This window comes from Hordeum vulgare, chromosome 3H (assembly GCF_904849725.1).
Source record: "Hordeum vulgare subsp. vulgare chromosome 3H, MorexV3_pseudomolecules_assembly, whole genome shotgun sequence".
Lineage (NCBI taxonomy): Eukaryota > Viridiplantae > Streptophyta > Magnoliopsida > Poales > Poaceae > Hordeum > Hordeum vulgare.
Window position 1 is genome coordinate 129,919,846 of NC_058520.1, and position 144,179 is coordinate 130,064,024.

Genomic DNA, 144,179 nt, shown 5'->3' on the forward strand with positions numbered 1-144,179 from the left:
CATAGTTGTAATGCACTTCTGGAGTGAGGTGAATCCAAGTGTGTCGGTGCAATACTTTTTGCACTTGAAGTAGCTAACGAATTCACTGATGGAATTCACAATCGTGAGGAAGAGCTTCTGGCTCATCCGATAATGGCGCCAAAATACTTTGTCGCCGTGCACAGGAGCATCGGCGAAGTAGTCGGTGTAAAGCAATCAATAGCCTTCGACTCGATGCTTGTGCTTTGCCTTCAACCAGGCCGGCACCGAGCCACCTCACCGCAGCTTTGTGTTGCTCGCGGATAGGAAGGCCAGAGCGGCGAGGACCATGAGGTGCTCTTCGTCTCGGGCGTCGGCATCAGCTTCCTCCTCGAGCAGCGCCACGAATGCATCCTCGTCGTCGGAGCCCATCGCCGAACACTTGGCGTGCGTGGCAGACGTGAATCCACATGCGTGGCCGGAGCATCGGAAAAACTCACCCAGAAGCAGGGTGATGAAGCCACGGTGAACCCACCCTTTCTCTCCGGGGGATGGCCTTTCTAGTAGCGGTAGGTAGGTGGGTGGTGCCGGGATCGGCACGGTGGCGAACAGTGTAGTGCGCGCGGGGGGGGGGGGTCTGGAGGTGGAAAACCATTTTTCGCATGACAGTGTCGGTCAACACACCGTTTCCCTTCTGCTCGAGCCCCCAAGCCCCCCCCCAGCGCACTGGGTTCGGCCTGGGATCGTCTCACGTAAACTGGGCCCAACACAAGAAAATCGGCGTCCTTGGGGCATGACTAGAGCGATTTTTTGGCGCTGGCGGAAAAAACACGCCGTGGGAGGCCTGTTGGGGGCGCGGATGGAGATGCTCTTAGTCATTCCTTTATGAGGTCATTAAGCTGAAACTACAGTCAATATGCGGGAACCAATCGATTTGGAACTCGGACACGTGAGTCAGTCTAATGTGTATCTTCACCTACCATGAGAAGGTGCGTGCACATTAAATATATCTTCAAATGATAGCAACATCATGTTTTTTCTGATTTTTGTGGAAAATTGGATTGTTTTGTGTGATATTCCTGTATTTAAAATGAGTCCCTAACCGAGCTGATGGAAGCAAATTTTGGGAATCAGCAGGCAAAAAGGTATCAGGCACCAGCTGAGTGTCCCACCTCCCATCAACAGGGCTAATAAGATCATTCACCCTCTCGAACAGGATCCCATTTCTTGGCGTAATGACTCTCCGTGACCAGGCCCTCGGGATCCAAGGGTCCCACGAGATGTTCAACTTTGATCCATTGCCTCCAAATGTAGCCCTACCCCACCAGCTCACCACCATGCAACAAGCTGCCGAGGTTGCCGAGGGCACTGTTGCCTCTAATATATTGTTGGTATTGCCTCTAATGCACAATGAGGAATTTCGGGGAGGCTGCCAAGGGCACTGTGCACACGCAGGTTAAAGTTAAAATGGAGAAGGAGGCCATGGCATAAAATTGTAGGGTAGGGTGAGTTACCATTACCAAAGAAGATAGTGGACCAGCATCAAGCTACCTTAGTCGTAATCTTTAACACTAAAGTTAACTCAGGAGTAATTTGAATGATAGGCCATATCCCGGTAATGTTCCTAGTGGTTATGGCAATCCCTATGGTAATTCTAATGAAAATTATTCTACAAATTCTAATAGGGTACCTCTGATCTTGATAATACAATGAAGGAAATCATTAATTCTCAAAAGGTTTTCAGTACTATGGTAGAAGAAAAACTACATGTTGTTGATATTTTGGCTAAAAACATGGATAGAATTTATCTTGATGTATAAACTCTTAAAACTAAACCTACACATGATTATAATGAGACTACTAAATCTATCCAAGTTTCTATTAATGAAAGTAAGGAGAGGACCGCTAGGTTAAAAGCTAAGCGGGAATTGTTGGAAAAAGTTCTTCCACCCGATTTTTATCAGAATCATGATAAAGATCTAAAAATGATTGGTACTTATTATATTGAATCTTTGTTTACTTCTATGAATATTAATGAAAAAGGGAGTGGAGATGAGTCAACTCTAGTTAAGGAGCGTCCCGTTTGCTTGGAGGGTGATGATTTTGATGCTAAAACTGAAAAAGTGGGTTCAGAGTGGTCAAAACTTTAATTAGTGATGTGCCCACTATCTTGGATTACAAGGACTTTAATTATGATAATTGATCTTTAGTAGAATGTATTTCCTTTCTGCAATCCATTATTAGCTCACCCAATGCTTATGAACAAAACAAAGCTTTTACTCAACATATAGTACAAGGTGTGGTAAAAGCTTATGATGAGAAACTTGAGCCTGAAGTTTCTATGCCTAGAAAGTTGCATGATGAGTGGGAACCTACTATCAAAATTAAGATAAATAAGTATGAATGCAATGCTTGTGTGACCTTGGTGGTAGTGTTTCAACTATACCTAAATCTTTATGTGATGTGCTTGGTCTCACTAATGTTGAAGAGTGTTCCCTATACTTGCATCTTGCAGATTCTACCATTAAGAAACCCTTAGGTAGAATAAATGAAGTGCTTATAATTACAAATAAAAATTATGTGCCTCTAGATTTCATTGTGCTTGGTATTGATTGCAATGCTACTTGTCCCATTGTACTTGGAAGACCCTTCCTATGAACTATAGGTGCAATCATTGACATGAAAGAGGGAAACATAAGGTTCCAATTACCATTAAAGAAAGGAATGTAACACTTCCGCTGAAAGAGATTTAGACCACCTGATTAATCAATCATGAGAGTTACTTATGGGTGGAGTGTCAAATATGACAACACTTGAAACTATGTAATATGCCTAGCTAGGGGCGTAAAATAATAACGCTTGTTGGGAGGCAACGCAATAGTTATCTTTATTTTTGTCTTTTACTTCCTGATTGTTTGGGATAACATGATTATTACCTGTGAGCCCTCGGTTTAATGGTACGCTAATCATACACACAAATGCGTACGATCAAACTCAAGGACTCACGGGAAGATATCAGAACACAACTCTAGACACAAATAAAACATACAGCTTCATATTACAAGCCAGGGGCCTCGAGGGCTAGAATACATAAGCTCGATAAACACACGATTCAGCGGAAGCAACAAATATCCAAGTACAAACACTAAACATGGGGTGCCTTAGAGAAGGCTATCACAAAAGATACAACGATTGAACGAGGCGAGGCCTCCTTCCTGGGAGCCTCCTAACTACTCCTGGTCTTCAGCGGCCTCCACGTAGCAGCGTTGTCGGGGTAGCAGTCCTCGTCAGTGGGATACTCCATGTCTGGGGCTCCATCATCTGGCCGCAACAATGGATCAAGGGGACAAGGGGGATCAAAGCAGCAGTGAGTACTCATCCAAAGTACTCACAAGACTGACATCAGAACTATGCTAAGTATGCAACAGTATCAAAGGAAGGGGTTTATATGTGGACTGACTGCAGCAATGCGATAAACAGAGGGAAGGCCTAGTCCTATCGAAGACTAGCATCTTCAGAAGTCTTGCAACAATAGACGAGAGTAGAACAGGTAAAATTAATAGTCATATTGTTGCAGCAATAATTAATATGAGGTCACGCCCAGATATTCTCCCTCGACTCCCTGCGTGGAAGCAATCCCAGAGCAACTATTCCAGTTAAGCAACACTTGTAGTTGTATAAGATCAGGGCACAACTCCAAGTCGTCATGTAACCATGGACACGGCTATCCGAATAGTTAATTTTGATCCCTGCAGGGGTGCACCAAGTTTCTCATCACGCTCTGGCCGGACACACTTTTATGGGTCATGCCCGGCCTCGGAATATCGAGACGTCGCAGCCCCACCTAAGCTCAACACAGAGGCCAGCCCGCCAATCTAAATCCTAAGCACAAAGGGGTCATGGGCCCACTTGCCCTCTTCACTCCCGCATGATGCAAGGGCGGCCGATGTCAGTCCTAGCACCCCTTAATACAAGCGCGATGCATCTAGGGACCACTCGGGCGCGCGCCGCTCCATTGCTGATGTCTGAAGAGATTCAGCTGATACCACGATGCTAAGTACCCATAACTTCTCCCGCGTAGACAGTTAGTGCGAAAAGGTCTCTAACCAGCCGAGATCAAATACCCAAATCCATTAACATTTTAATTAACTCAATGACACAACCACGCGGGAAACCACCCGCCTAACATCTATTCATCAATGATCGCAGTAACATGGTCAAGTAACGGTGTGGTTGTAACATCAAGGGGATCCGAGGCATCACCCTCGTTGGATCCCGAATGATGTAACCGTCAAGGTGGAATTAGAGGAATCACCCTCGAGGGTCTCACACTTGAGGGTTTGCACGACAGGGACATCATCTGGAGTGGTGAAGGAGGAATCACCCTCTATAACCATGAACGACTAGCTGCACTACAGAGATATCATCATGAGTACTTCGCCAGGTGTCACCCTCGACACCCGATAGTAGCTCTGCAACTCGTACAACTAAGGGGGTGTAAGTGGTGTGTCGGATCTTAGCTCGTCGATCAGGGATCAAGACTTGACAATAAAGCGGGCCAACTAGACTAAGGGGTCATAGGGGATGACTGCTCCACCTATACTAAGCAGTTTAAAGTGTGGTACTGAAAGTAGCAATTCATCAAAATTAGGCTATGCATCAGATATAGGAGCTAACTACAACAGTAGCAAAATTCTAATGCAAGCATGAGGGAGAAAGAATAGGCGATATAGGAATGATCAAGGGGGGTTTTGCTGGCCTTGTTGCTCTGCGGGAAAGGGCTGGTCGTCACGAGGGTAGATGTACCTGGTAGCAGCGTCAGTCTCGGGGTCTATCGGTAAGAAGAGGGGGGGGGAGAAACAATAAATAAGAGCAACAGGTGCAACCTTAACATGACATGTCAAGATGCAGGGCTAGGCATGAGCTAATGCAGTGCTATCCGTCATAGACGGATCAGGAAAAATATCAGATGATATTTTCCCGGGTCTCTCGCTACTAGCGGTTAGACGAAAAAACGATGGAAAAGTTCCACGTTTGCTATGCTAGGGACGCGTGACAGACGAATGGATAGTGTATCCTGGTTCATCTTGTTGTGCTGATCAACTTTCATGTTCCAAATATTTTCATTTGAGCTATGGATTATTTTATATTATTTTCAAAGATTTAATGAATATTCAGAAATTAAAACAAATTAAATTAACTCGGATATTTAGATGTGACATCATTGTGATGTCAGCATGACATCACTGGTCAACACGACTATTGACTAGTCAAAATGACCAGAGGGGCCCGTCTGTCATTGACATAGAATTAATTAAAGTTTAATTAATAATAATCAAGATTAATAAAGGGGGGGACCTGATACGTCTCCAACGTATCTATAATTTTTGATGGTTCCATGCTATTATCTTGTCAAACTTTGGATGTTTTGTATGCCTTTTATATCTTTTTTGGGACTAACTTATTAACTCAGTGCCAAGTGCCAGTTCCCGTTTTTTTTCGTGTTTTTGACCCTTTTCAAAGGAGAATATTAAGCGGAGTCCAAACGGAATAAAACCTCCGAAAATATTTTTTCCAAAACAGAAGATACACACGGAGCTTGAGAACCAAGGCAGAGGGCGCCAGGGGAGGCCACAAGCCCCCTAGCCGCGGCCGGGGGGGGGGGGCGCCTAGCAGGCTTGTGGGCACCCTGTGGCTCATCTTCCCTACTTCTTCCGCCTATAAATCCCCGAAAAAAATCCAAAACCACGGGAGAGATCCATGAAAATACTTTTCCGCCGCCGCAAGCTTCTGTCTCCGCAAGATCCCATCTCGGGCACGTTCTGGTGCCCTGTCGGAGGGGGATTCGGATATGGAGGGCTTCTATATCAACTCCATTGCCTCTCCGATGATGAGTGAGTAGTTCACCATAGACCTTCGGGTCCATAGCTAGTAGCTAGATGGCTTCTTCTCTCTCTTGGATCTTCAATACAAAGTTCTCCATGATCTTCATGGAGATCTATCCGATGTAATCTTCTTTTGCGATGTGTTTGTCAAGATCCGATGAATTGTGGATTTATGATCAGATTATCTATGTATCTTTGTTTGACTTTCTTGTGATCTCTTATATGCATGATTTCATATCCTTGTAATTCTCTTCAAGTTGTGGGTTTTGTTTGGCCAACTTGATCTATGATTTTTTCAATGGGAGAAGTGCTTGGTTTTGGGTTCATACCGTGCGGTGACCTCACCCAGTGACAGAAGGGGTAGTGAGGCACGCATCATGTTGTTGCCATCAAGGATAAAAAGATGGGGTTTATATCTATTGCATGAATTTATCCCTCTATATCATGTCATCTTGCTTAAGGCGTTACTCTGTTTGTCATGAATTCAATACACTAGATGCATGCTGGATAGCGGTCGATGTGTGGAGTAATAGTAGTAGATGCAGAAAGTATCGGCCTACTTGTCTCGGACGTGATGCCCATATGTATGATCATTGCCTTAGATATCGTCATGACTTTGCACGGTTCTATCAATAGCTTGACAGTAATTCGTTCACCCACCGTAATATTGGCTATCTTGAGAGAAGCCTCTAGTGAACACTATGCCCACCGGGTCTACTTCAGATCATATTTTAAGACCTACACTTTTACTTTGTTGCACTTTCCGCCTTCAGATCTCACCTTGCAATCAATCGTGAAGGGATTGACAACCCTTTGCAGCGTTGGGTGCAAGTTTACTGTTTTTGCGCAGGTACATTGGTGCCTCATCTTGATACTCCTACTGGATTGATACCTTGGTTCTCAAACTAAGGGAAATACTTACTGCTACTGTGCTGCATCACCCTTTCCTCTTTAAGGGAAAAAACCAACACAAGCTCATGAGGTAGCAAGAAGAATTTCTGGCGCCGTTGCCCGGGAGCATCAAGTGAAGCTTATCCAAGTAAGTGTCGCAAACTCATCTCTTGCATTTACTTTTTTTTGCCTCTCATTTCCTCTCCCCCACTTTTGAAAAACAAAAATTTACAAAAATGTTTGCCTTTTTCGTTTGCCCTTTTCTTTCGCTTGCTTTCTGTTCGCTTGTGTGCTTGTCTGCTTGCTGAAGTCACCATGACGGAAAACACCAAACTTTGTGACTTCTCGAATACTAATAATAATGATTTTATTAGTACTCCGATTGCTCCCGCCACTAGTGCGGAATCATATGAAATCAGTGCTGCTTTGGTGAATCTTGTTATGAAAGAGAAATTCTCCGGCCTTCCTAGTGAAGATGACGCATCCCATCTTAATACCTTCATTGAGTTATGCGATATGCAAAAGAAGAAAGATGTGGATAATGATGTGATTAAATTGAAGCTATTTCCGTTCTCATTGCGAGATCGAGCAAAAACTTGGTTTTCATCTTTGCCCAAAAATAGTATTGATTCTTGGAACAAGTGCAAAGATGCTTATATATCCAAGTATTTTGCACCGGCTAAGATTGTCTCTCTCCGTAATGATATCATGAATTTTAAACAACTAGATCATGAACATGTTGCACAATCTTGGGAGAGAATGAAATTGATGATTAGAAATTGTCCCGCTCATGGCTTGAGTCTTTGGATGATTATACAAATCTTCTACGCTGGTTTGAATTTTGCTTCTAGAAATATCTTAGACTCCGCCTCCGGTGGAACCTTCATGTAAATCACATTAGGAGAAGCCAAAAAACTCCTAGACAATATCATGACAAACTATTCTCAGTGACACACTGAAAGGTCACCTACTAGTAAAAAAGTACACGCTATAGAAGAAATTAACTCGTTGAGTGCTAAGATGGATGAGTTAATGAAATTGTTTGCTAGCAAAGGTGCTCCTTTAGATCCAAATGATATGCCCTTGTCTTCCTTGACTGAGAGTAGCAATGAGAGCTGATGTTAATTTTGTTGGTAGGAATAATTTTGGGAACAACAATGCTTTTAGAGGAAACTATATTCCTAGGCCTTTTCCTAGTAATCCCTCTAATAACTTTGGGAAGTCCTACAACAATGCTCATGGAAATTACAATAAATTACCCTATGATCTAGAGAGTAATATTAAAGAGTTTATCAACTCGCAAAAGATTTTCAATGCGTCCATAGAAGAAAAAATACTCAAAATTGATGATTTGGCTAGGAGCGTTGATAGAATGTCTCTTGATATTGATGCTTTGAAAGTTAGATGTGCTCCTCCCAAGATCAATATATATGAAACTTTGAAAGCTATGCGTGTTTCCATGAATGAGAGTAAAGAAAGAACCGCCCAAATTCGTGCTACACATGAATGGCTTAAAAAGGCGTGTTCTCGTGATGAGAATCACGAAGATCTTAAAGTGCTTGGTGTGACTCCCATTGAATCCTTGTTTTCTAGTGTCAAACCTAATGATGATGGGGTTGGATATGAATGCACTTTGGTTGAAAAATGCGCCAATGATTCGGAGTCTATCTATCTTGATGCTAAAAGCATTGAAAGTGGAGTAGAGGATATCAAAACTTTGAGTAGTAATGAAACTACTACTTTGGATTTCAAGGAATTCAATTATGATAGTTGCTCTTTGATTGAATGTATTTCCTTGATGCAATCCATGCTAAACTCTCCACACGCTTATAGCCAAAACAGGGCCTTTACCGATCATATCGTCGATGCTATGATGAAATCTCTTGAAGAGAAACTTGAATTAGAAGTTTCTACTCCTAGAAAACTTCATGATGAGTGGGAACCCACTATCAAAATCAAGATAAAAAACTATGAATGCAATGCTTTGTGCGATTTGGGTGCTAGTGTTTATGCGATTCCAAAGTCTTTATGTGATGTTCTAGGCTTTAATGAGATTGAAGAGTGCTCTCTTAATTTGCATCTTGCGGATTCTACTGTTAAGAAACCTATGGGAAGGATCAATGATGTTCTTATTATTGCAAATAGGAACTATGTACCAGTAGATTTCGTTGTGCTTGATATTGATTGCAATCCTACATGTGCTATCATTCTTGGTAGACCTTTCCTAAGGACTATTGGTGTTGTCATCGATATGAAGGAAGGGAATATTATATTTCAATTTCCATTAAAGAAGGGCATGGAACATTTTACTAGAAAGAAAATAAGATTGCCTTATGAATCCATGGTGAGGGCCACTTATGGTTTGAGTACCAAAGACGACGATACGTGATTCTATCGCCTTGTGCCTAGCTAAGGGCATTAAACAATAGCGCTTGTTGGGAGGCAACCCAATGAACTTATCTTTGCTTTTTTGCTTTCTATTTTGTTGCGTCCACACCATCATAATTCTGTTATGATTGTGTCTTTTGTGTTTCTTTTGTGTTTCTTTTTGTGTTTGAGCCAAGTAAAACCTTTATGACTAGTTTGGCGTTGGTTGTTTGATCATGCTGGAAAAAGACAGAAACTTTTCGCTCACGAAATTATTTTTCATTTTCATCCAGAAAGAGATTTTGAGTTGATTCTTTTTATTCTGGTTCATATGCCAATTTCCCAAACTGTCGTAATTGTTTAGAATTTTTGAGATACCAGAAGTATACAAAGTATACAGATTGCTATAGACTGGTCGGTTTTTGACAGATTCTGTTTTTGTTGTGTTGATTGCTTATTTTGATGAAACTATGGATAGTATCGGGGGTTACTAGCCATGGAAAAGTGAGAACACAGTAATCTAACACCAATATAAATAGAAATGAAATTTTGTACAGTACCTCAAGAGGTGGTAGTTTGTTTTCTTGTGCTAATGATATCACGAGTTTCCGTTTAAGTTTTGTGTTGTGAAGTTTTCAAGTTTTGGGTGATGTTCTCATGGACAAAAGGATAAAGCGTGGAAAGAGCTCAAGCTTGGGGATGCCCAAGGCATACCAATCCAAACTCAAGGACACCAAAAAGCCTAAGCTTGGGGATGCCCCGGGAAGGCATCCCCTGTTTCGTCTTCAATCCATCGGCAACATTACTTGGAGCTATATTTTTATTCACCACATGATATGTGTTTTGCTCGGAGCGTCGTGTCTTATATGAGTCTTTTATTTTTGTTGTGTCACAATCATCCTTGCTGCACACCTTTTGGTAGAGACATGCACTCATCGTGCATTTGCTAGAATACTCATTGAGCTTCGCTTATATCTTTTGAGTTAGGCAATTAAGCTCACATGTGCTTCACTTATATCTTTTGAGCTAGATAACTTTGCTCTAAGTGCTTCACTTAGATCTTTTAGAGCACGATGGTGTCATATTTTGGAGAAATAAGAACTCTCGATCTTCACTTATATCTTTTTGAGAGTGCTCTCTCTGAGTAACTTGGTAGTTGGCTTGTGCTATGAAAGTAGTCCCAAAGGTGATAGGCACCCAAAGAGGATACAATAAAACTTCCATATTCTTGTGCATTGATTAGAAAGAGAAGTTTGATTCCTCTCAATTAGTTTTGAGACATGGATTTGGTAATATTAAGAGTCATGTTAGTAGGGTGTTGTGAATCTAGAAATACTTGTCTTGAAGTTAGTGATTCCCGTAACATGCACGTATGGTGAACCGCTATGTTAGGAAGTCGGAGCATAATTGATTTATTGATTGTCATCCTTTGTGTTGCGGTTGGGATCGCGCGATGGTTAACACCTACCAACCCTTCCCCTAGGAGTATGCGTTTAGCACTTTGTTTCGATTACTAATAAAATCTTTCGCAATAAGTATGTGAGCTCTTCATGACTAATGTGAGTCCATGGTATAGATGCACTTTCACCTTCCAACATTGCTAGCCTCTCTAGTGCCGCAACGTTCGCCGGTACACAAACCCACCATAGACCTTCCTCAAAACAGCCACCATACCTACCTATCATGGCCTTTTCATAGCCATTCCGAGATATATTGGCATGCAACTCCCACCATTCCGTCTCATGACTTGTGCCATCACTTACATATTGCCATTGCATGATCGTAAGATAGCTAGCGACTCATACGCTAAGCTAGATCGTTGGAGGCATTTCCTATAAGAGTCATCATTGTTCTAAGCTTTGAGCTGTGAGTAAATAAAAGTGTGATGATCATCATTATTAGAGCATTGTCCCATGTGAGGAAATAAAAAAAGAGAGGCCAAAGTTGCGCACAAAATATATATTTGGAAAGAGGCCAAAGAGCCCCAAAAAAAGAGAGAGAAAAAGAGAGAAGGGACAATGCTACTATCTTTTCCACACTTGTGCTTCATAATAGCACCATGTTCTTCATGATTGAGAGTCTCTTGTTTTGTCACCACCATATGCTAGTGGGAATCTTCATTATATAACTTGTCTTGTATATTCCAATGATGGGCTTCCTCAAAATTGCCCTAGGTCTTCGTGAGCAAGCAAGTTGGATGCACACCCACTAGTTGTCCTTTTGAGCTTTCACACACTTATAGATCTAAGTGCATCCATTGCATGGTAATCCCTACTCTTTCACATTGATATCTATTGATGGGCGTCTTCATAGCCCTTTGATACGCCGAGTCGATGTGACCATTGATACGTCTCCATCGTATCTACTTTTCCAAACTCTTTTGCCCTTGTTTTGGACTCTAATTTGCATGATTTGAATGGAACTAACCTGGACTGACGCTGTCTTCAGCAGAATTGCCTTGGTGTTATTTTTGTGCAGAAATCAAAGTTCTCCAAACGTCCTAAAAATTTACGGGGAGCAGTTTTGGAAAATATAAAAAATATCTATGCTAAGTTCCATCTCAGGGGGTGGGCCAATGGGCCACAAGCCCTGGCTCCGCCACCACCACCCTAGTTGCGGTGGGCAGGCTTGTGGGGCCCACACGGCTCTACCGCCCCCAACTCCAGCTCTATAAGATCCCTTTCGTCCGAGAAAAAAAAGAGAAGTTTTCGTCGCATTTTCGATACGGAGGCGCCGCCACCACCTGTTCTTCATCTGGAGGGCAGATCTGGAGTCCGTCTTGGCCTCCGGAGAGGGGAAATTGTCGCCATCGTCATCATCAACCTTCTTCCCTCTCCAATTCCATGAAGCTCTTCGTCGTTCGTGATTAATCTATTCGTAGGCTCGCTGGGCGGTGATGAGTAGGATGAGATCTATCATGTAATCGAGTTCGTTTTGATGGGGATTGATCCCTAGTATCAACTATGTTCTGAGATTGATGTTGCTACTACTTTGCCATGCTTAATGCTTGTCACTAGGGCACGAGTGCCATGATTTTAGATATGAAATTATTATATTGTCACCAATATATGTGTGTTTTAGATCCGATCTTGCAAGTTGTAGTTACCTACTATGTGTTATGATCCGGCAACCCCGGAGTGACAATAACCGGAACCACTCCCGGTGATGACGATAGTTTGAGGAGTTCATATGTTCACCAAGTGCTAATGCGTTGGTCCGATTCTCTATTAAAAGGAGAACCTTAATATCCCGTAGTTTCCTTTTGGACCCCGCTGCCATGGGAGGGATGGACAATAGATGTCATGCAAGTTCTTTTCCCTAAGCACGTATGACGACACACGGAATGCATGCCTACCTCACATTGACGAACGGGAGCCAGCCACATATCTCTCTGTGTTATAGCTATTGCATGATGAATATCATCCAAACAAATCACCGACCAATTGCCTACGAGTTTGTCCTACTGCTGTTACTTGTCTTGCTTTGCTGTTGCTGCTACTACTGTTGCTACTGCTGTTACTTGTCTTGCTCTGCTGCTGCTACTACTGTTGCTATTATTGTTGCTTGCTACTGCTGTCACTACTGCTGTTCCTTGCCGCTGCTATTGCTTGTTACAGTGTCGTTACTCGTTACTTTGCTGTTACTACTGTGCTTGCATATACTAATTGTTCAGGTGTGGTTGAATCTGATAAATTCAACTACTAATACTTGAGAGTATTCTCTCACCTCCTCTCGTGCGAATCAACAAATTTGGGTTGAATACTCTACCCTCAAAAACTGTTGCGGACCCATGTGCTGGTGGGCCATCAGCAACATTCTTCTAGTTTCGTTGCCGGGGAGTGCTAGCAGCATTCTTCTGGTGCCGTTGCAGGGGAAGGTTTGTTGTCATCAGCATTCGTCTAGCCATCGCCAGAGATTGCAATCAGCATTTTTCTGGCGCCGTTGCCGGGGAGGTATTGCTATATTCTCTGAGTCACTTGGGATTTATATCTGCTGATCACTATGAAGAATCTGAAGGATCCGAAGACCAAAGTCTTGCCCTCAACTACGAGGGGTGGTAAGGAATTTCCATCTAGCTCTGCACTTGATTCACCTTGAGTTATGAGTAAGTTTGCGACATCACCTCCTGCTAGAAATCTTGATATGTCACCTGTGCTTGATGATGCTTATGATGCTACTGCTAGAGATGCTATGCTTGATACTATGCCTGATACTGCTAGAGATGCTATGCTTGATACTGCTAGAGATGCTATGCTTGATACCGCTTTGCCCGATAATGCTAGAGATGCTATTTTGCCTGATGATGCTATGCTTGATACCGCTAGAGATACTCCTTTGCCTGATGTTCCACTAGGAGTGTTCCTTGACGCTCATATTGCTAGAGTTACTGCCAATGCTCGTGATGCTTCTGAAACTGCCGATACTATTGAGATAGAACCTGCTTTTGCTCCTGCTAGATCTAGCTCTCCTAGATATGAATTGCCTGATATACCTGAGGATTACGTTATGGAGGGAGAGATAGCTGAGGATTTTCTTGCGTGTAAGGATGCCTATGACGCTGAGAAATTACTTCTCAAGTGGAAGGAAAATTCTCGGGAACCTAGGATGAAAAATGACCCGAAGTTCGCCACTTCGCATATCTTTGTCACCGATAAGGATTATGAATTCTCTGTCGACCCTGAGATAATCTGTCTAGTCAAATCTGATCCTTTTCACGGTTATGAGTCTGAGACGGTCATAGCCCATCTTTCCAAACTATCCGAAATAGCCAACCTCTTCACTAATGAGGAGAAGATCCGCCACTACTACATCCTTAAGCTGTTTCCTTTCTCTCTAAAGGATGATGATAAAGCCTGGTTCACCTCTCTTGCTCCTAGATGTGTGCGTAGTCCCCAGGAGATGGTCTATTACTTCTGTGAGAAATATTTCCCTGCCCATAAGAAGCAAGCTGCCTTGCAGGAAATATACAACTTTGCTCAACTCCAAGAAGAGAGTCTTCCACAAGCTTGGGGGAGGCTCGTCCAGCTACAGAATGCTTTGCCTGATCACCCTCTTAAGAAGAACGAGATACTTGATATCCTCGATAACGGACTTACCGATGCCTCTAGAGACCACCTAGATAGTTGTGCCAGTTGTGTTTTTAGGGAACGAACTGTAGAACAAGCTGAGACCCTACTGAATAACCTCTTGATCAATGATAATGCTTGGACTATTCCCGAACCACCTCCTAAGCCAACTCTGAAGAAAAGAGGTATTCTATTCTTCAGTCCTGAAGATATGCAAGTAGCCAAGAAATCTATGCAAGAGAAATGCATTAGATCTGAAGATGTCAAAAATCTACCACCTATCGAAGAGATCCATGGTCTCGATAACCCGATACAAGTAGTAGAAGTGAATTCTCTGCGTAGGTTTGATGAGAGTGATATTCCTTTTGACAAACCTGCTAGCCTATGCTTTGATGAATTTGACAACTTTGTTGCCAAACAATAGAGTTTCAATGATTACGTTAGCACACATTTGGAACAACGTACTCGTATGCTTAGCCATTTAAGTGCTTGTGTAGACAGAAATGTCAATGCTCTGAAGCTTCTGAGTAAACATGCCTCTATGATTACTACTAAGGTAGAACAAGTACTTAAAGCTCAGAATGACTTGCTCAATGAATTAAATGACAACTCTGTCAGAGTCATTACTAGAGGAGGCAAAATGACTCACGAACCTTTGTATCCTGAAGGTCATCCTAAGAGAATTGATCAAGATTCTCAAGGAATCAATGCTGATACACCCAGTCATCCTAAGGAGAAGAAGAAGGATGATAGAAACCTGCAGGCCAGTTCACCAAATACTATCACACCTGAAGAACCTAATGATATTTCTGCGTCTGATGCAGAAACACAATCAGGTGATGAACCTGAACCTAGTGACAATGTGGACAGTGATGTTCATAATAATGCTCAACCTAGCAATGCTGAGGATGTGGAGATTGAACCTACGGTTAATCCTGATAATCCACAACCTAAGAGATACGACAAGAATGACTTCACTGCTAGGAAGCATGGTAAAGAAAGAGAGCCATGGGTTCAGAGACCTATGCCCTTTCCTCCTAAGCCATCCAACAAAAAGGATGATGAGGATTTTGAGCGCTTCGTTGAGATGATAAGACCCGTATTTCTATAGATGCGGTTGACTGATATGCTCAAGATGTCTCCGTATGCCAAGTACATGAAAGATATCGTGACTAATAAACGGAAGATACCAGATCTTGAGATCTCCACCATGCTTGCCAACTACACTTTCAAAGGTGGAACTCCTAAGAAACTTGGTGATCCCGGAGTGCCCACTATACCTTGCTCGATTGAAGGAAACTACGTAAGAACTGCCTTATGTGACCTTGGAGCCGGTGTTAGTGTTATGCCACTCTCTCTTTATCATAGACTTGAGTTGGATAAGTTGACATCCACTGAAATTTCTCTGCAAATGGCCGACAAATCAACTGCTTTCCCTATCGGCGTTTGCGAGGATGTGCCTGTTGTGGTTGCTAATACCACTATCTTAACAGACTTTGTTATCTTGGATATCCCCGAGGACGATGCCATGGCTATCATCCTCGGAAGACCCTTTTTAAACACCGCAGGGGATGTTATAGATTGCAACAAAGGCAATGCCACTTTCCATGTCAACGGTAATGAGCACATAGTGCACTTTCCGAAGAAACAATATCCAGTACATTGCATCAATGCTATCGAAAAGACTTCATCGATTTTTATTGGGAGCTTTGAATGCCCTATTCCTCGTGTCAAGATGAAGTATGATTTGCTTGTTGGGGAGATACATATCCCCATTGAGGTGACTTAGTGGCTATTCGAAAATTCTCCGTTCTCTCTTGAGATTCGAGAAGGTTTTGTCATAAGGACTTGATCAACCCCATTGACAGATTTCTTTCGATGACCATGAAACGGGTGAATCAAAGAGTCACATACCTCTGTTTTGAGTTTTCCTTTTCTTTTGCTTAGAAGAAAAATGATAGAATTAGTTTAGTTTTTCCTGTTTTCTGTTTTAGCGTCCCGAAGAAAAATACCTCGAAAATAAAAGTTCTCCGATGGTCTTGAAAATTTAGTATGATTTTTTCTGGAATTTTTGAAAATTTCTGAGCCTGAGAGCTGGCCTGGGGGCCTGACCAGTGGGCCACAAGTCCTGCCACCGCCACCTACCCCCCTGGTGGCGGGGTGCAAGCTTGTGGGGCCCACAGGCACCCCCTCCACTCATTCCAGCTCTCAACCTCTTCTTCCACCTCCAGAATTTTTTTTTGCAGCTCAAACCCGTGTTCTTGCTCATTTGGCTGTGATTTTTGATCTCCTTGCTCAAAGCACCATTCTCCGAACTATTTTGGGGAAATTACTCCTTGGTAAGTGACTCCTCCATTGGTCCAATTAGTTTTTGCTCTAGTGCTTTATCCTTTGCGTATTCTTGCTGCCTTGGTGACCCTGTTCTTGAGCTTGAAAGGTTGATTTTAGCTGGTCCCAAGTAGTTTTAGCGCGTGATAAGGTCTCTAGGCACTAGTAGGAGTAGTTGCTACAAGTTGGGTTAATCCTTATTCACTTTTCTTTCGAAGTCTCTAAAAATTTCAGAATTTTTCAGAGCTAGAAAAAGGAAAAGATGAGGAGGTTCTTGAGAGGCTCTTCAAGCCGTAACACCAAGGAGGATGAGGAGAATCACCCCAAGTACGTAGTCCCTCGACTCACAGAAGTTCGAGCGTACGAGTGGCCAAGTGATGAATTTTTGCGCGCCGTCGGACTTTATGAAGACTTTTATTACTTGGTGGAGAATGCAGGTCTTACTGCGTTCGTTGAAGATAAGTGCCCACAATATCTCCTCCTCACCAATATTTTCGTTCAAAGATTCAACTTTTATCCGAGGAAGAATCCTCCCATGGTTGAGTTCATGATATACAATGTCCCCCAGTGCATGACGCTGCAGGACTTCTGCAATGTATGCAGATTACCTTATGTTGGGGATATCCGTGACCCTCGTCCACAGGACTGGAGGATTTCATTGGTTCTATTGCTGTTGGAGAGGAGAGAGGAGTGTCTCGCGCTAGAATTGCTATCATACATTTTCCTGTGCTTCGGTACTTCTCACTATTTGTGGGAAAATGTTTGATTAGCCGTGGGGAGGCTGGATCACTTAGTTCTCCAGACCTTGCGGTTTTGCGCGAAGGCCTTTATAACGATAAGACTTATAGCTTGGGTGCTATAGTAGCTCAACAGTTGAACCTGAACCGTTCTAAAGGTGTTGTCTATGGAGGTATCTATGCTTCCCATCTTGCCAGACACTTTGAGATACCGATTAGACTGGGAGAGGAAGGAGAGATGCTTCTCCCTGAGAGATATGTGGATTATGACAGCATGGTTCGCCATGATTTTCTGGATAGATATGCTAGTAGACGGATGATTTATAACCTGGTGTTTAGTCAGGGTACTCGAGAGACTATTACTTTGCCTGCTCCTTCTTTGTTTGATATTCATGCAGGCAGGTACACTATTATGCCCGCGGACATCTACGCATATTGGGGCTTGGCCCAACCACAGGCGCCCGTGCCCGAGCCGCCAGTCGAGTACCAGACGCCAGTTTATCAGTGGGAGCCAGAGGAGCTCACACAACAGTGGCATCCATAGTCTGCTCCAGAGTATCTCGGAGCTGGTTATTTCCCACCTTGGGAGTAGACCAAGCTAGGCCAAAAGCCTAAGCTTGGGGGAGTACGTGTTCTCACCGACTTTACATTCATGCTTATGCTTTCACTTTGTTAGCTGGTGTTTACACTTTGCCACTGTATTATCCATGCTAGTTTCTTTTCGTTTTCTTGTTTTCTTGTTTTCTGTCCTTTTGAGAAAACCCAAAAAGATTTTTATTTCTACTTTTGCTTGTTGGGAGTTTTCCCGTGTAAATAACTTTCTTTTTCTTTGCGTCAAGGTAGAAGATATTGGTTACAATGTTTATTGGTTCTTGCATGCTTACCTGTTTAGCTTTCAAAGAGCCATATTACTTTGTCTTCTCCTTTGTGTTTGCCTGCAGATTCAGCTTAGTCCAATGCGCTTATTATTGTTCACGTTGTTCGATTGTGCAAATGAAAGGCAACAATGATGATAAATGATGAAGTGACCGAGACTGAAAGGCTGGTATGAACTCTATCTATTTTGTTTTTGTAAATATGACTAGCTTGTCAACCCAGATTTAGCTTTCTTGTGAGAGAACCATGTTTGCAATGACAACTTAGAGATCATAGTTTCTGATGCCATGCTTATTTAGCTGAGAGCTTATAATAGTTTGTCTTGAATGCCAACATAGATTTTGAGATGACTATGATGTAGTATGATAGGATGGTATTCTCCTTTGAATGTTTCAAGTGGCTTGACTTGGCGCATGTTCCTGCATGTAGTTGAAACAAAATGAACATAGCCTCTGTGATGTTCTTGTTCATGGTGATTTATATCCTGTTCATGCTTGCATTCAATTTTAGTCAAACTCATTGCATCTTGATGACTCTTGTCGCTCTCTAGTTGGTCGCTTCCCAGTCTTTTGCTAGCCTTCACTTGTACTAAGCGGAATACTGCTTGTGCATCCACTTCCATAAACCCAAAAGTTTTTCCATGAGAGTCCACCATACCTACCTATTTGCGGTATCTACCTGCCATTCCAAGTAAATTTGCATGTGCCATTCTCTAAACCTTCAAGAAATAATCTGTTTTGCATGCCCGAACCGCTCATGAGGTGACAGAGGGCTATTGGTATCTTCCATGCTAGGAGTGTTATCCTCGACATGTGTTTATTCACAGTCATTCACGAGAAAGGGGCCGGTATTTGGAATGCCCAGTTCCACGCTTAAATCGAAAACATAACTGTAAAACAAGACTCCCCCCGGATTGATGTTAGTATGGACGGTACCCGAGGACTCGGCTAGCCGTGGAGTGTGATTGATTGGTGGTGGGGGAGTTAAAACTTTACTTTTCTGTTTGGGAACCGCCTATAGCATGAGTAGCATGGAAGATATTGAGAACTCTTGGTCATTGCGTTGACAATGAAAGCATGCCACCCAAAATTATTATCTCTGTTTTCAAAGCTTGAGCTCTGGCACCTCTGCAAATCAATGCTTCCCTCTGCGAAGGGCCTGTCTATTTATTTTTATGTTGAGTCATCCTCCTCTTATATAAGTACCAATTAGAGAGAACCTCTATCATTTTTATGCTTTGCTTTTGATTGATATTGAGTATGACTATGACTGGATCTTCGTTACTATGAATTACAATGTTTAGTCAGCCCTCGATCTTTGAAAGTGCTCTGCATTTATGTTTTCCGGTCTCAGAAAGAGCTAGCGAGATACCACCTATTCATATTGCTTCATGCTTGTTTTGATTGAAGTCTTGGCATTTGAAACTCATTATTATTTGCTCGTTAGCTTATTATGCCATTGATATTAGTTTACCGTGAGACCTTTGTGTCATTTGCTTATGTGGTTAACTTGTGATCTTGCTGAAATTCTGGTTATGAGTTAGACATAGTTGCAACAACAAGATCAAACAGAGTTTGTCAAAGTTTTTCTTTCTCTCTCAGTTTGTCAACTGAGTTGCTTGAGGACAAGCAAGGTTTTAAGCTTGGGGGAGTTGATACGTCTCCATCGTATCGACTTTTCCAAACTCTTTTGCCCTTGTTTTGGACTCTAATTTTCATGATTTGAATGGAACTAACCTGGACTGACGCTGTTTTCAGCAGAATTGCCTTGGTGTTATTTTTGTGCAGAAATCAAAGTTCTCCAAACTTCCTGAAAATTTACGGGGAGCAGTTTTGGAAATTATAAAAATATCCGCGCCAAGTTCCACCTTAGGGGGTGGGCCAGTGGGACACAAGCCCTGGCTCCGCCACCACCCCCTGGTGGCGGTGGGAAGGCTTATGGGGCCCACACGGCTCTGCCGCCCCCAATTCCAGCTCTATAAGATCCCTTTCGTCCCAGAAAAAAAGAGAAGTTTTCATCGCGTTTTTGATACGGAGGCGCCGCCACCACCCGTTCTTCATCTGGAGGGCAGATCTGGAGTCCGTCTTGGGCTCCGGAGAGGGGAAATCGTCACCATCTTCATCATCAACCTTCTTCCCTCTCCAATTCCATGAAGCTCTTCATCGTTCGTGAGTAATCTATTTGTAGGCTCGCTGGGCGGTGATGAGTAGGATGAGATCTATCATGTAATCAAGTTAGTTTTGATGGGGATTGATCCCTAGTATCGACTATGTTCTGAGATTGATGTTGCTAGTACTTTGCCATGCTTAATGCTTGTCACTAGGGCCCGAGTGCCATGATTTCAGATCTGAAATTATTATGTTGTCACCAATATATGTGTGTTTTAGATCCGATCTTGCAAGTTGTAGTTACCTACTATGTGTTATGATCCGGCAACCCCAGAGTGACAATAATCGAAACCACTGCCGGTGATGACCATAGTTTGAGGAGTTCATGTGTTCACCAAGTGCTAATGCGTTGGTCCGGTTCTTTATTAAAAGGAGAACCTTAATATCTCGTAGTTTCCTTTTGGACCCCGCTGCCACGGGAGGGATGGACAATAGATGTCATGCAAGTTCTTTTCCCTAAGCACGTATGACGACACACGGAATGAATGCCTACATCACATTGACGAACGGGAGCTAGCCACATATCTCTCCATGTTATAGCTGTTGCATGATGAATATCATCCAAACAAATCACCGACCCATTGCCTACGAGTTTGTCCTACTGCTGTTACTTGTCTTGCTCTGTTGTTGCTTCTACTACTGTTGCTACTACTGTTACTTGTCTTGCTCTGCTGCTGCTACTACTGTTGCTACTACTATTGCTTAGTACTGTTGCTACTTGCTACTGCTGTCACTACTGCTGTTCCTTGCCACTACTATTGCTCGTTACACTGCCGTTACTCGTTACTTTGCTGTTACTACTGTGCTTGCAGATACTAATCTTTCAGGTGTGGTTGAATCTGACAAACTCAACTGCTAATACTTGAGAGTATTCTCTCACCTACTGTCACGTGAATCAACAAATTTGGGTTGAATACTCCACCCTCAAAAACTATTGCGAACCCACGCGCTCGTGGGCCATCAACAACATTCTTCTAGTTTCGTTGCCGGGGAGTGCTAGCAGCATTCTTCTGGTGCCGTTGCAGGGGAAGGTTTGTTGTCATCAGCATTCGTCTAGCCATCGCCAGAGATTGCAATCAACCATCTCCTCCTTTTTGTCTCACAACCTCAACCACACTCTATCCCACCTATAGTGCTATATCCATGGCTCACGCTCATGTATTGCGTGAGAGTTGAAAAAGGTTTGAGAAAGTAAAAGTGCGAAAACAATTACTTGGCCAATACCGGGGTTGTGCATGATTTAAATTAGTTGTGTGGGGATGATGGAGCATAGCGAGACTATATGATTTTGTAGGGATAATTTTCTTTGGCCTTGCTACTTCGAAAGTTCATGATTACCTTGCTAGTTTGCTTGAAGTATTATTGTTTTCATGTCAATAGCAAACTATTGTTTTGAATCTTACGGATCTGAACATTCATGTCACATGAAAGAAGTTACAAAGGACAAATATGCTAGGTAGCATTCCACATCAAAAATTCAGTCTTTATCACTTCCCTACTCGAGGACAAGCAGGAGTTAAACTTGGGGATGATTGATACGTCTCCAACATATCTATAATTTTTGATGGTTCCATGCTATTATCTTGTCAAACTTTGGATGTTTTGTATGCCTTTCATATATTTTTTGGGACTAACTTATTAACTCAGTGCCAAATGCCAGTTCCTGTTTTTTCATGTTTTTTGACCCTTTTCAAAGGAGAATATTAAACAGAGTCCAAACGGAATAAAACCTCTGAAAAGATCTTTTCCGGAACAGAAGATACACACGGACCTTGAGAACCAAGGCAAAGGGCGGTAGGGGAGGCCACAAGGCCCCTAGCTGCGGCCAAGGGGCCGCGCCTAGCAGGCTTGTGGGCCCCCTGTGGCTCCTCTGCCCTACTTCTTCCGCCTATAAATCCCCGAAAAATCCAAAACCACGGGAGAGATCCACGAAAATACTTTTCCGCCGCTGCAAGTTTCTGTCTCCGCAAGATCCCATCTGGGGCACGTTTTGGTGCCCTGCCGGAGGGGGGATTCAGATACGGAGGGTTTCTTCATCAACACCATTGCCTCTCCGATGATGCGTGAGTAGTTAAACATAGACCTTCGGGTCCGTAGCTAGTAGCTAGATGGCTTCTTCTCTCTCTTGGATCTTCAATACAAAGTTATCCATGATCTTCATGGAGATCTATCCGATGTAATCTTCTTTTGCGGTGTGTTTGTCGAGATCTGATGAATTGTGGATTTATGATCAGATTATCTATGAATCTTATTTTAGTTTCTTGTGATCTCTTATATGCATGATTTCATATCCTTGTAGTTCTCTTCTTGTTGTGGGTTTTGTTTGGCCAACTTGATCGATGTTTCTCGCAATGGGAGAAGTGCTTGGTTTTTGGTTCATACCATGCGGTGACCTCACCTAGTGACAGAAGGGGTAGCGAGGCTCGCATCATGTTGTTGCCATCAAGGGTAAAAAGATGGGGTTTATATCTATTGCATGAATTTAAACCTCTACATCATGTCATCTTGCTTAAGGCGTTACTCTGTGATGGGGTTATAGCCCTAGGGTAGGGTCATAGGCCTGCCCTGTGGGGCCTACCCAAGGACTACCCTTCATAAAGGAGAAGGCCCTTAGTCAGTTCTGACTGAACTAAGGACTTCCCATCATCCAGTCAGTGACAATTCCTCCATCATCCAGTCGGAGATGAGCATTCGGAGCACACCAAGCTTACCGACAGTATTCCACTCTGTACATCGTAACCCCCCTGGAGGGCAACGGTCATACGTTTCCATATACCTTTATTAGCATTTAAGACATACATTACCTGTAACGTATACAATTATTCTCCACTACTCCACCCCTGCGCACCGAACCGTTGTGAAGGGTAGCGCACTCTATATGAGCCACCCTTCCCCACTGGTGCAGGGGTTAGCAATTCACTGTAATCCATATTCCACTCGACAACAAGCTCCCAAGAGCACTGAGACATAGGGCTTTTACCTCCACCATAGAGGGGCCTGAACTCATACAACTTCGCCGTAGCTAAGGCTCTACCCATCCTTTCGTACCCTACACATCTACTGTCAGGCTTATACCCACGACAGTTGGCGCCCACCGTGGGGCAGGCGTCTAAGCGACTTCCGGCGAGTTTGCGACTACATCTTTTCATCATGTCATCCGGTGGAGATTTGAGCATGGGTCACGAGATCCTCTTCGGCGCTCTCTCCTTCATCGTTGACGATTCGGTATGGCTCCGGGATGCCCCTCTCGACGTCGAGGCGCTCCCCAGCCGCGGGGCTACGCACTTCCGTGCCGGCGCCCGTGGTATTCTTCTTTTCCAGCAGTCGGCTCCGGTGTCGACCTACGCCGCCATCGCACGCCGCGTCAAGCGGTCCCGCCGTCCGCGGCTCCAGCGTTGGGTGCAACACGCCCACGCGCGCCAGAACGCGTCCTCACAAGTAGTTGTCCTAGAGTCGGTTGTGGTTGCGCCGCCGTTCCAGCGCTCGGACTCAGTTCCGACTGAGTTTCCTTCCGAGTACTTGGGTCGCGGGCCTGCAGCTGAAGTGCACATGGCCAACTCCCATGAAAGTCCCTGCCAAACTGGCCGGAACGAGCACGAGGTCGGCGAAACATCCGACGCTCGCCGTCAGCCCCGCCGTTCTGCCAGTCGGCACACTCGACGGAGCAACGTGGAGGTGTACCGCACACCCGTCCTCAACCTGGCTGCCGTCGCCAAGATAGCCGATTCTCGCCAGCTGACTGATTCAGAGGCTGGCAGAGGGATCGAGCAAATCTGTGCCCTGCTGCACACGACGCAACAGCAAAATTCAGCGGTCTCCCAGTCGCACAACAGGATTCACAATAGTTCTGTTCACGCGAACACGCATCAGTCCGTCCACAGCCCCGGTTCTCATCAGCGACACAGGGGAGGCAGTCGTTCCATGAACCCCGAAGATCGTCGCCGCTCACGCACGCCTCCGCAGGGTGGGCCCTATGGGCCCCGACATCATGATGATCGGCGTTCAGTCGGTGACACTTATGATCCAAGGCCCGATGCGAGAGGGCATATCACCTAGAGGAGGGTCGACAGGGGCCGAGCCCACCGCGATGGTCTCGATATGGACCGTCCGAGTGGAAGCAGGACCATCGTTTCTGGCCCCGAGTGTTTCAGTCGAGCCATCCGTTCGGCTGACATCCCTCCCAACTTTCGATTGGCGACGAGGATCAGCAAGTTTACAGGAGAATCCAAGCCAGAAACGTGGCTGGACGACTACTGAGTGGCAGTCCAGATCGGAGGAGGGGACGACCACGTCGCCATGAAACACCTCCCTCTGATGCTTGATGGCTCGACACGAGCGTGGCTGAATCAGTTGGCTCCCTCAAGCATCTACAGCTGGGCAGATCTGGCCCGAGTCTTCATCAGGACCTTCGAAGGGATGTGCAAACGCCCTGCTGGCCTCGTGGAGCTCCAGCACTGTGTCCAGAAGCAGAATGAGCCCCTGCGCGATTTCATTCAGCGTTGGACGACCCTCTACCATACAGTGGAGAACGTCACAGAGCACCAAGCAGTCTACGCCTTCAAGGCAGGCGTGCGGTACAGAGATTTGTACCTGAAGTTCGGTCGAACAGGCGACATCTCCATGAGTAAGATGATGGAGATAGCGGCACGCTATGAAAATGGCGAAGAAGAGGACCGCATTCGTAGCGGCAAGCACAAAGCAGTCGCCGACGGAGATAGGAACGACACTCAAAAGCAGAAGCAGAAAGCTCCATCCACTCCGCAGGAAGAGGCCGCACCCGTTACCAATGCCAAGTTCAAGGGCAAGGGGAAGGCTCAGTTCACCCCCAAGAAGAAGCAGTTCGGAAACCCCATCCTGGACCAGCCCTGTCCAATTCACACGAAGATGGATGAAGAGGGCAACGCCATATATCCGAAACATACCACTCGGCAATGTCGCCTCCTGATCCAGGGGTTCGGCGAAGGACAGTTCAGTGAAAAGGGCAATGAACAGGATGAGGAGGACAAGGAGGATCCGTTCCCCCAAGTCCATGCAACACTGATGATTTTTGCTGATGTTGAGAGCAAGAGTCGACTGAAGCTCGTGAACAGGGAAGTGAACATGGCCACGCCGATCAACCCCACGTTCCTCAAATGGTCTCAGACTGCGATCACCTTTGACCAGTCAGATCATCCAGCACACGTACCCACCCCAGGGAGGCAGGCTCTGGTCGTCGACCCGGTGGTGGAAGGAGTCCGACTGCGCAAAGTCCTCATGGACGGCGACAGTGGCTTGAACATCATGTACGCCGACACTCTCAAGGGGATGGGCATTCCGATGTCCAAACTTAGCGAGAGCAGCATGCAGTTCCATGGAGTCGTCCCTGGACGAAAGGCCAAGTCACTCGGCCAGATCGCATTGGACGTCGTCTTCGGCTCCGACAAGAACTTCCGCAAGGAAAAGCTGACGTTCGAGGTGGTGGACTTCCAGAGTGCGTACCATGCAATTCTGGGCCGCCCGGCGTATGCGCGTTTCATGGCCCGTCCATGTTACGTGTACCTGAAGCTGAAGATGCCAGGCCCAAAAGGTGTGATCACTATCACAGGCAATCGGCAGCGGGCTGAGGAGTGTCTGCAGCAGGGATCGAGTATCGCCGATCAGCATATGGCTGTCCTCGAGCTTGACGAGTACAAGAAAACAGTCGACCCCGCTGACTTGATGCGTTCGAAGAAGCCAGCTTCGGAGTCCGCGTTCCAGTCGGCGGGAGAGACGAAGAAGGTCAGCATCCACCCGACGGACGACACCGCTGCCCCGACGAACATCTCCACCACCCTCGATCCTAAATAGGAAGCCGAGCTCACCCAATTCCTCCGTGAGAACTCAGACATCTTCGCATGGAAGCCCGCTGACATGCCAGGTGTACCCAGGGAGTTGGCTGAGCACCGACTGCATGTGGATCCCGCCGCTCGGCCTGTCCGAGAACGCGTGCGTCGGTCCGCCGCGTTCAAGAGGAAGGCAATCGGAGAAGAGGTGGCTAAACTTTTGGCAGCCAACTTCATTCGCGAGGTACACCACTCCGAGTGGCTCGCCAATGTCGTCATGGTGCCCAAGAAAGACAAGTCGCTCCGAATGTGCATCGACTTCAAGCATCTCAATAAGGTCTGCCCGAAAGACCATTTTCCGCTCCCCCGCATCGATCAAATTGTCGATTCAACTGCGGGTTGCGAGCGGTTGTCATTCCTTGATGCCTACTCGGGCTATCATCAGATCCGTCTGTATGGCCCCGATGAATTAAAAACAGCCTTCATCACCCCATTCGGGTGCTTCTGCTACATCACTATGCCATTTGGTTTGAAGAATGCAGGAGCAACCTTTATGCGCATGATCCAAAAATGCCTCCTCGACCAGATCGGTCGGAATGTGGAGGCGTATATGGATGATATCGTAGTCAAGTCACGCAAAGGTTCCGACCTGCTGACCGACTTGGCAGAAACATTCGCCAACCTTCGTAGGTACGATATCAAGCTCAATCCAACCAAGTGTTCATTCGGCGTTCCCAGCGGAAAGTTACTCGGTTTCTTTGTTTCCGAACGAGGGATCGATGTCAACCCCGAAAAGATCGGGACCATCGTCCGAATGGAGCGGCCGGTCAAAATACACGATGTTCAAAGACTCACAGGTTGCCTAGCGGCTTTGAGCAGGTTTATCAGCCGACTCGGCGAGAAGGCACTTCCTCTGTACCGACTCATGAAGAAATCAGATACTTTCGAGTGGATAGACGAGGCCCAAATCGCGTTCGACGACCTCAAAGTCCTACTTTCCACCCAACCAGTTCTTACTGCTCCGCTCAGTAAAGAACCCCTTCTTCTGTACATCGCGGTTACAAATCAAGTCGTCAGCACTGTTCTCACAGTCGAACGAGAAGAAGAAGGCAAAGCATACAAGGTTCAGCGGCCAGTGTATTATGTATCCGAAGTCCTGACTCCTTCCAAGCAGAGGTATCCCCATTATCAAAAACTTATCTACGGGATATACATGACTGCGAAGAAGGTGGCTCATTATTTTCAAGACCACTCGGTGTCCGTTGTTTCTGATGCCCCGTTGTCGGAAATCCTACACAATCGGGACGCATCAGGCCGAGTGGCGAAGTGGGCAATGGAGATGTTATACTGCGACATCAAGTTCGAGGCCAAGAAAGCTATAAAGTCTCAAGCTCTGGCTGACTTCATAGCAGAATGGGTAGAACAACAGCAACCGACCCACATCTACTCGACTCATTGGACGATGTTCTTCGATGGGTCCAAGATGTTGAATGGCTCCGGCGCTGGCGTTGTGATCATATCACCTAAGGGCTACAAACTCAAGTATGTGCTGCAGATACACTTTGATTCCTCCAACAACGAGGCAGAGTATGAAACTCTCCTTTATGGACTGCGCATGGCCATCTCACTCGGCGTCCGTCGCCTGATGGTCTATGGCGATTCGGATTTGGTGGTCAATCAAGTGATGAAGGAGTGGGACGTCAGGAACCCCACCATGATCATGTAATGCAATGCAGTGAGGAAGCTCGAGAAAAAGTTTGAAGGTCTGGAACTCCACCATGTTTCGCGACTGAAAAACCAAGCAGCTGATGAGTTGGCAAAACTCGGATCCACTCGGAGACCAGTCCCGAGTGACGTCTGCCTCGAGCACCTCCACCTTCCCTCAGTTAAAGAAGATCCTTTCACAGAGGAACCATTACAACCAAAGAGCTCGACAGATCCGACTGAAGTCGAAGTCCCTGCTGTGGTTGATTTGATCATGGAGGTTCTTGCTATCATCCCCGAGTGGACTGTGCCATTCATTGCATACATCCTGAGGCAAGAATTACCAGAAGACGAAGTCCAAGCCAGACAGATCGTCCGCAGGTCAAAGTCGTTCACTGTCATTGATGGCCAGTTGTACAAGGAAAGCGTTTCAGGCGTCCTTCAACGATGCATCTCCCCTGAGGAGGGACAGTTGATCTTGGAAGAAATTCACTCGGGAACTTGCGGTCATCACGCCTCCTCAAGAGAAATCGTCGCCAAAGCATTAAGAGCTGGATTCTTTTGGCTGCAGGCGAATGAAATGGTGAAAGATATGGTCGCCCGATGTGAAGGCTGTCAGTTCTACTCTAACAAGTCCCACAAACCAACATCTGCGTTGAAGACAATCCCTCTTGTTTGACCGTTTGCAGTATGGGGATTAGATACAGTCGGTCCATTCAGGATAGGCCAAGGGGGATTCACGCATCTGTTGGTGGCAATCGACAAGTTCACAAAGTGGATTGAAGCCAAGCCCATCAAAAAGCTCGACGCCCTTACGGCCATCAAGTTTGTCAGGGACATCATCTCCAGATTCGGGGTACCTCACAGCATAATCACTGACAATGGAACAAACTTTGACTCGGACAGATTCAAAAGTTTCTGTACAGGCCAAGGTATCCGAGTGGATTTTGCATCTGTGGCGCATCCCCAAACAAACGGGCAAGCAGAGCGGGCGAATGGACTTATTCTGCAAGGTTTGAAGCCTCGACTCCTGCGAGAAGTGGGGCATGCCGCCGGCGCATGGGTCACCGAGCTGCCTTCGGTGCTTTGGGGTCTCCGCACAACCCCAAACAGATCTACAGGGCGATCCCCGTTCTTCCTCATTTATGGAGCAGAGGCAGTCCTTCCGAGTGACTTGCTTCACAACGCTCCACGAGTTGAACTCTTCTCCGAAGCTGAAGCAGAGCAAGCAAGGCAAGGCAGAGTGGATCTTCTAGAGGAGGAGCGCGAGATGGCACTGACTCGCTCAACCATTTATCAACAAGACCTGCGGCGTTTTCACGCGCGACACGTCAGGAGTCGAACATTCCAAGCAGGCGACCTGGTGCTCCGAGTGGATCAGCAGAGACCTCACAAGTTGGCTCCCGCCTGGGAAGGACCCTTCATCATCTCCAAGGTGCTGAACAACGGAGCATATCGACTCTACAACCTCGACAGGGAAACGGACGAGCCGCGAGCATGGAACGGAGATCTCGTGAAGCGCTTCTACACGTGACCGTCGACTGAAGCAATGTAAAGAACAAGTATCCTTGAAGTAATACAAAGCAGATTGAGTTTTTGCAGATTCAAAATTGTTCTGCGGTCGCAGACTCCGGTCTCAAAAAAAAACTTAGCTGCGATCCAGAATCGCCTAAGTACAAACTTTCTCCGAGTGTACACTAAACGTCGCACTTGGGGACTTAGCTACGATCCAGAATCGCCTAAGTACAAACTTTCTCCGAGTGTGCACTAAACGTCACACTCGGGGACTTAGCTGCAAGTAAGAATCGCCTAAGTACAAACTTTCTCCGAGTGTGCACTAAAACGTCACACTCGGGGACTTAGCTGCAATCCAGAATCGCCTAAGTACAAACTTTCTCCGAGTGTGCACTAAACGTCACACTCGGGGACTTAGCTGCGGTCAAGAATCGCCTAAGTACAAACTTTCTCCGAGTGTGCACTAAAACGTCGCACTCGGGGACTTAGCTGCGATCAAGAATCGCCTAAGTACAAACTTTCTTCGAGTGTGCACTAAAACGTCGCACTCGGGGACTTAGCTGCGGTCAAGAATCACCTAAGTACAAACTTTCTCCGAGTGTGCACTAAAATGTCGCACTCGGGGACTTAGCTGCGATCAAGAATCGCCTAAGTACAAACTTTCTCCGAGTGTGCACTAAAACGTTGCACTCGGGGACTTAGCTGCGGTCAAGAATCGCCTAAGTACAAACTTTCTCCGAATGTGCACTAAAACATCACACTCGGGGGCTTAGCTGCGATCAAGAATCGCCTAAGTACAAACTTTCTGCGAGTGTGCACTAAAACGTCACACTCAGAGACTTAGCTGCGATCAAGAATCGCCTAAGTACAAACTTTCTCCGAGTGTGCACTAAAACGTCACACTCAGGGACTTAGCTGCGCTCAAGAATCGCCTAAGTACAAACTTTCTCCGAGTGTGCACTAAACGTCGCACTCGGGGACTTAGCTGCGATCAAGAATCGCCTAAGTACAAACTTTCTCCGAGTGTACACTAAACGTCGCACTCGGAGACCTAGCTGCGATCAAGAATCGCCTAAATACAAACTTTCTCCGAGTGTGCACCAAACGTCGCACTCGGGGACTTAGCTGCGATCAAGAATCGCCTAAGTACAAACTTTCTCCGAGTGTGCACACTCGGAGACTTAGCAGAACCTCATTGAGGCTCATGTAGATGTCAAGACAACTGAAAATTACATGAGTAGCAGAACCTCATTGAGGCTCATGTAGATGTCAAGACAAATGACAATTACATGAGTACCAATTCGCTCCGAGTACGACCTTACAGTCGCACTCGAGGACTTAGCCGCGATCACGAATCGCCTAAGTACACAATTGCCATTGAGTGTATCCTACAGATCCACTCGGAGACCCAGCAGACCCTCAGTGAGGCTCATGCATGTGTCAAGACAACTGACAATTACATGCTCCGCATGTTTGCCATTGACTTCACCAAGAAACGCCAAACAAAAATCACGAGCCAAAATCGTGTCAACAACTCTTTGGCAAAGGAAGAGCAAACGATTCGATTCAAATTCAAAGTTCGTCTAAAGATAGTTGGTTCGGTGTAGATCAAGCTTATCCACACCGAACCACAAATGTGACGGCCAACAGCAGTGGCCAAAGTTTCATACAGCTAATACTCGGCATACCGAGGTAATTTTTTTTCTCAAGACTCATCAGGACTGGCACTGGGACTGGCAGGCTCCACGAAAGTGTCGAGGTCGATCCCGTCTGCGATGCGAGTGGCGCTCTCAAGGAAGGTCTCCATGAAATCTTCGAATCGAAGATTCTTCGTGTTCGCGACCTGCAACGCCTTTAGCTTTTCTTCGCGAGCCTCCTTGCAGTGCACTCGGACCAGCGACAGCGCCACATCCGCACCACAGCGAGCCGCAGACTTCTTCCACGCCTGCACTCGGTTCCTGATCTCCTCCAGTCGACTCATCAAACCTTCCATCTCTTGCCGAGACTCGTCTTTGGGCCATAGCTCCTTGTCGATTCGGCCGACGACCTCTCTCAGCCGCCCGATGAAAGGTCCCACTTTACCCAGGCGAATGTGCGCTCGGAGCATATCTCGATTGGCGTCGTCACCGAGTGGAACGTTTGGAATAACCGACCGCTCCACGTCACCTGCTTCAGCCTCAGCGTCCATACAAAAATCTGCAAACACAACACGAGCAGAAAGTCAGCGCAAAATGAACTACACAGTCAACAAACACTCGGAAAAGCAGAACTTAGCACCGAGAAGTGCAATCATCTGCCTTGCCCAGTCACTGACGTACTTCTCCTGTGCTATGCACCGCCTGTTCAGCACCTGCATCTGTCCCATCAGTTCAGTTTTTTGTTTCCCCATTTTCTCCACTTCGGCCACCAATGCCTTGTTTTCTTCACGGGACTCCTCCAAGGACTTCTCTCGTTCAGCGAGAACACCCTTCATGCCAGCCAAGGCAAGCATTCCTGCATCCAGTTCCGCAGCAAACTGAACCTTTTCAGCTCTCAGAGTTTCGTACGATGATCCCATCTCGCACGTCTTCTGCAAGTCAGCGCGAACAGACGATCAGACAAATTCAACACGGACAACAATATAAACTCAAAGTTCTTCAGACCCCTGCCGACACAAGCAGTCGACAACGGTCTCGGGGACTACACCCAGTGGGTTCACTAAGAGTGACCCCACTGGCATGACGCTCAAACAGGTCCGCCCTATTGACATACATAACAAAAAACAAGCCTATGAGGCTACTACTACCCGACCTGAGTAAAATTACTCTCGGGGACTAATCCAGTAGGCGCACTCAGAATGCCCCCACCGGTAACATTCGAACAGATTAGTTTTGATCTGATCAAGTTAAAATAAAATTTATATAAAGACAACTGCCGGTGCAAGCACTCGACAGAAGTCTCGGGGACTACACCCACTGGGTTCACTAAGAGTGAACCCACCGCAAACTAAACATTCGGTATCCGAGTATCTGGCTTAAACACCCAGTGGGTTACAAGGGGAAAGCAAATACTTACTAGCCCACTTACTCGGATATCATCCCGGAGTTCCAAGCTTCGCTTGTACACAGACGCGATGGAGTCGTACGCTCTCTTGGCATCACCCGCCATCAACTCCGCCTGCACCATGGCTTCATTGGCAGCTCCCACCTGATCCTCCGGGAGGCGCCTGGCGTCGTACTGGACAGTCGACGGACCTGCACCACAGGAGACTCCTTGGGCATCCCAAGTCCTGCTCCAGTCGGTTCAGCAACGATGAGCGCCGTGTCAGTCGACGACATTGTTTCAGTTGGCAGCGCTTCCATGGCAGGAGTGGTAACAGACGGAACGGCCTCAATGACGGGCGCCGCAGCTTGCTCGGACCTCCTCTGATCGTTATCCTCCAAATGGATCACCTCTGAAGGAAGCCCGACCAAATGACGTCTGACCACAAGAAAAAGGACAAGACCAAAGACAGAATTCGTGAAACTATAATGTAGGCTCTCGGAGTCGCCACGGCGTACCTTGCTGGGACGTGACAACATTGTCCGTATCCATGGGATCGTCTTCCTGGCGCGGCACAGAAGTGGCGGAGGTGGCAGCTCTGTCAAGATAAAATACATTCGGCCGATAAGCATGAGTTCAATCAAATGCTGGAAGAAGATGGAAGAACAATGCACTTATGCTGAGGCGACGGGAACGGTGATCCTCATCCGCGGCAAAGCCTTCCGAGGTTTGGATCCACTCAGTTTGGCCACCTTAGAGGGCTGGCCCGCGGGCTCAGCAGCAGAGTCCCTGGTCCTCTTTGTGCTCCATGCACTCGGAACCACGGGAGCAGCTGGCGAGGCACTCGGAACCACAGGAGCAGCTGGCGGAGCGCTCGACGCCGCTGGAGGAGCCGACGGAGCCACGGGTTCATGGCGGCGTTTGGTTCGAGGCTCTGGAGGTGGGTGTGGCAAGTTCTTCTCCTCATCTTCCCCCTCTTCTTCTTCGGACTCCTCCTCTGTCTCCCCACTGTCGGAGACGTACTCGACGCTCTCCACGCTGCCCTCCTAGCCGCCTTCCTCCTCCTCGGCCGGATTCCCGTTCGAGACAGGAGAAAACCAGTTGGTCCACGCCTGCACGAGATACAGTCGACAACATCAGACGTCAGACGGTAATACAAGAAAAAGCGATAAATCTAAGACAATTGGGTGCACTCGACAAGTTATACTCACCTCATTCGGAGGAGGGTTGTCCGCGCAGAAGGGCTTCACTCGCCGGGCTCCTCTGGGATTATCGCAGGCGCCTGTGATGTTGAGGACCCACGACGCAACCACCTCCCCGGTCACGCACTCGGGGTTAGTCCGAGTGGAGTCCTTAGGGCCTGTGTAGTGCCACATGGCGTGGTGTCGAGCTTGCAGAGGCTGGATACGCTGACCCAGAAAAACCTCCAGCAAATCTATGCCAGTGACTCCCTTTCGGACGACCTCTACAAGCGCATCGACTAGAGGCTAGATCTGGATTTTCTCCATCTTCGTGAGCGCGAGTTGCCTAGGCGGAGCCAGTCGGTCTAAGCTAAAATGTGGTAGTCCAGTGGTGGCATTCGGGCTAGCAACGTCCTGGCAGTAAAACCAAGTCGACTGCCAGTTCCTAACGGATTCAGACAGCTGGAGAGCAGGATAGCTACTTTTACTTTTCTTTTCGAAACCTAAGCCTCCGCAGAGCTGGAGGAGGTGAGTTTTGTCATCCAACTGGCTCAGCCTTTTTATGGTTTGAGATCTGGCAGAGAAGATGTGCTTAAAAAGCCCCCAATGGGGAGGACAACCGATAAAGCACTCGCACAGCACGACGAAGGCAGAGATGGGCTATAGTGTTGGGTGGAAAATGGTGGAGCTGCGCCCCGAAGTGGTTCAGTATACCTGTGAAGAAGGGATGAGGAGGCAGAGAGAAGCCTCGGTGCACGTGGCTGAGCAACAAGACGCGCTCCCCCTCCTGGGGCGCCGGCTCGGTCTCACCCTCCGCCGGCAACCTCCACGTCTTGTGCTCGATCATGCCGTGCTCCACCAGCTCCAGCATGTCCTCCTCCGTCACCGTGGAGGGGAGGAAATCCCCCTGGATCCAACCCGCCGGCAGTGCTCGCTGCCGCCGCTGAGCAGGAGCCATCGCCTTCCCCTTCTTCTTCCGCGCCTCGAGCTTGCTCGTCTGCCCCTTTGTCATGGTGGAGGCTGCAGACCCGCGGGGGAGAAGGAGAAGGAAAGAGCTTGAGATGCGCAGGAGGTGGCGAGAGAAGCGGGGCAAGTGCGAGCTATGAGGCGAGGGCAACGAAAAACCCTCGCCGTAGAGGTTTAAATAAGGTTCCGACTGGGTCACTAGCAGGTGGCCCCGAAATCTTATCCCCCGACCGGTCGCTACGATATTAGTGGAAGAGATGAAGGCACGGAAATCGAGGAGGCAGATACTACTCGATTACGATGTCGTCACCCCCGCCGAGCGCGCGGCAACCGAAATTTGAGGATCCCGGAAAATCCGCCGCTGTCACTTGACTGGTCACGTCAAAAGATACCACGGAAGCACTCGGCCCTTGACGGTTCGTTTCACAAATACATCCACTCGGATCACTTGTCAAGAAGATAAAATGGATCGAGGCAAACAACGCCAAAGTCGCATCCGTACTCCAAGCGTCGCTTCGTCGTTCCAAACCCAATCCATTCGAGGACTAATGATGGGGTTATAGCCCTAGGGTAGGTCATAGGCCTGCCCCGTGGGGCCTACCTAAGGACTACCCTTCATAAAGGACAAGGCCCTTAGTCAGTTCCGACTGAATTAAGGACTTCCCATCATCCAGTCGGTGACAATTCCTCCGTCATCCAGTCGGAGATGAGCATTCGGAGCGCATCAAGCTTACCGACTGTATTCCACTCTGTACATCGTAACCCCCTTGGAGGTCAATGGTCATACGTTTCCATATACCTTTATTAGCATTTAAGACATACGTTACCTGTAACGTATACAATTATTCTCCACTACTCCACCCCTGCGCACCGAACCGTTGTGAAGGGTAGCGCACTCTATATAAGCCGCCCTTCCCCACTGGTGCAGGAGTTAGCAATTCACTGTAATCCATATTCCACTCGACAACAAGCTCCCAAGAGCACTGAGACGTAGGGCTTTTACCTCCACCATAGAGGGGCCTAAACTCATACAACCTCGCCGTAGCTAAGGCTCTGCCCATCCTTTCGTACCCTACACATCTACTGTCAGGCTTATACCCACGACACTCTGTTTGTCATGATCTCAATACACTAGATGCACGCTGGATAGCGGTCGATGTGTGGAGTAATAGTAGTAGATGCAGAAAGTATCGGTCACTTGTCTCGGACGTGATGCCTATATGTATGATCATTGCCTTAGATATCGTCATGACTTTGCACAGTTCTATCACTCGACAGTAATTCGTCCACCTACCGTAATATTTGCTATCTTGAGAGAAGACTCTAGTGAACACTATGGCCCCCGGGTCTACTTCGCATCATATTTTCAGCCCTACACTTTTACTTTGTTGCACTTTTCGCCTTCAGATCTCACCTTGCAATCAATCGTGAAAGGATTGACAACCCCTTTGTAGCGTTGGGTGCAAGTTTGCTGTTTTTGCGCAGGTACATTGGTGCCTCAGCTTGATACTCCTACTGGATTGATACCTTGGTTCTCAAACTGAGGGAAATACTTACTGCTACTGTGCTGCATCACCCTTTCCTCTTCAAGGGAAAAAACCAACGCAAGCTCAAGAGGTAGCAGGACCCACTTGTCATACTCTCCTTAGGGTAATTAGTTAAATAATTTCTTTATTAACCTAATTAATTTCATTAAGCTAATTGATATTTTGTTTTTTAGTTATTTTTCTATTTTCTATTTTATTATTTTTAAGGGCCCCCCGTTGTCATACACATGGGGATTAGTGGGGGGTTGGTAATCCCCCTCTAATCAGATCGGCTGGGGGTCAAGAGTCAGGGGTGCAAGGGGCTCGGCATGCCGGGCACACAGCACAGGCGGCTAGGGCCAGTGCGGCCGGTGGGATGGGGCGAGGCCCCGGTGGCTAACGGCGGCGAGGAGGGGCCCGAGGGCACGGGGGTGGTGCGGGGCGAGCGGTAGGCGCGGCGAGGCCGGAGCAGGGGAGGAGAGGGAGAGGGAGGAGCCCCGCAAGGGTCACATTGAGCCGACGACGGGATGGCAGTGGGCTCGAGGGAGGGCGACGGCCGACGATGGTGGGGAGGTGACAACGATCATGGTGCGATTCCGGTGGCGGAGAAGCTCCAGCGCGGGATGGTCCTGTGGTGTCGTGGGGGCCGGAGGGAGGCACCGGGCGTATGGGTGAGCGAGGGGGAGGCGGGAAAGTGAGTAGGAGGCCGGTGGGGCGCCGACAGCGGCTGGAGGTGGCGTAGGGCCTGCCAGTGGGGAGATGGTCGGAGGGCCGGCCAGCGGCGGGGTGGCACTGGGGCGAGGTCTCGGTGGGGAAATGAGGGCAGGGGGGCGATGGGAACGATGCTGGTGCGCTCGGAGGTGGGTGGGAACGAGGCCCCTGGGTCCCTCGTGGGAGCGCTGGGCACGAGCGAGCGAGGGGATGGGGATCGAGCGGTTGGGAGAGGCGGGGTGGAGCGAGCCCCTCGTGGCCATGGGCGATGGGGAGTGGGGGCTCGGCGACGCAGGGAGGAAGTGGGGAGTGGGGTGAGGGGGATTTAGTGTTTGGGGCAGGGATTATATACCCCGGGTAGGTGGGCCGACTGGGGTAGAATTAGGTGGGCTGGGCCGGCCGAGGTAGGGGGATGGGGGTTTGGTTTGTTTTATTTTGGGTTTTCTTTTCATTTTATTTTATCTATGACTTTAGATTTATTTGATTTTAGTGAAATTTAACACCCACCAACTTAATAATTCCTAAAGGAAAATTTCCTAAGTAATATTTGACAAACATCAAACAATTTTTCTATATTTGAAAACTTTTATCATTTGACTTTATTCTTTATATTTCAAATTTGACTCGGTTTGAACTAACACGAGATTAACGATACTAATCTTGGTGACGTGGCATCATTAGCGCGGGATCACTCTAGCTTAATTACATACAACACTGTAGCAAAAGCTAAGGATGTCACAACTCTCCCCTACTAATAAGAATTCTCGTCCCGAGAATTAAGAGGTAGAAGGAAAGAGCTCGAGGTATTCATCACGAAGATGATCCTCGCGTTCCCAAGTGGCTTCATCTTCAATGATTTGACCACTGCACTTTAAGGAACTTGGTGACTTTGCGACGAGTCTAACGTTCAGCTTGATCGAGAATGCGGACCGGATGTTCTTTATAAGAGAGGTCTTGTTGCATCTCGAGCATATCATGATCCACTGCTCGAGTAGGATCCTTGAAGCAGCGACGGAGCTGAGACACATGGAAGACATCGTGAACCTGAGAAAGGTTCGCGGGCAGTTCCAATTGATAAGCTACCTTTCCACGCCTTTCGAGAAAATTGAAAGGACCAATATAGGAGGAGCTAACTTGCGCTTTATCACAAAATGGTGTGAGCCTCTCATTGGTGTGACACGAAGATAAGCCTTTTCGTCAGGTTGATAGACCATATCTTGATGATGATGGTCATACTGACTCTTCTGATGAGACCGAGCAGCCTTCAGATCCTCATGGATAATGCAGACTTTACCTCCAACATGTTGGATAATTATCCGTACCGAACAGTGATCGTTCCATTGGGCGGTGGCTCGGGAATTTCATACGAAGCCAAGTGCAAAGGATACTTTGGAGTCAAAAGATGTACAGGAGAGTCTTGTTTCGATCTTGTGGAACTTTGGGTTATAGGTCCACCACGTGGGCCAAGAGTAGGTAGAGCGGTGACATCTTACACGGTCTTGGTAGCAAGACATGCCAGAGGATAGCGTGTCAGTTATGTTGGCAACAATGTCGGTACCAAGGGCGGGGAACGAATAGAACATTTTTTGCTCGTTAAAATGAGGCGGACCAATAGACAAGGCTCGCATCCACCGGCGGCTATCAAAATGTTATTCACAATAGTAACATGGTCTTACTGACAGAGTTGTATACTATGGTTGTTACCCAAGCAGGGAATAAACACTGCTTAGATAAGTTCTCCGACAAGAAAAGTCAAATTGACCAATGGAAAGGAAAATGTGTTCACACAGACAAGTATAAAGTATACCATTCCCGAGGAAAATAGAGTATGGTATACATGATATGTCATTAAGTACCTAACCATCTTCATAAAAGGGAAAGGAGAATCATGATGTTTACCCATACCATACGATTCGGTTAATTGATCAGGAACAAATTTAGCATTGCGCTTCCAATGTTCATGTTTAAATTTGAAGTACCACATCCGTGCTTCGGGGTAGCATTGGCATGGTCATCAGGTAAAGGCCGAACCTATGGGTATACAAAGAGGACCCATGAGGAATAACTTATGAAATAAGTCATATAGTTTCTGCATGGAAGAATGGCGAATCTTACATATGGTAGAATTTATAACAATAGGTCCTTCAGGCCGGTGGGTTGGACAAGACAGCACCGTACCGGTTTATCTAAAGACCAAAGTTATAATTATTGGGAAAAGTTCCAGCCATCATATCTGCCCGAGATTCAGATCTGATTGGTGTCGGGGCACCTTAGGCTCAGGATGCGTGAGAAGTAAAGATGATTATGCAAGATTCTCAGGATATGAACTACGCAACCAATCCTTGGATCACGAGTTGGATTCTAAGACACATGAACACCATGTCAAGACATTCGTGCCCACGTGGAATTCTTACAACGAAATGCAACTGAGTTGTGATTTGCGAACCATCATCGAGGATATCAAGGCCCTTGTACAAGCCTTGATTAGCTCTTATGACGGAACTTAATTTCCTTGATCAAATCAGTCAGTGGCTTGGGGTGCCAAGAGAAAGTTATCTGAAGTGAAGATTGCAAATATTCAAAACATATAACACTTCGCACATGCATGAATGATTTGGGATGGACAGAGAGGAAGTGAAACAAAACTTTCTTGTATTCACGGCGGTAAGAATGCACATGAACCTTGGGAAAAACATCTCTTCTATCAAACATATTCTTCATGAGTTAGGCACAAAGATAATGCTTTCAAAATCTTCATCATGAAACATGGAGAAGTTGAGGGTGTGGCCTATGGGCTCAGCAACAATCCCTCAATATTTTGATAGGATGAATGTCCAAAATTATAAGAACAAGGAGATAGCAATTTTCAGATCAAATGATATAATGCCGCCGGATCGAGGGAACATTAACCATGAAACATTGATCGAAGGGTGCACTCAGAAATATGGACTGAGTGGCACGACCAATGTTAGAATGGTGAGTCGACAACCAACACACCAAGAATGAAACTAGCAGTGACGAATCTTCAAGGCAACAGGGTTGCCAGAAGTATTAGAATCACACGTTAGAGTCTACTTGTCGGTATTTCGGTTAGAAACAACACGGGGACCAAGAATGAACGGTGATGGTGAGAAGTATCACCATATCAAGAATTCTTAAGAGGTGCAACGATGCTCGCAATATTCTTGACAGAAAGTATGGTAATAATCCAAGGTAGAAGGTAACATAAGCCGGTTAGCATGGAACTTAAGGGACAACAAAAAACAGGAACAAGTTTGTCTTGGAGGGAAGGCAACAATGTTGCCGATGAAAACACAAATCATCGAGGGGCAAGGATGGTATTTCTCATCATGCATTCGATCGATACCCTGGAAGAGCTCAGAATGCTGATGATGATCACGACACGTTTGTCGAGAAGTTTCATGAAGATGTAATCGTTAAATGACGACATCAAGCACAGGAATGGTGAAGGTAAAGGTTGTCAGAAACACAGTTAAAACTGCTAGCTCAGAATCAAAATTGCCTTTTAAAACAACGAATATGATGTGGAAAGCTTGATGTGAGCTTAACGCACAGTTGGAAATGTGTTCCAGAGATGGAGGACATAGATAGCATGGTCAAGCTCCAACATGACGATGATGATGTAGCTTAACAGCTTGGAATGACATGATCGAGTACAAACTCGTAAGCAAAGAAGATTACTAAGAGTTGTTGGATTGCAATGCATACTTGATTCAGATATCGATATCCTTGAGTGTCCAATAACTCAAAACACGAGGACACCTGGAATCAATGAAAATAACAAAGTTGATGAGGATCTCACAAGAAGTTACATAGGTCCGTGATATTTTCGAGATACCAGGGACAATGCTCGGAGGTAGATCAACATTAAAGCTTGGCCCGATGTATTGATATGAAGAAGACAAGTGCTTTAACTTGCGTGAGAATGAAATCAAGGTAGTATAACATGGTCGAAACCACGATTGCAAAGTACCCAATCACGGATAAAAGACCACATCATACAATGAATGATTATTCATATGAGAAGTTTCTATGGTAGGATAAACATCGTTTCTATGGGCATTAACACAAGTTCAAGGTCGACTCCCATTTCATCAATGCATCACGTGTCATTTACTCCTCGCCTTGATCAGGTTGTAGTGCTGAAAGAATATTCAGCAAAACACCAAAAGAGTAAGTCTCGTGAAAACTCTTGGGATCACAGGATTTAGGAAGGCATAGGTTCAACTCATCGGGGCATCTCACGAACATATACCACAAACTTGAAGAGTAATCAACACATGCTTGCCAAGAGAGCATGGCCGACAAAAGCATGGGATACAATTTATCAAAGGGAGAAGACACAATTTACCAATGGCGTTATGTATTAGGGGAACAATATCAAAATAATTTTTGAATGTAAAGGATGCCGTCGGATAATAATCCAACAATGGGTCTGGCAGTCCACAAAGGACCTGATGTGAGTATTGGTATTCAATCAGAGGGAGATAGGATGCAATGCATCGGGTTATCGAACCTCTGAAAAATATCAATACTTAAATACCAAAGGAATTTATGATTTCCTGTTTGTGTATCGGAAACAGATGCTCCGATCAAATACAAGTAAGTTTGAATAGACTTAGATGGAAAACCAACCAAAGTGGATTTGTCGAGAACCAGCTTTGTCTGGAAGGACGTCTGAGCCGGAAAGATAATTTTTGAGTATCAACACATGATTGTGTGCATTCACACACCGGTAGAATCAATAAGCTCAAAGAACAATCACAAAGGATTTTAATGAATCCTGCTAGACATATGGATTTAACCATAACATAAGCAGGTGAGAAAGGTCATGCACAATAGGCTACTGAGGATTTCGGAAGATCGAATAGCAATTCAAAGAACTTTTGAAACCCATAACAACTGATGATGGACAAATACCCGATAAGATAATTCATTGGATCTCGTAAAACAAGAGCAATTGGAAAAGAAAGTATGAATGACATTTGTATGCAATCATCCATAAGGGTTGACAGAGGAAGGGAAATCACAGAAGCGATGAGCACCAACTCTCGAGAGAACATCGGAGAGTATCTTCGGAGTCTTCTGAGGAACCATGCCATCGTCTGGAATTGCTGGGTTCTTCGGGAGGAGGTATTTACGAGAACCTCGAGTTAGAGTTAGAAAAATCTTTAACCCGAAAGAGAAGAGAGAGTAGAACCCAGAGTATAGAAAATGAGTAAAGTACTAATACCATCCAATTGAGATGTGGGCCCGTAAGCCACAACATCAAGGTTAGTAAGTTTTTCAAGTACTAGACTCAACTTTGGCTAAGGAGTTGGAAAGGGGGCTATCTACACGCAAACGACTCTGATACCGACTTGTGATGACCTCGGTTTAATCGTACGCTAATCATAGATGCAAATGTGTACGATCAAACTCAAGGACTCACGGGAAGATATCACAACACAACTCTAGACACAAATAAAACATACAAGCTTCATATTACAAGCCAGGGGCCTCGAGGGCTAGAATACAGAAGCTCGATAAACACACGAGTCAGCGGAAGCAACAAATATATGAGTACAGAAACTAAACAAGGGGTGCCTTAGAGAAGGCTAGTGCAAACGATACAACGATCAAACGAGGCGAGTCCTCCTACCTGGGAGCCTCCTAATTAGTCCTGGTCTTCATCGGCCTCCACGTAGCAGCATCATCGGGGTAGCAGTCGTCGTCGAAGGGATACTCCATCTCCAGGGCTCCATCATCTGGTCGCAGCAACAGATCAAGGGGACAAGGGGGAGAAAAGCAATGGTGAGTACTCATCCAAAGTACTCGCAAGACTGACATCAAAACTATGCTAAGTATGCAACAATATCAAAGGAAGGGGTTTATATGTGGACTGACTGCAGCAATGCGAGAAAGAGAGGGAAGGCCTAGTCCTATCGAAGGCTAGCATCTTCAAGGGTCTTGCAGCAATAGACAAGAGTAGAACAGGTAACACAATTAATAGTCATATTGTTGCAGCAATAATTAATAGGAGGTCAAGCCCACAGATTCTCCCTCGACTCCCTGCGAGGAAGCAATCCCGGAGCAACTATTCCAGTTAAGTAATAGTTGTAGTTGTATAAGATCAGGGCACAACTCCAAGTCGTCCTGTAACCGTGGACACGACTATACGAATAGTTAATTTTGATCCCTGCAGGGGTGCACCAAGTTTCCCGTCACGCTCGATAACACTCTGGCCAGACACACTTTTCTGGGTCATGCCCAGTGTCAGAATATCGACACGTCGCAGCCCCACCTAAGCTCAACAGAGAGGCCAGTCCGCCGATGTAAATCCTAAGCACAAAGGGGTCATGGGACCACTTGTCCTCTGCGCTCCTGCATGATGCAAGGGCGGCCGATGTCACTCCTAGCACCCCTTAATACAAGCGCGACGCATCTCGGGACCAGCCGGGCGCGCGTCGGTCCATTGTTGAAGTCTGAAGAGCTTCGGCTGATACCACAACGCCAAATACCCATAACTTCTCCCGCGTAGCCGGTTAGTGCGAAAAGGTCTCCGACCAACCCAGATCAAATACCCAAATCCATTAACATTTTAATTAACTCAACGACACAGCCACGCGGGAAACCACCCGCCTAACATCTATTCATCGTGATCCCAACAACATGGTCAAGTAACGGTGTGGTTGTAACATTAGGGGGATCCGAGGCATCACCCTCGATGGATTCCGAACAATGTAACCGTCAAGGTGTACTTAGAGGAATCACCCTTGAGGGTCTCACACTTGAGGGATTGCACGACGGGGACATCGTCGGGAGTGGTGAAGGAGGAATAACCCTCGATAACCATGACCGACTAGCTGCACTACCGAGATATCATCATGAGTACTTCGCGAGGTGTCACCCTCGGTACCCGATAGTAGCTCTGCAGCGTCGTACAACTAAGGGGGTGTAAGTGCTGTGTCAGATCTTGGCTCATCAATCAGGGATTGATATTTGACAATAAAGTGGGGCAACTAGACTAAGGGGACAGAGGGAATGACTGCTCCACCTATACTAAGAAGTTTAAAGTGCGGTACTCAAAGTAGCAGTTCATCAAAATTAGGCTATGCATCAGATTTAAGAGCTAACTACAACACTAGCAAAATTCTAATGCAAGCATGAGGGAGAAAGAATAGGCGACATAGGAATGATCAAGGGGGGTTTGCTTGCCTTGTTGCTCTGCGGCAAAGGGCTGGTCGTCAGGAGGGTAGATGTACCCGACAGCAGCATCAGTGTCGGGGTCTACCGTAAGAACAGTGGGGAAGAAACAATAAATAACAGCAACAGGTGCAACACTAAGCATGACATGTCAATATGCAGGGCTAGACATGAGCTAACGCAGTGTTATCCATCCTAGACGGATCGGAAAAATATCAGATGATATTTTCCCGGGTGTGTGCCTACTACCGGTTAGACGTAAAAATGATGGAAAAGTGCCACGTTTGCTATGCTAGGGACGCATGACACACGAGCCGATAGTGTATCCGGGTTCATCTCATTTTACTGATCAACATTCATGTTCAAAATATTTTGATCCGAGCTAGGATTATTTTATATTAATTTTAAAATATTTAATCAATATTCAAAAATTAAAACAGATTAAATTAATTCAGGTATTTAGATGTGACATGAGTGTGATGTCATTATGACATCACTAGTCAACATGGCTGCTAACTAGTCAAAATGACCGGTGGGGCCCGTGTGCCATTGACACAAAACTAATTAAAGTTTAATTAATAATAATCAGAATTAATTAAGGGGGGATCCACCAGTCATACTCTGCTTAGGGTGATTAGTTAACATAATTTATTTATTAACCTAATTAATTTCATTAAGCTAATTAACAGATTAATAAATTACTTATTTAGTCTTAATTAAGTTAGCTAATTAATTAATTAGCTATTTTTTTAGTTATTTAGTTAATTTTCTATTTTCTATTTTATTATTTTTATTTTTAAAATGTCATTAGGGGGATGGGCTCCCGTTGTCTTACATATGGGGATTAGTGTGTGTGTGTGTGTGGGGGGGGGGGGGGGGGTAATACCCCTCTAATCAGATCGGTGATACTTGTCGAACGTATCTATAATTTTTGATGGTTTCATGCTATTATCTTGTAAAACTTTGGATGTTTTGCATGCCTTTTATATATTTTTTGGGACTAACTTATTAACTCAGTGCCAAGTGCCAGTTCCTGTTTATTCCATGTTTTAGACCCCTTTCAGAGGAGGATTTTGAACGGAGTCCAAACAGAATGAAACAGCCAAGGGGGAGGCCGCGGCCCACAGGCTTGTGGGCCCCCTGGGCGCCCTCTGCCCTAGGGGTTGCACCTATATATTCCCTAAAATCCCAAAAAAATTAGGAGATCATCGAAAGTACTTTTCCGCCGCCGCAAGCTTCTGTCTCCGCAAGATCCCATCTGGGGCACGTTCTGGTGCCCTGCCGGAGGGGGGTTTCGGACACGGTGGGCTTTTTCATCAACACCATGACCTCTCCGATGATGCATGAGTAGTTCACCATAGACCTATGGGTCCATAGCTAGTAGCTAGATGGCTTCTTCTCTCTCTTGGATTTTCAATACAAAGTTCTCCATGATCTTCATGGAGATCTATCCGATGTAATCTTCTTTTGCGGTTAGTTTTTCGAGATCCGATGAATTGTGGATTTATGATCAGATTATCTATGAATCTTATTTGAGTTTCTTCTGATCTCTCTTATGCATGATTTCATATCCTTGTAATTCTCTTCGAGTTGTGGGTTTTGTTTGGCCAACTAGATCTATGATTCTTGCAATGGGAGAAGTGCTTGATTTTGGGTTCATACCGTGCGGTGACCTCACCCAGTGACAGAAGGGGTAGTGAGGCACGCATCGTGTTGTTGCCATAAAGGGTAAAAAGATGGGGTTTTCATCATTGGTTTCAGATTATCCCTCTACATCATGTTTATCTTGCTTAAGGCGTTACTCTGTTCTTCATGAACTCAATACACTAGATGCGGTCGATGTGTGGAGTAATAGTAGTAGATGCAGAAAGTATCGATCTACTTGTCTCGGACGTGATGCCTATATGTATGATCATTGCCTTAGATATCATCATGACTTTGCGCGGTTCTATCAATTGCTCGACAGTAATTTGTTCACCCACCGTAATACTTGCTATTTTGAGAGAAGCCTGTAGTGAACCCTATGGCCCCCGGGTCTACTCTACACCATATTTTCAGCCTTACACCTTTTACTTCGTTGCACTTTCCGCCTTCAGATCTCACTTTGCAAACAATCTTGAAGGGATTGACAACCTCTTTATAGCGTTGGGTGCGAGCTCTTTTGTGTTTGCGCAGGTACTCTGGACTTGACGAGATTCTCCTACTGGATTGATACCTTGGTTCTCAAACCGATGGAAGTACTTACTGCTCCTGTGCTGCATCACCCTTTCCTCTTCAAGGGAAAAAACCGACGCAAGTAAGAGAAGTAGCAAGAAGAATTCCTGGCGTTGCCGGCGAAGGACTTTTGTTGCCATAGCAATCGGCTGGGGGTCAGGAGCCGGGGGTGCCATGCTAGGGCACGCAGTGCACATGATGCTGGCGACCAGGGCCGGTGGGAGGGCGTGATGCCCTGGTGGCCAATGACGGCGAGGAGGAGCCCGGGGCGGGTGGGGGGGGGGTCGTGGCGCTGGGCGAGCGGTAGGCGCGGCGAGGCCGGAGCAGGGGAAGGAGAGCGAGATGGAGGAGCCCAGGAAGGCTCACATTGAGCCGGCAACGGGATGGTAGTGGCCTCGAGGGAGGGCGGTGGCCGACGACGGTGGGGAGGCGACGGCGGCGACGGTGCGGTTTCGGTGGCAGAGAAGTTCCGGCGCGGGGTGGTCCTGCGGTGTCGTGGTGGCCGGAGGGAGGCACCAGGCGTCTGTGTGAGCGAGGGGGAGGCGGGGAACGGGATCCGGCGGCCGGTGAGGCGACGGAAGCGGCCGCAGGTGGCGCAGGGCCGGCCGGCGGCGGGGTGGCGCTAGGGCGAGGTCTCGGTGGGGAAACGAGGGCGGGGGGCGATGGGAACGAGGCTGGTGTGCTGGGAGGTGAGTGGGAAGGAGGCCCCCGGTGCCGTGGTGGGAGCGCTCGACACGAGCGAGCGAGGGGATGGGGAGCGAGCGGTTGGGAGAGGCGGGGTGGAGCGAGCCCCTCGTGGCCACGGGCGATGGGAATGGGGGCTCGGCGATGCTGGGAGGATGTGGGGAGTGGGGTGAGGGGGGTTTAGGGTTTGGGGCAGGGATTATATAACCCGGGTAGAGTTAGGTTGGCTCGGCCGGCCCAGGTAGGGGGGGTGGGGTCTGTTTTTTTCTTTTTTATTTTATCTACAGATTTAGATTTATTTTATTTTAGAGAATTTTAACACCCACCAACTTAACAATTCCTAAAGGAAAATTTCCTAAGTAATATTTGACAAACATCAAACATTTTTATTTTGTATATTTGAAGACTTTTATCATTTGACTTTATTTTTAATTTTGAAATTGAGTCGGTTTCAACTAACACGAGATTAACGATAGTAATCACAGTGACGTGGCATCATTAGCACGGGATTACATACAACACTGTAGCAAAAACTAAGGATGTCACATTGCCTTTGTAATGATTGTGTTTTATGTTCTACTTAGTGTTTGTGCCAAGTAAAGCCTTTGGGATGATTTGTATGATGAGCAGAATTGATATGGTGCAAAAAAATAAACTTTGACGTCGAGTACAGAATTTTTCTGATTTTACTGGAACGTCCTTTTAAGCTGCATTCTTACACAATATTTATGAACAAATTCCTTTGGTCATCCTAAGTTTTCAGAATTTCTGGAGTTATAGAAGTATAGTTCACTACAGATTACTACATACTGTTCCATTTTAGTCTGATTTTGTTTTTGCTTGCGTAGTTTGCTTGTTTTGATAATGCTATGGATTGTATCGGGGGGGTATAAGCCATGGATAAGTTAGAATAGAGTAACTTATGCTAAAATAAAATAATAATAATCTTGTAAGAATAGCTAAAAGTATTTGATATGTTGCTTTTACTAACGGATCTCACGAAGTTTTGTTGAGTTTTATGTGATTGAAGTTTTCAAGTTTTCGGTATTATCCCGATGGACAAAGGAATGAGGAGCAGCAAAAGCCAAAGCTTGGGTATGTCCAAGACAACCCTGTTGGAAATATGCCCTAGAGGCAATGATAAATAGATATTATTATATTTCCTGTTTAAAGATAATCTATTATTATCCATGCTATAATTGTATTGAATGAGAACATAGATACATGTGTCGATACATAGACAAAACAATGTCCCTAGCAAGCCTCTAGTTGGCTAGCCAGTTGATCAAGGATAGTCAAGGTTTTGTGACTATTTGCAAAGTGTTGTTGCTTGATAACTGGATCACATCATTAGGAGAATCATATGATGGACTAGACCCAAACTATGAACCTAGCCTATTGATCGTGTCGTTTTATTGCTATAGTTTTCTGCGTGTCAAGTATTTCTTCCTATGACCATGAGATCATATAACTCACTAGCACTGGAGGAATACCTTGTGTGCATCAAACGTCACAACGTAACTGGGCGACTATAAAGGTGTTCTACAGGTATCTCCGAAGGTGGCCGTTGAGTTAGTATGGATCAAGACTGGGATTTTTCACTCCGTGTGACGGAGAGGTATCTCGGGGCCCACTCGGTAATACAACATCACACACAAGCCTTGAAAGCAATGTGACTAAGTGTAAGTCATGGGATCTTGTATTACATAACGAGTAAAGAGACTTGCCGGTAACGAGATTGAAATAGGTATGCGGATACCGACGATCGAATCTCGGGCAAGTAACATACCAAAGGACAAAGGGAATGCCATGCAGGATTATATGAATCCTTGACACTAAGGTTCAACCGATAAGATCTTCGGAGAATATGTAGGATCCAATATGGGCATCGAGGTCCCGCTATTGGATATTGACCGAGGAGTACCTCGGGGCATGTCTACATAGTTCTCGAACCCGCAGGGTCTGCACACTTACGGTTTGGCGATGTTTTAGTATAGTTGAGTTATATGTTTGGTTACTGAATGTTGTTCGGAGTCCCGGATGAAATCACGTACGCCACGAGGGTTTCCGGAATGGTCCAGAGACGAAGATTGATATATAGGATGACTTCATTTGGTTACCGGAAAGTTTTCGCGCATTACCGGGAATGTACCGGGAGTGACAAATGGGTTCCGGAAGTTCACCGGGAGGGGGGAAACCGTCCCAAGCGAATCCCAAAGGACCTAGGGGTGGCGCACCATCCCTTAGTGGGCTGGTGGGACAGCCCAAGAGGGCCTATGCGCCAGGAAAAGAAAAACCGAAGAAAAAAAAGAAAGGTGGGAAGGAAGAGAAGGACTCCACTTTCCAATCCTAGTTGGACTAGGATTGGAGTAGGACTCCTCCTCCTCCCTAGCCATCGCACCCTTGAGGGCTTGTCCCTCAAGGCAAGTCTCCTCCCCCTCCCTCCTATATATAGTGGTGATTTAGGGCTGATTTGAGACAACTTTTGCCACGTGCAACTCAGATCTAGACACCATAGTTTTGCCTCTAGATCGTATTTCTGTGGAGCTCGGGCGGAGCCGTGCAGGAGCGCCGTCATGCTGTAGGAGAACTGATCTACTTATCCGTCTTGCTTGCTAGATCAAGAAGGCCGACATCATCGTCGAGCTTTACGTGTGCTGAATGCGGAGGTGCCGTCCGTTCGGCGGTAGATCAAAGCGGATCGCGGGACGGTTCGTGGGATGGTTCGCGGGGCGGATCGAGGGACGTGAGGACGTTCTACTACATGAACCGCATTTCTTAGCGCTTCCTCCTGTGCGATCTACAAGGGTACGTAGATCCAAATCTTTTCTCGTAGATGGACATCACCATGATAGGTCTTAGTGCGTGTAGGAAATTTTTTGTTTCCCATGCGACGTTCCCCAACAACCCCAAGGTAATATTCTAGGAAGACTCAAGCGTATAAGCTTGGGGTTGCCCCGTAAGGCCTCCCCTCTTTCGTCTCAATCCATCGGTATGTCACTTGGAGCTACAATTTTATTGATCACATGATATGAGTTTTTCTTGGAGCGTTGTTTGCTTTTGTTTACTTTTACTTCAGTTTGCCGCAATCATGTTTGATGTACATATCTAGTTGAGAGATATACACCATCATCATAATTTGTTAGAATACTCTATGTGTTTCACATATATCTTTTGACCTTAGTTGTTGCTCTAGTACTTCACTTATATCTTTTTGAGCACGATGGCGTGTAGATTTTATAGAAATATTATGCTCTTGTTCTTCACTTATATTTGTTTGAGAGTTAAATAAATAGTGATGGTAACTTGCATGGGTCATAAGACTAGATAAAAAATAATAGGTGTTCAATGAATGACAATTAAAACCATCATGTAGCATATATAGAGAAATTACGGGTTAATGATATTGATGTGGTGATATGAAAATGGTGTGAGTGCATTATTATTAATTCAAAGATGTGTCGATATTAATAGATGTTAACTCCTTGTTCATTAAAAATTAAAAAGGGCATGGTGATGATGTGTGAGTATTTCTACTGCTCGTTTAAATACTAGTGTTGTTTCGAGTCAAAGTCGCGCGATGGTTAATTCCTCCCAACCCTCTCCCTCGAGGCATGCAAATAGTACTTTGATTGGTGATAAAACTAATAAAACTTTGCAATAAGTACATGAGTTGTTTATGACTGATGTGACACCATGGACATACGCAATCTCACCTCCTCATATTTGCTAGCCTCTTTGGTATCGTGCATTGCCGATTCTCACCACAAGGATCGGTGCCATTTTCGCCGGTGCATCCAAACCCCGTGACATGACACACTCTGTTGCACAGAAGCCTTCTTATATCTTCCTCAAAACAGCCACCATACCTACCTATCATGGCATTTCCATAGCCATTCCGAGATAATATTGCCATGCAAATTTCATCGTCACTTCACATGACTAGTTCGTTCATCATCACAATGCTTTGCATGATCATATAGAGCTGATGTAGTATTTGTGGAAAATTCACCGTTCATCATATTTTTGATACATTTTACGCTAGGTCTTTGCACATCTTGATAAACTACGAGAGACATTCATATAGAGTCAAATCGTCCTATTAATAAATAAAAGTGTGATGATCGCCATTATGAAAGCATTGTCTGAGTGAGGAAATAAAAATGGGGGAGGCCAAATGAGCCCACCATAAATAAATAAAAATGAATGAGAGGAAAGGAGAGAGGGTACTCCGCTACTATCCTTTACCACACTTGTGCCTCAAAGTGGCACCTTATTCTTCATATAGCGAGTCTCATGTTATATCATTCATATGCTAGTGGGTATTAGTTTTTCATAAACTTGGCTTGTATATTCCAATGACGGGCTTCCTCAAATGCCTAAGGTCTTCATGAGCAAGAAATTTGGATGCACACCCCACTTAGTTTCAATTGAGCTTTCATACACTTATAGCTCTAGTGTATCATTTGCATGGCAATCCCTACTTGCACCAATATCTATCGACGGGCATCTCCATAGCCCGTTGGTACGCCTAGTTCATGTGAGACTATCTTCTCCACTTTTACCCGTTTGGTACCTACCACCATATTTTATTCCACCTATATCTATGTCAAATGGTTCACGCTCATGTATTGCGTGAAGAATAAATATTGATACATATTCGGTAAGTACGATCCAATTGCCTAACTTGGACACAATGGTGCTTTACATTTGTATTAATGTGGTGAAGATGGAACCATACCTTGATAATATAATAAGATGAATGCGGGTAAAACAATCTTTGTGAATCGTATACTTTGAAAGATTACTGATTTTGCTGCTTATACTTATAAGTATTGCTATGTTAATGTTTGTTAATTCATCGTCTCCCAATGAGCATACATGTAGAAGGTTACATAATGGGTAGTATGTCACATAAAAAATTATGTATTTATCATTTACCTACTCGAGGATGAGCAGGAATTAAGCTTGGGGATTCTTGATACGTATTCAACGTATCTATAATTTTAGATTGTTGCATACTGATATATTGTCATTCTAGGATAATTTTGGGGTATTTATTTACCATTTTATATTACTTTTGAGCACTAACCTATTGACCTAGTGCCTTGTGCTAGTTGCTATTTTCTACATGTTTTCACTTTTCAGGTTTCCAATACCAAACGAAGTCCAATTGATGTGAAACTTTTTGGAGATTTTTTCTTGACCGAAAGAAGACCAACGAGCACTTGAAGAAGGTTGGAGGCCTCCCGAGGCCCCTACAAGCCAACATGGTGCAGCCTGGGGGAGGGGGCACCCTCATGGCTTGTAGCCCCTCGTGGCCCTCCTGACTCCGTTCTCTCGCTTATAAATTCTCATATATCCTAAAAACCCTAAAGTTAGTCCCAATACACTTTTTACGCCACCACAAGTCTCTGTTCCGGCGGGAGGTCATGTGGAGCTCCATTCCGGTACTCTGTCAGAGGAGGGATCAATCACGGAGGGCCTATTCCTCAAACTTGCTTCCCTCATGATGCCGTGTGATTAGGTCAGCAGAGGCCTACGGGTTCATAGCTAGTACCTAGATGGAAATCTCCCTCCCTCTCTCTCTCTCTCTCTCTTGATCTTCAATACAATGATCATCGCATCTTTGCTATGATCCATATGATGTAATCCTTTTGTGTGATGTGTTTGTTGGGATCCAATGAATTGTGGGTTTATGTTCAAATTATTCATGATAAATATTTGAGTCTTCTCTGAATACTAAGATGATTGTTATGTGCATGATTATGATAGCTTCGTAATTCTCTCCGATCTATTGAAATAGTTTGACCAACTAGATTGATATTTCTTCGGTTAGAGAGGTGCGTTGTAGTAGGTTCAACCTAGCGAATTTCTATATCCCGGTGATAGAAGGGGAAAAGACATGTCTTTGTGTTGCTGCTACTAAGGATAACATGATGGGGTTTATTCATATAGCTTGAACTTACTTTGTCTACATCATGTCATCATTCTTCATGCATTACTCCGTTTTACTTAATACTCTAGATGCATGCTGGATAGCGGTCTATGAGTGGAGTAATATATATAGGTGCATGCAGGAGTTGGCCTATTTTTTATGGATGTTATGCCTATATACACATGACCATATCCGTGAATATCGCATAACTATCCGCTTTTCTATCAGTTGCCCAACATTAATTTGTTTACCCACCATATGTTGTTTTCATGAGAGATGCCATTAGGGAAAACTATGCCCCCAGGTCTATTCACCATATATTTACAAAATCTTCAAAACCTTGTTGTCATTGACTTGTTTTTATTTTATTGTGCATTTTAAAATTATCTACACACCCTGCTTGCTTGCAAATAACGAGACCAAGGGGACTGAGAACCCTCTTGCCCGCGTTGGGTGCAAGTTGTTTGTTCTTTCGTGTGCAACCGCTAAGGACGGTTATGGTTGATATTCCTATTGGTTCGATAAACCTTGGTTTCATAACCAAGGCAAATACTTACCCACATTGTGTTGCGTTAACCCATTCCTCTTCACGAAAACCCAACGTAGATCACAAGTATCAGTCTCCATTGGATTTGTTTCACAACCTAGGAGAGTATGGCGTCTAGTGATGGAAATTATCACCGTAGAGGTCCCTATTTTGATGGTACAAACTTTACTACTTGGAAGCATAAAATGAAAATGCATATTCTTGGTCATAACCCTGCCGTTTGGGTTGTTGTTCATGTTGGATTGCAAGGTGAATTCTTTGGTGATGGAAAGGAACCAAATCGTGAAGCGACCGATGAAGACTTGAAGATGTTGTAGTACAACGCTCAAGCATGCGACATTCTACTCATGTGCATATTCCACAAAGAGTTAAATAAGACTACCCGTCTTGAGAATGCAAAGCAAATTTGCGATACTTTGGTTGACATGCACGAATGTACCGAATACGTTAGGGAATATAAGTTGGATGTGCTACAAAGTAAACTTGACAAGTTCAACTCCAGGCTCTCTCTCATCACAAATGAGATTGTCGGCTTAGGAAGCGAAGAGATGACCTACAAATTCATCATCAAGAAGATCCTTAGAGACTTGGATGGAAAGTACAACACAGTGTGCACATTGATCCAAATGATGGCAAACTACAAAGATATCAAGCCTACTGAAGTCAAAGGAAGGATTATTGCTCATGAAATGTCACTCAAAGAGAAAGAAGAGGTTCAAAACAAGTCAAGCGGTGTATACAAAGATTGAAGCGACACTCCCGCCACCTTAAGTGAGAACCTTGTTACAAATGAATAGATAAGCCTCATGGTTAATAAATTCAACAAGTTCTACAAGAATATAGGCAAAGAGAGAAGCTACAACTCAAGATATGAAGAGAAGTGTTCATCTAGTCGTGGCCGAAATTGTTAAAATTGTGGATGTCCCGGACACTTTTCCAATGAGTGCTCGCCCCCCTAAAAGATAAGAGAAGGGTCATATAGAAGAAGAAGCTCAAGAGATGAGTCACCTTTTAGAGAGGGAAGGAGTGGAGAAGATCGCTATGAACAAAGACCCTCCCCAAGAAGCAAGTACTCAGAGAAGAAGGACAAGTACACCAAGATCTACATAAGAATAAGACATCAAACTCATGTTAGTGAATGGGTATCTGACTCCGAATCCGACAACCAATGTGAGAGAAGCTACCACTCCAACTCCGACTATAGTCAATATGAACGTGTTGGCAGACTAGCACTTGTTTCTTCCAACTCCCATGACATATTTGATTCACCAAATGAAGGAAGTGGAAGTTGCTTCATGGCTAAATGCTCCAATGTAGCACACATCGAATACATTGACTGTAATAGTGATGAGGATGACTTACTAGGAGATTATGATTTGCCGTTTGATAAAACTAGTGATGTTAGTCAAATACAACTTGATAATAATCATGCTAGTCAAGATAAGCCTGATAAATCTCCGTCGTATCTACTTTTCCAAACTCTTTTGACCTTGTTTTGGACTCTAATTTGCATGATTTGAATGGAACTAACCCGGACTAACACTGTTTTCAGCAGAATTGCCATGTTGTTGTTTTTGCGTAGAAATAGAAGTTCTCGGAATGACCTGGAAATTTACGAGGATTTTTTGTGGAATATATAAAAAATGCCGGTGCAAGAATCAACCAGAGGGGTGGAGCGAGGAGCCCACAAGCCCACAAGGCGCGGCCCCCCTTGCCGCGCCTAGTAGGCTTGTGGGCACATCAGAGCTCCACCTCCTCCAACTCCAGCTCTATTTAGTCCCTTTCGTCCGGAAAAAAATCAAGGAGAAGAGTTCATCGCGTTTTACGATACGGAGGCGCCACCACCTCCTATTCTTCCTCTGGAGGGCAGATCTGGAGTCCGTTCTGGGCTCCGGAGAGGGGAGATCATCGCCATCGTCGTCACCAACCCTCCTTCATCACCAATTCCATGATGCTCTTCACCGTTTGTGAGTAATCTCATCGTAGGCTTGCTGGACGGTGATGGGTTGGATGAGATCTATCATGTAATCGACGTAGTTTTGAGTTTGATGTTGCTACTACTTTGCCATGCTTAATGCTTGTCACTAGGGCCCGAGTGCCATGATTTCAGATCTGAACCTATTATGTTCTCGTCAATATATGTGTGTTCTTGATCCTATCTTGCAAGTTGTAGTCACCTACTATGTGTTATGACCCGGCAACCCCGGAGTGACAATATCCAGAACAACTCCCGGAGATGACCATAGTATGAGGACTTCACGTATTCACCAAGTGCTAATGCTTTGTTCCGGTTCTCTATTAAAAGGAGAACCTTAATATCCCGTAGTTTCCATTAGGACCCCGCTGCCACGGGAGGGATGGACAATAGATGTCATGCAAATTCTTTTCCCTAAGCACGTATGACTTTATATGGAATACATGCCTACATTACATTGACGAACTAGAGCTAGTTACATATCTCTCCGTGTTATAACTGTTGCATGATGAATATCATCCGACATAATTATCCATCACCGATCCAATGCCTACGAGTTTTTCCTACTGGTCCTTGCTATGTTACTTTGTCGCTACTGCTGTCACTGCTGCTACTATTACTCTGTTGCTACTGCTCTCACTGCCGCTATTGTTACTCTGCCGCTACTGCTGTCACTACTGCTACTGTTACTGTTTCTACTGTTGCTATCACACTACTTTGCTACTGATACTTTGCTACAGATACTAAGTCTTTCAGGTGTGGTTGAATTGACAACTCAACTGCTAATACTTGAGAATATTCTTTGGCTTCCCCTTGTGTCGAATCAATAAATTTGGGTTGAATACTCTACCCTCGAAAACTATTGCGACCCCCTATATTTGTGGGTTAGAAAGACTATTTTCTGGCGCCGTTGCCAGGGAGGCATAGCTCTATTCTCTGAGTCACTTGGGATTTACGTTTGCTTATCACTATGAGGAATCCGAGAGATCCAAAAACTAAAGTCTTGCCCTCAACTACGAGGGCAGGTAAGGAACTGCCATCTAGCTCTGCACCTGATTCACCTTCAGTTATGAGTAAGTTTGCGACACCACCTCCCGCTAGAAATTTTGATGTGTCGTGTGTGCTTGATGATGCTACTTCAGCTTTCCATGATACTTGTGATGTTGCTTTGCTTGATACTGCTTTACCACTAGGTGCATTCCTTGATGCACAAATTGCTAGAGTTGCTGCTTGATGTGATGATAGTTCTGAAACTGCTGAGATTATTGAAGTAGAACCTGCTATTTCACCTGTTAGAACTAGCTCTCCTAGATATGAATTGCCCGATATGCCTGAGGGCTATGTTATGGAGGGAGAGATAGCTGAGGACTTTCTTGCTTGTAAGGATAGCTATGATGTTGAGAAATTACTGCGCAAGTGGAAAGAAAAATCTTTTCACGCTAGGATGAAATACGACCCGAAGTTTGCTACTTCGACTATCTTTGTGACCGATAAGGATTATGAATTCTCTGTCGACCGTGAGTTAATCAGTTTCATCGACTCTGATCCTTTTCACGGTTATGAGTCTGAAACGGTTGTAGCACATCTTACCAAACTGCACGATATAGCCACCCTATTCACGAGTGAGGAAAAGATCCGCCACAACTATATCCTTAAGCTGTTTCGTGTCTCGCTAAAGGATTATGCTAAGACTTGGTTCACTTCTCTTGCTCCTGGTTGTGTGCGTAGCCCCAGGATATGATCTATTACTTCTCTGAAAAATATTTCCCTGCCCATAAGAAGCAAGCTGCCTTGCAGGAAATATACAACTTTGTGCAATTTGAAGAAGAGAGTCTCCCACAAGCTTGGGGGAGGCCCGTCCAGCTACTGAATGCTTTGCTTGATCACCCTCTTGAAAAGAATGAAATACTTGATATCTTCTATAATGGACTAACCGATGCTTCTAAGGACCACCTAGATAGTTGTGCTGGTTGTGTTTTTAGGGAACGAACTCTGGAACAAGCGGAGATTCTATTGAACAATATCTTGTGCAATGAGAATGCTTGGACTATTTCCGAACCACCTCCGAAGCCAACTCCTAAGAAAAGAGGTATCCTATTCCTCAGTCCTGAAGATATGCAAGAGGCTAAGAAATCTATGCGAGAGAAAGACATTAAATCTGAAGATGTCAAACATATACCACCTATCAAAGAGATCCATGGTCTTGATAACCCGACACAGGTAGTAGAGGTAAATTCTCTTCGTAGATTCAATGAGATTGATATTCCTTTTGATAAACCTGCTAGCTTATGCCTGGATAAATTTGATAACTTTGTTGCCAAACAACAAAGTTTCAATGATTATGTTAGCACACAATTGGAACAGAGTGCTCGTATGCTTAGTCATTTAAGGGCTTGTGTGGACATAAACGTCAATGATCTTAAGCTCTTGAGTAAACATGCCTCTATGGTTACTACTCCAGTAGAACAAGTACTTAAGGCTCGAAATGACTTGCTCAATGAGTTGAATGACAATTCTGTCAGAGTCGTCACTAGAGGCGGTAGAATGACCCAGGAACCTTTGTATCCTGACGGTCATCCTAAGAGAATTGAACAAGATTCTCAAGGAGTTAGCACTGATGCACCTAGTCATCCTAGGAAGAAGAAGAAAGATGATAGGAATTTGCACGCTAGCAACCCCGTTGCTGTTACACGTGAGAATCCAGACGATGTCTCTATTTCTGATGTCGAAACACAATCTGGTGATGAACATGAGCCTAATGATAATATCGATAGTGATGTTCATGTTGATGCTCACCCTAGCAATGATAAAGATGTGGAGATTGAACGTGTTGATCTTGATAACCCACAGCCTAAGAATAGGAGATACGATAAGAGCGACTTCACTACTAGGAAGCATAGTTCAGAAACCCATGCCCTTTCCTCCCAAACCATCCAAGAAAAAAGATGATGAGCATTTTGAGCGATTTGTTGAAATGATTAGACCTGTCTTTCTGCAAATGCGTTTGACAAATATGCTCAAAATGTCTCCTTATGACAAGTACATGAAGGATATTGTGACTAATAAGAGGAGGATACCTGAGGTTGAGATTTCCGCCATGCTCGCTAATTACACCTTTAAGGGTGGAACTCCTAAGAAACTAGGTGATCCCGGAGTGCCCACTATACCTTGCTCCATTAAAGGGAGCTACGTTAGAACTGCTTTATGTGACCTTGGAGCCGGTGTTAGTGTTATGCATCTCTCTCTTTATCGTAATCTTGAACTGGATAAGTTGACACCCACTGAAATCTCCTTCCAAATGGCTGACAAATCAACTGCTTTCCCTATCGGCATTTGCGAGGATGTGCCTGTTGTGGTTGCTAACGTTACTATCTTAACGGACTTTGTTATCTTGGATATTCCTGAGGATGATGCCATGGCGGTCATCCTTGGAAGACCCTTTTTAAACACTCCAGGGGCTGTCATTGATTGCAACAAAGGCAATGCCACTTTCCATGTCAATGGTCATGAGGATACGATGCACTTTCCGAAGAAACAATATCAAGTACACTGCATCAATGCTATTGAAAAAACTTCATCGGTTCTTATTGGGAGCTTTGAATGCCCTATACCTACTATCAATATGAAGTATGATTTGCTTGTTAGGGATATGCACATCCCCATTGAGGTAACCTAGTGACTATCCGAAAATTCTCCGTTCTTTTTTTCATGCGATTCGAAAAGGTTTGTCAAGGAGACTTGATCAACCTCATTGCCGGATTTCTTTCGATGACCATGGGATGGATGAATCGAGAAGTCACAACCCTCTGTTCCAAGCTTTCACCTTCGGTTGCTTAGAAGAAAAATGATAGATTTACCTTTAGTTTTCCCTGTTTTCTGCTTTTTGCGCCCCGTAGAAAAGTGTCCCAAAAATAAAAGTTCTTCAAATGCCGTGAAAATCAAGTATGATTTTTTCTGGAATTTTTGAAAAAATCTAATACGGAGAGCTAGTCAGGGGGATGCACCAGTGGGCCACAAGGCCAGGAGGCGCGGGCACCCCCCTAGCCGCGCCTACCAGGCTTGTGGGGCCCACGTGTCCCCCCTCCACTTATTCCAGCTACCATCTCCTTCTCCTACCTCCATAAAAAATAGTCTCGCAGCTCAAACCCGTGTTCTTGCTCTTCTTGCTGCGATTTTCGATCTCCTTGTGCAAATCCCATTCACCAAACTCTTTTGGGGAAATTGCTCCTTGGTATGGGACTCCTCCAAGGGTCCAATTTGTTTTTGCTCTAGTACCTTGTACGTCGCGTATTTTTGCTGCCTTAGTGACCCTGTTCTTGAGCTTTGCATGCTAATTTTAGCTAGTCCCAAGTAGTTTTGATGCGTAATAAGGCCTCTAGGCACTTGTAGGAGTAATTGCTACGAGTTTCGTTGGGCCTGGTTCACTTTTCCTTAGAGTCACTAAAAAATTCAGAAGTTTTGAGAGAAAGAAAAAGGAAAAGATGAGGAGGTTACTAAGAGGCTCTTCAAGCCGTGACCCCAAGGATGATGAAAATGAGAGGAACAAACCCAAGTATCTGGTCCCCCGAGTTGCAGAAGTTCGAGCGTGCGAGTGTTCAATTGATGTGTTCTTACGCGCCGCCAGACTTTATGAGGACTTTTACTACTTGGTGGAGAACGCAGGCCTTACCGCCTTCGTTGAAGATAAGTGTCCACAATACCTCCTCCTCACTAATATTTTCGTGCAAAGCTTTAACTTCTATCCAAGGAAGAGTCCTCCTATGGTTGAGTTCAAATTATATGATATCCCCCAGCGCATGTCACTTCAGGATTTTTGCAATGTCTGCATTACAAGACTTGGAGGATTTCAATGATACTATTGATGTAGGAGAGGAGAGAGGAGTGTCTTGCACTAGAGCTGCTAGCATACATTTTCCCGTGCTTCGGTACTTCTCATTATTCGTGGGAAAATGTTTGATTGGCCGTGGGAAAGCCGGGGCCCTTAGTTCCCCAGATCTTGCGGTTTTGCGCGAAGCCCTTTATAATGATAAAACTTATAGCTTTGGCGCTATAGTAGCTCAACGGTTGAACACGAACCGTTCTAATGTCGGGACCCTGATCCTAAGCCATAGGAATCTAGCGTGTAACACATCGCATCCCTTTGTGGTCTCACGCACGGTTAACTCCACGGCTGCAACCTTACCTTAGCCGGGACCGTTTGCGTCTTTTGACTCACGTATGCGACAGTGTCGCTAGCAATCCAATGTCAAAGAACCCGGATCGACATGTCTAGTCATAAACCAAAGTGGCAGTACCGCACAAGGACAGGCATACATGACCCAACAAAGCAGGTGTCGGTCATCAGCGAATGTAGACGAGTCGTAGCAAGCTACAAGGACTCCATTACATTGCGTGACATTTCCCCAAAGGGGACAGACACAGCAGCTAGGAAGGACACATGCCGGTCAACCAATGTGTCCGGAGCAGTAGCGAACTACCAAGGCTCGTTGGATCACAAAGGGGCATTTCCTTGTAAGGAGTGCTACTAAAGTTCACGACTAGGTATTCGAACCCCATACATACCAAGTAAGACACACGTACGCATGGCATACCGATATGTATAGATACATCGATGGCATCACAACATAACCATAAACATACAAGCTTTATTTAAGAGGCTCGGAAGAGCCACACACATAATATTACACATTAAGGGTCTCACGACCCATAATAACAGTCATACAAATACAAGCCAGCGGAAGAGTTTAAACTGTCTGAGTACAGACAGGGCAACTAGAAGGCACATGGCCTGACTATACTACAGAGCCGACGTAGGGCCAGATCGTAGCTGGGACACCAGCTACTCGTCGTCGTCGATGTCTACGAAGAACCCTCCATTAGGGTCATTAGCAACCTCTGCAACATTTATTAAGCAAACATGAGTACGAAGGTACTCAGCAAGACTTTAGGAGAACTAACTACTCATGCAAGGTATCAAAAGGTATTGTGGGGTTTCATGCAGGAAGCCAGCATTTTACTCGTGGCTAGACAACTTGCATTTTGAAATTAGTTTTGACAACTTGATTTCTCGCACACGAGTCCACTAACACCACAACAATACACTATCGTGGAATCATTCCGTCTCCATACGGAAATGCCGTCCATGACACTCACGCTTATCTTGACAATTTTATGAGTAGCCATTGAAGTTATCTATGAACAACATATGTCTCCAAGTAGTCCATATTCGCGGACGCGGCTATTCGAATAGATCATAACCCTGCAGGGGTGTACTTCGTCACACACGCTCTCGCCACTTATCGCCATGTGCACGTCATGCACCTTGGCAACCTTCAAGCGGAAGCCCAGCGAGGGAGTCGGCCACGACCGTTAACCACACTAGTACCTAGTCCAGGTTTATCGCCTATCTGAGAGTAACCCGTACGGAAGTCCGGCCGAGGTTTCCGTCACGGCCTCAAATGATGTGCGCAGGGTTCCCAAGCCCACCATCCGAGTGCCACTTGGTACACCGTGCCACTGCCTACCGCATCACGGTCCACCTCTCAGGTCAGCACCATGCACGGCCTCCAGCATTACTATAAACACCAGAAACTACTTGCAACTCCTGGACCGAGTACTAAGCGATTAATAGGCCGAGCGGGGTCATATTTCAGGGCCCAACATGTGGTAGTATTTAGTCTTGGAATACATACACAGAACTAAGTTCCTATGGACGGTTCCAATGAAACAACCCGCCATGTACTCCTACACAGCCTTTCACCGGTACCTTTACCAAATCAAGTTCAACACACAACCTTTGCTCACCGAACACATTCCACAATTCTGTTCATCTCCCAGATGAAAGACCATACACAACTCTAAGCATAGCATGCATAGCAGGATAAGGCACATCATAGTTCAAGCAACTACCAGGTATGCTAGGTTGCAAGGTTCGGCTATTTACTGTGACAAGGTTAGGTCATGCAAAGGAAGTGGGTTCAACTATTGTGGCAAAAGCAGTTGAAGCATTTGATCTTAAATGCAATAATTAGGTGCAGGAGCAAGAACATGGGAGTTATCGGAATGATCAAAGGGGTTGCTTGCCTTGTTGCTCAGAGGAGGAACGATATCCGTCAGACGGATATTCGGTGGAATCCGGGGGTGCGGAGCCTACCGAAATGAATGGAAACATTCGATAACAATCATATGCACTCAAAATGATGCATGAGCATGGCATGAGAATGTAAGGTGATAAGTTATTATTTTCAACATGTATTAGGTTTAGAGTTGATTTGAATCACATTCGAATAGCAATTCAAACGGGGTATTCTCGGATACCGGTTTAATTGATTCGACCTGATGCTCAGATCAACTTGATGTTAACATGCATGAAATGCCATGTTATGGTACTGAAATGTAATTAGGACAGTGGTGAACATTGTAAATATAATGAAATTTGAATACTTTTGCAAATTCCATTTAAAAAGTGATTATAAGAATTGAATTATTCCTTATTCCACAATTTAGGGTTCTATAACTTTTTCAAACATGGTTGAAAATAGCATAATCAGAATCCTTGAATTTTTCTGATACTCTTTCATATATAAATTATTTTCATTGGAGTTACAGTTAATTTCTATGATTTTTACAAGTTTTAGCAATTTCTTGGAATTATTTTTATACTGGAAATTCTATTTATTGCATCAGACTGACGTCAGCAGGTCAGCCGACCTGTTCAGGTCAAACCTGACAGGGGGGCCCCACTGGTCAGCCTCTCTGGGACTAATCCCGCGCTGACCAGCCCTAACTGAGGTTTGACTTGGCCTTGGGCCCACTTGTCAGCGAGTGATTAGGTGCTGAGCGGCTGGATTAGCTCTGCCACGTCGACATCCACCGGCGGCGAGGTCGTCCTCGCCGGTGGGGAGCTTCCGGCGACCACCAGCACGGCGGAGGGGCTTGGAAACGGCGCACAGGGGGCCAAATGCTGCGCGGAGAGCACCAGAGGAACGACACGTCTCCCACAGCTTCATTTCTGCACTTAGCCGGGGCTGATCTGGCCGGAGATGACGCCGGCAACGAGCTTGGCGGCGGCCAAGGGTCGGGCGTCATCGGGGTCTTTGAATCAGAGGGATCTACGCTCGGTTCTTAGCTGCTACAGCATCTACGCGTCGACCTGGAGCTGCTGGTGCCCTCGGAAGGATGAGCTGATCATCGGAGGGCTACCGGCGACGAGCGGCAGCGGCGGTCCTCGTCGGGCTCCGGTGAAACTAGAGCTAGAGAAGGGGATCGACGGGGAAAACTTAGGGGAAACGACCGCATGCTCACGGGGAGTGCAGAGCAGAGCTTAGACGGCTCGGGGAAGGCCTGGGGGCGACGAATCGACGGGAAAGGTCCGGCGGCCGGAGGTGGAAGACGACGGCGTTGCAGGGCTCGAGGAAGCTTCGGCTTCTGCAGAGATGACCAGGGCGACGAGGCGGAGCTAATGGCGTGCTCTGGGAGGGAATCCTATGGCTAGGGGTACGGGCAGCTCGAGCTCGAGCTCGGCTCTAATGGCGGCAGCAAGGAGGAGGAGGAGATCCGGGAGGAGGAAGAGAACCGAGGCGGGGAATGGATAGGGGAGGCCCCGGGGAGCTTATCCCCGTCGTCGCCAGCGCGAGGCGGCGGCCAGGCAGGCACGCAGGTGCGTGGCCGCACCGGAGGGGGCGGCGGCCACCTCCTGCTGCCTACTGGCGCGAGGGAGGGGACGAGCCAGGGATGGGCCGGGCCAGGCTTAGGCGACACGTAAGGTTTTTCCATTTTTTTCTGTTTTGCTAATTATTGTTTTGCTAATTAATTCAGCTCCAAAACAAAAAGTAAAAACTATTTTAGACCTCCTCAAATATTTGTTATAATATCCCCAACCATTTCCAAGGTTTTCAACATTTTTGGAAATTTATAGTTTCTGATTTCAAATTTAAAACTTGAAACCAGTAGCCTTTTTCATTTATTCAAAAAGCTTAAAGTGTCAAGAAAATAGTTTTCTCCAATGCTCATTTACTTTCATGATTTATCAGAAAGTTTGAACATTTCTTGAGGCCATTTTGGGTTCATTGATTTTGAACTAGTTGGAGATTTCCTTTAATTGAAATGGTGGCTAGGGTTTTGAGTTTTTTTCCTTTGCCACTTTGTTGTTTTTGTTGAAACTTCTTAGATGCAAATGCAAAGAACACATGAGCACAATGCTATCTTGCTTAAGGGTTAGGGATGTGACATCTAAAGGCATTGTTTATGGAGGTATCTACGCTACCCGTCTTGCTAGACATTTTGAGATACCTATTAGACTGCACGAGGAAGAAGAGATTCTTCTTCCCGAGAGATATCTAGATTATGATAGCATGGTTCACCATGACTTTCTTGATAAAGATATAAATAAGAGGATGATTTATAACCTGGTATTCAGTCAGGGTACTCGTGAGACTATTACTTTGCCTGCTCCTTCGTTGTTCAATCTTAATCTAGGCAGGTACATTATCATGCCCTCGGACATCTCCACATATTAGGGCATATCAGCACCACACGCGCCCGTGCCCGGGCTACCAGTAGAGTACCAGATGCCAGTTTAGGAGTGGGAGCCAGAGGAGCTCACCCAACAGTGGCACCCTCAGTCCACTCCGAAGTACCCCGGAGACGGTTATTTCCCTCCTTGGGAGTAGACCAACTTAGGCCAAAAGCCTAAGCTTGGGGGAGTACGTGTTTCTCACCGACTTTATATTCATGCTTACACTTTCACTTTGCTAGTCGGTGTCCACATTTTGCCACTGTATCATCCATCCTAGTTTATTTCTTTTTCTCTCGCTTTCTTCTCGTGTGTTTGTCTAGTTTGGGAAAACCCAAAAAGATTTCTCGTTCTTCTTTTTGCTTGTTGGGAGCTTTCCTATGTAAATAGTTTTCTTTTTCTTTGGGACAAGGTAGAAGACCATGGTTACAATGTTTAGTGGCCCTCGCATGCATATCTGTTTATCTGTCAAAGAGCCATATTACTTTGTCTTCTCCTTTGTGTTTGCTTGCAGATTCCAGCTTAGTCCAATGCACGAGCACTCTTATTATTGTTCACATCATTCGGTCGTGCAAGTGAAAGGCAATAATGACGATATATGATGAAGTGACTGAGCCAGGAAAAGCTGGTATGCACTCTATCTATTTTATTTTTGTAAATATGACTAGCTCATCGTTCCAAATTCATCTTTGTTATGAGAGAAACATGTTTGCAATGACAACTTAGAGATCATGGTTTCTGATGCCATGCTTAATTATCTAGGAGCTTATAATGGTTTGTCTTGGATGCCAATATGAATCTCGAGATGATTATGATGTAGTATGATAGGATGGTATCCTCCTTTGAATGATTCAAGTGGCTTGACTTGGCACATGTTCACGCATGTAGTTAAAACAAAATCAACATAGCCTCTATGATATTCATGTTCATGGTGATTTATGTCCTACTCATGCTTGCACTCAATGTTGGTTAATCTCAATGCATTTTGATGACTGTTGTCGCTCTCTAGTTGGTCGCTTCCCAGTCTTTTGCTAGCCTTCACATGTACTAAGTTGGAATACTGCTTGTGCATCCACTTCGATAAACCCAAAGTTTTTTCCATATGAGTCCACCATACCTACCTATATGCGGTATCTACCTGCCATTCCAAGTAAATTTGCATGTGCCACTCTCTAAACCTTCAAGAAATAATCTGTTTTGCATGCCCGGATCGCTCATGTGGTGACAAGGGGCGATCTGTATCTTCCATGCTAGGCGTATTATCCTTGATATGTGTTTATTCACTATCATTCATGAGAAAGGGGCCGCTAATTGGAATGCCCAGTTCCATGCACTACTGGAATTGAGAAATTTGTCATCTGCCATGCCTTTGCCGTCTGCTGACACATGGCAAAGATCTTCTTTGCCGTCAGCTGGCACAAAGCAGACGGCAAAGAGGTTGCTGATGGCAAAGGTTTTATTTGCCGTCGGCCACCTCTTTGCCGTCTGTTGACGCATGGCAAAGGCCCCGGAGGCGGACGGCAAAGAAAACCCGGACGGCAAAGGGGGGCTCCCCCTAACTGCCGAAACCCGCCCCACCCACCCACCCCTTTGCCGTCCGCCTCCCAGCTTCTGCAGACGGCAAAGGGGGGCTCCCCCAAACGACACCCAGCCCCCACCCCCGCTCCCCTAACGGCACGCTCCCCGTCGATCTCCTGCCTCATCTCGCGCGCGCCCCTGCCCACTACAGCGCCGCCGCCACCACCCCCTTCACTGCTCCGGCCCAACGCTGCCGCCCTCCTCCCTGCGGCCCTCCTCCCTGCGGCCCTCCTCCCCGCGGCCCTCCTCCCCGCCGCCGACTACCGGCTCTCCCCGCTCCCCTCCTCCCCGCAAAGAGGCGCCACCCCCACGGCCGGAGCTCGCCCGCCCCTCCTCCCCGCACTACAGCGCCGCCGCCACCACCCCCTTCACTGCTCCGGCCCACCGCCGCCGCCCTCCTCCCTGCGGCCCTCCTCCCTGCGGCCCTCCTCCCCGCGGCCCTCCTCCCCGCCGCCGACGACCGGCTCTCCCCGCTCCCCTCCTCCCCGCAAAGGGGCGCTGCCCCCACGGCCGGAGCTCGCCCGCCCCTCCTCCCCGCGCACGTCCTCCCCACGCCCCTCCTCCCCGCCGCCCAGGGCCGGAGCTCGCCCTCCCCTCCTCCCACTGCCCTCCTCCCACTGCAGGTAATTTTTTTTCTTTTTTTCTTTATTTCCTGTTTTTTCTCAGCTTAAATTGTTCATAGGAGGCTGGATTTTATTTTGCTAGTGTACATTTTTTTTCATAATCTTACATCAAGGTAAAGCCTTATTTTATTTTATTAGCTATAAAGTCTTATTAATAGTGTAAGTAAGTTGATTCATGTTACTTGTGTATGTTTTAGAAAACAGTAAGAATCATCAATCATGTATCCCACAAGGAGGTGTGATCCCGGAGCTGAAAAGAGTTCGTATACGATAGTTATACATATATTATATTAAATAACACATGTTTGAAGTTATATAATAAAGTAGAAGTTTGCTTTAGTTATAGGTTCTTTTTTGGATATTTAGAGCCCCGTTTTTTATGTGAAATTAGATAGTTCGTTTATTAGGTAGAAAAAGTAGATAGAGAAGAAAACAATAGATAGAAAAAAAACTTAGAAGAAAATAAGAGAATAATAAACTAGAAGAAAAAGGAAGAAGAAGAAGAAGAAAAAGAAGAAGAAAGAGGAAATGAGGAGAAAGATAAAAGAAAGAAGAAGAAGAGGAGGAGGAGGAGAAAGAAGAAGAATAATAATAATATGATGATCAAGAAGAAGAAGAAGAAGAGGAGAGAGGAGAAGAAGAAAGAAAAGGACCCCGACCCCCGACCCCCGGCCCACGACCCCCGACGCCCGACGCCACCAACCCCCGACCCTCGACCCCTGACCTCTGACGCCACTGAGACCCGACTCCCGACCTCCGACGCCACTGAGACCCGACTCCCGACCCCTGACGCCCGACACCACTGACCCCCGACCCCCGACTCCGGACCCCCGACTCCACTAACCCCCGACCCCCGATGCCCGACGCCATTGACCCTCGACTACAGAAGCCACTCACCATCGACCCTCGACCCCCGACGCCCGACGCCACTGACCCTCGACTCTCGACGCCACTGACCCTCGAACCCCGACCCCCGACGCCCCTGACCCTCGACCCCCGCCCCCCTACCCCCGACCCCCGACACCATTGACCCCCAACCCCCGACCCCCGACACCTCTTCGGCTTCTTGTTGACCAAAGAGACCCCAACCCCCGACGCCAGTGATCCTCGACCCCCGACAACACTAACCCCCGACCACCGACACAACTAACCCCCGACCGTCGATGCCACCGACACCTGACACCACCGACCATCGGCGCCACCGACATCCGACACCACCGACCATCGCTGCCACTAAGCCGACGGGGTCATAATTTTGTAAATTATGAGTTAGGTCACAAATTTTCCGATTAAGTTAATTATAAAAACATCATACTTGTGTTGATCGGGTGAATTTCAATGTGCAATTGTTCGATGACCTCCACGTGCATTGGACGAGCTCCGCCCTTGCGTTTGTTGGTGAGCACAAATGACTTCTCCTCCTACCCCCTTAATTTGCTCTGTCCCGGTCTTCGTGCCGATGAAACTTGCTAGCTATAGGTTTCTTCAATCATGAGTATGCGTGACCAGTATGCGTCTCCCGTTCGAAAGGGCAACATCTATAAATATGCATTTCTTTGCATATTTATAACCGCCATCCTTTCGAATTGTCCAACATTATCCATGGACAGCCCGAGTATGTGTAGATTGGGTTTGTTTTCCCGTATGCTGTGCTCCGGATCCAATGCGGAATTTCGTCAGTGCCTCCCCTGTTGTTCTCCGGGTACACATCCTCTCTGCTTATTGCCGAGACGTGTATCAGGAGAACAGCGGGGAGGTGCTACCGAAATTCTGCGTCACATCTGGAGCAGAGCATGGGAAAACGAACCCAGTCTACACATACTCGGGTGGGATTAGGACCTATCTTTACCTATTAGCGTGTAGGTTGCATGGACGTAATAAAACTGACAAACTTGATTAGCGTATGAATATAGATGATGAATTATATATTTATTTCTTGTGCCCCCATAGGTAGCTAGGCAACATGAGTGATCGTGCTTGGATGTACACTGGTCACCCTAGTCAGAAAGACATGACCCATGAATGGTTAACAAAAACCAGGGGGTTTGTGAGAGCCGCATTTGCAAATGGCCAGCATAAAACATGGTGCCCCTGTCCCAACTGCGACAACTGGAAAAAGCAGACAGAGTTTGAAATGGGTAAACACCTGCAGAAGTGGGGTTTTACGCCTAATTATACGCTGTGGACTTTTCATGGTGAGTCTGACCAACGTGCCAGAGCTGAGGTGATTCGCCGTCGCACCGACGAGCATGGTACCGGGATTGAAGACATGGTGCAAGACTTTGATGATGCTCGTGATTCGGACGATGAGATGGAGGAATCTGCAAAGGCCTTCTATGAAATGCTGGAGTCTTCAAAACGTCCTCTCCACGAGCAAACTGAGCTTTGTCAGCTGGATGCCATCGCACAAGTAATGGCTCTGAAGGCTCAATTCAACCTAGGCAGAGAATGCTACGACGCGATGATGACGATATTTGGACGCTTTCTACCCAAAGGCCATGTACTGCCTGCAAACCCGTACCAGTCAGAGAAAATCCTCCGTGTACTTAAGATGCCCTATGAGAAGATACATGCGTGTGAGAATGGATGTGCCTTATTTTGGCTTGAGTATGCGGCCTTGAACTATTGCCCCATTTGCAATTCTTCGAGGTATATTGTGGTAGACAACGGCATGGGTGAGAAGAATCAGACCAAAATCCCCATTAGTGTTCTTCGATATCTGCCAATCGTACCAAGACTTCAACGTCTTTTCATGTTCAAAGAGACGGCCAGACAGATCACATGGCACAAATTGGGCAAAAGAACCGAACTAGATGGGGATGGGAACAAGATGCTGGTACACACTTCAGATGGTTTTGCGTGGAGGCACTTCGATGCATTACATAAGGATAAATCGGAAGATCCAAAGCAACCTAGAGTTGCCATCAGCACGGATGGGTTCAATGTGTATGGTATGACGGCAGCACAATACAATTGTTGGCCTGTATTTGTCATTCCACTAAATTTGCCACCCGGAGAGATTATGAAAAGAAAGAACATATTCCCGACGTTGATAATTCCAGGGCCCAACTATCCGGGGAAGATTATGAATGTGTACATGCAGCCGCTTAAGGATGAGTTGCAAGAAGCCTGGGATAATAGGATCAAGACCTACGACGCGGCTACCAAAACAAATTTCAAAATGCATGTGTGGTACATGTACTCGACGCATGATTATCCGCCGTTTGCGCTATTCGCTGGCTGGTGTGTGCATGGAAGGTTCCCGTGCACCACATGCAAGGCAGCTCTTCAGTTCTGTTGGCTGCAGGCTGGTCCCAAGTATTCTTGCTTCGACATGCATAGAAAATTCCTGGATCCTGACCATAAGTTCAGAAAAGACAAGAAGAATTTCATCAAAGGTAGAGTTGTCAAAAACACTGCACCAGCTGCGTTGACAGGCCAACAGACCCTTGATCAGTTAAACGCTCTTGAGCATGATCCTTTGCGTCCAGGATACTTCAAAGGGTATAATACGGAAAACGCCTGGACTCACAAGTCATGCTTATGGGATCTCCCTTACTTCAAAGACCTCCTTTTCCCACACAACATTGACGTGATGCACACTGAAAAGAATAGTGCGGAGGCCTTTTTGGTACATTGTTCGGCATAGAGGGGAAGTCAAAAGATAATCCTAAGGCTAGAATCGGCCTGGAGGCTCTATGTGATAGACCGTTGCAAAACTTGCGACAACGGAAAGGAAAGCAAAGCATAGCGAAGCCAAAGGCATGGTTCAATCTTGAAAGGCCAGCTATGAGGGAAATGCTATCGTGCGTGAAAATGCGGTTGATGTTCCCCGATGGGTATGGTGTGAATCTAAAGAGGGGAGCGTGTATTGAGAAATTGAAAATATTTGGGCTCAAGAGTCATGATTGGCACATATGGATTGAGCGGGTAATGCCGGTGATGTTGCGTGGCTTTATCCCTGAGGATGAATGGCTAGTACTGGCAGAGCTGAGCTATTTCTTCCGTTCTCTTTGTGCGAAAGAACTATTGCCTGGCGTGCTAGATGAAATGGAAGAGTTGGCGCCAGAGTTGATCTGCAAATTAAAAAAGATCTTTCCACCGGGCTTCTTTAATCCAATGCAACATTTGATTTTGCATCTCCCGACCGAGGCAAGAATGGGGGGGCCCGTTCAAAATCGATGGTGCTACTCAACTGAGAGGATGCAGAAGACGCTTCGAGCTAAGTGTAAAAATAAACGTAGAATTGAAGCATCGATGGCCGAGGCATTCATTACCGAGGCAGCAAACTTCGTGACAACACACTATGAAGCCAAAAATCATCATTTGCATAACCCGAAGCCTCGGTACAGTGATGGCGATTGAGAAAAAGTTCGATCGAACCTCAGCCTATTCAAAGGTAAGCTCGCACCATCCGGTGCTTCGAAAGGGAAATCGTTGGATGTCGAAGAATGGCGGACCATTTCATTGTATATCTTCGCCAACCTAACCGAAGTGCGGCCGTACATCGAGTAAGTTCTCGGTAATTTATTGTTCCGCAACTTCTAATTGCTTTGAACTACTCTTATTCCCGGATATTTCATATAGTCGATACGTCGCCGAATTCTCGGATGGAGCGGTCATCGAAAAGGATTCCGTCGAAGAGTATGAGCTTCTCGCAAAGCATGGAGGCGACTATCCCGGTTCATCTCTTGGTTCAAACAAAGGGTAATTTATTACCATTAAGGGCCCATTTGATTTATTGGTCTAATTTGCGGCTAATGCATCCATTCTTTCGTATTAAACTTGTAGGTAGATGCAGAGTCTATGGACGCCAAGTTGAGAGAAGTCGCTAATGGTTTAGACTATAAGGTCTGTTCATTTGACAAATACAACATCAACGGGTATCACTTTCGTACCTTTGGCAAAGAGCTATCTATGCCCGACCTAAAGACTACAAATTGTTCTGTCTCTGCTATCGGCGAAGGAGACACCGAGTATTATGGAAGAGTTGAAGCAATTTATGAACTTCTATTCTATGGTGAAAACCCACCGACCGTCGTAGTCTTCAAATGTTATTGGTTTGAGCCGAGGGAGACTAGAAGGACTCATGAACATATAGGACTAGTCGAAATCAACCAAAACACCCACTTAGATGTTCCCGATGTCTATATTACGGCTCAACAGGCGACACAAGTTTTCTATCTGCAGTGGGCCTGCCAAACTGATCCAAATCTCAAAGGTTGGGATGTCGTTTATGAAGTGCCACCACATTTTAGACCACCTACGCTCAATGAAGAGGATTACGAACCTCACATTAACCCATACACATATGAAGGAGAATTCTTCCAAGAAACACGTATGTCCAAGAAACGTTTCAAGAACCGCTCTACTTCACCCGAGAACATTGAAGTAGACAGCGATAGTGAATCTGTCTTAACCCCTGAGCCCGAACAGGAAGAGCTGGAAGAAGAAGAGGTTACTGCTGCGGATGACCTGTCACTTCTTGACCGATTACATAATGGTGGCCTTCCACATGTTCTTCGTGATAGTGATGATGATGATGCATTTATTGATGATAGTGATGATCATGATGCATTTATTAACCCCGAAGCATATATAGACAAGGACGATTGTTATTAGTTCATGTCAGGTATTAAACTATTATACTATATATAAATTTTGAGTTCATGTTAGGTATTCAATTTTTATTAGTCATGTTGGTATTTATGACGATGATACACTTAAATTATATACATTTTGTTACTCCTGTTTGTATTTATGTTGTACTAATTTCATTTACTCTTTGTCATGACAGGTGTTGAAAGATGGTGGGAAAGGGTCGAAAGCACTCCGCGGCTACTTCTTCGTCGGTGGGTGATGGGATGGGTACTTCCATTCCTGCCTCGCCTCTTCGGAGAGTGTTGCTCTCTACTTTGCAAGGAGCGCCCGCCGTGAGAGGAGGTCGACCCCCCGCGAAGCCGAGAGGCACTAAAGGTACACGTTGTATTCATGTTGGTATTTATGTTGTACTCATGTTGTATGCATATTGGTATTTATATACATTTTATTACTCATGCTGGTATTTATGTTGTACTAAAGGTACACGTGGCCGCAGGAGAGGTAGGGCTACACGGTCTCCGCCACCACCCCAAGCTGATTCACCTGAGCACAGGACTTCTAGGGTGGATTCGTCTCAGGTGGAGGCTACATGGTCTCCGGTTCACGAGCCTCGGGTCGACGAGCCTCAGGTCGACGAGCCTTCGACCCACGAGACTCCCGTCCTAGAGGCTTCCTTCCAGGCGACTCCGGAGCAAAGCAGGGATGAGGGTACGTCCCAAGAGACCCAGTGGGATACCTGGCCTGAGGCAAGTGGCCATGCTGGTAGCGACGAGGAGCTGGGTGAGGGGGCTACCATCTACCAGCGTGGTAGTTCGGGGCTCCCGCTCGTGCCAGCGACCCCCGAGCAGAGGTGGTCGATTAGGCCAAATGGGGACAAGTAAGTTAATTTACTCTTATTTAACCTTTTGCCTTCGCGTTTTCTCAAATATCTAATGTTTTGGCTTTAATTTGTCATACTGTAGGGGTTGGATTGTTGCCAAGGGTGTCCGCAAGCCCAACAGCGTCCTTGGTGTTCTTTGCCGTCAAAACTTCCCAGGGTTTGTTACGTTGCCCGGTCATGAGCGAGAGGTAGGAATGACCTGGGAGCACTACTTGGCTGCCCCGGCCCCGTCGGAGGTGGAGATCGACGGTGTTTTGTGTGACACGAGGGCGGACATGGTGATCCGAAAGTTCTGGGTAATTTCTCTTTCACACAATTATAAATCAACCATAGCTATTTATTGTACTAATCGGTGTTGTCTCGTTTGCAGACCTACAACAGGTGTGAGGAGGGATACGAGGAGGACGCGGCAAAGGTTATCGAAACCGAATGTCGCCGCCTACTTCAAAACTTTCGGACGAGGTTCGGGTGCAGGCTGTTCGAGACTACTATGCCACGCGGCGTATTAGGCTTGACAAGGCGAAGTGCCGTGATGCTAAGATGGAGAAGGAGCATTACATGAAGGTAATTACATATTATTAAGGCTTTGTAGTTAGTTTTCTTGATTTGGTTCTTACGCGCTCAAATTTCTCTTTATTAACTTAGGTGCCCCCGAGATGGTGTGTGGATAAGATGGATTATTGGGATGCCTTGGTGGATCAGTGGTGCTCCGGAACGTGGGAGGCCAGCCACAACAACGCCAAGGAGAGGCGTGGCAAAATGGTTGGCATGCCACACCATCAAGGGAGCGTCAACTTAATCCAATTTGGCGAGAACTGGGTATGTGGTTTGCTTCATGCCTCATGCAATTCATTCTTAATGCTATTTTGAGCCCTTTGCCAATACAATTTTCCTCTCTCTGTCTTTTAGGCGCGTCACAATAAGACGGAGGCGCCACAGATGTACGACCTGTATGCGATGGCCCATACTGCCTCGTACAAGAAGGTCAAGGCATTCTCTGAGTCTGACCTTGAGCATCCAGAAAACTTCACCAACATCTCCTCCCACGACAAGCTCGTGAAGTACAGAGATCACGGGAAGGCGAGGAAAGGGGAGGACTTTAACCCGAGCGAGGGGCCTATTGATCCAGAGCTGGTGATGATAGCTGGCAACGGGAGGCCCCATGGCTTGATCGCCATTGGAGACGGCCTTATACGTTGTCCTAGCTCTCTCCGGCAGATAAAGGCACGCCAAACGAGCTCTTGTCCGGAGATAACACGTCATCCACGGCCAATCGAGCTCGCCACCGAGGTTAGTTTAATGGACTCAAATATCTTTCCGCATTATGTTGTGCGCTGGAACCAATATGCTAACAATGAGTTGCGTTGTAGGCTGCTATTCAGAAAGAGAGAGAGGCAATGCAGGCGGCTATGGCGGAGAAGGATAAGTAAATTAGGGAGCTGGAGGAGAGGACGACTGCATTGGTGGAGGCGGAGAGGGCACGGAATGATGCGTCTACCAGGGCCATATACGAGCTCTTCGTGGTAAGTTTCTTCTTCATGTTATTTCAAATCTTGCATTTGAATGTCCGTTTTATTAATAAATAAAAAGTTTGACTTTTCGAAACCAAATGTACAGTCTATGTGCGAGAAGAACGGCCAAGTCCCTCCGCCGATGCAAGTCCCTCTTCCTTCTCCTTCTCCTCCTCCTCCTCCTCCTCCTTCTTTTACTTCTTCTTCTCTTTCTCTTATTCTACGTAGCTTAGACTCATCCAACAAAGCCTAAATTAGCTAATTATCCATCTAAATGAAATAATTAGCTTAGTTAGCTCCTAAATGGTCTATTTAATAAAAAATGACCTATACTTAGGTAATTATCCTCGAAATGACATAATTAGCTCCAAAAAGGCATTCTTAGCCAATTTAGCCCGAAGAAGGGGACGAGAGGAGAAGAAAGAGGAAAAATGAAAGGAAGGAAGAAGAAGAAGAGGAGAAGAAGAAGAAGGAGAGGGAGGAGAATAAGAAGAAGGAGGAGAAGGAGGAGAAGAAGGAGAAGGAGCTCCTCCTTCTCCTTCTTCTCCCTCCTTCTTCCTCCTTCTCCTTCTCCTTCTTCTTTTCTTCTTCTTCTTCTCCTCTTCCTTCTCCTTCTCCTCCTCCTCCTCCTCCTTCTTTTACTTCTTCTTCTCTTTATCTTATTCTACGTAGCTTAGACTCATCCAACAAAGCATAAATTGGCTAATTATCCATCTAAATGACATAATTAGCTTAGTTAGCTCCTAAATGGTCTATTTAATAAAAAAATGACCTATACTTAGCTAAGTTCTCTCCTAAATGACATAATAAGGCTTACGTAGCTGCAACATGACCTATTCCCCCTAACTTAGGTATTAAATGGCCTATAATTAGCCTAGCTAGATAAAAAATGGCTTAATAAGCATAGTTTGCTCCGAATGACCTATTTTACCCAAGTTAGCTCCGAAACGACCTATAGTTAGCTAGGGTTCCACCTAAATGACATAAATAGCTTAGTTAGCTCCTAAATGGTCTATACTTAGCTAATTTCTCTCCGAAATAACCTATATATACACTACTTCATCTAGTATTATTCTTCTAACTTTCTTATTTGTCATTTTGTAGATTACCTTCACTTCACGGGAAGCTTGGAAAATATTGAGGGAATTCTTGAAGATGATTTCTTGTACCATGGGTGGTATTGAAACTATTGTAGTATATGAATATATGAAACTTTTTATGCACGTGGATGAAACTGGTGTAATATATGAAACTTTGTATGCACGTGGATGCAACTTGAAAGCTGGATATAAGAGGTTATTTTAATATGGTTATGAGTACGGAAAGAAATTTATTTATGTCAAATATATATATATATATATCCTGATTATTGTTAAAATGCTGGATATAAAATAAATAAATAAAAAAGGGGCTGGTTCCCCTCTTTGTCGTGTGCCCCCACATGGCAAAGAGGGGGAGGCAGACGGCAAAGGGGGGAATCTGCCCCCTCTCTCTCCCCTCTTTGCCGTCTGCCCCCACATGGCAAAGGGGGGAGGCAGACGGCAAAGGGGGGAATCTGCCCCCTCTCTCTCCCCTCTTTGCCGTCTGCCCCCACATGGAAAAGGGGTGGAGGCAGACGGCAAAGGGGGGAATCTGCCCCCTCTCTCTCCCCTCTTTGCCGTCTGCCCCCACATGGCAAAGGAGGGGAGGCAGACAGCAAAGGGAGGAGGCCTGCCGTTAACACTTAACGGGGACGTTGCACCCTTTGCCGTCCCAGTTAATTTGCCGTCTGCCCCCTCATGGCAAAGATTCTTTGCCGTCCACTTTGGGAAAGCTGACGGCAAAGAACCTCTTCACCGGAATTTTTTTACCGTCTACTTTGCCATGTGCTGACCGACGGCAAAGCCTTTGCCGTCCGTGGTTGCACCCTTTGCCGTCCGCTTTGGCAGATGGCAAATTTCTGAATTTCAGTAGTGATGCTCAAATCGAAAAGATAATTGCAAAAAACTCCACCTAGATTGTTGTTGGTATGGACGACACCCGAGTATTCAGCTAGTCGTGGAGTGTGATTGATCGGTGGTGGGGGAGTCAAAACTTTACTTTTCTATTTGGGAACCACCTATAATATGTCTAGCATGGAAGATGGTGAAAACTCTTGGTCATTGCGTTGACAATGAAAGCATGCCACCCAAAATTATTATCTCTGTTTTAAAAGCTTGAGCTCTGGCACCTCTGCAAATCAATGCTACCCTCTGCGAAGGACCTATCTATTTATGTTTCTGTTGAGTCATCCTCTTCTTATAAAAGCACCAATTAGAGAGCACCTCTGTCATTTCTATGCTTTGATTTTAATTGTTATTGAGTATGACTGTGACTTGATCTTCTTTGCCATGAATTACAATGTTCAGTCAGCCCTTGGTCTTTGAAGGTGCTCTGCATTTATGTTTTGCGGTCTCAGAAAGAGCTAGCAAGGTACCATCTGTTCATACTTCTTCATGATTGTCTTGATTGAAGTGTTGCCGTCTGAAACTTATTATTATTGCTCGCTAGTTGATTATGGCATTGATATGAGTTCCTCTTGAGATCTAAATGTCATTGCTTATGTGGTTAGCTTATGATCTTGCTGAAAATTTGAATATGAGTTAGACATAATTGCAACAACAAGACCAAACAAAGTTCGTAAAAGTTTTTCTTTTGTCTCTTTAAATTTGTCAACTAATTTGCTTGAGGACAAGCAAGGCTTTAATCTTGCGGGAGTTGATACGTCTCCGTCGTATCTACTTTTCCAAACTCTTTTGCCCTTGTTTTGGACTCTAATTTGCATGATTTGAATGGAATTAACCCGGACTAACGCTGTTTTCACAAAATTGCCATGGTGTTGTTTTTGCGCAGAAATAAATGTTCTTGTAATGACCTGGAAATTTACGACGATTTTTTGTGGAATATATTAAAAATACTAGCGTAAGAATCAACCGGAGGGGTGGAGCGAGGAGCTCACAAGCCCACCAGGTGCGCCCCCCTGGCCGCGCCTAGCAGGCTTGTGGGGCCCTCAGAGCTCCATCGCCTCCAACTCCAGCTCTTTTTAGGCCCTTTCGTCCGGAAAAAATCAAGGAGAAGAGTTCATCGCATTTTACGATACGGAGGCACCACCACCTCCTCTTCTTCCTCTGGAGGGCAGATCAGGAGTCCGTTCTAGGCTCCAGCGAGGGTGGGGGGTCGTTGCCATCGTCATCACCAACATTCCTTCATCGCCAATTCCATGATGCTCTTCACCGTTCGTGAGTAATCTCATCATAGGCTTGCTGGACGGTGATGGGTTGGACGATATCTATCATGTAATCGAGTTAGTTTTGACGGGGATTGATCCCTAGTATCCACTATGTTCTCAGATTGATGTTGCTACTAATTTGCCATGCTTAACGCTTGTCACTAGGGCTCGAGTGCCATGATTTCAGATCTGAACCTATTATGTTCTCGTCAATATATGTGTGTTCTTGATCCTATCTTGCAAGTTGTAGTCACCTACTATGTGTTATGACCCGGCAACCCGGAGTGGCAATAGCCGGAACCACTCCCGGAGATGACCATAGTATGAGGAGTTCATGTATTCACCAACTGCTAATGCTTTGTTCCTGTTCTCTATTAAAAGGAGAACCTTAATATCCCGTAGTTTCCATTAGGACCCTGCTGCCACGGGAGGGATGGACAATAGATGTCATGCAAGTACTTTTCCCTAAGAACGTATGACTATATATGGAATACATGCCTACATTATATTGACGAACTGGAGCTAGTTACATATCTCTACATGTTATAACTGTTGCATGATGAATATCATCCGGCATAATTATCCATCACCGATCTAATGCCTACAAGTTTTTCCTACTGGTCCTTGCTACGTTACTTTGTCGCTACTACTGTCACTGCTCCTACTATTACTCTGTCGCTACTGCTATTGTTACTCTGCCGCTACTGATGTCACTACTGCTACTGTTATTGTTGCTACTGTTGCTATCACACTACTTTACTACTGATACTTTGCTGCAGATACTAAGTCTTTCAGGTGTGGTTGAATTGACAACTCAACTGCTAATACTTGAGAATATTCTTTTGCTTCCCCTTGTGTCGAATCAACAAATTTGGGTTGAATACTCTACCCTCGAAAACTGTTGCGACCCCTATACTTGTGGGTTATCAAAGCCATGTGATGATTATAAGAATGAGATTGAGCGTCCAACTAAAGAACTTAACACTCTTAAGTTAGCCAATGAATCTACTCAAGAAGATCATAGAGAGATTCTAAGAACTCATGAGAAGCTACGCTTCGAGAAGCTAAATTTAGAGAAATAACATGAGTTTCTTAAAACTATCAATGTCGATGTTCGAAAGAAGAGTTCTTCTTATGTAGACAAATGATTACTCTTTTCAACTTTTGTTGCACTAGTTAAATCTTAGCAAACTAGTAACAAAGGAAAGAATGGTTCTTCATCTTGTAAAAACAATAAAAAAGCTAAATCAAATGATGTTGCTTCTAGTAGTTCTATTGATTCCACTAATGATTCTCTTAGCCAAGTTACACTTATTGAAAGGAATTATAGAAAAAATGTGTCTAAAAGAGTCTTGCTTGAAGAAAGCAACTTGAGGAGATTGTACACAAGCAAGGATGGCACCGGAAGAACCAAGACATTGGCTATTTGAATGCCAATGGAATTGAATGGGAAGAAGGTCAACACCCCAAGATGAAGTTTGTTCCCCAAAAGGAGAAGTATGATCCTACTCTCTCTAAGGGAACAAATGCTCAAGATGATCGTCCACCACAAGACCACAAGTTCAAGGGCAAGGACAAGCTTCAAGAAGACATTGACTCATTTGAAGAAGAATCTCAGGCCATGGTCAAGTGGGTTCCCAAGTCCACCACTAGCTCTACTTCATCAAGTGCTAACTCAACTCCAAGGATCCCCATCAAGTTGGTGTGGGCCCACAAGAAGAAGAACTAGAGAAGTTATTGAGGGGTGACTCTGCCAAAAAAATTCACTCACACTCGTTTTTGACAAGAACTAGTTGCAATCAACTCCAACATTGTGCAATGGTTCATGGAGTCGCAAATTCCCTCTTAGGTAAGCAAGGATCAAGGTAAGTAATGTATCAATGGACATAAACCTTCATATGTTTCACTCCATGTCCATAGATACCCTTGTATTTGTTCCTTGTGTGGGACTAACCCATGTAGGTGAGAAGAGTACAAAACAACAAGAATTGTTCCCAACTCAAGATGATTTTCGTCAACTATGAGCATCCACGACTACAACACCAACATGAAGTCTTCAATGACAAACCCAAGGTTAGTTTATCACTCTTAGGGGGGATGTCACATCAAGGTTAATTTACTCTAAGACTTAAATCAAAGCATCTCACAAGGTGTGAACACATTAAAAGTTTTACGCAAAAGTGGCAACCCCACTTGTGCTTAAACGATGAGTATGACCTATGATCAAGCATTATTTCTTGGATACTAATGATGAGATGATGTATATACTTCTCGCCCCTCGTTGGATACCCCAAGTGGAAGGTGGAGATGTAGTCAGCAGCAAATTTCCGTTACACGGAGACTATAAGGTTTATCGAACCAAGAGGACTCCTAGGCTCAACAAGTAGGTGTCTTCCACCCTGGCGCCAGCAGAAGACGTGGACCTGCACACACAACAAATATCTCTGCTCCCAACGAGTACAGAGAGGTTGTCAATCTCTCCGGCCTTGTAGTTTGCAAAGGACCAAAACATAAGCGCGAAGGTAATAGTGATTACAAAGGAAAAGTAAATAAAGCGGTAAATGGTGGAGGTGTAAGCAATGATGGTGATATGGACCGGAGTCACATGATGTTCACTAGTGATGTCTCTCTCACAAAAGATGATAAACAACTATGTTAGGGTAAACAAATCACAGTTGGGCAATTGACAGAATTATGATCGCACCGCAATACTAACTATGCTCCTTGATAGTATGAGGTTCAATAGTAATGGGCAATACGCCAAGACAAGTGGACCGTTTATTCATCAGCATCTACTTACTAATCATCCACCTTGAGATATTTATCCAGAACATCTCTCCCGTATTAAGTTGCGAGCCCCACACAAAGTGTAAACTCAAAGCAACGGACAACTGCATTAATGAACTATGCGCAAGGTAAACAATCCTTCCAACCTTGGTCACAAGCACCGTTATTTTCTCCCTGGTGGCAACAAGCACATCCCTTAGTCTCATGTTTCTATCACTCAAGCTAGACATCGAGGGGCCTGAACCCACAGTCATGCATAACGCTCCCTCTTGGAGTTACGATCTACTACTTGGCAAAGCAATAAAAAGCAACGAAGAACATGCAAGAATCAATAAGGAACATAATATAAAAGGATAATCAAATATATAACTCATAACAATCTGAACATAATCTCATAATCCATCGAATCCCAACAAACCGAGCATAGCAAAAGCAAGAGGATTTCATAGATGCCTTGATCATGTGGGGCATCTTACAAGGACTAACCATTGAATCACAAGATTGGATAGAAGACATCACATAGCTACTGGTCATGGACTCATGGTCCAAGGAGGACTACTCACGGCACGTCCAGGAAGCGTCCATGGCGGTGGAGAAGCTCCAGGAGGTCAATCCTCCCTTCGGCAGGGTGCCGGGAAGAGGTTTCCTAACGCTCCCGATCTTGGAAGCGCTGTAGCGGTGGAACGATGGAGATATTCGCGATTCCAGAAAGTCTGAGAGGGTTTCCTCACGGAAGTCTAAATATAGGCCAAGGGAGGTGGGGACCACCCAGACGACCTCCTGGCGCGGTCTGGGCCCTGGCCGTGCCAGCAGGCCGCCTAGGAGGCCCCTAGCCCCCCATTGGCCCTCCTTCAGTGATCCCAAAGCTTTTGTTTCGTTGATTTTTTTATATATTTTTCTGTATTTTTTTGGGCTTCGTAAAATTTGGTAAAAGCCCCTGCAAAAAAGACATCAGCAGACAGAAACTGGCACTGGGTGCACTGAGTTAGTAGGTTAGTCCAAATATGTGTAAAATTATATAAAAGTGTAGCAAAATATGTAATAGTTTCACCCAAAAGATCATGGAACAAGCAGAAATTATAGATACGTTTCGGACATATCAACATCCCCAAGCTTAATTTCTGCTCGTCCTCGAGTAGATAAATGATAACACAATAATTTCTATGGTGACATGCTAACACACATATAAGAACTTCAAAGTAAAGCAAGTGAGATATGCAATTCAAGTCAAGACAAAAAAAAGCAAGAGTCTATATCTAGTATTGAATTTAGAAAGTAAGAGCATAAAGGGGCAAGAGCTCTCGCTGTCCGTGACTCGAATGTCTCCAAATGGTGTTTGCGTGCAAGATTTGGGAGATGGGTTGATATCATCAAATATATATTTTAATTGAGAACTCAATCTACTAAACCTCACACTTAGTCTCCTTCAGAATCTTATTTTGACTCATCCCCAGACCACTTGTCTGTAACAAGTTAAAATGATCCTCTCCCTTTCAACTTTGATCACTCATGCAATGGATGAGCGTAAGCAAGATATGTTGGCACTTAGGATGGCAAATATAATAATGATGGGGAAGGAAGACAAAAATGTGTGAAATGCTCACATCAATGAGGACGACCATAGGCGAGAAAAATCCAAGTGATAGATATGATGTGACGAGCAGGGTTTGCCATGTAACGGATGCACGTATGAGCTAAGGTAAGCTCTCCATTGGAACTAGTGGGGGTGCATCCAACTTGTTTGCTCGTGAATACCTAGAGCTCATTTGAGAAGGCTCATCATTGGAATATACAAACCAAGTTCTATAGTGTAAGGATCCCCACATAGTTATCCATGAATGATAATCTCTATGTAGTAACAATATAGTAATGGAGTACGAGTGTGGATCTTTCAAAAGGAATAGTAGTGTTGCCCCTTCTCTCTTTTTATTTCTCTATTTTCTTTTTTATTTTTATTTTTATTTTTTTTGTGCCCTCTTTGGCTCTTTCTTTTTATCTCTCATTGGTCCTCTTTGGGATCTTTTGTTTTGTCCACTTTGGGATCTTTTCCTCTCTTAGGGGCAACACTCTATCTTTTACATGAATAGAAAGAAAAATCATCACACTTTATAATAAGTACTCAACATAAAGACAAGTGAAAACTATCATGATGTATGAAAATGTATGCCTCTGCCAGTGTAGCAGGATATTCAATGATACTAGCGCGTCATGTAGCAGTAATGAGTCCCAGGCCCAACTAGCATGCGGGTCTATGATCAAGCAAAAGCATGGATGACATAAAGATCAAGTCATGAGATGATGGATGTTACATGGCAATGTATCTCGGAAAGGCTATGGAAATGCCTTAATAGGAAGGTATGGTGGCTTTTTTGAGGAAAGATATAATGAGGCTTATGTATGACAGAGCGTATCATGTCATGGGTTTGGATGCACTGGCGGAGTTTTCACCAACTCTAAATGTGAGAAAGGGCAATGCACGGTACCGAAGTACCAACAATCAATTACTCACATTAGTCCGAAGAACTCATACACTTATTATCGGTAACTCTCTATCTAGTTAGGAAATTCACAAAGAGACAAGTACCCCGAGGAGGAATGTTTGGGGGTTTGGTTATCCTTGCGCATCCTCGACTCATGGTAACATGAGGGTACTCTATACATTCCAACTCCTCCAGAGGTTAGAGATCAATTTAATAGCTAGAGTTCTCAACTAATTTTTTAGTTTTTGAAAAACACACGAATTTCCCAATATACGACACCTATCACTAATAGGCTCAATGTCTTGTCACCAATAATCCAAACATTACTCAAATCAATACCTCAAAACTATTACAAGTTACTAATATACTTAAATAGCAACCTCAATTACCTACGCATGCAAGACACACAAATCAGTGCAACAAGCTAACTCAAGGTAGGATAACTCAAGAGAGTTCGAAAATCAACCTAAATAAAATCTGTTAAAAGATACGCATGAAAACTAAGAGCTAGGCATGACAGTAGCTACGAAAAGATGAAGAACACACAACAAAAATAAGCATGAAAAGCTATGTTGTGTTCTAGAGTGGAGTGGATCGTGTCTATCTACCAGACAAGGTATGACAGGTTCCGACTTGTTATGACCAGCAAACTAAACTAAATAGCAAATAGCGGGACGCTCCAAGCATTGCACATATCATATGAAGTGATAAAAATATAGTATGGAGATGGACGACCTGATGATTGTTGATAGAGAAGGGGATGCACGGGGGCATCCCCAAGCTTAGACGCTTGAGTCTCCTTGAATATTTCTTGGGGTGCATGGGGGCATCCCCAAGCTTGAGCGTTTGACACTCATTTATCTTCTTTCTTCATCTCTCCCATCACAATACTTGAAAACTCCCTTCATACAAAACTCATCATAAGCTGATTAGTGTAGTTAGTTCCCTTAATAAAATAATTCAATAACTGCTGGAAATAAAGATTCTCATGAAAATCTACTGCTTCTCATGAATTCCAAAGGGTTTTTGCAAATAAAAAGCAAGCTTAGGATTCACAAAATAATGAAAACACAAAACATGGCAGAATATGTGTAAAATAGAACGACAAGTAGTAAATAATTTTTTCGGGGCACTTCTGCAACTCAAATAAAAAAACTTAGAACATATGCCAGAAAGACAATTATATAGATCATGCTTTAAAAAAATTCAGATAAAAAATATGATCTGGTGAGTTTTGGCGATTTTTTCCGTCAAGCAGACAGAATCTGTTTCTCGACAGCGTGTCATAATTTTTGAACTTTCTTGCAATCGGAGGTTATAACTTGGCAAAAGCTTAAAAATAAAGGTACAATGATGTTTCTACATTAGTAAAACACATTAAGACCACTAAAACGAAATTAAAAACATATTGGGTTGCCTCCCAACAAGCGCTTTCTTTTATGCCTTTGAGCTAGGCATAATGCAAGAAGATCAAGTATTATCAACTCCAAAAGAATAACTTGCCCGTGTAACAGACTCATAAGGTAACTTTATATTCTTTCTAGGGAAGTGTTCCATTAAATTTTTAAGAGGAAATTGGAATTTAATAATTCCCTCTTTCATGTCAATGATAGCACCAACGATGCAGAGAAAAGGATGTCCCAAAATAATTGGACATGAAGGATCACATTCAATGTCCATAATAAGAAAATCAACGGGCACATAATTATCATTGACAATAAAAGAACATCATCAATTCTCCCTAAAGGTTTCTTTATGGAAGAATAAATAAGACAAACACCAAAAGAACATGGATCATAAGGTTTCCAATCAAACATATCACACATTCTTTTGGGCCTAACAGAAGCACTAGCTCCAACATCACACAAAGCAAAGCAAGATATATTATTCAATTTTATTTTGACTATAGGATCCCAACCATCTTCTAGATTCCTAGGAATAGAAGTCTCTAGCTTGAGCTTGTCCTCCCTATCATTAATAATAGAATTGGTAATATGCTCGATGAAGGCAATATGAAGTGTGCTAGTGTGGGTGTCTTTAGCCATTCTTTGCAAAAAGGCGATGACTTCGGAGAGACTACAATTGTCAAAATCAAGGTTACTACCATTAATTAAAGTGGTAGTAATATCATCTAAGCTCATTATTTTGGTAGTCTGTAATTTCATAGGACCTTCTTGTCCTATAGTTGAGGTATTAGCATCACCATTAATAGGTCCACCTGGACTAGGAGTGCGATGGGTGCTAAAAGTTTTGAGGTCCTCAACCACTTGTATAGTAGCAATGGTAGTGTGTGTAGGAAGGCTCATAATTCTCTCTTCCTCTTCTTTTTCTCTAGGCCATCTCTCTTTTAGTTTGGCTAGCATTCTTATGTTCTCATTAATTTGGACTTGGATAGCATTCGTGGGTCTGGTGTTCCTTTCCTCAAGTGGGGAAGTTCTAATTTTAAGCATCTCTACATCATGAGCTATGTTGTCCACCTTCAAAGAGATACTATCTAATTTTTCTAGTTTCTCTTCTACACTCTTGGTGAAGGTTTTTTGAGAGGTGATAAAATCTTTAAGCATGCTCTCTAATTCAGAAGTGGAGTTTTTTGTGCTAGGATAATTGTTGTTGTTCCCATAGTTGTTGGATGGAAACAGTCTAGGATTGCTACCAAAATTACTCCTATAAGCATTGTTGTTGAAGTTGTTGCTAGAAATAAAATTAACATCCACTTGCTCTTTTTCTTTTGCAACCAAATAATTTAGAGGAACATCATGAGGATTAATAGGAGCTTGGTTAGTATGTAGAGTCATGATCATGTCAACCTTATCATTAAGGGAGGAGATCTCCTCAACAGAGTTTACCTTCCTACCTGTTGGAGCTCTCTCGGTGTGCCATTGAGAATAATTTGTCATCATTTGATCAAATAGCTTTGTGGCAGCACCAAGTGTAGTTGACACAAATCTTCCTCCCGCGACCGAGTCTAACGGATTCCGCAAGGTAAAGTTCAATCATGCATAAAAAGTTTGGATAACCATCCAAGTAGTCAAACCATGTGTAGGGCAATTCTTAACAAGAGATTTCATATGTTCCCAAGATTGAGCAACATGTTCATTATCCAGTTTCCTAAAATTCATAATGTTACTCCTCAATGGGATAATCTTAGCAGGCGGGTAATTGTTCCCAATAGAAGCATCTTTGCACTTATCCCAAGAATCTATGCTATTCCTAGGCAAAGATTGAAGCCACACTTTGGCTCCTCCTCTCAAGGACAAAGGAAAAAAGATTAAGTTTAACAATATCACCATCTGCTTATTTATACTTTGCATATCACATAGCTCAACAAAATTGTTCATGTGCAAAGCAGCATCATCTCCAGCACCAGATAATTGATATTTCATAACAAGGTTCAACAAAGCAGGTTTAATCTCATAGGACGTGGCCTAAGTGGTAGGAGCAGCAATAGGAGTGCAGATAAAATCATTGTTGTTGCGACAAGTGAACTCACACAACTTGGTGTTCTCAGTGGAACCCATAGCAACGGCAACAAGCAAGAGCAAAGCAACTAAATTTTTGTGGTTTTTGGTATAAGACACCAAAGAAAAAACTGGAAAGCAAACTACCAAGACTAAAAAGCAAGGGTAAAGGATGGTGTGCAACTCCCCTATCTTGAAGAGTGGAGTCCCCGACAACGGCGCCAGAAATTCGCTTGATGACGAGATGATGTATATACTTCTCACCCCTCGTTGGATACCCCAAGTGGAAGGTGGAGATGTAGTCAGCAGCAAATTTCCCTTACACGGAGACCGTAAGGTTTATCGAACCAAGAGGACTCCTAGGCTCAACAAGTAGGTGTCTTCCACCCTGGCGCTAGCAGAAGACGTGGACCTACACAACCAACAAATAACTTTGCTCCCAACGAGTACAGAGAGGTTGTCAATCTCTCCGACCTTGTAGTTTGCAAAGGATCAAAACACAAGCGGGAAGGTAATAGTGATTACAATGGAAAAGTAAATAAAGCGGTAAATGGTGGAGGTGTAAGTAATGATGGTGATATGGACCGGAGTCACCTGATGTTCACTAGTGATGTCTCTCTCCCAAAAGACGATAAACAATTATGCTAGGGTAAACAAAGTTGGGCAATTGATAGAATTATGATCGCACCGCAATGCTAATTATGCTCCTTGATAGTATGAGGTTTAATAGTAACGGGCAATACGCCAAGACAAGTAGAACATTTATTCATCATCATCTACTTACAACATCATCCACCTGGAGATATCTGTCCGGAACATCTCTCTGGTATTAAGTTGCGAGACCCACCCGAAGTGTAAACTCAAAGCAACGGACAACTACATTAACGAATTATGTGTAAGGTAAACAATCCTTGCAACCTTTGTCACAAGCATCATTATTTTCCCCCTGTTGGCAACAAGCACATCCCCTAGTCTCATGTTTCTATCACTCAAGCTAGACATCAAAGGGACCGAACCCACAATCATGCAGAACGCTCCCTCTTGGAGTTACGATCTACTACTTGGCCAAAGCAATAAAAAGTAACGGAGAACATGCAAGAATCACTAAGGAACATAATATAAAAGGATAATCAAATATATAACTCATAACAATCTAAACAAAATCTCATAATCCATCGGATCCCAACAAACCGAGCATAGCAAAAGCAAGAGGATTACATAGATGCCTTGATCATGTAGGGAAGCTCACAAGGACTATCCATTGAAGCACAAGACTGGAGAGAAGACATCACATAGCTACTGGGCATGGACTCATGGTCCGAGGAGGACTACTCACGGTACGTCCGGAAGTGTCCATGGCGGTGGAGAAGCTCCCGGACGTCTATCCTCCCTCTGGCAGGGTGCCGGGAAGAGGTCTGCTGACGCTCCCGATCTTGGAAGCGCTGCGATGGCAGAACGATGGAGAAATTTGCGATTCCAGAAAGTCCGCGAGGGTTTCCTCACGGAAATCTAAATATAGGCCAAAGGAGGGCACCAAAAGAGGTGGGGCCCACCCAGGCAACCTCCTGGCGTGGCCTCGGCCCTGGCCGCGCCAGCAGGACGCGTGGGAGGCCCCTCTCCCCCCTTTGGCCCTCCTTCGGCGATCCCGAAGCTTCTGTTTCACTGATTTTGTTATATATATTTTTTGGATTTTCTCGGGCTTCGGTAAATTGGGTAAAAGCCCCTACAAAAAGTACACCAGCAAACAGAAACGGGCACTGGGTGCACAGAGTTAGTAGGTTAGTCCAAATATGTGTAAAATGATATAAAAGTGTAACAAAACCTGTAATAGTGTCACCCAAAAGATCATGGAACAAGCAAAATTTATAGATATGTTTGGGACGTATCAGATACTTAAGTCAATATACTCATATATAGATGACCTTGTCATCGTCAAACTGCTTGGTAGATACAAGAGTGGTTTTGCATGTTAGCCATATTTTATCTAACTTCTTAATATGTGAGCATGTTGGTATGCATATTTTTCTTCATTTGAGGATATCCAATTGTTGTTATTTGGCTTTCATTTTCTTGGCCAATTGGATGTATAATAATGCCTAATTACCCGTCTAGATATATATGCTTTCTTGTCTCAAATTTTGTTCATGCTTCATCAAAAAATTTGAGCAAGCACTTCTTAGACCCTGTGTGTGAGGAGCACTCGGAGTTCCTTTTCGATAAGGTTTGACTTCCAAAACCTCCCATGTGCCAGTCGGTTTAACCAACTCTCAAAACTTAGTTCCACCAAAGCACTAGGGTTGATCTAGATTTTCAATCTCGGTACCACCAATCTTAAAGTCTCGGCATCACCGAGTGGCTTTCTCCTCACGAAGTTAAGCATCTCCGTGGAACCAAAAAAATCGTATTGCTGTCACTTACGGGAGGTGGGTATATATATCTTGCAGATTCGAACTTTGAAATTAATCTTCAAACGATGAACCCACACCCCCACTATTGCTGCCTCTCGTGTCCATGGATGTTCTACCTTGCCTAACATTCACCCTCGCCGCAGGAGTCCGCCGCCGTCAATGGGAATTCGCCGCACCGTTGCCGCTGTAGCAAAGTCTTCACCAAATTAGGGTAAGACTTTGAACCCTTCTGTGATCCAACTACCGATTCTTGCACATTAAGATGAGTTCTGCCTCTTGCCACCAATTGCAATGGTTCATCCACTAGAGAATTCCGTAGAGGTAGGCGAGCAAGAAAGTTTAGGTTTAGGTTTCCATCGTATGAGTCTTGGAGTCACCGAGTGAAAAGGATCGGTGTCACCGATCTGGTTTTTGGGTTTCTGAAAACATTATTGGTGAGACTGAGTCACTGTTCGATGAAACCAAAAACCGTGACCAAGTATTTGTTAAAGATTTTGTCACTCTCGGAAGCTCCAAAAATCTAAACTCGGTGGAACAAAAACCCATAAAGTGGAAATCTAAAACTAAGTTTTTGAGTTCAATATTTGAAAGAATGTGTGTATTTTTTGATGCTCATCCTGTCCACTCCTCTAATATCTATTCAGAGGGTCAGTTATGATCTATGTTAGGATTCAATGATATTCAGAATGATTTTACAAAGCCAAGTGCGGATCTTGATGCTAGAACTAGTCCAGAAGCTAGTTTTCAGACCCACGCACCCCCAGCTCACATGGCTTGCGCAAGGCAGCCTTGAGGGCATGAAGAAGATAAATTCTAATGAGGAGGATGAATATTTCATTCCGTGTGATGCTTCTTCCAAGAGGAAGGCTGTGAGAAAGGAGTATGCTAGTTCAAATGCAGTGAGATCTCCACAGACAGGCAAGAGAGGAATGACACTGACACTTGAGTCTCCTGTCACCTCCAAGAAATCAAAATCTTTGGCTAAGAAGTCTACGGAGAAAAGGCATAAAACAATATTTGTTAAAGCTGTTGTGCACCTCTCCACTCCGGAGTATCATGATGATGAGGAGGAAGAGGAAGAAGAGGTCCCTGCTGCTAACCCACCTCCTTACAAGCAAAGGAAGCTTATGGCTAGTGCAATGCCTAGCAAATCAGCTCCTAATGCAAAGCCCTTAGCTCCCAAGAAGCCAGCTCCATCCAATCCTACAAGGATTACCACAGACATTCTTATTGTTGAGGAGAACAATAGTTCTACTTCTAGAGATGTTGCAACAGATGATGAAGAGATTGCTGGTTTGAGGAAGCTCACACCTCACCTCCCAAACCACAACAATGATCATCCAGTAGCAAAGAACATGAAGGAGAGAAAGGATCAAGGGCTTCGAGGGTGGCGAGCTGAAGATCCCTATGCTATCAGCATAAGGACACTTGTTTATACTCTCATCCACACTAAGTAGCAACAAGATTTTTATGAGACTGCATTGCTAGACAAGAGTCGAGATATAAGTGACATGAGATATGTTGATTGGAAGTTCATCAAGAAGAATGAATACTACTTCCCTCATATGCTAGAAAACTTCAAGGCCGTTGACATTGATGAATTTGTTGGCAGAGAGATGACATCTTGGAATGATGAGATGATTATGCAGTTCTATTCCACAACTCATTTTTATCTGTATGGGAATATAGTATAGATGATTGAAGGCACCAGGTACGAGTTGGCAGTTGATGAGTGTGCTGCCATCTTAGGAGCCCCAAAGGTGGAGCTTGATGATCATGACATTTATGCTAAGTCATAGATGAATCACAACCTCATGGAAAATATGTATACCCCAATTCCAAATAGTATCTGAAGTCCCACAAGCTTGGCTTAGTTTACTTCTTGCAAGAAGGTATGCCTACCACTAATACTATTGTGAGGCATACTTTTATGCCCAAGTCAGGTGATGATAAGATGGTTTGAGGCTTCAGCAACATGCTACATCATGTGGATATCCACACCAGATTTAGAGTGATGGATTTGATTGTAGATATAATCAAGATAACAACTGCTGACTAGAAGAGGTCTTGTGGATATGCTCCTTATATTCACATGTTAATCAATTCCAAGGTTGGGAAGAGCATTTATCTACTTGATCGACCACACGTGCCCCTCTAGCCAGATTTTGAGAACAACGTCGTGGTGATGGATCAATTTCATCCCACTTCAACTACTGTACAAGCTGAGATTGCGGCTAAGGCCCACACAAAGACAGCTAGAGACATTAGTGCTCAAATGCCAAGCACAAAGAGTGACAAAATGTCATATATCATGAGCACTATCCAAGGGGTAGAAAAGAACAAGAGTGAGATCTTCAAGAACCATAAGAGCCTTAAGAGGATAGTGGAAACCAAATTCCATGACATTTATGTCAAGGTGAGTGAGCTGACCATCACGGTCAACGAGTTAAAGCATGAAGTGGATGCAGTGCCAAGCCCGAGCTCTAGTGATGATGATGACAACCCTCATCTCTAGACTCACATCTAGTTTAGGACACATGCCCGATCTTAGACCGTGCCAATTACACAGATGAAACCATCTTCATCAGCACTTGCATCAGCTCCATCAGCTCCCTCAACACCTCCCGTATCTACTCCACCACCTCAGAGGACTTCAACATAATCTTTTGCCAATGATCTCATCAACTCCTTCCACGACTACTGATGCCGCTTCATCTCCCCATGGAGGAAACTATGCCTAGAGCGACACTTAGCTCTATAACTTCAAGCTTTTTGGTAACTTGTTGCCAAAGGGCTAGAAGATTCATATATCAAAGGGCTTCAAGAGAGAGTGTTGCATTTTGGTTGCTCTTCTCATTTTAAAACATTTTTCCTATCTTTTGTTTGTCTTGAACTTCGTGGTGTTTGCTCACACACTTTGTGATAGTTATTTCCTATATACTTTTGATATTTATATGATGATCATTCACTCATGTTTTGTGTTATGTGCATTGTAACCCATTCATATCATTTATGCTCACCACCAAGATGTATGCGACATGGAAGAGTGACCCATGATCCTAATCGATTGTGTATTTGCATTCAAACACAATTTAAAATAATGCAAAAAATTAGGGGGAGCTCTTGCTTATCACATACTTCTCAAAGCAACAATCCTATTCGTTCTTTATATCCCTATTAAAGCTTTCATCAATATGTTTCCATCAATTACCAAAAAGGGGAGATTGGAAGTCCAACTTCTCCCAAGGTGGTTTTGGTAATTAATAACAACGTATATTTCATTAGACTAATGATTCTACCAAGTATATTTCAGGAAAATTTCAATGAATGGATTGGAAAAGGATTGTGAGGAGATCCCCTAGATGCAAGGAACATCAATTGGCAACAAGCTTCAAGACTCTACATTTCGCTTTTATGCGTGAAATCACAATTAAGTCCATAGGAAAGCCAATATCATTAAAAGCAGATGAGGTATCTATGGTGATATGTTTTTCAAGTGCTTAGAGTTAGCCACGAAAAAAACCTCATGAAATTCTCCCACAAAATATTCGGTGCAAACCCTAAAACTCAAATTCCATGCCACCAACTTTTCCAAAATTGGCGCTACTAAGTGTTACCCTAGACAAAATCCAGAGCCAACTCTACCTTCTTGGTGACACCAAGTTTGATTTCGGTGCAACCGAAAAGTAGTGACCATCCCCATTTGCTAAAAATTAGAATTTCTGATTTTTGCTAATTGCTGCCACCGAGTTTGGGTAAATGCCTAGGACACACAAATCAGACTCACCGATAATTATATATTGGTCTCACCGAAACGCCGAAAGTTGCCACATTTTGCACTAGTCGGTGCAACCGAGTTTTTGCTTTAGTTCCACCGAGTTGGAAAATAATGTTGTAATGGTTGGATTTTTGGAGATGTTCATCCACCTCCTTCTCATTCGGAGAGAGAGCACTCAGAACAAGTCGATACTTACCGCATTTATTTTTCGAGAGAGAACCACCTACTCATGTGTTGAGATTAAGATATTCCACTCCGACCATATGAATCTTCATTTCTAGCCTCTCCAAGTTTCTTTCCACCCAATCAATCTCTTCTACCAAGCCAAATCCGTGAGTGAGTAATTGAGTGTTGAGGAGACTATCTTTTGAAGCACAAGAGAAAGGAGTTCATCATTCATACAACATCTATTACCTTTTGGAGAGTGGTATCTCCTAGATCGGTTAGATGTCTCTTGGGATCCTCCAACTTCGTGTGGAGTTGAACTAAGAAATTTGTAAGGGTAAGGAGATCTTCTACTTAGTGAAGATCTACCCGAGTATGCCTAGTCCTTCATGGCCGTAAGATATGAAGGTATAAACAAGGTTGTTGGTGTCAAAACCTGCGTATCTCGGGTAGGGGGTCTGTAAGTGCATCTAGTGCCCCTTAGTGATTTTGGTGTATTGAAGACTTATAGGTTAAGAGACTGATTTGTTTGTGAGTGTACACGGGCTTTATAAGTCACTGAGGAGTTTGAGTTATTCAAAGAATATCGACCCCTAAAAATGAATGTCTTCGGCTGAAGACTTTGCTAATTCCTCGAAGACTTTGAAAGCAAGCAAATTGGTGTGTCCATGAAGAAATTGATGCGAGGACTTTGAAGCGTGAAGACTTTTTGTTTTCATAGTTTCATTTCCTTTCTTTTGAGTCATAGGACCACCATACTGTCAAAGGGGGATGAGGTAAAACTAAGGAAATGTTTCCAAGTGATGCTCATCTCAAAGCCTACACATCCCCAATCCTCCGAGTGAAGCCTTAGGAAATCTTTTACACTTTAGTCAAATTCTTCAGTGAGAAAGATGAATATTTTCTCGTCTCTGAGGAATTTTCTCTAACTGAGGAGTTAGGTTTTTGCGAGTGAGAATTACCTACAAGTGTGGCACATGAGTGACATGAGGACTTCCGCAGATGAAAGATTTCGACCGTTGCTGCGCCGCACGCCAGCTGTCCCCAACCTTATCCACATAACGGTCATATCATTAGGGCAATTATGTCAAATCATGCCAGGATTGATCCCAGGCTATAAATAGCCGCCCCCATAACCACTAGCTGGTTGGCTGCTCCGGGAGAGAAACTGACACTTGTCATTTGAGAGCAACCCATTCCTCGAAGACTTTGAGAGAAAATCATTAATGAGGAAAAAACCCAAACACCCAAACCAAAAACCAAAACCCGAAACCCAAAGTGATTAAGCATCACTCAAGAGATTGTTCATGTGTGGAATCGACGCTTGTTACCTTTGAGGACTGTGCATCCTCCATACGGTTAGGCGTCATGGTCTAGAGCATCCAGCAGTCAATTATGGAGGACCATGTGTCCTTAGCTCAAGGAGAATAATGTAAGGACTGTGTGTCCTTTAGTTTAAATACCAAGCAGCGCCAAACCAGACGTACGACTGTAATAACAGTTGGAACTGGGTGATCAAATCATTGTCTTCACCAAGTACCTGGTTCTATTTCCTCAACCCTTTGATTTCTTCATTTATGTGTTGTTGAAATTGATCATTAGTATTTGAAGAATATGACTAAATACTTTCACAATTTCCTCGGCCCAAATTCTTCACTTCACTTGTTCTTCACCTGCATATCCTGAACACGCTAGTTGTGCGAATTGTCTGTTTCATTTCATCACGAAGACTATCTTGTTCCTGTGTTGCACGCTTGCCTGACTACTGGATGACCCACAAGTATATGGGGTCAATTGTAGCCTTTTCGATAAGTAAGAGTGTCGAACCCAACGAGGAGCAAAAGGAAATGACCAGTGGTTTTCAGCAAGGTAATGTCTGCAATTGCTAAAATTGTAAGTAGCGGTGTAGTTTGATAGCAAGACTATTTGTAACGAGCAAGTAACGATAGTACTAGCGAAAGTGAAGCAAGGTAGCCCAATCCTTTTGAGGCAAAGGACAGGCCAAAACGGTCTCTTATGGTAAGCAAAGTGTTCCTGAGGGTACACGGGAATTTCATCTAGTCACTTTCATCATGTTGGCTTAATTCGTGTTCGCTACTTTGATAATTTGGTATGTGGGTGGACCGATGCTTAGGTGCTGTTCTTACTTGAACAAACCTCCTACATATGATTAACCCTCTCGCAAGCATCCGCAACTACGAGAAAAGTATTGAGAATAAACTCTAACCATATCATTAAATTTTGGATCCAATCGGTCCCTTACGGAATATCACATAAACTAGGTTTTAAGCTTCTGTCACTCTCACAACCCATCATCTAATAACTACTCCACAATGCATTCCCTTAGGCTCAAATATGGTGAAGTTTCATGTAGTCGACGTTCACATCACACCACTAAGGGAATCACAACATACATATCATCAAAATATCGAACACATATCAAGTTCACATGATTACTTGCAACATGTTTTCTCCTGTGACCTCAAGAACAAAGTAACTACTCACAAATGATAATCATGATCAAGATCATAGGGGTATTAAATAGCATAATGGATGTGGACATATAATCTTCCACCAAATAAACCATATAGTAATCAACTACAAGATGTAATCAACACTACTAGTCACCCACAAACACCAATCCATAGTTCCGGAACAAAGATTGAACACAAGATATGAACTAGGGTTTGAGAGGAGTTGGTGATGTTGAATACGTTGATGAAGATAGCCCTCCCCAAGATGGGAGAGTTGTTGGTGATGATGATGACGATGATTTTCCCCTCCGGGAGGGAAGTTCCCCCGGTGGAATCGCTCCGCCGGAGGGCAAAAGTGCTCCTGCCCAAGTTCTGCCTCGAGATGGCAGCGCTTCATCCTGAAAGTCCTCTTGTCCTTTTCCCTAGGTCAAAATGACTTATATACCAGAAGAGGGGCACCGGAGATGGTCCTGGGTCAGCACAACCCACCTGGGCGCGCTTGGGCTCCTTGGCTCTCCTAGGTGGGTTGTGCCCACCTGGTGGGCCCCCTTTGGTACTTATTTGCTCCAATATTCCTAAAATATTAAACAAAAATTCCTCATAAAGTTTTAGCTCATTTGGAGTTGTGCAGAATAGGTAGCGTGACGTAGCTTTTTCAGGTCCAGATTCAAGCTGCGAGAATTCTCCCCCTTTGTGTATACCTTGCATATTATGAGAGAAAAGGCATTAGAATTACTCCAAAAAGAATTATTATACAATAAAACAACATAAAACTTAGACCTCGCCTGTCCTCAAGCGAAAACCAAAATCGAGAAACATGTCCACATGCTTAGAGAGAGAGCTGTTGATAAAAACAAAAATACGGAGATAGCAACATCATGTAACTTATTATAACAGAAACAAACTTTAACATAAAACTTTTATCATATAACGTTTATCGTAGGCTTCTCCTGAACAATTGAAAATTCATCACAACATCGAAGTATAAAGCATAAACTCTATCGGGAACCAATAAACTATGTTCTCAGTCAACTTTGCAACTACAATTCATCATCTTTTCAGGAAGGGTCACATATCGGAGCCTTTAGGCAAGTCCACATACTCAACCATCATTTAGTCTTCTATGATTGATAACACTCACCGCGTACACATGAGCAAAACGTTTCAACCGGACACATAGAAAGATAAGGGCTTATAGTTTCGCCTCCCAACGAATTCGCCTCAAGGGTGATGTCAACAATAATAACTCATGCTACCCGTATTCAACTGTATATATGTGCCTCGATCTTTCCTCAACACATGATGCTTGCCAAAGGAGAAAATAAAAAACGAATAGAGAGAAAAACTTTGACTCTTGCATGAAAGTAAATACATAAAAGTAAAAGATGGGCCCTTCACAGAGGGAAGCAGAGGTTGTCATGCGCTATTTGTTTGTATGCTCAACCCCTTAGTGCAAGAGAATGTCACGTTATATTACCCCTTGTGATGGTAACCTTTATTATGCAGTATGTCGCTTTTTTTCTTCACCATGACAAGTTCGTACACCGCTCAATGTTCCCTTACACTAAATGATCTTACACTTTTAGAAGAAATTTTTATTGCCCTTTTTGCACCGATGACAACTTACTTGAAGGATCTTACTCAATCAATAGGTAGGTATGGAGGACTCTCAAACAAGATTTGGGTTTAAGGGTTTTAGATGCACAAGTAGTATCTCTACTTAGGTGGAGTTTTTGCCTAGCAAAGATAGGGGCAAGCACCACATGTTGAAGGATCCATGACAATATAACTTCTATGTGAATATGAACAAACATAATTCATTACATTGTCTTCCTTATCCAACGTCAACAACTTTGGCATAAAATAGTTTGATGGGTGCTCACAATCACAAAAGATTTCCATGATAGTGTATTTGCATGTGAATCTTCTCTTCCCTTATTAATTCTTTCATGAGTGCATCATTGACCAATGCTATTTTTGTCAATCTACATTAAAATTTTCTACTTATACTTGTCCTTGTGTAATGTCATCACTTACCATAAGATTAGCATATGATATTTTTCATTTATTTCCTTTCTTTTGATTGAAACAAGAAAGTAAAGAAGGCAAAACTCAAACTAAAATTTATTATATAGCTCACACACGATTGCATAGATTGATCACTAAGCAAACTCTTAGAAAAAAGGACCGAACTAAAATTTTATTCATCAAAAGCAAAAGATAACCATGGATCGAACTAAGAAAAGTAAAGGCAAAAGATAGTGGAGATGATACGATACGGGGGCACCTCCCGCAAGCTTTGGTGAAATCCAAGGGGGTGCCAATACCCAATACTCAATTTTCTTTTGGTGATGAAGTAAAAGCAATATTGTCCGCCGGTTTCCATGGTAGAGGCTCACCATCAAAAGAGGAAGAGTGTGTCTCTCGGATCTTGCAACTGGAAGCCAAACTCATACCTTTAAACCTTGCCTCATATTCAAAGACTTGGCTTTGAAGGTCGTGGATCTATCTATGGAGGAAGTTGATTTGCTTGTTGAGGGAGAAGACGATGTCCTTCATGGACTTGCCATCCACCTTGAGATCACGAGTGTACTCCGCGATCATGAGGTGATTGGCATTGAACCCACGTTCCACCATCCCCTTGCACCGGAAGACTTCCTGCTCCATAGCTTCCAGCCTGGCCTCCACGGATCGAGTCCCCTTGGGTCCTTGCACATCGCGGATGTGCAACACCCCATCGCGCATCTGGATAGCTTGAGGGTGCCGCGTCACTTCCCGCAGATATGGGTTGATGACGTTGTCGAAGAACTTGTCCTTGGAGGAGCTTGAAGCAGCCATGGTGGATTGGATCTGACATAAAACAACAAGAAAAGAAAACAGGAGATTTCTTTGCGATACGGAGGTCAACAGGTTTGGGGGGTATATAAAGATTTTTTTATCTTGGGGAACAAGCAGAATGGAAGAAAAACGGACTCCGAAAAGTACCCGAGGTGGGCACAACCCACCGAGGCGCGCCTAGCAAGCCAGGCGTGCCCTCGTGTATTGTGCCCACTAGGGTCTTTTTCGTGGAAGTTTCTTATTTTCCTAATTTTGTAAATATTCCAAAAGTGACAAAATATTTTTGCGGATTTTTCGGAGTCCGTTTACTTATCGTATCACGTACCTCCCTTTTTCACGATTCTAGAGTGTTCTGGAAGGTTTCTTTTATGTGTTCTTCCGATGTCATAGTTTGGATAATATTGCTTTCAACATTAATGGGTGTATGTGAGATATAATGTTTTATTCGTTGCCCATTGACAACCTTTGGGTTAGTACCTTCGGCATTATTTATTTTGATAGCTTTGAATCAATAGACCTCCTCGATAACATAGGGTCCTTCCCATTTGGAGAGGAGCTTTCCTGCAAAGAATCTGAAATGAGAGTTGTACAGAAGAACATATTCTCCAACTTTGAACTCACACTTTTGGATTCTTTTGTCATGCCATCTTTTAAGTTCTTCTTTAAATAATTTTGCGTTTTCATAAGCTTGGGTTCCCCATTCATCTAATGAGCTAATATCAAATAATCTCTTTTCACCAGCAAGTTTGAAATCATAGTTAAGTTCTTTGATTGCCCAATATGCTTTATGTTCTAACTCAAGAGGCAAATGACAAGCCTTTCCATAAACCATTTCATAAGGAGACATACCAATAGGATTTTTATATGTTGTTCTATAAGCCCAAAGTGCATCATCTAATTTCTTAGATCAATTCTTCCAGGACCTATTGACAGTCTTTTGTAAGATTATTTTTATTTCTCTATTGCTAAGTTCAACTTGACCACTAGACTGAGGATGATAAGGTGATGCAATTCTATGGTTAACATCATACTTAGCAAGCATTTTACGGAGAGCACCATGAATAAAGTGTTAACCACCATCAGTCATTAAATATCTAGGGACTCCAAACCTTGGGAAAATAACTTCCTTAAGCATTTTAATAGAGGTGTTGTGATCAGCACTACTAGTTGGAATAGCTTCTACCCACTTAGTAACATAATCAACAGTAACCAAAATATGTGTATACCCATTAGAGGAAGGAAAAGGTCCCATGAAATTAAATCCCAAACATCAAATGGTTCAACAACAAGTAAATAATTCATAGGCATTTCTTGACGTTTACCGATATTACCTATTCTTTGACATTCATCACAAGATCAGACAAACTTACGGGCATCATTGAAGAGAGTAGGCCAATAAAAACCGGATTGCAATATCTTATGAACGGTTCTGTCTCCCGCGTGATGCCCTCCAGAAGCTTCAGAGTGGCATTTCCATAGGATTTGTTCCTGTTCAAGCTTAGGTACACAACATCTAATAATACCATCTACTCCTTCTTTATAAAGATGTGGGTCATCCCAAAAGTAATGTCTTAAATGATAGAAGATTTTTTTTTCTTTTGTTGGTATGTGAAGCTAGGTGGTATGTATTTAGCAACAATATAATTAGCATAATCAACATACCAAGGTGTACTATTAGAAACATTTATTACAGCTAATTGTTCATCAGGAAAGCTATCATTATAGGTTGTGGGTCATCAAGAACATTTTCAAGCCTAGACAAGTTATCAGCTACGGGGTTCTCTGCTCCTTTCCTATCAGAGATATGAAAATCAAATTCTTGTAACAGAAGAACCCAACTAATGAGTCTAGGTTAATCATCTTTCTTTTCCATAAGATATTTAATAGCAGCATCATCGGTGTGAACAATAACTTTAGAATCAACAATGTAAGATCTCAATTTATCACAAGCAAACACTACTGCTAAGAATTTTTTTCAGTAGTAGCATAATTTCGTTGAGTACTGTCCAGAGTTTTACTAGCATAATGGATAACGTTTAATTTATTATCAATTCTTTGTCCTAGAACATCACCTACAACATAATCACTAGCATCACACATAATCTCAAAAGGCAAGTTCCAATCAGGTGGTTGAACAATAGTTGCAGTAATTAAGGTTTCTTTAGTGTTTCGAAGGCTTCCAAACAATCATCATCAAACACAAAAGGAATATCCTTTTGCAAAAGATTTGTAAGAGGCCTAGAAATTTTAGAAAAGTCTTTGATAAACCTCCTATGGAAACCAACATGACCAAGGAAACTACGAACACCTTTGATATCTTTAGGACAAGGCATTTTATCAATTGCATCAACCCTGGCTTTGTCCACCTCAATGCCTCTTTTAGAAATTTTATGGCCCAAAACAATACCTTCGGTAACCATAAAGTGGCACTTCTCCCAATTCAAGACAAGATTTGTTTGTTCACATCTCTACAAAACTCGATCAAGATTGCTTAAACAATCATAAAGAGACTTCCCATAAACAGAAAAGTTATCCATGAAAACCTCAACAATCTTTTCACAAAAATCAGAGAATATAGCAGTCATACATCTTTAAAAGATAGTAGGTGCATTACATAAACCAAAACGCATACGTCTATAAGCATAAGTTCCAAAAGGACAAGGAAAAGTGTTATTTTCTTGATCAGGTTGTGAAACAGGTATTTGTGAAAAACCAGAATGTCCATCAAGAAAGCAGAAATGTGTGTGCTTAGATAGTTTTTCTAACATTTGATCGATGAAATGCACAGGGTAATGATCTTTTCAAGTTGCTTTGTTTAATTTTCTAAAATCAATTACCATTCTCTAGCTTGTGACAATTCTTTGTGGAATAAGTTCATTCTTATCATTAGGAACAATAGTAATACCTCCCTTCTTAGGGACACAATGAACATAACTTACCCATCTACTATCAGCTATAGGATAGATTATAGCTGCTTCCAGAAGTTTCAGTATTTCCGTTCTTAACACTTCTTTCATCTTCGGATTTAACCGACGTTGGTGATGAACAACAGGTTTAGCATCAGGTTTCATATTAATCTTGTGCTGACATAGAGTGGGACTAATGCCCTTGAGATCATCAAGAGTATATCCAATAGCAGCTTGGTGCTTCCTTAGAACTTCCAATAATATTTTTTCTTCATGTTCTGAAAGGTTAGGACTAATAATAATAGGATATATCTTTTTCTCATCAAGATAAGCATATTTTGAAGTGTCTGACAATTGTTTTGATTCAAACACAGGATCACCTTTAGGTGGAGGGGGACCTCCTAGAGTTTCAATAGGCAAATTGTGTTTAAGCAGAGGTTGTTGTTCGAAAAAGATTATATCTATTTCATTTATTTCACGCGTATGCAAATTATTTTCATGGTCTAGCAAATATTGTTGTAAAGGATCAGTAGGAGGTACAACAATAGGAGCAAGACCAATAACTTCATCCTTACTAGGGAAATCTTTCTTATGCGGTTGTCTAATAAACTTGGAAAAGTTAAATTCATGAGATTCATCACCAAAGCTAACACCGACAGTTTGTTTCTTACAATCTATTTTGGCATTGACGATGTTCAAGAAAGTTCTACCAAAGATAATGGGACAAAAGTCATCTTGTGGGGAGCCAACAACAAGAAAATCAGTAGGATATTTTATATTCCCACACAAGACTTCAACATCTATGTCTTCTATTTCAGCAGGTGCTATTTCATTCTTAATTTCTTCATATAAGGAAAAAGGAATAGCACTCACACTAGCACCTAGGTCACATAACCCATGATAGTTGTGATCTACTATCTTAACTAAGACAACAAGCATGCCATTAACTCGTCTATGTTTATCTTTTATATCCGGTCTGGCAATTCTAGAAGCTTCATCACAGAAATAAATAACATGCGCATCGATATTATCGACCAAGCGATCTTTAATCATAGCAACACTAGGTTCAACTCTAATTTGTTTAGCTAGTTTGGGTCTTCTAACATAACTTTTGTTAACCACACTTGAAGCTTTAGTATGTTCCTTCGTCCAAACAGGGAAAGGTGGTTTTTCAACACAAGCAGTGCGAACAACTAGATCAACGTTGTAAATGATTGTTTCTTCTTTAGCTTTCACCGGTTCTTTAATTTCTTATTCAATAGGTGGGTGATATTTAAACCAGTTCTCCTTAGGGGGATCAACATGAGTAGAAAAAGATTCACAAAAGGAAGCTACTATCTCAGAGTCAAGTCCATATTTAGTGCTAAACTTTTGAAAGCATCGGTATTCATAAAAGATTTAACACAATCATACTTAGGTTCAATACCTGACTCTTTAACTTCTTCGAGTTCCCAATCTTCAGAGTTGCGTTTAATTATTTCTAAAAGATCCCACTGGAATCCAATAGTCTTCTTCATAAAAGAACCAGTACAAGAAGTATCGAGCATGGATTGATCATTACGAGAAAGCCGAGCATAAAAATTCAGAATAAAAATTTCTCTTGAGAGCTCAAGATTGGAGCATGAGTATAACATTGAATTAATCCTCCCCCAAGCTAGAGTGATACTTTCTCCTTCACGAGGCCAAAAATTATATATATAATTCTGATCATGATGAACTACATGCATAGGACAAATTTCTTGATGGAATTCCAATTTCAACCGATTCCAATTCCAAGATCCAATATCATCGCATAGCCTATACCATGTCAACGCTTTTACCTTAAAATATAAAGGGAAAACCTTATTATTAGCTTCATCTCTAGGTAAACCTGCAAGCTTAAACAATCCACAAATTTCATCCACATATATCAAGTGCATATGAGATTGTTCGGTTTCATCTCCTGCATAAGGATTAGCTAGCAGTTGTTCTACCATACCCGAAGGATTCATATTCAATATTTTCAGTAGGTGCAGTAGGTTGAGGGGAAACTAATTGTGGTTCCGGTCGAGGTGAAGATACCCCGAACAAACCCCTCAAAGGATTGTTTTCCATAGTAGCAAGTGACAATAAATTTCAGCATGTAGTAATAATGTTACCTTACCAATTTCCACTTACCAAGAGAGCTTCACTCCCAGGAAACGACGCCAGAAAATTGCATTGATGACCCAAAAGTATATGGGGTAAATTTTAGCCTTTTCGGTAATTAAGAGCGTCGAACCCAACGAGGAGCAGAAGGAAATGACAAGTGGTTTTCAGCAAGGTAATGTCTGCAATTGCTAAAATTGAAAGTAGCGGAGTAGTTTGATAGCAAGATAATTTGTAACGAGCAAGTAACGATAGTAGTAACAAAAGTGCACAAAGGTATCCCAATCCTTTTGAGGCAAAGGACAGGCCAAAATGGTCTGTTATGATAAGAAAAGTGTTCTTGAGGGTACATGGGAATTTCATCTAGTCACTTTCATAATGTTGGCTTAATTCGTGTTCGCTACTTTGATAATTTGGTATGTGGGTGGACCGTTGCTTAGGTGATGTTCTTACTTGAACAAACCTCCTACTTATGATTAACCCTCTCGCTAGCATCCGCAACTACGAGAAAATTATTAAGAATAAATTATAACCAAAGCATTAAACTTTTGGATCCAATCGGTCCCTTACGAAATAGCGCATAAACTAGGGTTTAAGCTTCTGTCACTCTCGCAACCCATCATCTAATAACTAATCCACAATGCATTCCCTTAGGCCCAAATATGGTGAAGTGTCATGTAATCGACGTTCAGATGACACCACTAAGGTGATCACAACATACATATTATCAAAATATCAAACACATATCAAGTTCACATGATTACTTGCAACATGATTTCTCCTGTGACCTCAAGAACAATACTAACTACTCAACACTTCTGTATGACAACCTTTTTGCAAAAGGCCATGACCGGTCATGACCACTGACCAGTTACAAAAAACTCGATCCGTGATTCGAGGCAGTTTTTCCATTGGCATGTTCCTTCAATAAAGAGATTGTGCCCTGCTTTTTAGGGATCTGGTTTATGATTTGGGCTATCCCACATGCAGATAACTATGCAATTTATCGGGAAGTGGCGACGTTCTCGGCGTAGCAGAGGGGCTCTTGGTATTATAGCGACTTATAAAAAGGAAACCATCACCATAGCCTCCATACGATCCTCGGATCTCACATCGGTATTGCCTTCCCCAATCCTCAAAGCTCCAAGATTTAAGCTTCATCCACTCCCAATCTCTTTGAACCCTTTCTCCAAGTCGTCCACGGTCGGCTCTGGTCTGAAAGGCAAGTGGGAGGCCTCCCGCATCACCAACGTTGACATCTTAGAGTTGAAGCACGCCGTCTACTTGTCGGCGAACATTGTTCATCATGTTCTAGAGAAAGGTGAGGTCATCCCCATGCCTAAAGAAGGCGAGAGAGTGGTATTCATCCCTCACTTCGTCCAGGGCCTCGACTTCCCTCTCCAACCATTTTTACGGGGTTTAACGTTTTATTACGGGTTGGATTTCCAAGATCTCCCCCTCAACTCTTTTTTGCATATTTCGGCCTTTATCATCGTTTGTGACGAATTTTTGCGGGTCCAACCCAAAGTCGGCTTGTGGTTGAAGGTTTTGAACTTCAAGCCGAAGGTAGTTAGCGGCGTGCAGGCAGACTGCACGAGGGTGATGATTAGCAAGCTCCCCCTGGTTCAATGGCCGAACGGTTCCTTCACAGATACCAGCAAGGTCTGGAAATAGGAGTGGTTCTACATCACCGAGCCATGTGACGCGGAGTGGGAGGCACCCCCAGATTAAAATTTGGACCTCTTGTCACACTGTTGTCATGGATGGAGAAGGCACTCGATTAGGGGGGAAGCTGCAGAGGTGGGGTCGCGGCCATGGTGCGTCTCCATACTCGTGAAGAAGAAGATCGAGCTAACCAACATGGTTCAGGTCATGCTCCATCACCACCTCCTCCCTTGGTAGCATTAGGCTACCCCTATGTGGTCTTACAGTTCGGATGATCCGATCACCGTCCAACTCTTCTTGTTCATCATCCACGAAAACTTGTGGAAGGTGTTGTTCAAGCCACAAAAGACGTGGCCAGCCGAGAAAGGAGATATCTGCATCGACACAAAGAAACCTCCCTGACCAGTAAGATTTCATTATACGTGTTCAGATTTTTCCCTTTTAACAAGGCTCTGATTCCCGTTTTCCTCCGCATTCACACATCTGGCTGGAAAAGTTCAAGCACACCAATTGCCCGACACCATTGCTGGAGTAATCGAGTACGACTTTATTAACATCCATGTTGGTCGAAAATCCGTACACGACACCGAAGAAGAAGGAAGAGAAGAACAAAGGTCGAGGAGGCCTCTGCTCAAAAGGACCTCCGGACACCATGTCTGAAGACACACACTACCTTTCAATGATCGGGGAAGAGCATGAAGATAGCGGGGAAGAGAGCAGCTCCTTCCACACAAAGAAGAGGGCGGCGTCTGAGGACGCCGAGGGAGATCTTGCTTGCGTTGCCCCCCAAAGGCAATGCAGGGCCAAGGTGGCCCTATTTGATGTTGTCCCAGACTCCGCCGAGGAGTCTAAGAACTTTGAAAGGGTTCCTCGAAAGACCCTAAGGGTGAAGCCCCCGATGCAAAGGTATGAATCTGAAGATCCTAACAATTTTTCACATTGGGATTTTATTATCAATGGTAGGCATATGTTTCGTATTGTAGCCCGCCGCGTGATTCCCGATCGACCAGGCTTCAGAGGGGGACTCCTTGTCAGCTGGTCTGGCAGAGAGCGGGACCGCCTCACACAACACACCTCCCCCAGTCGTCGAAGAGATCAGAGAGGTGGTATCACGTAGGACCCCCCCTGGAGCCGGATACTAGGGACGGGGGTGATGATATCATGGTAGAGGTTAACAAGTCGGCTGCCGAAGAACAGGAGGACGAATCCCTCCTGGCGAGCAAAGAGGGAGAGCACGGATGACGCGAGCTCTCTCCGAAGACCATTCCCAAGACCTCCAAGCCTTTGGAATTATCTACACGAGCTTCTTCGAGAGGAGAAACTACAATGCCGCACCCAAAGAGGCCCCAAACTGGGTGGGCGGCCGTGATGGAGGAGGGCTTGAATAACTCCCTGCTCCTGCCACAAAAGACCTTCCAACGGTGCCAGAAATGTGCTACGACACCAGGAATCCTTCTGCTATGGTAGGCCTTAAGGGACTTCCTAGGCAAATATGCAAAGGATTTCCCCCGTGGCCTTGGAGCCTTGTGTTGGTGTTCCCTCGAAGTGGAAAGGGTGATGTAGTGCAGCGGTTGTAAGTATTTCCCTCAGTTTGAGAACCAAGATATCGATCCATTGAAGGAGTACCTCAAGTGCCTGCACAAACACAAAAAGCTTGCTCCCAACGCTATGAAGGGGTTGTCAATCCCTTATAGATTGTTCGCCATGTGAGAACTGAAAGCAACAAAGTAACAAAGCAAAGTAAAAGCAAAAGTGGAAACGATAGATGTGAATAGACCCGGGGGCCGTAGTGTTTACTAGTGGCTTCTCTCATGAAAGCAAGTAGACGGTGGGTGAACGAATTACTGTCGAGCAATTGATAGAACCGCACAAAGTCGTGACGTCATCTATGGCAATCATTATATCTATAGGCATCACATCCAAAACAAGTAGACCGATACTTTCTGCATCTACTACTATTACTCCACACGTCGACCGCTATCCAGCATGCATCTAGCGTATTAAGTCCAAAAGAACAGAGTAACGCCTTAAGCAAGATGACATGATGTAGATGGACAATCTCATATCTACGACAAAGCCCACCTTGTTACCCTTGATGGCAACTACACGATGTGTGCCTTGCTGCCCCTACTGTCACTGGGAAAGGTCACCACACGGTAAGAACCCAAAACCAAGCACTTCTCCCATTGCAAGAATCATAGATCTAGTTGGCCAAACAAAACCCAAGACTTGGAGAGACTTACAAGGATATCAAATCATGCATATAAGAAATCAGCAAAGACTGAAATATATATCATAGATAATCTGATCACAAATACACAATTCATCGGATCTCGACAAACACACCGCCAAAGAGGATTACATTGGAGAGATCTCCATGAAGATCATGGAGAACTTTGTATTGAAGATCCAAGAGTGAGAAGAAGCCATCTAGCTACTAACTACGGACCCGTAGGTCTGAAGTGACCTACTCACGAGTCATTGGAGGGGCGATGATGTTGATGAAGAAGCCCTCCAACTCCAATGCCCCCTCCGACAGGGCACCAGATGAGATCTCGCGGAAACGGAAGCTTGCGGCGGCGAAAAAGTATTTTCGTGGATCCCCTGAATTTTTTTCTGTATTTTAGGGAGTATATAGGCGAAGAAGCTAGGTCAGGGGGGCGCCAGGGAGGCCACAAGCCTGCTGGCCGCCGCCCCCCTGGTGGTCGATAGGGAGCTTGTGGGCCCCCTGTAGCCCTCCTGGCTTGGCCCTTAAGCCCCCTGATCTTCTTCCGTTCGGGAAAAAATATTTCAGGGATTTCATTCCGTTTGGACTCCGTTCCAAAATCAGATCTGAAAAGAGCCAAAAACACAGAAAAAACAGGAACTGGCACTTGGCACTGAATTAATAAGTTAGTCCCAAAAAAGATATAAAAGGTACATAAAACATCCAAAGATGACAAGATAACAACATGAAACCATCAAAAAGTATAGATACGTTTGAGACATATCAAGCATCCCCAAGCTTTACTCCTGCTCGTCCTCGAGTTGGGAAGTGATAAAGAATGAATTTTTGATGCTTTCATGCTACCTAGCATAGATGTCCTTTGTAACTCCTCTTATGTGACGTGAATGTTCAGATCCATTAGATTCAAAACAATAGTTTGCTATTGACATGGAAACAATAATAATTCAAGCAAACTAGCAAGGTAATCATGAACTTTCAAAATAACAAGGCCAAAAGAAACTTATCCCTACAAAAGCATATAGTCTGGCTATGCTCTATCATCATTGCACAACGAATTTAAATCATGCACAACCCCGGTATTGGCCAAGTAATTGTTTCACACCTTTAATTTTTCAAACCTTTTCAACTCTCACGCAATACATGAGTGTGAGCCATGGTTTTAGCACTATAAGTGGTGTGGAGTGTGGTGGAGGTTGCAAGACAAAATAAGGAGAAGATGATCACATTAACTAGGCATATCAATGAGCTGTGGAGATGCTCATCAATAGATATCAATGTGAATGAGTAGGGATTGCCATACAAATGATGCACTAGTGCTAAGAGTATGTGAAAGCTCTTAAAGAAAACTAGTGGGTGTGCATCCAACTTGCTTGCTCACGAAGACCTAAGGCAATTTTGAGGAAGCCTATCATTGGAATATACAAGCCAAGTTATATAATGAAAATTTCCCACTAGCTATATGGTGGTGACAAAACGAGAGACTCTCAATCATGAAGATCATGGTGCTTAATATGCACAAGTGTGGAAAGGTGGTAGCATTGACCCTTTTCTCTTTTTCTCTAATTTTTTTTTTTTGGTGGGCTCTTTGGCCTTTTTTTTGGTGGGCATCTTTGGCCTCTTTTATTTCCTCACATGGGACAATGCTCCATCAATGATGATCATCACACTTTCAACTCAAAACTTAGAGCAACGATGACTCTATATGGAATGCCTTCGGTAGTGTACCATGAAAATGATCTAGCATGGCATAGACATTAATGGAAACATCATGCTAGCTATCTTACGATCATGAAATGGAAATGTAGATGTGGTGGCACATGTCATGGTGGTAGTTGCAGGGCAATATATCTCGGAATGACTTTGAAAAGGCCATAGTAGGTAGGTATGGTGGCTGTTTTGAGGGAGGCTAATGGTGGGTTTTGTGCATCGGTGAAAGTTGCACAACACTAAGAAGATAGTGATGGTGCAAGGTGAAAGTGCATCTAAACCATGGACTCAACATTAGTCATGAAGAACTCATATACTTGTTGCAAAAGTTTTATTAGTAATCGAAACAAAGCATTTAACGCATACTCCTAGGGGAAGGGTTGGTAGGTATAAACCATCACGCGATCCCGACGCCACACAAAGGATGACAATCAAAAGACTAATCATGCTCGGACTTCATCACATAGCGGTTCGACATACGTGCATGCTACGGGAATCACTAATTTCAACACAAGTATTTCTAGATCCACAACACCTTACTAGCATAACTTCAATATTACCATAACCACAACTAAAAACTAATTGAGATGAATCAAACTTCTCTAACTATTCAATGCACATGAAGGTGGAAGATTTCGTATCCCTTTGGATAACTACCCCTTTTGAGACTACTTTAAAAGAATAGATCAACTACCAAGACACGCACAACAGTGCTCTAAAAGATATATGTGAAGCACATAGAGCAAAAGTATCTAGCTCAAAAGATATAAGTGAAGCACATGTGAGCTGAATTGTCTACCAAAGGATATAAGTGAAGCTCGACAAAATCACGGTGAGTGCATGTCTCTCTCTCTAGGTGTGCATCAAGGATTATTGTGACACAACAGAAATAAAATACTCCTACGATACAAGACGCTCCAAGCAAAAACACATAACATGTGGTGAATAAAAATATAGCCCCAAGTAACGTTACCGATGGATTGAAGACGAGAGAGGGGATGCCTTCCCGGGGCATCCCCAAGCTTAGGCCTTTACGGCATCCTTGAATCTCTTGGGGTGCCTTGGGCATCCCCAATCTTGAGCTCTTGCCACTCTTTATCTCTTTGTCCATAAGAACTTCACCCAAAACTTGAAAACTTCACAACACGAAACTTAAACAGAAACTCGTGATAACATTAGTATAAGAAAGCAAACCACCACTTCCTTAGGTACTGTAGCAAACTTAAATTATACTTATGCTGATGTTGGGTTACTGTATTTTCAATCTTCCATGGCAAATACCCCCGGATACTACCAAAGTTTCATCAAAATAAGCAACCAACACAATAAAAACAGAATTTGTTAACAACAGACTAGTCTGTAGCAATCTGTATATTTCGTATACTTCTGGTACTTCAAAAATTCTGAAAGTTTTTGAAATTCTGAAGAATTTGAGAAAAAATAATCAACTCAAAATCTCTTACATAACATAAATGAAAAATTCCTTTCGTGAGCAGAAAGTTTCTGTCTTTTCCAGCATGACCAAACGATCACCCCCAAGACTAATCATAACGGTTTTGCTTGGCACAAACGCAAAAAGAAACACAAAAAACACAATCATAACAGAATTATGAAAGTGTGGAAAACACAAAACAGAAAGAAAAATGATAGATTCGTTGGGTTGCCTCCCAACAAGCGCTTTTGTTTAACACCCTTAGCTAGGCAAAAGGTGATGGAATCACGTATAGTCATCTTTGGTGCTCAAACCATAAGTAGTGTGATCATTTATCATCTTAAGATCTTCATCTTTATTGGATGACTCACCACTAGCTTTAGGAACAAAAACAGACTTTACGGTCTTTTTGAGAGTGAGATTTGGAGTATTTTGTACAGCGGCAAAAGCGGAACCCAAGTTGGTTACGACATCTTCTAGTTTGCCAATTCTAGAAGAATCATTAACTATAAGTTCCTTCTCCCTTCAATTTTTCGAAAATTTTCCCACTTTGGATCCGTACTGAGTAATTTGATTGTGGATCTTTCTATCCAAACCCTCAATAAGTTCAACTGTGGAAATTTTGTTTTCAATAGCGTCAAGCCTTTGCATCACGTGTTCCAGGGTTAAGGTAGTTCCATTAACCATGAGCGGGGGTGAGCCTACCAAATTCATGATAGCTCCATAGGAGTCAACAGTATGGCTCCCCAAAAAATTCCCGCCTACAATGGTATCAAGGATATACCTATTCCAAGGAGGAATTCCAACATAAAAACTTCGAAGAAGAACGGTAGTGGATTGCTTACGAGTAGATCTACTTTGAGCATTGCAAATCCTGTACCAAGCGTCCTTTAAATTTTCTTCCTCATTCTGCCTGAAATTGAGAACTTCATTCTCAGGAGTATCATTTGGAGTGGTGGGTCTAGCCATTCATGGACTATCTCACACACAAACGAGCAGGAAGAGAGAGTGAAATGGGCAAAAGAAAACGGCAAAGGAGAAAGGCAAATGAAAACGGCAAATGTGAAGTGGGGGAGAGGAAAACGAGAGGCAACTGGCAAAAAAGTAAATGCAAGAGATGAGTTTGTGAGACCTACTTGGATAGATATCTCCTTCCCCGGCAACGGCGCTAGCAATACTTCTGCTACTGCAACAAAAGACCTTCCAACGGCGCCAGAAACGTGCTACGGCACCAGGAATCCTTCTGCTACGGCTACGCCTTAAGGGACTTCCTAGGAAAATATGCAAAGGATTTCCCCCGTGGCCTTGGAGCCTTGCGTTGGTGTTCCCTCGAAGCGGAAAGGGTTATGTAGCGCAGCGGTGGTAAGTATTTCCCTCAGTTTGAGAACCAATGTATCGATCCAGGGAAGGAGTATCTCAAGTGCCTGCACAAACACAAAAAGCTTGCTCCCAACACTGTGAAGGGGTTGTCAATCCCTTATGGATTATTCGCCAAGTGAGAACTAAAAGCAACAAAGTAACAAAGCAAAGTAAAAGCAAAAGTGGAAACGATAGATGTGAATAGACCCGGGGGTCGTAGTGTTTACTAGTGGCTTCTCTCATGAAAGCAAGTAGACGGTGGGTGAACGAATTACTGTCGAGCAATTGATAGAACCGCGCAAAGTCGTGACGTCATCTATGGCAATGATTATATCTATAGGCATCACGTCCAAAACAAGTAGAACGATACTTTCTGCATCTACTAATATTACTCCACACGTCGACCACTATCCAGCATGCATCTAGTGTATTAAGTCCAAAAGAATAGAGTAACGCCTTAAGCAAGATGACATGATGTGGATGGACAATCTCATATCTACAACAAAGCCCACCTTGTTACCCTTGATGGCAACTACACGATGTGTGCCTTGCTGCCCCTACTGTGAGTGGGAAAGGTCACCACACGGTAAGAACCCAAAACTAAGCACTTCTCCCATTGCAAGAATCATAGATCTAGTTGGCCAAAAAAAACCCAAGACTCGGAGAGACTTACAAGGATATCAAATCATGCATATAAGAAATCAGCAAAGACTGAAATTTATATCATAGATAATCTGATCACAAATCCACAATTCATCAAATCTCGACAAACACACCGCCAAAGAGGATTACATCGGATAGATCTCCATAAAGATCATGGAGAACTTTGTATTGAAGATCCAAGAGTGAGAAGAAGCCATCTAGCTAATAACTACAGACCCATAGGTCTGAAGTGAACTACTCACGAGTCATTGGAGGGGCGATGATGTTGATGTAGAAGCCCTCCAACTCCAAAGTCCCCTCCGGCAGGGCACCGGGAAGGGTCTCCAGATGAGATCTCGCGGAAACGGAAGCTTGCGGCGGCGGAAAAGTATTTTCATGGATCCCCTGATTTTTTTTTATTTTAAGGAATATATAGGCGAAGGAGCTAGGTCAGGGGGGCGCCAGGGAGGCCACAAGCCTGCTGGCCGCCACCTCTTGGTGGCGGATAGGGGGCTTGTGGGCCCCCTGTAGCCCTCCTGGCTTGGCCCTCAAGCCCCCTGATCTTCTTTAGTTCGGGAAAATTTTATTTCGGGGATTTTATTCCGTTTGGACTCCATTCCAAAATCAGATCCGAAAAGAGCCAAAAACACAGAAAAACAGGAACTGGCACTTGGCATTGAATTAATAAGTTAGTCCCAAAAAAGATATAAAAGGTACATAAAACATCCAAAGATGACAAGATAACAACATGAAACCATAAAAAGTTATAGATACGTTTGAGACGTATCACTCCCCCATCGCTAAAGAACATCGCACTCTTCTCAGTGCGGTTCTACAATGCATTTGATCTGTTGACAGCGAATTGAAGGAAGCTTTCGATGTCCTATTGACGAGCTTCAGATAATTTACACCATATCTTTTTTACAAAGTAATTTTAATTTATGGGTTCATATGCAATCCCCATATTCAGTAGCCCGTGAACCCTGTGTGAGTTTGAAAAACCCATAACGGGGTCAAAGTAGTGCAGAAAAACACGTATAACATTTAAAATGAGTTGTATCCCCCAAGACTCTAGCGGGATCATAGAAAAAATCTGGCAATGGATTCAAAAATTCGATAACTTGGGAGTCCGACATGTATTAATTACTTATGCATGCTCGTTTTTGGCAGCATCCTCCAGTTGGCGGAAATTAACCAAAAGCTTAAGAGCTCCAAGGAGGAGCTCGACCTTCGCAACAAATGGTTCAACGATGCACAAGGTAAGTCTGAACTGCACTACTATCAATAGTTTCCTCATCAAGGCGAGGTATTTTTATTTGTATCCTTAAGTGCAGAGTGTTTTTATGACAACTCTAGTCACCCCTACGGAGGTCGAGAAGCTCAAGGCCGAGCTAAACAAGGCAAGGCAGTAGGCTGCCGAACAAAAGGCGGTAGCGGAACGTGCAGCTGCAAATTGTTGACGGCGAGGTCTGCCAGTGACAAGCACAAAGCTAGAATTGCTGAGGTGCAGCAATAGTTTAAGGACTCCTTTACGAAATGTGAGGTCCTTGAGCAGAAAAATAAGGACCAAGCTTTCGAGCTTTCCACTTTGACCGCAACACTCGAAGAGGCGCGGATTAAGGCCAAGGCCACGAGAAGTGGATGCACCAAATCAAACAAATTGCAGATGGTAAGCGGTACTTACTCCAATGTGTCTTTGGTGGGAAAAGGTTCGCATTTCTTACCCGGGTATAGCATTCTCCAAGCGTGTTTGTGGACCTCCCGAAGAGTGCGGTAGATGCATCAAGGCACTATGCATCCCATGAAGGGGATGCCGAGATGAGGTTGTGTTTGGTGCAATTCCGAGCCCCTCGGCAACCTCTCCTCATCTCCGATCAACTGAAACACGTGACTGAGTTGTACCGGATGGCAGAGCTAGACATGAAGGATCTCTGCATCAGGCTATGGCCTACAGAGCCACTGCCGAGCAGCTACTTCAGCCTGGTTCAGCAAGTATTCACCGTCGCGGCCCAGATTGACATCTTGAAGGCTCCAAATGCATTGAGGGAGCTCGAACGGCGTTTGTGAAGACCATGGTGCATTGTATGAAGTTAAAGCCAACCAAGATTTCCACCGGACCTCCTCCGCTCGGAAAGGAGCATAGGCGCCCTGGGCAATAGAAACCCAATGTTTAAAGGATGTAATTCTTGAGTGAAAATACTAACCTGTATTGATGGTCAACCTTTTTGTTAGAGCATATTTATCCATATGTGGTTTTGGTAATTGATGACAATCGCTGTGGAGTAATGGTTGCTTTAAGTTATATTTATAGGATTTGTCCATAGGCACTTCTTGAAGTCCATCTGTTGGGTTCAAGGAGTTTATATGATGACCAAGGTGGTAGTCAAGGTATTATCCAAAGAATGGTCATAGAGACACAAGGTTGATCAAGATCATCATACAAAGACTAAATCAGGATGATCAACACACAAAGCGTACAAGATATACGAAGAGGGATCAAGTGATCCCATGGTATGGTAAGCATTGTCCATTACGTGTTTGTGTACTAACCCATGGTCTTCGTGAGAGTTCTATGTGGGGTTAGGTGTGTTTCCATGGGCTTGCGCCTAGACGAAGATCTCATACAACCCATGAAGGATGACGTCAAGTGGTGATCGTCATCAAGATTGCGGTGTGCAAGTTCAAGTGGATCAGCACGAAGATATCATGCTTGAAGCTTGCCGTCCATTGTGGTGGCAATGGACTTGTGAAGATATGCTGAAGAGCGGCTCACCTGTGTTGTGCATGGGGTAGCAATCAACTAGTCTTCATCAAGGCAACGCAATCAAGAAGGTGGTCCATCTTGAGGAAGCCAAGATCATCGTCATCTAGCTCAAGAGGACGAGGTGCAAGGTATAGGTTTGCCCTTGATAGGTTTTCCGTTTTAGGATAGATTGTCGTACTGTCAAGGGGGGCTCTCAAGTGAGTAGCTCGATCGTATCGTTCATTGAGAGCTCAAACCATTTGCATCCTTGTATCATACTTCTTTGTTCTTGTTTGGTGTTTCTCTTTGTGAGTTTTAGAGCTTATGGTCATGTTCATGAAAAGCTCGAGTTCATCAAAAACGGAGTCCATATGCATCTTCTATGATGTTTTCGATGTTGGAGTTTTTGTCGGTTCTTCATACATAAAGGTCTCACATCTCTATATCATTGGTATTTTCTTATTTGCATGGTCTTAATATAGCTCTTGTCGTCCTCAATCCAACAAGCTTGGGTTTGCTCGATTCGGAGCTCGTATGCGAAAGTTATGACTGTTTCAGTGGCGAGCGGTAGTACCGCTTGTGCCAAGCGGTAGTACCTGTTAGAGCATATATTTCCATATGTGGTTTTTGTAATTGATGACAATTCCTATGGACTAATGGTTGCCTTAAGTTATATTTATAGGATTTGTCCATAGGCACTTCTTGAAGTCCATCGGTTGGGTTCAAGGAGTTTATATGTTGACCAAGATGTTATTCAAGGTATTATCCAAAGAATGGGCATAGAAACGCTAGGTTGATCAAGATCTCAGACAAAGAGTAAATCAAGATGATCAACACACAAAGCGTATAAGATGTACCGAGAGGGATCAAGTGATCCCATGGTATGGTAAGCATTGTTCATTACGTGTTTGCGTATTAACCCATGGTCTTTGTGAGTCTCCTATGTGGGGGTTAGGTGTGTTTCCATTGGGCTTGCGTCAAAAGGAAGATCTCATACAACCCATGAAGGATGACGTCAAGTGGTGATCGTCATGAAGATTGTGGTGTGCAAGTTCAAGTGGATCAACACGAATATATCATTGAAACTATTGTCAATGATCATGTGTTGATAAGGACAATCTCATGTGATAACAAGGACAAGATCAAGATAAGCATTCCTGAGCACTACATGCTTGATTCTTGTGGATGTTCACATGGTGGACAGGACAAGATCAAGATAAGCATTCCTGAGCACTACATGCTTGATTCTTGTGGATGTTCACATGGTGGACAGGACAAGATCAAGATTAGCATTCCTGAGCACTACATGCTTGATTCTTATGGATGTTCACATGGTGGACAAATGAAGATGAATACATAAGCCAGGCTTTCCGCATTGTGTATGGGAAAGTTACTTGAAGACTTCATCATGTCTTGCTTTCAACTTGAGCCAAGAAGGAACAACAACATCAAGCTCAGGTGAAAGGGCTAACTCAAAGGTATCAGTTCCTTTGACGTTAGTTGTGCGGAGTGATGATCAGCGAATAAAAGTAAACACTCAAGTATGGATCATCAGTACTCTTTTATGATTCTTGAGTCCTTAGGGATCCCGCACTATTAAGAGGGGATCACAGGTTTTGCGATGAACTTGCTCAAACTACATCTTCACTTTTTCTCATACCACATCTCTAAACCATATCAAAAACCACATACTGTCCACTCTCTACAATTCAATATATGTCCAATTACCTCGGACATCCGGCTCCCTCCGGACGTCCGAGGGCCGGACGTCCGGCTGCCTTCGGAAATCCGTAGCCAGACACGAGTAGTTTGTAAGGCTTATATCTCGGAAATCCGGCTCCCTCCGGACGTCCGAGGGCCGGACGTCCGGCCAAGCTCCGGAAATCCGGAAGTCAACACCAGTAGTATGTGTGCACTATATCTCGGTAATCCGGCCCCCTCCGGACGTCCGAGCGCCGGATGTCCGACACCCATCGGAAATCCGGAAGCCACCACCAGTAGTATGTGTGCACTATATCTCGGTAATCCGGCCCCCTCCGGACGTCCGAGCGCCGGATGTCCGACACCCATCGGAAATCCGGAAGCCACCACCAGTAGAAATTGTGTTGTATATCAAGGACTTTCGGGCCACTCCGGACGTCCGTATGCTTATGAATGCAAATATGTTCAGGCACATCTACAGGCCTCGGACGACCGACCCTTGTCGGACGTCTGGCCGCTGATGAATCCAGAAGAGTTCCAGTCATGCCTACAGGTCTCGGACGTCCGACCCCTGTCGGACGTCCGGCCCCTCACTGACGCCCGGACATCCGACAACTGTCGGACGTCCGGACCCTGTGTGACTTAAAGTGTCCCCAACGGCTCTTTTTCTCTCACCACTATAAATACCCCCTCCCACTTCGTGAGAGGGTTGCCCAACACAGCCTTATCCTCATAAGAACACATTTCCACCTCACACACATTTGCTCACTCCAAATCTTAGATCCCAAGAGCATTCGTGAGCCCCTTTGAGAGTTGTTCCATCAAAAGATAGATCTTCTCCCTCTCCTTCCCTCAACCCAAGCTATTTGTGATTTGAGCAAGTTTTGAGCATTCCCCGTGATCTTATTACTCTTGGAGGTTGGAGACTCCTAGGCGGTAGGAGTTCTTTGGAGAGGAATCAATTCGTGTGATTTCCCCCAGAAAAGTTTGTGAGGGTTTGGAAGCCACCTCAAAGGCTTACCACTAGTGGTTGAGAAACGCCTTCGTGGTGTTATCTCAAAGGGAGAATAGGGTGAGCCTTCGTGGCGTTGGTGTGCCTTCGTGGTAACATCCACCTCTCTAACGGTGACTAGCTTCCCTCCAAGGAAGTGAACATCGGGATACATCTTCGTCTCAGTGACCTTGGTTATCCTTAACCCTAACTCCTTACTTGTGGTTTACTTGTGTTATTTGAGCATACATACATTGCATATTGTTTGTGCTCATTATATTGTGTTGGCTATTTCTTGTACAAGATTAATCATTCAAGCATACCCTCTATATCCACACGTTCATACTTGCAGCCCTTAATATATCGTATTGATATAGTGTGATCTAGTATCTTGTGTTGTTCACCTACTTGTCGTGTGATATAGCTCAAGTAAGTTTGTGTAACTTACTTGTGCTTGTTAGTAACTGTATTGTGTCCATCTTGGTAGATCGTGTTGTTGATACACGTTGCAGTGCCTAGTGCATTTAGGATTTGTGCTTCACAAGTACCCTCTTAGTTTATTTCCGCATTAGGTTCAAGCCAAATCTGAAGAAGTTTTTAAATAGCCTATTCACCCCCCCTCTAGGCGTCATCGAGGTCTTTTCAGTACCGCTCCGGGTGGGCAGTAGTACCACTTCGGGACGGTAGTACCTTTCTCTGAGCGGTTGTACTTGGTCGGACTTTTGCGAGTACTTTTCCAAATGGTGGTAGGCCCGACCGTAATATCTTAATACGGTTTCCAAGCGGTAGTACCGCTCCTCGCCAGCGATAGTACCACTAGGGGCAACGGTAGTACCGCTCCTCGCCAGCGGTAGTACCGCTAGAGGCAGCGGTAGTACCATGCCTCGCCAGCGGTAGTACCGCTGTGCGCGGGCTGTAAGTGGGGATAACGGTGTCATTCCTTCCCCCACTATATAAAGGGGGTCTTCTTCCCCCTTGTACTTATCTATGTCTTTAGCTCGTGTTCTTCCCCCATTGTTGACCTTCTTCGAGCTTGCTAGCTCTCAATCCCTCCAATGATTCTTGCTAGTTCTTGATGGAAAAGAGAGAGGAGATCTAGATCCACATCTCCACCAATCACTTTATCCTCGTGAGGGGAACCCCTTGGATCTGGATCTTGGAGTTCTTTGTGAGATCTTTGTTATTCCTCTCATATTTCTCCATAACTTTTGTTGTTCTGGAGGGATTTGAGTGTGAGGGACTTGGCCACTTCGTGTGTTCTTGCCATTGCATTAGTTGCGTCGGTTTGAGTTCTACACGGTGATGCGTGGAAGTGAAGTTTGAGAAGCTTATTACCTTTTGGTACTTAGTACCCTAGAGATTGTTCTTCATGGATTCTTTGGCGTCCTAGAAGCTTGGTGGTGCCTCGGAGCTCAATCATTGTGGTGTAAACCTCCGGGCAAGTGTCAGGTCTCCAATTAGGTTGTGGAGATTGCCCCGAGAAATTTGTACAGGTACGGGTGACCGCCCCCAAGGGTTACCATTTGTACGGGTTCGGTGACCGCCCTCAAGGGTCCCTTAGTAGAATCACGGCATATTGCATTGTGCAAGGGCGTGAGGAGATTACGGTCGCCTTAGTGGCATCTTGGGGAGCATTGTGCCTCCACACCGCTCCAACGGAGATTAGCATCCGCAAGGATACATCATCGTCTCCGTGTGCCTTGATTATCTCTTACCTGAACCCTTTAGATATGCACTTTACTTTGTGATACCATGTTATTTCTTGTCATATATCTTCCTATCACTTAGTTGCTTATCTTGCTTAGCATAAGTTGTTGGTGCACATACTTGAGCCTAGTTGTTTTAGGTTTTGTGCTGGACAAATTAAACGTTAGTTTTATTCCGCATTTGTTCAAAGACTAAACCGTAATTATTTTAAAGCGCCTATTCACCCCCCTCTAGGCGACATCCATGTCCTTTCATGTTTGTGCAATACAATGATTTTTCTTTCCATGATATATTATGCCTTGCTCTATTTAATTGTTGGGGAACGTCGCATGGGAAACAAAAAATTTCCTACGCGCACGAAGACCTATCATGGTGATGTCCATCTACGAGAGGGGATGTGTGATCTACGTACCCTTGTAGACCGTACAACAGAAGCGTTAGTGAACGCGGTTGATGTAGTGGAACGTCCTCACGTCCCTCGATCCGCCCCGCGAACTATCCCGCGATCAGTCCCACGATCTAGTGCCGAACGGACGACACCTCCGCGTTCATCACACGTACAGGTCGACGATGATCTCGGCCTTCTTAATCCAGCAAGAGAGACGGAGAGGTAGAAGAGTTCTCCGGCAGCGTGACGGCGCTCCGGAGGTTGGTGATGATCTCGTCTCAGCAGGGCTCCGCCCGAGCTCCGCAGAAACGCGATCTAGAGGTAAAACCGTGGAGATATGTGGTCGGGCTGCCGTGGCAAAGTTGTCTCAAATCAGCCCTAAAACCCCACTATATATAGGAGGAGGAGGGGGGAGCCTTGCCTTGGGGTCCAAGGACTCCCAAGGCGGTCGGCCGAACCAAGGGGGAAGGACTCCCCCTCCCAAACCGAGTCCTACTTGGTTTGGAAGGTGGAGTCCTTCTTCCCTTTCCCACCTCCTTCTTTTTTTTCTTTTCTCTTTGATTTTTCTTCCAATGCGCATAGGGCTCTTTTGGGCTGTCCCACCAGCCCACTAAGGGCTGGTGCGGCACCCCCAATGCCTATGGGCTTCCCCGGGGTGGGTTGCCCCCCCCCCCCCGGTGAACTCCCGGAACCCATTCGTCATTCCCGGTCCATTCCCGGTAACTCCGAAAACCTTCCTGTAATCAAATGAGGTCATCCTATATATCAATCTTCGTTTCCGGACCATTCCGGAAACCCTCGTGACGTCCGTGATCTCATCCGGGACTCCGAACAACATTCGGTAACCAACCATATAACTCAAATACGCATAAAACAACGTCGAACCTTAAGTGTGCAGACCCTGCGGGTTCGAGAACTATGTAGACATGACCCGAGAGACTCCTCGGTCAATATCCAGTAGCGGGACCTGGATGCCCATATTGGATCCTACATATTCTACGAAGATCTTGTCATTTGAACCTCAGTGCCAAGGATTCATATAATCCCGTATGTCATTCCCTTTGTCCTTCGGTATGTTACTTGCCCGAGATTCGATCGTCAGTATCCGCATACCTATTTCAATCCCGTTTACCGGCAAGTCTCTTTACTCGTTCCATAATACAAAATCTCGCAACTTACACTAAGTCACATTGCTTGCAAGGCTTGTGCGTGATGTTGTATTACCGAGTGGGGCCCGAGATACCTCTCTGTCACACGGAGTGACAAATCCCAGTCTCGATCCATACTAACTCAACGAACACCTTCGGAGATACCTGTAGAGCATCTTTATAGTCACCCAGTTACGTTGTGACATTTGGTACACACAAAGTATTCCTCCGGTGTTAGTGAGTCATATGATCTCATGGTCATAGGAACAAATACTTGACACGCAGAAAACAGTAGCAATAAAATGACACGATCAACATGCTACGTCTATTAGTTTGGGTCTAATCCATCACGTGATTCTCCTAATGACGTGATCCAGTTATCAAGCAACAACACCTTGTTCATAATCAGAAGACACTGACTAGCCAACTAGAGGCTTGCTAGGGACAGTGTTTTGTTTATGTATCCACACATGTATATAAGTCTTCATTCAATACAATTATAGCATGGATAATAAACGATTATCTTGATACAGGAATTATAATAATAACTATATTTATTATTGCCTCTAGGGCATAATTCCAACAGTCTCCCACTTGCACTAGAGTCAATAATCTAGCCCTCACATCATCATGCGAATTACATTGTAATAAATCTAACACCCATACAGTTCTGGTGTTGATCATGCTTAGCCCGTGGAAGAGGTTTAGTCAGCGGGTCTGCTACATTGAGATCCGTGTGCACTTTGCATATATTTACGTCCTCCCCTTCGACGTAGTCGCGGATGAGGTTGAAGCGTCGTTTGATGTGTCTAGACTTCTTGTGAAACCGTGGTTCCTTTGCTAGGGCAATGCCACCCGTGTTGTCACAGAACAAGGTTATTGGATTCAGTGCGCTCGGCACCACTCCAAGATCCGTCATGAACTGCTTCATCCAGACACCCTCCTTAGCCGCCTCCGAGGTAGCCATGTACTCCGCTTCACATGTAGAATCTACTACGACGCTCTGCTTGGAACTGCACCAGCCTACCGCACCCCCATTAAGAATAAATACGTATCCGGTTTGTGACTTAGAGTCGTCCGGATTTGTGTCAAAGCTTGCATCGACGTAACCTTTTACGGCGAGCTCTTCGTCACCTCCATACACGAGAAACATCTCCTTAGTCCTTTTCAGGTACTTCAGGATATTCTTGACCGCCGTCCAGTGATCCACTCCTGGATTGCTCTGGAACCTACCTGCCATACTTATGGCCAGGCTAATGTTCGGTCTAGTGCACAGCATTGCATACATGATAGAACCTATGGCTGAAGCATAGGAGACGGAGCGCATATGCTCTCTATCTTCATCAGTTGCTGGGCACTGAGTCTTACTCAATCTTGTACCTTGTAAAACTGGCAAGAACCCTTTCTTGGACTGTTCCATTTTGAACCTCTTCAAAACTTTATCAAGGTATGTGCTTTGTGAAAGTCCTATTAGGCGTTTTGATCTATCCATGTAGATCTTAATGCCTAGAATGTAAGCAGCTTCTCCTAGGTCCTTCATAGAGAAAATTTTATTCAAGTAATCCTTTATGCTCTCCAAAAACTCTACGTTGTTTCCAATCAGCAATATGTCATCCACATATAATATTAGAAACGCCACAGAGCTCCCACTCACTTTCTTGTAAATACAAGATTCTCCAACCACTTGTATAAACCCAAATGCTTTGATCACCTCATCAAAGCGTTTGTTCCAACTCCGAGATGCTTGCACCAGTCCATAAATGGATCGCTGGAGCTTGCACACCTTGTTAGCATTCTTAGGATCGACAAAACCTTCGGGTTGCATCATATACAACTCTTTCTTAAGGAAACCGTTAAGGAACACCGTTTTGACATCCATCTGCCAGATTTCATAATCGAAAAATGCAGCTATTGCTAACATGATTCTGACGGACTTAAGCATCGCTACAGGTGAGAATGTCTCATCGTAGTCAACTCCTTGAACTTGTGAAAAACCCTTTGCCACAAGTCGAGCTTTATAAACGGTCACATTGCCGTCAGCGTCCGTCTTCCTCTTAAAGATCCATTTGTTCTGAAGAGCCTTGCGGCCCTCAGGCAGTACTTCCAAAGTCCACACTTTGTTCTCATACATGGATCCTATCTCGGACTTCATGGCTTCTAGCCATTTGTTGGAATCTGGGCCCACCATTGTTTCTTCAGAATTTGCAGGTTCATTGTTGTCTAACAACATGATTGATAAGACGGGATTACCGTACCACTCTGGAGCAGCACGTGGTCTCGTCGACATGCGTGGTTCGTCAAAAACTTGAAGCGAAGTTTCATGATCATCATCATTAACTTCCTCCTCAACCGGCGTCGCAATGACAGAGGTTTCCCCCTGCCCTGCGCCACCTTCCAGAGGGATGAGAGGTTCGACAACCTCGTCAAGTTCTATCTTCCTCCCACTCAATTCTCTCGAGAGAAACTCCTTCTCGAGAAAAGCTCCGTTTTTAGCAACAAACACTTTGCCCTCGGATTTGAGATAGAAGGTGTACCCAACTGTCTCTTTTGGGTAACCTATGAAGATGCACTTTTCCGCTTTGGGTTCCAGCTTTTCAGGCTGAAGCTTTTTGACATAAGCATCACATCCCCAAACTTTAAGAAACGACAACTTTGGCATTTTGCCATACCACAGTTCGTATGGTGTCGTCTCAATGGATTTTGATGGTGCCCTATTTAAAGTGAATGCAGTTGTTTCTAATGCATAACCCCAAAATGATAATGGCAAATCGGTAAGAGACATCATTGATCGCACCATCTCTAATAAAGTACGATTACGACGTTCAGACACACCATTACGCTGTGGTGTTCCAGGCGGTGTCAACTGTGAAACAATTCCACATTGTCTTAAGTGAGCACCAAACTCGAAACTCAGATATTCACCCCCACGATCAGACCGTAGGAATTTGATCTTCTTGTTATGATGATTTTCAACTTCACTCTGAAATTGCTTGAACTTTTCAAATGTTTCAGACTTGTGCTTCATTAAGTAGACATAACCATATCTACTCAAATCGTCAGTGAAGGTGAGAAAATAACGATATCCGCCGCGTGCCTCTACGCTCATCGGACCACACACATCGGTATGTATGATTTCCAACAAGTCACTTGCACGCTCCATTGTTCCGGAGAACGGAGTTTTAGTCATCTTGCCCATGAGGCATGGTTCGCACGTGTCAAGTGAATCAAAGTCAAGTGACTCCAAAAGTCCATCGGCATGGAGTTTCTTCATGCGCTTTACACCAATATGACCTAAGCGGCAGTGCCACAAAAATATGGCGCTATCATTGTTAACTCTAACTCTTTTGGTCTCAATGTTATGTATGTGTGTATCCCTATCAAGATTCAATATGAACAATCCTCTCACATTGGGTGCATGACCATAAAAGATGTTACTCATAGAAATAGAACAACCATTATTCTCTCACTTAAAAGAGTAACCGTCTCGCAATAAACAAGATCCAGATATAATGTTCATGCTCAACGCAGGCACTAAATAACAATGATTCAAGTTCATAACTAATCCTGATGGTAACTGAAGTGAAACTGTGCCGACGGCGATTGCATCAACCTTGGAACCATTTCCTACGCGCATCGTCACTTCATCTTTCGCTAGCCTTCATCTATTCCGCAGTTCCTGTTTCGAGTTGCAAATAAGAGCAACAGAACCGGTATCGAATACCCAGGCACTACTACGAGAGCCGGTTAAGTACACATCAATAACATGTATATGAAATATACCTGGTTTTTCTTTGGCCGCCTTCTTATCAGCTAGGTACTTGGGGCAATTGCGCTTCCAGTGACCCATACCCTTGCAATAGTAACACTCTGTTTCAGGCTTAGGTCCAGCTTTGGGTTTCTTCGTCGGATTGGCAACAGGCTTGCCGCTCTTCTTTGAATTACCCTTCTTGCCTTGACGTTTCTCTTGAAACTAGTGGTCTTATTCACCATCAACACTTGATGCTCTTTACGGAGTTCAGACTCTGTGACTTTCAGCATCGCAAACAACTCGCCGGGAGACTTGTTCATCCCTTGCATGTTGTAGTTCAACACAAAGCCTTTATAGCTTGGCGGCAGTGATGGAAGGATTCTGTCAGTGATAGCTTCTTGCGGGAGTTCAATCCCCAGCTCAGCTAGACGGTTTGAGTACCCAGACATTTTGAGCACATGTTCACTGACAGACGAGTTCTCCTCCATCTTGCAAGCATAGAATTTATCGGAGGTCTCATACCTCTCGATCCGGGCGTTCTTCTGAAAGATAAACTTCAACTCTTGGAACATCTCAAATGCTCCATGACGTTCAAAGCGACGTTGAAGTCCCGGTTCTATGCCATACAAGACTGCACATTGAACTACCAAGTAGTCCTCCTTACGTGCTAACCAAGCGTTCTTAACATCCTGATCAGCCGTAGCGGGTGGTTCATCTCCCAGCGCAGCATTAAGGACATAATCCTTCTTCCCAGCTTGTAAGATTAGCTTCAGATTATGAGCCCAGTCTACAAAGTTGCTTCCATCATCTTTCAACTTAGCTTTCTCTAGGAACGTATTAAAATTCAGGGTGACTGTTGCGTGAGCCATGATCTACAACACAAATATATTCAAAGTGGACTTAGACTATGTTCAAGAAAATTAGAGTTTAACTTAATCAAATTACTCGCTAAACTCCCACTCAAAAAGTACATCTCTCTAGTCATTTGAGTGGTTCATGATCCACTTACACTAGCTCAAGTCCGATCATCACGTGAGTTGAGCATAGTTTCAGTGGTAAGCATCCCCATGCTAATCATATCATCTATATGATTCATGATCGACCTTTCGGTCTCATGTGTTCCGAGGCCATGTCTGCACATGCTAGGCTCGTCAAGCTTAACCGGAGTGTTCCGCGTGCGCAACTGTTTTGCACCCGTTGTATGTGAATGTTGAGTCTATCACACCCGATCATCACGTGGTGTCTCGAAACGACGAACTATAGCAACGGTGCACAGTCGGGGAGAACACAATTTCATCTTGAAATTTTAGTGAGAGATCACCTCATAATGCTACCGTCGTTCTAAGCAAAATAAGGTGCATAAAAGGATTAACATCACATGCAATTCATAAGTGACATGATATGGCCATCATTACGTGCTCCTTGATCTCCATCACCAAAGCACCAACACGATCTTCTTGTCACCGGCGCCACACCATGATCTCCATCAACGTGTCGCCATTGGGGTTGTCGTGCTACTCATGGTATTACTACTAAAGTTACATCCTAGCAAAATAGTAAACGCATCTGCAAGCACAAACGTTAGTTATAAAGACAACCCTATGGCTCCTGTCGGTTGCCGTACCATCGACGTGCAAGTCGATATTATCTATTACAACATGATCATCTCATACATCCAATATATCACATCACATCGTTGGCCATATCACATCACAAGCATACCGTGCAAAAACATGTTAGACGTCCTCTAATTTTGTTGTTGCATGTTTTACGTGGTGACCATGGGTATCTAGTAGGATCGCATCTTACTTACGCAAACACCACAACGGAGATATATGAGTTGCTATTTAACCTCATCCAAGGACCTCCTCGGTCAAATCCGATTCAACTAAAGTTGGAGAAACTGACACCCGTCAGTCATCTTTGAGCAACGGAGTTACTCGTAGCGATGAAACCAGTCTCTCGTAAGCGTACGAGTAATGTCGGTCCGAGCCGCTTCGATCCAACAATACCGCGGAATCAAGAAAAGACTAAGGAGGGCAGCAAAACTCACATCACCGCCCACAAAAACTTTTGTGTTCTACTTGAGAAGACATCTACGCATGAACCTAGCTCATGATGCCACTGTTGGGGAACGTCGCATGGGAAACAAAAAATTTCCTACGTGCACGAAGACCTATCATGGTGATGTCCATCTACGAGAGGGGATGTGTGATCTACGTACCCTTGTAGATCATACACCAGAAGCGTTAGTGAATGCGGTTGATGTAGTGGAACGTCCTCACGTCCCTCGATCCGCCCCGCGAACTATCCCGCGATCAGTCCCACGATCTAGTGCCGAACGGACGACACCTCCGCGTTCAGCACACGTACAGCTCGACGATGATCTCGGCCTTCTTGATCCAGCAAGAGAGACGAAGAGGTAGAAGAGTTCTCCGGCAGCGTGAAGGCGCTCCGGAGGTTGGTGATGATGTCGTCTCAGCAGGGCTCCGCCCGAGCTCCGCAGAAACGCGATCTAGAGGTAAAACCATGGAGATATGTGGTCGGGCTGCCGTGGCAAAGTTGTCTCAAATCAGCCCTAAAACCCCACTATATATAGGAGGAGGAGGGGGAGCCTTGCCTTGGGGTCCAAGGACCCCCAAGGGGGTCGGCCGAACCAAGGGGGAAGGTCTCGCCCTCCCAAACCGAGTCCTACTTGGTTTGGAACGTGGAGTCCTTCTTCCCTTTCCTACCTCCTTCTTTTTTTTTCTTTTCTCTTTGATTTTTCTTCCAATGCGCATAGGGCTCTTTTGGGCTGTCCCACCAGCTTACTAAGGACTGGTACGGCACCCCCAATGCCTATGGGCTTCCCCGGGGTGGGTTGCCCCCCGGTGAACTCCCGGAACCCATTCGTCATTCCCGGTCCATTCCCGGTAACTCCGAAAACCTTCCGGTAATCAAATGAGGTCATCCTATATATCAATCTTCGTTTCTGGACCATTCCGAAAACCCTCGTGACGTCCGTGATCTCATCCGGGACTCCGAACAACATTCGGTAACCAACCATATAACTCAAATACGCATAAAACAACGTCGAACCTGAAGTGTGCAGACCCTGCGGGTTCGAGAACTATGTAGACATGACCCAAGAGACTCCTCGGTCAATATCCAATAGCGGGACCTGGATGCCCATATTGGATCCTACATATTCTACGAAGATCTTGTCGTTTGAACCTCAGTGCCAAGGATTCATATAATCCCATATGTCATTCCCTTTGTCCTTCGGTATGTTACTTGCCCGAGATTCGATCGTCAGTATCCGCATACCTATTTCAATCCCGTCTACCGGCAAGTCTCTTTACTCATTCCGTAATACAAGATCCCGCAACTTACACTAAGTCACATTGCTTGCAAGGCTTGTGTGTGATGTTGTATTACCGAGTGGGCCCCGAGATACCTCTCCGTCACACGGAGTGACAAATCCCAGTCTCGATCCATACTAACTCAACGAACACCTTCGGAGATACCTGTAGAGCATCTTTATAGTCACCCAGTTACGTTGCGACGTTTGATACACACAAAGTATTCCTCCGGTGTTAGTGAGTCATATGATCTCATGGTCATAGGAACAAATACTTGACACGCAGAAAACAGTAGCAATAAAATGACACGATCAACATGCTACGTCTATTAGTTTGGGTCTAATCCATCACGTGATTCTCCTAATGACGTGATCCAGTTATCAAGCAACAACACCTTGTTCATAATCAGAAGACACTGACTATCGTTGATCAACTGACTAGCCAACTAGAGGCTTGCTAGGGACAGTGTTTTGTCTATGTATCCACACATGTATATAAGTCTTCATTCAATACAATTATAGCATGGATAATAAACGATTATCTTGATACAGGAATTATAATAATAATTATATTTATTATTGCCTCTAGGGCATAATTCCAACAATAATTTCGACTCCTCTATGTCTGGTTTAACTTGAAAGTTTGAAGTCGTCAGTTTCAGCCCCCTCGTAGATCCTACCAGGAGTTTTTTTGACTTTAGCACTGTTACTGTTAGGCAACGTCGTGGTGCCCGGAGGCGGTAGTGCGAAAGGAAACATGGCAATCACACTATGTAGCTTTAAAGCTTTCACTTAGCCATAGCCATAAGAGTTTGACTGCAGGGACTATTTACGAGCCCCTTCTATTTTGTGATGTTTGGATATACCGAGGTTTAAAACTATTATCACTTGGTTTGTGTAACTTCAAACCCTTCGTATAAAACGGTGAACCTCCATTGATTCTTAGTTTAACATTTGTCATTGGATCGTAGACCGGTTCACTCTTATTATGACACTTAGTTTTGGGCTTTCTCCACTCACTTTCTTAACTAGGCAAGCTAGAAGTACAATCGCAGCAGTTCTCCCTTTACCCCTTTAGCCGTACATGCGGAACGTAAAAGGGAAAGCACAAGAGCCACACAACCCAACTATTGACCCAAGACATAATTCGGAACCAATGCATATAATGCAATATCCAAGACACCAAACACAGAGGGTAGAAATTGGTGTCGGGGTGATGCTGACGGTGAGCTTTATATTAAAGCCCTCGGTCGATTAGCCGATCACATATAAAATATGCATCGAACTAGATTGTGCTGATGTTGGAGAGCAGAAAAAAGGAAAAAAAGTATAAGAGGCTTATACAATGTAAATGATTGACATAGGACCGAAAAAATTGGTGTTTTTTCCAATGAACTTGTGACATCTATCCATACAATCTGATGTGCCCAAGAAATCGTTATTGATACTATAAAAATAAATTTACATAGGAAAGGTTTCCGTAGGGTCTTTTGCATATGGCTTGACGTCCTTTATTGTGCCATGTTGCACGTCTGCACCTTTGCTCTCCACGAAGTGCCCCTTTAGAGGAGGTAATAGTCGGCGAGCGGGCCTTTGATAGAGAAGGTCTTGAGAAGTCTCCGGAGTGTGTTTAGCTTGACGTCTAGTAGGTCCTTTATGGTTCCTGATATTGTCCGAAAACGTGTAATGACCATAGCTCGGTCAAGCCAGATACTTGGTCTTATGTATTCGGTCCCCACAATTGGCCATGGTATTTTCAGCACAAAACTGTGCCTCCAGGTCACGTAATTTACGGCCAACATGACCATGCTGTGGGGAACATATCCCTATTCGTTTTGAGCATGGGAACAATCCGGGAGCTGTTGTGGGACTCGGGCTCGCTTATTCACCCCTTTTTCCTTAACGGCGAACTAGGTCTTTGGTGTTGTATTGTCGGTCTGGAATTCGGCTGTCAGAGCCGCTGTATGTTCCTCGGTTTGGAGAGATTGCTCTGTGTTACCATTGATAGTTATAACACCCTTGGGTCCCGACATCTTAAGATTTTGGTATGCATATTGGGGAACAACGTCAAAGCGAGCGAACTTTGTGCGGACGAGGAGTGCATGATAGGCGTTGCAAAAAGGGACAATGTCGAAGATCAAGTCTTTGCTACGGACCTTATCGAGCGAGCCGAACACTACTTCCAAAGTTATTGCGCTCGAGCAACGGACCTCGACACCGGGGATTATTGAATTAAAGTTGGGGTTACTCAGTTTGATCCTTGATGGATCGATACCCATTTTCCTCACTGTATCTGCATAAATCAGATTCAGGCTACCACCTCCGTCCATGAGGACCCTAGTGAGGTGGTACCCATTGATAATGGGGTCAAGTACTAGGGCCGCCGAACCCCTGTGCTGAATACTTGTTAGGTGGTCTATGCAATGAAGGGTGGTTGTGCATGCCGGCCACGGGTACTATGACGTCGATCATGTTCACAATTTTGACCTCAGGAGGGAATTACTTTTGGACTCCGTTGTTCGGCCTATGATGTTCCTCGTCATCCTCGCCGCGGGGCCTCTTTCCTTGGTTATCGGCTATGGGTTTGCCCACGTGTTTGATCACCCAACAGTTACGATTGGTGTGAGTAGAGGGTTTATTTGAGGTGTCGTGGATCTGGAAGGGCGTGTCTAGTATTTTGTATAGGGCGTTCGGTCCATCCCGATTCTACTTAGAGGGCTTCTTTCGCAATCCAGACCTTGAGTTGCTGAATCCACCATTGATTGTCGTGTCTCCGGCTTCACTGCCATAGTGTCGACGCTTGTTCTTGTTGCGTCGTGGCTTCCCATTACATTCCCGAACTTTAGAGGTTCGGGGTTTCCGGGAGGGTTGTTTCGACGAACAACCAACTATCCTCGCATGCGCAAAAGCAGGTCAAAAGCAAGGTATGGGCTTCCATTGTTCTTGGCCTATCTTGTTCGAGCGTCCGAGATAGCCATTCATCCCGCATATAATTCTTGAACGAGGCTAGTGCCTCGGCGTACAGACAACCGACGATTTGATTTTTGTTGGTCACGAATCAATTCCAAAATTGCCGAGATGACTCACCGTCTTTTTGGATGATGCGGCTCAAGTCATCGGAACCCGGTGGGTGGACATAGGTGCCTTGAAAGTTACCTCAGAAAGCATCTTCGACCTCTTCCCAACTCCCAATGGAGTTTTCAGGGAGGCTGTTCAGTCAATGCCGTGATGGTCCCGTGAGCTTCAATGGTAAATATTTTATGGCATGGAGGTCATCACCTAGGGCATATGAATGTCGAGAACAAATTCTTTGATCCACATGGACAGGTCTATTATCCTGTCATATTGTTCTATATTTACGGGCTTAAACCTACAGGGAACTAGTGGTTCATCACCTCTTGTGTAAAACACATTGGGTGAGCGGCATGCCTGACCCGAGCGATGTCATGCAAGAGGTCGGATGAAGTCCTGGCCCGAGGTGGTTCCCGAAATCTATCATGGTGAACGAGCCAATCCCGGTGCCCGTCCCGTCTAGTAGAGATGCGTCGTCTTGACCCATAGATGGATCTTAATTGTCTTGCTTTAGGATTCAAGTCATGTTGCAAGTTAGATGGGTCTACGGGCTGTGCTAGCTCTTTCCTTCTTCTGCGAAGATGTACGGGTTGTTTTCCAGCTTCTCCAAGCGTCCTATCCCGTCCTCGAGGGGGGGGTAGTCTAGCTGGTGTGAGCTCAAAGGCCTCGTCTTCAAACTTTCACAGTAACTGGCGGTGCAGCTAACTTTCGTTTTGTCCCTGTCGTTCCTTGCCCTATCCCTCTTCAGCGGTTAGGACTGGCGTCCATCTTTCATTGATGGAGTCTTGTTCGACTTTGATTATCTATTATTCTATCTTGAGGCTTCGATCAGTGGTTAAGAGTTTCCGCCTGAACCGTTCTTGTTCCAACGGGTCTTCGGGGACAATGAAATCCTCGTCTCCGAGACTATCCTCCTCCTTGGAGTGACGGAGGTAGTTGCTATCTTTGGAATCGTCAAGGTCTTTGGGTTTTTCCAAATCCATACGCCCCTCAGAATCATCGAGCATGTGTTCGGGTGTAGTGGGGTTAACGAGATTTTCTAGGTTGTTCGGGGTAGCGTTTTCTTCGATACCCATATTTCTTTCATTTCCCTTGCACGCCTCGGGATTTTTGCGCTGACGCCGACGCTTGGGTGATTCATCGCCACTGTTTTTTCGGGGTGTCTTCATCGCTCTTCCATGTGGCGGCATCGTCCTTTGGGGTGTCCACTATGTACACGTCGTAGGTGGAGGTGGTTGTCCATTGTCCAGTTGTGGGAGGAGCATGTGTGTCCACATCCGTATATGTATCCTCGGGCTCATCCGAGGATAAGTCCATCATATTGGTTAAATCTTCAATAGTGTCTATCAAGTGGGTGGTGGCTGGGAAATATAATTCCATGTGACCAGGCTTGAAGCCAAACTAAATGTCGGTCGAGGCTGGGTCTTCCAAAATTTTCATAGATAGGATCCGGGCGAGCGTTTCATGTGATAGCGACGGATCAGCCGGACTAGTTTTTGGGGTTTTGGCAGAGTTGATTTCTGGCGCTTTGGCACAGGTCGTGTGCTTGGCCAGGGTTAACCCCCGATCTTCGAACGCCATGGTTAGATGTGTGCTCAAGGATGGATGTGATGTGAGCATTGTCACAGACACGAAGTCGGGGAGGAGACCCGAAGTCAAGGCTTTAGGGTTTCCGGGCTCATCGAATGAAACCGAGAACCCTTGGAGGACTAGATCGCCTTGGGCATGGACAACATAATCTAGGTCGGCGAAATTGATTCCCTTACACGGGGCGAACCCGTCTATTTGGCCGAGGTGAGAGGCCACCTCGACATGCTGAACGACGCTGCCGAATACAAAGAGCTGTGTGGGGACGAAGATATCCCCGGTGTTGATGCCATCACTGTTTACCAAGCGAGCCATCGATCTTTCTCGTGATCCCACATTGGAACTCTCAACGAAAGCACCAATTTTGGTGTCAAAATCGGCATATCTCTGGTACGGGGTCCGAACTGTGGATCTTGGATCGATGGGTAACAGGAGACAAGGGAGACAATGTTTACCTAGGTTTGGGTCATCGTGATGGAGGTAATACCCTCTGTCCTGCTCTTTTTTATATTAATGGAGTATCGAATAAAGAGTTGATCTACCTCAAGATCATATGTTGTGGTCTAAAACCCTATGAGTAATGATCTTAATATGCCCTATGAGCTAAATCCCTCTGGTTTATTTAGATACCATCGGCACCAGGGTTACACAATGTCGGTTACATCAAGGAGAAAACATGACGATTATCATCTTCACTTGGGGCGTACAGCAAGGCTTGAGAAGAATCCGTTCTAGATACGGCATTGTATCGTAATTCCGCATTTAATGATAATCACTGGGCGACCCATGAGTCCGGCCCACGGAAATAGGTCAGCGGCCCGAGGACCCCTTATTCGTGGACACCCTCAAAGGTTGCTTCTTCGTGGACCCTTTGTGGGTGGAGACCATCGTGTACTCTGTATTGTTACTTGATACACTGCAATGTACCAATAATTTATGAAGGATTCATGCCATATTTGCCTATGTTTACATTATTTTTATATGGTTTTGATGTACTTTGCATGATTTATTTAGAACTAACCCACACTGGCGTTGTTTTCAGCAGAATTACCGTGGTGTTTATTTTGTGCAAAATATAAAAGTTCTGGGACGTCGCTCGAAACTTTTTTGTGTTTTTTCTAGATAAAGTAAGAAATACGGGAGCGAAGAACCACTAGACGGGGCCACTTGTGGGCCACAAGCTAACAGTGTGGCACACATCTCGGCATGCCCTAAGGTGTGTTGGGGCCCACATGTCTCCATTTGGTGTGTTTACAATGCTAAAAAATCCTATATATACTAAAACCCTTAGAAACTAGGAGAGAACTTTCGCTTCGCCACCAGAACTCTTTGTATCAAAAAAAACCCATCTCAAGCCTATCGCGTATCTTGTCGGAGAGGAAACTCATCTCCGTTGAGCATCTTCACCATCCCGACGGAGGCCATGACGAGGAGGGAGTAGTTCAGCCTCACGGCTGAGGGTATGTACCAGTAGCTATGTGTTCAATATCTCTCGCTCATGTTCTTGAGATGTCACGATCTTGATGTTTCACAGGATTTGTTAATATAGTTGGATCATATGGTGTTTGCCCCTTACTATCTTGATGTGATGAATTGAATCTTTCCCTGCTAGATTTTGTTAACTTGGATTGAATACTTTGGGTTTGAGAACATTTGATGTATGTCTTGCATGCGGATACCTAGAGTGACAAAGGGGTATTATATTGATTCACTTGATATATTTTATGACATCAACTTGAGGATTCTAGTGACCTTGGGGATGTATGCATAGGGGTTGAATGCATGATTTCATCCTATCTTCTGTGATAGAAATCTTGGGGTACTATTTGAAGTTCTTTGTGTTGTATTTAATATGATGAATCTGAAATTGTTTGATGCATGTCAAATAACTAACCCACGGATACTTCAGGTGACATTCGAGTATCTAGGTGACATTAGGGTTGATTGATATGTATCATATGTGCTACTCTAGTACGAACTCTAGGGCTGTTTGTGACACCTATAGGAATAGCCCAAAAGATTTATTAGAAAGAATAACTTTGAGGTGGTTCGCTGCCTACAACAACTTCTTATTATGTTCTCCGCTAATGGGAACTTTGGAGTGATTCTTTGCTGCATGTTGCTGGATCACCATAAGATTCTACTATGTTAGCATTGTTGAGAGATTGCACTAGTGAAAGTATGAACCCTAGGCCTTATTTCCAAGGATTGATATAATGTTTTGCTCACTATTTACTACATGTTACCTCGCTCTTTTTATTTATTCATGTTGTAAAAATCTATTTCTACTATCCATAGTACACTTGTATCACCATCTCTTTGCCAAACTAGTGCACCAATACAATGGTGTGTTGGGGACACTAGAGAATTCTAGAATTTGATTGGAGGGTTGTTTGAGAGGTACCGTCTTCATCCTACGCGTCCCATGGATTGAGAAACCTTAGGTCATTCACTTGATGGAAATTTGCCGCTGTCCTACAAAACTCTTCACTTGGAGGCCCAACAACGTCTACAAGAATAAAGTTGTGTAATAGAAATCAAGATCTTTTCTCGCGCCATTGTCTGGGAGGTGAGTGCTTAAAGGTATATCTTTAGATTTGGCAATTAAATATTTTTGTTTCTTTCTTTCACTAGTTTGGTTTTATAAAGTAAAACTACATTTTTTTTGGAATTTAGGTTGCCTAATTTGCTTCGTCTTTATAGTGTATTTTGTGAAAATGATGGTTCGAAATATTGTGCTCGATTCTTAGAGGAATAATTTATAAAATGTTTAATGTGATTTCCTTGAATGATAAGCATGATAATAATATTATTAGTATGAATTCTCTGAATATCCATGATGCTAATGACATGCAATCCGACAAGCCTGGGGATGAGAATGACATTTTTGAGAATATATTTGCTTCTACTAATGTGTGTCCTAAACTTGGGGATGATATGCATAATGAAGATGATATTTTTGGTCCCCCTACTTTGAATGATCAAATTTGTTATGGCGATTGCATGCCTCGTATTTATGATGATTGCAATTTTTATTTAAGTGGGGTTGGAAGAGTGTCAACTTTAGATAATTATTATCCCAGTATTTTGGAGGGTGTTGAATCTTATTATAAGGAGAAAAGTGGATTTGGAGAGGTCATGACTTTATTTAGTAATGATTCCACTATATTGGAAGAGGTTTCAATTGATTATGATGAGAACCAAGTTACTACTTATAATGATTATTGTGATGATACTTATATTATAAAAAGTATTTATTATTATTATTATAAAACTTTTCATAATTATGAATACCCTTTTTCTGAACATTATTCTTTTAATGTGGAATATTTGAGTCTCCTATGATACTCCCACTATTATGTATGAGAACTTTGCTTGTTGGGAGAGTAATAATTTTCCTATGCTTGTGGATAACTAAAAGAATACTTTATGTGATAGTTATATTGTTGAATTCCTTCATGATGCTACTGGAAATTATTATAAGGGAGGAACATATGCTTGTAGGAATTGCTATAATATCAAGTTTCCTCCCTATGTGTTAAAAGTTTGGAAGTCATGCTTGTTTTGCCTTCCTATGCAAGTTGATTCTTGATGTAATAAATTGTTTGCTTGCAAAAACCCTATGCATAGGAAGTGGGTTAGACGTAAATGTGCTTATCATGTGATTTGTGATGCTCTTCTGCATGTTTCAATTACTATTCTTATGTGAGCATCATTGAAATCATCATACCTACCTAAAAGGCATTAAAAAGCGCTTGTTGGGAGAGAACCCAATATTTATCCTTTCTATCTTTGTGTGTTCACATGATTAAACTACTCTATTAATCATGTTATGTGTCCTTTATTTAAATAAGGTGCCAGGTAAAAGATTTGGGATAGTGTGGATACTTGCTTGTTTGATTCTATGCAAAAACAAAAACTTTTACGTTGAGTGCAAAATTTCTCTCACTTTACTGGAAAGTCAAACAATTTTTTAATTTTAACACAGCTTTGGTATGCAAATTCTGTGAGTTTTCCTAATTTTTCAGAATTTTTAAAGTCGGGGAAGTATGGTGTTCATTTAGATCTTCACATGTTGTTCTGATTTTGACACATTCTGTTTTGCAAACATAGTTCGCTTGTTTTAGTGTTTCCATAGCTTATATTGAGTGGTATAAATAAAAGGAATGAGAGAATACAGTAGTTATTGTGTGAACACAATTATGAATCTTGTCTTGACAGTACCTAAGTGAATGATCTATCTTTATTACACTAACCCCTCTGGTGAAGTTCCGCTAAGTTGTGTGTGATTGAAGTTTTCAAGTTTTAGGTGAGATACCGATATGAGGAGGATAAGGAGCAGAAAGAACCTATGCTTAGGGATTCACAAGGCAACCCAAGGTAATATCCAAGTAATAATCAAGCATCTAAGCTCGGGGATGCCCCGGAAGGCATCCCTTCTTTCGTCTTCAACATTATCGGTATATCTTACTTGGAGCTATATTTTTGTTCATCACATAATATGTGTTTTGCTTGGAGCATCGTTTTATGTTGTTGTTATGTGTTAGATATTATTTATAATCTTATTTTTCAATAAATTGTTTCAAGAATTGCCTTTAGAATCCTTGAATTGCATGTGTGATGTGTGTTGTATAAAAACTGAAACTTTTGCTGTAGTATTTGAATTATGAGATTTTACTGGAACATGGAAAGTTCCTGAATCTTTTACACGGTACTATCATACAAATTATTTATCAGGTCCTAAATGTTCAGGATTGTTTGAGTTACAAAGGAACACATTTTGAATTAATTGCTACAGACTGTCCTGTTTAGACAAATTGTTGTCATACTTTTCTTATCTACTTATCTTATAGTTTCCATAGCCTACGCTGCTAGATATAAGTTGTGTAAATGACATGAAAGTGTGAACAATGCTTGAAAATTATTATGCAACTTGTCTATACAGTACATAAATTTTGATTTATTATTAGGTGGACAAACCTATCTCACTAGTTCATGTAGAGTTTTGTGTTGATAAAGCTTTTAAGATCTAGGAAACCATGGTATGAAAGGAACTAACGAGACACAAAACATCAAGCTTGGGGATGCCCAAGGCTCCCTAAGTAAATATTTCGAGAAGTATCAAGCATTTAAGATTGGGGATGATACACACCCCACCTCTATTCATTAACAACTATTGGTTAGCCTATGTTGAGCCAAAGTTTTTATTTGTCCACATGATATGTGCTATTCTTGGAGTGTCTTTTGTTTAGTTTGTTGTTTGACTACTCATTGATCTTCACTTATATGTTTCGAGAGTACTTTGATGTTTACTCATGTGCTTCACTTATATCCTAAGAGTATATTGTGAATGAATGAAATAACATAAATATGAACTTATCAATGTGCTTTATGCTTAGTAGTAGGTTCGCATTGGGTTTAGAAAGTAAACTATATTGAAGTTTGACAATCATAATATTGGTCATACAAGCAATTCATGAATGAGTAGTATAAGAAAGAGAAATTTCACATACAAATATACTATCCTGGACATTTTTTATGATTGTGAATACCCATTAATTATTTTGAACCTTAATGAAATAGTTGAAGTTAGACAAGGAAAACAACCTAATGGTTATGTTTGGGTATATTTGCATAGAAGTCATATTGTTATGGATCCTCCAACATGTGGTGTGTGCTTAGAACCATTTGCTAGACAAAACTTCATACTAAGTAGAGATACTACATGTGCATCAAATCCCTGAGCCAAGTTTCTTCCATGACAGTCCACCATACCTACCTATATATGTTATTTCACTATCATTCCAAGTAAATTTTCATGTGCCACCTCTAAAACCTTCATATAAACATATGTTTTGTGTGCTTGTACCGCTCATGGAGCGATCGGGGTGGTCAATATCTTCCATACTAAGTGGGTTACTCTCATGATGAGTCTTTGTTCACTTGTCATTGCACGAGAGAGGCTGGTAAAAAGGATGCCCATTCCTGCATAATACAAAATAAACAAATAAACGAGAACTCCCCCCCTAGAAAGTTGATTGTTTGGAGGGCACCCGTGGATACGGATAGCCATAGAAAGTGTTTGAATGGTTGAGGGGGAGTAAAATTTCAATTATGTTTGGGTATCGCAAATAATGTTATTAGCATGGAAGATATTGAAATATTTTATCGCTGTCGTGGGAATGAACCTGACAGTAGAGGTGTAGGGTACGAATGGGGAGGGCAGAGTCCTAGCTACAACAAGCTTGTACACAAGATGTATGAGTTCATGCGCCTCTCTTAGAGGTAATAGCCCTAAGTCTGAGTGCTCGGGAGCTCATGCATTGTGGAATGTGTGTTACAGGGGGTGTGAACCCTTGTGCCAGAGTGGAGGGGTGGCTTATATAGTGTGCACTACACCTCATCAAGGCCTCAGCATCTAAGTGCTCGATCAATATCGTTTAAAGATATACGTTATTGATAACATATGTATGTAATTAATGCTATGCATTACCATTAGCTGAGCGTATGCCCATTGGCCTCCGCGGTTTTCTAATGTCAAGTATCTTCTATGAGACCCTTCAGTTAATAATGAGGTACCCTTGGGTAGGACATTTAGGTCCGGCCTATGACCTTACCCTAGGTACATATCCCCATCATTAGCCCCCAAATTGATCAGGGTTCGAGTGTAGAAGGGGTCGATGCGGATTTTGTCAAGCCATACTCTCCCTGGTCATACTCCTAGGATTGATGGAACTTCGTGTCGACTATAATCTTCGCCATTCACCTTGATCGATTCTGTTGAGAAATGTGTCCGAGTGAGTTTAGGTGCTCGAAGTTACTCCGAGTGGCTGACGGGATCTTTGGATGTGAGAAATCACTTCAGTACACCCGGATTTTACAGGATTCGGAATTTCGGTTTCTGTGCGCTGCGCGGGGATGACACAACTATGAGGGGAAATGGAGCAACAACGCCTTGATTATCACGCCGTCATCATCGCCACACGTCACATCTCCTCTGATATCGAGATAGGCTGGGCTCTGGGGGGCACCAGTCGGTGACACAGTCGGTCGGTTATATAAATGCAGTTGGCGCTAGGGTTAAGGTCGTGCCTTCTTTGATCTTTCCTTGACTCTTACCCACCTCCGTCCCGCAGACTTCGCTTAGGTTCTTCTCCACCGTCGCGACCATGTTGAAGGGAAAAACCACCAAGCTTGAGCGCGCCAAGAAGGGCGGCAAGGCAAAGAAGCCAGGTCGAACCGCGCTGCCGTTGGGGTGAATTCAGGGGGATATTCTCCCGTCCACCATGAAGAAGGAGGACGTCTTGGATCTCATGGAGCATGGGATGGTGGTCGAAAATTCTTGGAGGTTTCCATAGGGGGAGCTTGAGCCGGTGCCCCGCGAGGGGGAACGGGTCCTTCTCCTCACACATGTCGAACGAAGTTTTTGTGTGCCTCGGCATCCTTTTATTCTGGGCTTCCTCTATTACTTCAGGGCACAGCTTCAACATCTCCCTCCGAATACCATTGCATATCTCTCTGCGTTTATCACCCTATGTGGGTCTTTTCTGGGATGCCCTCCTCACTAGGGGCTGTTCAAGCACATATTCACTGTGCGATCCCAAACGGTGAAAAAAGCGAACCCACGCGATACTAGGACCAATGTTATCCAGTTGTGTGGCGGTTTAGGGATCCAGAAAAGGGGTAGGAGCACTTATCCCCAAATTACCCTTCCTGAATCGGTCCGGAAATGGTAGTCGACATGGTTCTACTCCAACGATGTAGCGTCTCCGAACAAGTCGACTGGCCTCCCTCCTTTCACCTTAGATCGTGTGACTGCCCCTAGAACACAAAATGTATTCGAGGATGAGAAGGAAGATGTGGACATGTTGGTGGCTGAGGTGATCAACTTGGTCCGGAATGGACTGACTGGAATGGATCCGCTAGAGACATTCCTTAGCCGGGGCATCCAACCCCTTCAGGCAAGGGACCACGCCATGTGGCACTACTCGGGCTCTGAAGATTCCACTCGGTCATATCCTGAGGAAGTTTCAGAAGAAATAGTAGGCCAATGGATCAAGAGCATCACCGGTCCTTGTGATAATCCCATGGGATCCAAGCGAGTCGCGCCTTATTCCGCTGAGAATAAGCCGCAGAAACTGGTATGTTATATCTTTTTTGATTGCTCATATGTCCCAAACGTATCTATAATTTCTACTTGTTCCATGATTTTTTGGGTGACATTGTTATATATTTTGCTACACTTTTATATCATTTTACACATATTTGGACAAACCTACTAACTCAGTGCACCCAGTGCCAGTTTGTGTGTGCTGATATCTATTTTGCAGGGGCTTTTACCCAATTTTCCGAAGCCCGAAAAATTCCAGAAAAATTATATAAAAAACAGCGAAACGGAAGCTTCCGGATCACTGAAGATGGGCCAGAGGGGGGCCAGGGGCCTCCCATGTGGCTTGCTGGCCTGGCGAGGCCCTAGGCTACGCCAGGAGCTCGCCTAGGTGGGTCCCACCTCCTCTGGTGCCCTCCTTTTGCCTATATTGAGAGTCCCGAGAGGAAACCCTCATAGACTTTCTGGAATCATGAATTTCTCCATCGTTCCGCGGCTGCACCGCTTCCAAGATCAGGAGCGTCAGGAAACCTCTTCCCGGCACGCTGTCAGAGGGAGGATTGACCGCCATGGACGCTTCCCAGACGTGACGTGAGTAGTCCTCCTTGGACCATGATTCCATGACCACTAGCTATGTGATGTCTTCTCTCCAATAGTGTGATTCAATGGTTAGTCCTTGTGAGTTTCCCTACATGATCAAGGCATCTATGTAATTCTCTTGCTATTGCTATGCTCGGTTTGTTGGGATCCAATGGATTATGAGATTATGTTCAGATTGTTATGAGTTATATATTTGATTATCTTTTTAAATTATGTTCCTTAGTGATTCATGCATGTTTTCCGTTGCTATTTATTGCTTTGGAGAAGTAGTAGATTGTAACTCCAAGAGGGAGCGTTATGCATGGTTGTGGGTTCATGCCCCTCGATGTCTATCTTGAGTGACAGAAACATGAGACTAGGGGATGTGCTTGTTGCCTCCAGGGAGAAAACAACGGTGCTTGTGACCATAGTTGCAAGGATTGTTTACCTTACGCATAGTTCGTTAATGCAGTTGTCCGTTGCTTTGAGTTTACACTTTGGGTGGGGCTCACAACTTAATACCGGAGAGATGTTCTGGATATATATCTCAAGGTGGATGATTAGTAAGTAGATGATGATGAATAAACGGTCTACTTGTCTTGGCGTACTGCCCATTACTATTGAACCTCTAACTATCAAGTAGTATAATTAGCATTGTGGTGCGATCATAATTCTGTCAATTGCCCAACTGTGATTTGTTTACCCAAGCATAGTTGTTTACCATCTTTTGGGAGAGAAACATCACTAGTGAACATCATGTGACTCGGGTCCATATCACCATCATTGTTTACACCTCCATCATTTACCGCTTTCATTTACTTTTCCGTGGCAATCACTATTACCTTCCTGCTTGTGTTTTGATCCTTGGCAAACTGTAAGGCGGAAGAGATTGACAACCTCTCTGTACTTGTTGGGAGCAAAGTTATTTGTTGTGTGTGTAGATCCACGTCTTCTGCTAGTGCCAGGGTGGAAGACACCTACTTGTTGAGCCTAGGAGTCCTCCTGGTTCTATAAACCTTAGAGTCTCCGTGTAAGGGAAATCTGCTACTGACTACATCTCCACCTTCCACTTGGGGTAACCAACAAGGGGCGAGAAGTATATACATCAACTCGTCATCAATCAAATTTTTGGCGCCGTTGCCGGGGACTCCACTCTTCAATATAGGGGAGTTGCACGCTATCTTTTATCTTTGCTTTTTAGTCTTGTTAGTTTGCTTTTTAGTTTTTGCTTTAGAGTCTAGTACCAAAAACCACAAAACAAATAGTTAGTTTGCTTTGTTTAGCCAGTATGCCTAAATCCTTTGCCTCTAGTGTTGCACCCGAAGGAGAGATTCTCACCTTCAAACAAAGGGTTGGAGAAAGTTTGGAAGATGCTTGGTATAGAATTAAAAATTATCAAGATAGAGCCACGAAGAAGCAATCCACCACAATTTTTCTTATAAATCTTTATGTTGGTATTACTTCTTGGCATAGCTTTGTTCTAGACACAGCAATAGGAGGGAATTTCTTGGAAGCTCCCGTTGGGGAGGATCTTAACGTTATGGAAAATCGTCGGAATCCCACCTATTGTTGACATAAAGGATGATATCACTTTATCTCATGTTATGAGTAAACTTGAGAAAAAATAGATAGGGATGCCAAGCATGAGTAAAATTAATGAAGTAGATCGTAGGATTCAAGGGAACTTAAATAGACTTAATAGCTCCATGAACAAAATTTACAAAATTTTGGAGACCCTTACATCCCATGATGTGGATACTTCTAGGATTAATAAGATCAAGGATATTTTTGAAACTTTAGAAACTACTCTATCCTCCATCAAGAATAAAAAGGTAGAAACCTCCGCAAGGAAGGGACCTAGGTTCGTTAACGTACCCAAGGTTCCTCAACCCAAAACAAGTATACCTATTGCTAAGGGTGTTGAAACTGTGAAGACCTTGGAAGAGATACCTCTCTTAAATATAATTAGAAATGAAATTCCAATTGGGCTTACTACCTTTCCTTTTGCTCCTAGAAGTGTTGCCACTATAACACTAGTTGTATTATTGAAGAGCTATTTGATGATCTTGATGATGGTTCAATTGATACAACTTGATCTTCTTGCATTATGCCTTTCTCAAAGGCATAAAAGAAAGCGCTTGTTGGGTGGCAACCCAATTTGTTTTTACTTTCTGTTTTAGTGGTCTTGATGCTTGTTACTGCTGTAGCAACATCATTGTATCTTAGTGCCAAGTTATAGCCTCCAATTGCAAGAAAGTTCAAAAATTGTGACATGTTGTCCAGAAACAGATTTTGTCTACTTGACGGCAGAATTTGCCAAAAATCACCAAATCAGCTCTTTGATCTGAATTTTTTGACAACTTTCTCTATACAATTGCCTTTCTCGCATCTGTTTT